At 35.9% G+C, this 144,179-nt stretch overlaps 1 protein-coding gene across 4 annotated transcripts; it reads left to right on the forward strand.

Moving 5' to 3' along the window:
- Positions 1 to 24,763: 24,763 nt before the first annotated feature.
- On the forward strand, positions 24,764 to 106,049 carry HAPLN1 (hyaluronan and proteoglycan link protein 1). Of its 4 annotated transcripts, none has more exons than XM_079145641.1 (5): positions 24,764 to 25,026; positions 75,933 to 76,058; positions 94,403 to 94,774; positions 100,260 to 100,562; positions 102,499 to 106,049. In XM_079145641.1, the coding sequence occupies exons 2-5, from the start codon at positions 75,959 to 75,961 to the stop codon at positions 102,786 to 102,788; spliced, it is 1,065 nt and encodes a 354-aa protein (XP_079001767.1). In that variant the 5' UTR covers positions 24,764 to 25,026; positions 75,933 to 75,958; the 3' UTR covers positions 102,789 to 106,049. The 4 variants fall into 4 exon arrangements, with proteins under 4 accessions (XP_079001767.1, XP_079001770.1, XP_079001769.1 ...); XM_079145644.1 differs by having other exon boundaries at positions 94,406 to 94,774; XM_079145643.1 differs by lacking the exon at positions 24,764 to 25,026 and adding an exon at positions 75,252 to 75,336.
- The last annotated feature ends 38,130 nt before the right edge of the window (positions 106,050 to 144,179 follow it).

The following is a 144,179-nucleotide window of genomic DNA, read 5'->3' on the forward strand; positions in this document are numbered from 1 at the left end:
AATTCATTATTTTGCTTATATCCTAACAAAGTGCTTCTTAAGGAAGGGAAAGATAGGCAGAGATGGAGGCAAAAGCAGAAAGAGCAGGTCAGAGATGGATCACAGTAATTAAAGCGGAATTCTCCTGGGGAGTTTTCTCAAAATAACCGTGACTTCCTCACACTATGCACTCCAACTCTAGAAATTTGCTTTTGGATATCTTTCGGTACTATTTAAAATCCTCCTAGATTTCTTCCATGTCTTTCCCCTATTTTCAGAAAAGTATACACTTCTCAATCTGCTACCTGCTGACAATCCAGAGGGAGATGATCAGGATCCTTCAAAGCTTCAAGAAGAGGAAATAAAGGGCTGACAGATGCTTAGATGACATGTGAATTAAAATGATGTGAAGGAAAGTCCTCACTCTGTACTCTGACCAATAGTACGAAACTAGAAGTGCAGCACCTTTTATAAATGCAGAAAATCTCCCCATGGAGTAAACAAATACAGAGGACACCAATTCTCAGAAAAGAAATTGCAAAAATGTGCCTCATCTAGACAGATAAATTACAGAAAACGTACAAAAGTACAAATCAGAGCTATAAGGGCTGGTCTTCAGCACAACCTGTTTGACCATGCTCAGCAGACCAGCCACAGTAGGACTAGAACCAGGTTGAAAATGTTCATGCATTTGTAACTGCCTGGACTGTCATCTGTGTAACTTTTGTCCATGAAGACAGCCCGAACATTACTTAACTTACCAGACTAGGTCAGTACTACATTTCCCAAAAAAATCTTCAATGCTTCTGGTATAATACTAATGTAAATCTATTATCTTAAAATGACCTTTTGGGACTGGGACTGGGGCTCAGTGCAGAGCACTTGCCTAGCACATGTGAGGCACTGGGTTCCATCCTTAGCACCACATACAAGAATAAGCAAATAAAATCAAGACGTGCTATCTACAACTCCAAAATTTCTTTTTAAATGATCTTTTGTCCTTTCTCCATCTAAACTAATTTCATCAAAGACAGAAATCGCATCACATTGATCTCAGGGTCCTAAAACTTGGCATGAAGTCCTCTACAGTAGGACCTTAATAAATGCTTGTTTAGCTGTCTATCCTCTGTAAAGCCATGGCATATTTACAAAAGCATTTGCTTCTCTCTTAAACATTTCTAAAGAGAAGAAGAAAGCTAATGGTGCAGAGACTTTAGTAGCACACAGACACTCTACTCCACTTGACAGATTCAGTGAAAAGTCCTTTTTTTAATAAGGCAAGTATAAATGCAGCATTTTGAATTGTTAATGTATACTATCTCTTCTTTAACCTAAGCACATATTCAGGTAGATTCCTAAAACTAAACTCCAACTTTAATTCATTTTATGAAGTCATAAATTTCAGTATATTATTTAGAAATATTATGAAAGGTACTAGCTAACTAGCTTACAGTGAGTATTTTTAACACCTATATTTACAATATACATGCCTAGTCACTAATGATTGTTTTCTTAAATACACAAGATGCCATCATTACAATTGGTGCAATGGTACTGCAATTATGGTAACAACAGTCTTTGGATTAAATTTTTAGATTTATAATTTAGGAGACAATGGTCAATAAATGAAATGTTTGAATAAGCTATTATCATTCATTATTCCATAAGATCTGTGCTAAGAATTCTTAATGATAGCATACTCTGAATCCTTAAGATCTGCTAGAGTCTATAAAGCCAGGGATGTGTAGAACCTAGGACTGTTCTGACATTTTCATAGTGTTTTCAGTTTTTGTAAGATGTCACTTGCGTCAAAAGGTAATAAAGCATAAAAGCTGTGCTAGGGTAGCAGTGGTTTCATAAAACTGCCTCAACAATGAAATTAGTAATATACTGAACTGTTTGATAGCATGCCTTTTTCAGATGTTATCTAAATGCAACTTCCAAAACCCTGGGGAAAAAGACATTGCATTTTAATTTTACGGGTGAACTACAGTAGGTTCAGTATATTTAATTGAAATTCCTGTGTGCTTGGTCAACATGATAGGCAACAATTACCTAAACTTAATTCTTTTAAACTTTGTTTATTTTCTTCATAAATGGAGGGAAGAAACAATAAAAAAATAAGTTTGGAAACAAAAACTTAGCTAGAAGAATGAACATCAGAGTATAGCTCATATAGAAAAAATAGAAAATATCATACATAGGTTATGTAAATTATGGTTCAGCTGTACAATGGAATATTCTATGCATTCATAGAACAAATGTTGCAAACTATTTTTATCATCTTAGAAGGATGTAGAGATTTTATTGCTCGTTTAAAAGGCCAGTTTAAAGATGAATATATTATAATTCTCAGGAATGTAAAAATATAGTAATATGTCTATCAGAAACAGGGAAAATTGAGATGATAGGAAGTGGGAAAATATGTGCATTGACTTTCTAATCTTTTTCAGCAAAATTTAGTAGATAATTACCTGAAGTTTAAGTTTTCAAACTTAATGGTATTGTTTAAAAAATATTTCACTTTCATTTTAGAAGTTGTGGGCAAAATTATGCAGAAACAAATTGCATAAAAACTCATTTTATTAATCCCGCTCTGCAATACTACTTACTTTTATACACAAATCTTTTAAAATTGTGTTTGCTTCTGATGTTAGTAATTCAACCCAAGGAGGTAACATTGTACCAAGAAGCTCATGTGTAAGCCCTGCTAAAGCACTGGTCATAAAGCAATTAAAGAGATGAAAAGATAAAATAAATTGTCTGCAATCACATGTAGAATTAGAGCTTCAAACTAGGTGTGAATAAAGAAGTTAATAAGGAAGTGGGACTTGAGGTCCTGAAAGGTGTACAGTATGAAGACAGGAATTTGAAGGCTATTTAATTAAGAGGTGGGGGACCCATAAATAGCTCTGCTATTTCAAGGGCCAAATGTTTCTGCCTTTCACTAAAGTAAGAAATGCCATGATTCATTGATTCTGCTCTAGTTTGAGCTAGAAAAAAAAAAAAAGTCTTTAGAAAACCAGTGAGAGAGAGAGAGAGAAGAAAACATAGGGAAGGCAAATCCAGGAAATAAACACATAAATACATGGAAACAAAACCCTACATAGTTTTCAATTCAAGGACAAATGAATAAAACAGCTTGGCTGAAACTAAGCATTACTGCCAATTCGTAGGGATGACTATAAATGGAAAGGTAAATTGGGGTTAGATTACTGAAGGCACTGAAAGCTAAGAAGAGTAGCAGAATTTAACATGTATGAATAATCACTGCTGATTTTTAAGCTAGACTTTGTAGAAGTTTAAATGGAGTAAAATGAACTAGAAATACAAAAGAAGGAATGGAAAACAGCCTCTCTTAATAGCCTACCACATTCTAGGCACAGTGGTCCTTAATTTCACAAAAATTATCAAAAATTTTGATATTTACAGCAATCCCATAAGGTATTATAATTTTCTTTTTACAGATGAGGAAATTAGTACTTAGGTATTTTCAGTAAAGTGGTTGCTCAAGGTAAGGGAGAATGGAGACCATTAAGAGAGTGTTCAGGAAGCAGGCATCTGCAATGGTACACTAAAGGCTTCCCAAAGTCCATTCCTCCATAAAAATAATGGAAACAGTAAAAAATTGTCAAAATCAACTTTTCCAGTATATGGAAATTAATTTAAGTCTTGCAAGAATTTAAGAAGTGTTTTTAAAGAAAAATGCCTAAATATTGGTAAGGATAGCAAGCTCTTGTGGTGTTCTATCTTACCCTATTCCCATTCCTCCTCCCCCAACTCTACAGTAGCCAGGAAAACTAGCAGCCTTGCAACCATGGCAACTGTGAAAACCAGTAGCCTGGAAGTAACTGAAAGAAGACATGATTGGGAATTCCTTAAAAAGCTCCATCCCTGGAGAACTGTCACTATTTTTCATGTCAGCTAGTTACTTGGAAAATCTCCATTCACAAGGCATGTGACTTGACTGAAAACTCCTTGGGTACGAAAATCTCTATCCATACAATTTTGGTGAAAAATAATTGGCCACAATCACTCATAGGTCAATTGTCTGAAGTGGCAGGACCCATGGTAAAAAAAGAGGAGGATGGTCAAAAACTTAAAAGAAGTATCTTAGGGAATTTATACCCATCAGGAGTTTTGAAGACCTCCAACATAGTCCTAGGGATCTAAGAAGTTTATGTGCACATGCAGAGAACTGCACATGCCCCCTCCAAAAGACAGGAGGGTCGTTATCTCTTGCCTTTGAGTAACCTTAAGAACTTGAACAACAAGGAAGACTAGGACAGAGCTGTAAACTTTCAAAGTACTAAAGGTGGACCCCAACACACATAAAGCTCTTCCACAAAGAATAGAAACTTACAACTTACTGATTAAAAATAATAAAGAAGGTTTCGATCACCAGCACCCAAAAAAATAATAATAATAATAATAAAGAAGCTGAGTGTGGTGGCACATGCCTCTAATTCCTGTGACTTGGGAGGCTGAGGCAAAAAGATCACAAGTTTAAAGTCAGCCTCAGCAACTTAGTGAGACCCTAAGTAACTTAGCAAGACCTGTCTCAAAATAAAAAAAAAAAAGGACTGGAGATGTGGTTCAGTAGTAAAGCACCCCTGGGTTCAATCCTTGGTACCAAAAAAAATGCAATTAAGAAAATGTTTGTATAGTCATGCTGATTTTTAAACCATCTTGGCAGTGATATCAGTTGCTGTACATAACACAGAACACAGGATAAGTTCAAAAGAGTCATTAAACTAACAATTTAAAACAACAAAAACAGTAACCACAATCCTTGGAAGATGCGTATGGATTTCATTTTTAATGATGCTAAATTATATTATTGAAAATATTCACTTTCCAAAAAAAATAAAGGCTATTCAAAGAAATAAGAAAAAGTATGGCCAATATAGAAAGAAGAAACTATTCAATAGAAACTATCCATTAAATTACAGATGCTAGTCTTACTAAACAAAGGGCTTAAATCAGCTATTTCAAATATAAAATACAAAGGAGATTGTATATAAAGAGCTGCAAGAAGGACTGAGAACACTGTGTCACCAAATAGAGAATATCATCAATGAGGGAGTAGCTAAAGGGAAAAGATAAATACTTAAGTTGAAAAATACAATCGCTGAAATAAAAATTGACTAGTAGGGCTTAATGTAAGTTTTGAGCTGGAAAAAAGAAAAAAAAATCAGTGAACTCAAAGATAAGTCAATTTATAGCATCGAATCTGAGGAACAGAAAGTAAAAATAATTGAAGAACAAACAGGACCTCTTAGATCTGTGAGACATCTAGCATAACAACAATCTCATAATGGGAGTCCAAGAAGAAAAGGAGAAGGAGGCAGAAAAAATATCTGAATAAATAATGGCATATATGTTAGATTGTAAGACAAATCTGATGAAAAGCATTAATAAAAACACCCAAGAAGCTCAACAAACTATTAAAATAATTTTTAAAAATCCATGCATAATAGTGTACTGTCAAGAACCAAAGAGAATCTTGGAAGCAGCAAGAGAGAAATTATTCTTCATCTACCAAAGATCTAAAATGAGTTTAACAACTAACTTATCAGAAACTTAGTGATGAAACAGAAGTGCTAAAAGACATAAAAATGTCAGCCAAGAACTAAGTGACAGAGAAATTAAGTATTCCTAGATAATCAAAAGCTGTGAAAACTGTTACTAATACACTCACCCTATAAGAAAAACTAAAGGGAGAAATGATAAGGGGAATCCATCAGGTTTCAAGGAAAAACATTATTCACAAAGAAACAAAGTCATTGGTAAAGTTGACTACATAGGTAAAGGTAAATGTAGAATAATGTATTTTTGTTTTTAGCTTCCTCCTAACATGATACTTAGATGACAATGGCATATACTAATAATTATAAACTATAGAAATAGACTTTCATATATAAATCAGCAATACATATAACAAGAATAGCAAAAATATTGAAGAAGAAATGGTACTATATTGGAGCAAAGTTTTATATACTTGAATTAAGTTCATGTCAATCTATACTAGATTGTTTTAAAATGTTAATTTGCAAATATCTTGCTAATCATTAAGAAAATAACCAAATGACGTAAAAAAAATCTATAAGGAAAGGACAATGGTATTCTAGAAAATACGTATTTAACACAAAGGAAAATTAATGAAGTCATAAAGAATTATAGGACATATAAAAGCAAATAAAATAACCAATATAAACTGCTTCATCAGTAATTATTTTCCACATAAGTAAATTAAATACCTCAATCAAAAGGCAGAGTTTGGGGCTGGAGTTGTGGGTCACTGGTAGAACACTTGCCTAGCATGTGTGAGGCCCCAGTTTCGATCCTCAGTCCCATATTTAAAAAATAAATAAATAATATAAAAGTATTGTATCCAACTACAACAACGAAAAGAAAAAAAAAAAAAATACAGGTCTGGAATGTAACTCAGTGGTGAGACCAAATCCCGTTTAAAAAAAAAAAAAAAAAAAAAAAAGAGGCAGAATTTGGGGCTGGGGTTGAGGCTCAGTGATAGACAGTTTGTCTAACGTGTGAGGCACTGGGTTTAGTTCTCAGCACCACATATAAATAAGTGAAAAAAAATAAAATAAAAGTCCATTAACAACTAAAAAAAATATTTAAAAAGAAGGCAAAGTTTGCAAAAAATGGATAAATGCCCCACCTATATGAAACATCTATAGAAACACACTTCTTATTTTAGATACAAATAGGTTGAAATGAAATGATGGGAAAATGTATACCAGGAAAACAGTAACAAAGGGAGCTGGGATGACTAAACCACAAATGAAAAAGAAAAAGATTCCAGGACTAAAAAATTTGTTAGAGACAAAGAACATTTTACAACTTTGAATGGTTAATCTAGTAGGAATATTTAAAAACACTGACCTGGGCTGGGTTGTTACTCAGTAGTAGAGTTGAGGAGCTCAGTGGGCCTGCTCTCCAGAGAAACTGAGGAAAATTATAAATAAAACCAATTATTTTATTCTCTGAAAATGGTCCTGAGTATAAGAGCACTTGTCTAGCATGTTTGAGGCACTGGGTTCAATTCTCAGCACCACATGTAAATAAAAGAATAAAATAAAGGCCCATCAACAACTAAAAAGGAAAAGTTGAAAAAAAAAAAAATCCTGACTCAAGTAGATGACGTGAAACTGATAAAATTAAGGAAGAAACACACAATTCAATAATAAAATCAGGAGATTTCAATACACTGCTTTCAATGTATAGAACACCTAGCAGAAGATCACCAAGGAAATAAAAAACTTAACCACAAGCTAACTAGACACAACAGACACCTACATAACACTCTATCAAACAATATATTCTTCTCAAGTACACATGGAACATTCTCCAGGAGAGACCACATGCTGACCCAGGAACAGACTTCCATCGGTTTGCTAGGACTGAAATTTCAAAAATTATATTCTTTAGCCACAGTAGAATTAAATTAGAAATCAATAATGATGGCTTTTAGGAAATGTGCAAATATGTGTAAATTAAACCACACAGTACTAAATGACTATTGGGTCAAAATAAAATAAAATTAAAAATTTCATTACAAATGAATAAAAACAAAAACATAACACACTTATGTAATGTGGTCAAAGCAGTGTTTTAGGGAAAATATAATGCTATAAACACCAAGATTTAAAAATTTTTCTCAAATCTATAGCTTAACCTTTAACCTAAAGAAATTACAAAAATCAGTGTAAACTAAACCCAACCACACATGGAAAAAAACAATAAAGAGAATATAAATAAATGAAGTAGAGAATAGAAAATATTAAAGAAAGTCAGCAGATGCAAAAGCCAGAAAAGTCAGCAGAACTGGTAAACTTTTTGTTAGAATGACCAATAAGAAAGAAAGATTCTAATTACTAAAGTCTGGATGAGAAACCATCACTATCAATCTACAGAAATAAAAAGAATTATAAGGGAATATTGAATTATATGCCAACAAATTAGATAGCTTAGCTTGAATAGAAAGAGTCCTTTTAAGACAAAAACTATTAGAACTGACTCAAAAAAAAAAAAAAAAAGATTTGCATTGACCTATATTAAGTAAAGTATTAAATAACTAATTAAAAACTTTCCACAAAGAAAATGCTATACCTGGAGGTCTCAATGATAAATTCTACTAAATATTCAAAAAAGAATTAATAAAAACCTTTCAAAAATTTTTCCATTTGTCGACTGGATTATTTGAATTCTTGGAGTAAAGTTTTTTGAGTTCTTTATAGATTCTGGAGATTAGTGCTCTATCTGAAGTATGATTGGCAAAGATATTCTCCCATTCTGTAGGCTCTTTCTTCGCATTGCTGATAGTTTCCTTTGCTGAGAGAAAGCTTTTTAGTTTGAATCTATCCCAGTGGTTGATTCTAGCTTTTATTTCTTGTGCTATGGGAGTCCTGTTAAGGAAGTCTGATCCTAGACCAACAAGGTGAAGATTTGGACCTACTTTTTCTTCTATAATCTACAGGGTCTCTGGTCTGATTCCGAGGTCCTTAATCCATTTTGAGTTTAGTTTCGTGCATGGTGAGAGATATGGGTTTAGTTTCATTCTGTTGCATATGGATTTCCAATTCTCCCAGCACCATTTGTTGAAGAGGCTATCTTATCTCCATTGCATATTTTTGGCACCTTTAAATGGGCTAAGGAAATGAATAGACACTTCACAGAAGAAGATCTACAAGCAATCAACAAACATATGGAAAAATGTTAAACATCTCTAGTAATAAGAGAAATGCAAATCAAAACCACCCTAAGATTCCATCTCACCCCAATTAGAATGGCGATTATCAAGAATACGAGCAACAACAGGTGTTGGTGAGGATGTGGGGAGAAAGGTACACTCATACATTGCTGGTGGGGCTGCAAATTAGTGCAGCCACTCTGGAAAGCAGTGTGGAGATTCCTTAGAAAACTTAGAATGGACCCGCCATTTGACCCAGCTATCCCACTCCTTGGCCTATACCCAAAGGACTTAAAATCAGCATACTACAGAGACACAGCCACATCAATGTTCATAGCTGCTCAATTCACAATAGCCAGACTGTGGAACCAACCTAGATGCCCTTCAATTGATGAGTGGATAAAGAAACTGTGGTATATATATACAATGGAATATTACTCAGCCATAAAGAATGATAAAATTATGGCATTTGCAGGCAAATGGATGAAATTGGAGAATATCATGCTAAGTGAGATAAGCCAATCTCAAAAAGCCAAAGGACGAATGATATCGCTAATAAGTGGAGGATGACACATAATGGGGGGGAGGGAAGGGTTAGTGTTAGGGTTAGAGTTAGGGTTAGGGAGGGGGGCAAGTATGGAGGAAGGAAGTACTGTATAGAGGGTAAAGAGGGGTGGGAGGGGTGGGGGGAAGGGAAAAAATAACAGAATGAATCAAACAACATTACTCTATGTAAATTTATGATTACACAAATGGTATGCCTTGACTCCATGTACAAACAGAGAAACAACATGTATCCCATTTGTTTACAATAAAAAAAAAGAAAAAAAAAATTTTTCCAAAAAAGAAGGAAACACTTCTCAATTCCTTCTATGAGGCCAGTAGTATCATTATACCAAAATCAGAAGTATCACAAAAAAGAAACTATTCGTTAGTATAGAATTAGTTAGTATTCGTTTGTGAGTAGAGAAATAAAAATCCTCTACATAATCTAGAGTTCATCCACTCTTCTCTCACCCCCACCCCCTACCCCAATATATATCATCGTCCACTTATCAGGGAAAACATTTGGCCTTTGGTTTTTTATGTAGAAGAAAATGAGAGGGGGAGGGGTATGAAAATGGTGGAATGAGACAGACATCATTACCCCATGTATATGTATGATTACACGAATGGTGTGAATCTACATCGTGCACAACCACAGAAACAAAATGATGTACCCCATTTGTGTACAATGAATCAAAATGCAGTTTGTAAAAATAAAAAATTTAAAAAAAAATTTGTTTTCTATAAATTTAAGTTAAGGAGTGACAGAAAAGTTTATGTTGAAAAGTATACATTCACACAAATGTACAAAGATAAAATAGAAACTAAAGTTCTGGTGGATTAAAGTAAAATTATTAAATTGCATTATTGCCTTTTGGTATGTGAAAATTCAAGTGGATGATATTTATCAGTCTCTTTGGAGGCCTATTACAATATTATAACAAAATGTAAAATGAAACAAAAATATATTGGTTGACTACATTTATCCAGAACGTACAGAATAAAGTAATCTTTAAAGAGGAAAAAAAAAAAATACTCAATGTTTAGCAGAAGGAATCCAGGAACACATAAAATGGATTATATAACACAATCAAGCAGGATTTACCTCAGGAATGAAAGGATAGTAACCTTAACATCTGCCACAAAATCAACTGATACAGTACAACATAGCCATAGACGAGATGATAAAACCACAGGATCACTTCAATCAATTCAGAATATCACTTGACTAAGTCCAAAATCTTTTCAGGATAAAAGCATACAACAAACTGGGACTGGACGGGGACTCACCCAACTCCATAAAGGGCATTGGTGGAATAACCCAACACTAACTTAATGGTGAAAAGAGTAAAGAATTTCCTATTAAGATAGAAATAAGCAAGTATGTCCATTCTTGTCTTTTGAACTCAACATTGTATTGGAGGTTCTCGTCAGGGAAATTAGGCAAGAAAAATAAATGAAATTCATTCAGATTGGAAAGGAAAAAGTAAAACAATCTCTACTTTCCAATGACATAACTCCATGTTTAAAACAGTTCCCAGGTCATTCTTCTTTGCAACACAATGCAAGGTGTTGCAGGTATAGGAAGTGGCTCCTGATTACCAGCTGACTTTCACTGAGGAGCTTGTTTCCCCTCCTACGGGTCCCCTCCTTCCTTGCCACAGAGTCCTTTATGTCTTCACACTAGCCACAGCAGGTAAGAACCTTCTCATGCTTAGAATCTCATGACTTTCTCTTCTGTAATGAGCTGGGGAAAATGCAACAAAAAAGCTAAATAAACAAAACTACTCTGCTTTTAAAAGGACTCATGTTGGAGAGGATGTTGGGGGGCGGGGAATTTACACTCATACGTTGCTGGTGGGACTGCAAATTGGTGGAACCATTATGGAAAGCAGTATGGCGATTCCTCAGAAAACTTGGAATGGACCCACCATTTGACCCAGCTATCCCACTCCTTGGTTTATACCCAAAGGACCTAAAATCTGCACACTACAGTGATACAGCGACATCAATTTTTATAGCAGCTCAATTAACAATAACTAAACTATGGGATCAACCTAGATGCCCTTCAACAGATGAATGGAAAAAGAAATGTGGTACATATACACAATTGAATGTTACTCAGCCTAAAAGAAGAATGAAATGATGGTATTTGCCAGTAAATGGATGGAGCTGGAGAATGTCGCCTTATGTGAAGTAAGTCAATCCCAAAAAACCAAAGGCCAAATGTTTTCTCTGATATGCGGATACTAACTCACAATTAGTGGGGCAGCAAGGGAAGAATAGAGGTACTTTGGACTAGGCAGAGGGAAGTGAAGGAAGGGAAGGGGTATAGAGGTAGGAAGGATAGTAGAATGAATCTGACATTATTACCCTATATGCATATATGACTGCACAATTGGTGGGATCCTATATTATGTACAACCAGAAGAATGGGAAGTTATACTCCATTTATGCATGATGTGTCAAAATTCTTTCTACTATCATGTAAACCAATTAGAACAAAAAAAAAAGTATTTTTTTTTAAAAAAAAGAACACATGTGATTATATCAGCCCAATAAGATAATTTACCTGTTTATGTGTCAACTTATTTGAAACAATGTTTGGAAAATCCCTTCATAGTGGTACCTAGATTGGTGATTTTCTGAAAAACTGGGAAAAGGTATATGTACAGCAAGAGCCAGTAAACTGGGGAAAGGGATATCTTGGAATTCTTCCTGGATCATTAGCTTTCAACAAACTGGCTAAACTGTCAGAGCCACATGTATAAGAACTTTTTCTGCACAACAGCAGGGACAATGAATGCCAAACTACATGGCATTGTAGATTCTCTTTGTATTTTACATGCAAAGATAAAAGATTGATCCTTGCTACAGGAGCGTGTGTGTTGCTAGAATATGAATAGAATAGAAGGTGGCTATGAACATGAGTAGAAGGTGGCTAGAACACAACGTGAAGAGGAAAGTAGCAAGTGAAGCTGCACAGACAGGCAGAGTCCAGTGCTTTTTGCTTTATTAAAGAGATTAAGCTTTATTCCACAGACAGCAGGAAGCAAGAACATTTTCTTGTACACAGATTGCTCTAATAAGTGTAAGGAAAATGGACTCTGGAACCCAACTGCCTGGGTTTATATCTTGCTCTGTTCACTACTAGCTCTGTAATCTTGAATAAGTTATTTAATCTCCCTGTGCTTCAATTATCCCATCTGTAAAATTCAAATAATACAGCTATTCACTTTATGGGATCGTCTTGGGGAATAAAAGAGTTATACATGGAAAGCACTAGGACAGAGACTGATAGGTAATAAGTACTACTTAAGGATTTGCCAATGTGGTCATTGTTGGAACTGAGGACATCTTTAAAGAGCTATTTAAATAATGAAACAGGATGAAGGCAATGGCAGTAACAACTTGGACACTGAGAACAAATTGAGAAATATTAGAAAGTAAATTTGACTGAACTTTGATATGGGAATGATGCAAAAGCAATTGAGAATGACTCCTGAGATTTCTGGTTTAAGTGAATGGGTAAATGATGTCTCCATGAGCCAAGGTAAGAAAGAAAAGAACCGTATTTGTGGTGGGGCTGGTTGAGTATAGATGGTGCCTTTGGGCATACAGTCAGATATATGTCTGAAAATAAGAGTCTAAAATCTAAAGATGCTGTTGTAGTCAGTTTTTTTGCTGCTGTGACTAAATGATCTGATCAGCACAATTATAGAGGAGGTAAGGTTTATTTGAGGGCTCAAGGTTTCAGAGTCCTTAGTCCACAGAAGGCTGGCTCCATTCTCAGGGCTTAAGGTGAGGTAGAACATCATGGTGGAGGAGTGTGGCAGAAAGAAGCAGCTCACATCATCAGGAAGCAGAGAGTCTCCACTCACCAGAAACAAATATGTACCCCACAGCCATGCCCCAATTCCAATATTGTCCAGCCACAACCTACTGCTTCAATTAGTCCCATCAGGGATTAATTCACTGATTGGGTTAAGACCTCACAACTCAATTATTTCTTCTCTGAACTTTCCTGCATTGTCTTACATGTGAGCTCTTGGGAGACACTTCACACATCCAAACCATAAAAGATGTAGATTCAGGAGTGATTTCCATTTAGATGACAGATAAATGAAATTATCTAGGACGAACATGTAAAGAGAAAAGAGCAACATCAATTACTGAAACCTGTCAAGTATTAAAGTTATGGCGGAAGAGGAAAGACATTAAAAATGGGCAAGCAGTAGTCAGAGATTTATAAGAACATGCAGAGAATATCACAAAACCTAACAAAATAAATAATTTTAAAAACAAGAAATGTGAACAATATAATCAAAAGTTGAAAATATGAACTGAATAGTGTCAATTGGTTTTAAAGTTCACACTACTATGTCATAAGTATCCCCAATGATAATAGGAACATGGATGAGGCAGCAGGCAGGCTACTGTGATTGGCAGAGTTCAGGGAAAAAAAAAAATGTCTTCATATGCTAGAAGGAAGTTCAAAAGGTGAGCAATTTGTCTGCCCTGCATAGTTTGTCTATTAAGTAAATTATCTAGCATGTAGTACTTAAAATTCTCCACAATTATAGTTCAAAGCATTTCTTTAACAACATAGTTAGCATTTACTTCATATGAAACATAAACCACCTATGATTCAAAGATCCAAATGCATCTCAAGAATTTCTGGATCATCTTTAACTCCAAGATAATTCCAAGTTTGGAGGGCTGTTTTCCTGAGCAATAAGGGCTGACATTTGTTGAACAGTTTATCAACTTGGTATGAGTTATGCTATCTTCATGCAATAGTTCAGTTTAACCCTCACATAACTCAGCAATCAAGAGCCATTATTACCTTTACTTTATAGTAGATGAACTTTCAGTTTGGAGAGGGTAAAGAACCTGCCTGAGGATAAAATTGGGGAGTGGGTGTGCCCATATTTGAATATAGTCATTGTCTGTACATTATGGTGTATTCACTCTGGATTCTCTTCCACATGCTTACAGTTTATTCTCTCTGAATGAAAAGTTTGGTTAAGAAAACAAACAGATGGTGATGGACAAAGGGGATGAGGTTTCAGTTATGCAAGATAAGTAATTTCTGGAGATCTTCAGTAGCACATAGTGACTATAGCCAACGACATGGTCTCATATACTTAAAATTGACTGGAGGGTATAACCTAATAAAAACATTAGAAATTAACTCAAATAATGACTTAGGAACTGGACTACTTATCAGGGGAATAACTCAAGTCTATGACTATGACTTTCCCTTTTCTCTTTCAGAACTTGCCTGTAAGCCATGGCAAAACATATTATCACCACCTAAACTAATGAGAAATCAGAAAATAGAAAATGTGAACTTAAAATAAGAAAGTCAGCCTTAAGTAAAATTAACAAATCAGTGAACTCTGGGCTCTGAACCCTCTCTCCCTTTCTCCTTCATTTGCAAGCTTACATGAACGGGCAGACAACATCCCTCATTCCCTCTGTTCCACTCTTCCAGCCGAAACCCTGGATTAGGGTTAACCATTCTACTCATTCCACAATCAAAATACATAAAAGAATACATCAGATGTCTATGTTTCATGGGTTCTTACACATTCCAGGAATGTTTCATTCTGTTTTCCTTTTTCTTAAACTTTGCATATATATTGAATAACTGATATTATTTAATATCTTTCCCTCTGGCCCTATTTGGGTAGCCTCTTCTGACACTTACCTAAAATCTAAGAGGTCTTGGTAGATGTTTACAATTTTTTCTTTCTAATATTTTCTGGTTAAATATCTATGCCTATTCAATAAAATGATAGCACATTTTATTTCATTTACTGATCAAAGGTTCATCTTTCATGTAATAACCTCTAATTACAAGTACTGCCACATAAAGGAGGCAGTATGTCACTTTGTTTATACTATTGCCAGAATAAGCAAATTTAAAATGGGTCTGCCAGAGATACTTTTAAGAATAACAACAACAACAAAACCCCAATCGTGGGGACTCCAAATACTGTGGCAGCCTGGTGGGAGCTATTTTTGGACAGACCTCTTACCATCCCTCAAATTATACCACTGATGTTGCCTCCCACTCTGTAAGTAGGATCATCCCAGCTCAAACTAATTCAATGCCATTTCTTATTAATAGATCTGGGAGATTTCTAAGGAGGAATGCGTAAACTAGTGTAGGGAAACACTTTTCCCTCAAGCTTCAATACCATTCAAAGATTCAATTAAGGACACCCTGGCCATGAAACCCAATCTCAGTTAAGGAGTTTTTCTCCTTAATAGCTTTATTTATTTTTTCCTTTTCAAATAGAACTTTATTTTTTTTAAATTGGAAAATTTTGGCCAAGTGTATATTACTGAAGACAAAGCAATGAATAAAATGAATTTAGTTCCTACCCTAGGGTAGCTTTATTTCTACCAAAGGAGATAAATAAAAACATGCTGTAAAGATATTCAGGATGCTTCGGGAGCATATGACAGGGAAAGTGAAGCTATATTTCTTACAGGGAAAAATTAGATGCCATGTATTTCCAAATCTACTATAGTTTCCAAAGTTTATCATTCCTCATTGAAAAATACCATAAGAAAATAAGTGGAAGTGAAAATGACCTTAATTGAGGACCTTTGTTGGTTCTGGTTTATTTGTAACTGCTCTTTTAATTACTAAAAATGTTTGGAATTTGGTAGGTAGCTTTCTTACGTATCTTAAGTATAATAGTTTAATCCAGTTTAAAATATAATTTTATAGAGATTAAAATTCACAAATAGCAAATGCAAGGTTTTCAGTGTTTTGACATATCAAGTGGGTAGATTATTCCCAAAGGGTAGTCCTGAAGTACAAATAGAAACAAAAGCAATTCTCTTTTTGTCTATGTACTTGTAACTTCTTAGTATGAGAGAATCAAAGGATGTCTCTGAGATAAACCAACACAAATTTATCTGGCAAGCTAATGAGCATTCTAAACTGACTATCTCATTTTAAGTTTTCCAAACATCAAAGATTCACAGGTATAAACCTTTCCCTGAAAAGACATGTGTTTTATTGAACAGTAGGATGCAATGACCTCTGGAGACACTACTTACCAATATATGAAATAACACACACATAACACACATTTATTTCAGCCAAGCATAATATCTGCAACATATAACAAATTGAATAAAGCAAATAACCCCATAATTGCTCATGCATATTCTGATACAGGAACACAACGACTTATAGCATTTTAAGGAGAGACTATTTTATCAGTCAATTGCTCCTGCTCAATCTATGGTTTAGGGTAAAATCTACCTTTATTTTGAAATTAAAAACAACAATGTCTTAACCAGTCGTCCCATTAAAGTAACAAATATGGACTATTATCAAATTACTTTCTTCCTAGAGGTCAATGAAAAATAAAGCAAAGAAAGAAAAATATAGCCATGCATCTATTGTAATTCTTATTCTTTCATAATATCATTATACATAAAGATTTTAGGCCTTAAAATTAGTATTTTATTATTTAAGAACCTTCTTTTTAAATCTAAACCCTAAGGAAAAAAGATCTTTTGACAACCAGAACTTTGAAGAATCAGTGTGACAAAATATGCTTCAAGCTCAATTACTAAAAAAGAAAAAGAAAAAAAATTGTGGTAGAAATAAGTCATTTTCATAGTTCAGTTTTTAAAGAAGGGTGATCATAATATGACATACATATTTTACATAGAAACGAAAATAACACTGTGAGTCTTAAAATTACTTTAAATAATTCATGATCTTAATAGCAAAATTTCAAAATAGAAAATATCGCCACCATGAATAAAGATTAAAAGAAGATTAATTATTGAAAATAGTAGCAATGAAGCTGCCTGCCTGAGAGTCCACTGAGCACAAAGTTTTACTTTTCCAAAGAGCCACAACTTACTCCTAATCCAGTGAATTATTTTACTTCAAAACCTTATATATCACCTTTCTCTGGAACTATATGGAAACTAAGAAATATATTACAACATATTTTGAATGGTATATCATATGTTAAAAGCTCCCAAATTTGTGCTTGTTTATATTACCTAAGTGGTTGGTAGGACTGTTAATGTTCATTTGGCATGAATCTCATGGGAACTCACTGCTACCTTTTTAAATAACCTGGGAGCATTAAAAATGAAAACTTAATAAAGTGGTATACACATTTCAAGTTTTTAAAAAGATACTCCAGTTGAGGGAGGTGGTGTCTGAACTCTGTGTTCACTACTACTCTAATAACAGCACTCGAATAATAAGAAATACTCAAATAACACTAAGTCGAGTATTCAAAAAAAAAGTCCACAAAGTGGTCAAACGATAATACAAAAGTTTCAAGTATATTTTTTGCTCTACAAATATTTGTCTATTACTTTATGAGTCCAGATATTACAAGAATGGAGCACAGTGACTATGAAATGGGAGTACAAAATTCCATTTAGCAAGGACCTATTTATTTAAGAAAGTTTCATGCATAGTAATTGATGTAGTCAAAAAATATGTCTTAAGAGTCTAGTGAACAACCATATTCAATCAACTTCATCTTAAAATAGTGTCTACTCTTTCCAGACAATTTTATTAATTCAAAGAGTGAAGAATGTTACTCTGTGACCAAGTATAGTAAAGCCGTGTAGATTTTGACATATAGGTCACAAAATCAAATACACAGTTCAGATTTTTTGGGCTCAACTCTCTAGGAAGCCTTGTTAAAAAAAAAAGTTTTGATGAAGAAATTGTTATATCTGGAGCTATGGTAGAATGGAATATAACATTACTGGTGTGTGGAAGCACACCCCTGACAAGAGGAAGAAAGGTCTGGAAGGCAACCAGGAAGCTATTTCAAAAGAGAAGGATTCAAATAAGAATAAAAATATTCCTAATTTAAAAGGAGACATGTATGAGAAACAATAAATGAATCAAATTGAGTCCAGGTCAAAGTATATTACTATTTTTTAATTGAACATAAGCCCAAGAGTCTAACTCAAAATCACTTTCCAGTTTTTTTTTTTTTTTTTTTTTTTTTTCTGCTAACATATTCACTCTGGATTTCACATGATTCAACTCAATCAACTTTGCTCCTACATGTATAAAACACTGTGCTTTAGGTGGGGTGGGAGGCAGCACCGAAAGTTGTAAGAATGAATTAGCAATATTTATATTTTAGCAATTAGCAATATTTTAGCATTAGCAATGCTTTATATTTGTAATATAAAGCATTTAGTTAGATCATTTTAGCTTATTTTTAATTCTAAAAATTTTAGACATGTATTTAGTGTTGTTAGAAGGGAGATGAGGAGAACTTAGACTAGAGGTCCTTAAGAGGGAAAAACTTCTGGGAGATTCTCAGACTCTGAAGTTACTAAGGATTGTTTCAACGCATGAGCTGAGGTAGTCAAGTCACTCCAAATTTGCATAATTTCAGTATTTTCATGTTCTTAAATTACTTGCATTGCGGCTTTAAAAAGATACAACAGTATTCATTTGCACTAGCAAGCTCTATCTAGCTCACTTAAGTCAGTATTACTGAAGAATTATTGTGTCTTCCACAGTGGGGCTAACAGTAATTAGGGACAAATGGAAAAACATTTCTTCTTTTTCTTTTCTTCTTTGGTAGATAGTCTTTATTCCAGTTTATGCTTTAGTGCCTTAATTTAACCATATATTAAAATGACTAGATTGTGGTTAGGGATTTCCTGTTTCCAGTATAATCAATTGGTTGGGCTAGTCTGTGAAGCAAGTATTAAAGATAAATGCATGTAAGACTATTTCCACATGAACTGTTCAAAGGCTCTTTCCAAAATCCTTTGACTTCATCAGTGCTTAAAATAAGTGAGCTTTTTGATGACCTAAATTAAAATGGAAAGAAAGGGTACATAAACTATATATCCATATCTATATTTCTATATATAGATTTTATATACATCCATATCTATATTTATATATAAATTTTATATAGAGAGATATCTACATATTTATTCTTATATGCAGATACCTATATCTACAGCTACAATTATATATAAATATAGAGGACCTTAACTTTTCTTTAAAAACCAACAAGTCCCTGCCTAAAATTTAGATGTAAGAAGATTAATTGTGTATTTGTGGAAATATTAGGAAAAATTAGATTGTAACTACCAAGTTGAGCATACACATATATAACATTCCAAAAACATTCAGATGTTTATAAAATACTTAAATGAAATTTTTGCAAGAGGCATGTTGTCTAAGTATGTATATTAAAATTCTGTTTTGGTAGACTATCCCTAAACTTGTTACTTTACTAATCTCTTCCTTTTGAAATGTGTCTTCTCGAACTTCTGATACAATATATTCCAGTCTTTCACTCTATCTCCATGACAATTCTAGACTATTTTCCTTCACTTACAAATAATCAAAGCCATATACTTCAGGCTTTCCTGAGTAGGGTTGCCCTGTGCCAACCTTGATGCATTAGCTAATTCACCCATTTCACCCTAAGAAAGACTAGATATAAATCACTCCGGCCCAATTAGACTTAACAACCTTTTCTCTGAAGGTTATAAGAAAAAAAGAGCAGGAAGAAAATATAATGAGGAGTACATTTACTTATAGGAATAACTGGTTTGAATTTAAAAGAACTATATAAATGTAAGTGAAAAAAATCAATATTCAAGTGGCTGATATTGTAATTCTAAGATAATAACACTATTTTATCACAAACCACAATCTAGTTTCTTATGAGAGCCAAATATTTTATCTTAGCTGATTTGATTTATGTAATCACTCATCAGGCAAGCTTAGAAGAAAAATATGTATTATGTTTCTTTTAATTATATGAGATCAATAACAATGATAAAATGATTAATCAAACTTTGATGATCTATTATTTATGCCATTGGCTATTAGATGCAAACCTCTCTCTGAAGTAGCTATTCAATGACTACATTTTCTCATTTATTTTTGTTTTTTTTCAACTACAAAGAATTTCATCATTTCAACAATAGTAATGAACATTTTTTGATCAGCTTCTAACATCAAAGCTGTGTGCTACACATTGAAGGTGCAAAAATATAATATCTGCCCTCAGAGAGCTTATGGTGCACCTGCTGAAAAAACTAACCACATGAAAACATAAATGTAAGTCCAAAACAGTGTAAAAGCAGCAAATCGGTGCTTTCAATCATAATATAGACTATTAAGACAATCAAAGGAAATAGCATTGAATCTGGGCCTTATTACAAAATGAAGAGAATTCAATTAACTGTGAAATCAACAATTTGTTGAAAAGTAATAAAGGAAGAGTTTGGGCATTATGGGCAGAATAAATGTATTGAGAAAATAATAAATTAAGGAAAGGGTAATGGATAGCTCTGTGAAACCAAAACCAATCTAACAAACATGAGAACATACAGGCACTTCCTTCTTAGGAGTCAAGGATATTCATCACTGTGTATGATATTCTTTTGGCCTCACCAGCTTCTGGAACAGCTCTGCTTTTAACATTTGAACAATTTATTGCCTAATTATTTAGTTTGCCCTTTGAAGAGTCTGTCTGCAGGACTTTCTGAGAGTGAGCACAAAAAGTGGGCCCTTGGAAAATTATCTCCCCCATTGCATTAAAAGCAAAATAACCTTTTATCAAATGCTTTGTAACCATTTAGAATATTGGATTTGTATTTTAATCATTGAGTTCAACAGGGATATAGCCAGTGGGAAGGACTTAATTACAAAGGATGTCTTTCTCATGGTTATGTCCCCCATCCCAAGAGGTGCTTTAATGAAGTTCTGAGCCCTCAGACAGGAAAGGTCAAATGGCTTTCTTTCCCCTGGTACCTCAAAGTGCACATAGCTGCACCTTTATCTTAACAGATGGTCAACCAGGTATAATATTAGCCTGAGGCAAAAATTCCAGGAAACAAGGGTTCACAGGGAAGCAATTCTCTGGAATTCAGTGGATAATAGAGCAGCCTGTTTCAGAGATTGAAGAGGGGATAAATTTAGATAATTTCCACTTGAATACAAATGTATATTTCACTAGGAATGTAACATGCCAAGAGGAATATACCATTTTGATTGGGAATTTATTACATAGGAAAGATTCATGATACTGTTGATTGATATTTTTTAAATGTTGAAAATGTTCTTGTTATGCTCATACTGTGCACATATTCAAATTTATATAAGGTGAAAAATAACTGAAATTGCCTTTTTGACACTTGAAAAGGTTTAGTATTTCTTTTTTATGAATAAGTCTAATTGTACAAATTATCTTAATTATAGCAAAAGACTAAGAAGTTACATTTTATAATGCCCATTTGACTTTTCTTATTATTAAAAATACTTTCCTATTATGCTAAATGAAGATCTTCCCTAAGTGTTTATTGCTCTCTTTATAAATGGGGGGGGGGGGGGGAAATGCATGTGTGTGTGTGTGTGTGTGTGTGTGTGTGTGTGTGTGCGCGCGCTCACACGCACATAAACCTTTAGCCCTAAATTTATGTTAACTTTTATAGAACTGGCTTTGGTTTTCAACTTTGATTTTTAAGATTTTGTATTTCTAGCACTAGTCCACTAGCCAGGTAATCAAAGTAGAATTTGACAAAAATTCTAAGCACTATATAAATCATTGTAAAAATTAATGTAGCAATTTTTATTTTATCTCAAAATGTAAAAAGGTGGCCTCCTCACCTTCACTAAATTGAAAACAAAACAAAATTTAATGTACAATGAAACATATGAGTTTTCACACAAATTACTAATGTTCATAATTAGGGTGAATCTGTAAACACAAAATATTTTTTTCAATATGCTTTTCCTGGAAAAGATATTTGGAGTTTTTTAAAAATAATTTACACCTTTCTAAAATATTAAAAGTCATGAAAATAGATATGCATTTATTTGCTTACTTGTTTTTAATTGTTTTACTATAGCTTCTTATAGTACTTGTGGCCTGATGCAAAATTCTAATGGCTAATCAAAGTAGAGTACACTTCTAAGAAGTTATATGACTAAACATTAACTGAACACAAAAAATCTTTTTAAAAGATACTTAAGGCTAATTTCAAGGTAAATTTTAAATAATTAGCAATTCCTCTGAACCCAAAAGTGAATGGAAATGTACATAATGGCAATTAAACTAAGCTTCAATAACACTTAAAGGACTCACTATAGGCAAGAAAAATATTTGTGATTAAAACACTGGAGATCTGTTAGCAGAGACTAGTAACTAGGCAACTGGAAATAGGAAGTTGGAAGTAGAGGTGGGAAAGAATTGACAGCATGACTTGTCAGGAGTAGGAGAGGTAAGAAGCTGTCATTATTTCTGGAAGCCTAACTCAATTGTTGGGGTTACACCTGAAAGTGGAAAAAAAATATTCTAGCGAAATTCACTATGGTGTGACTAATTTGCAAAACATTGTCTTGTGTGGCTAATAATTTCTGAGGAGAATGCACTGAATTCTCTTAATGCTGTACTGGAATAAGGGAATAGAGCAAAGCACAAGATAAAGGAATGTATGCCCTCCATGAAAGAGCTGATCTCATTTACCTCCCAGGCAACTGCCAGAAATTAGGTTTTTAAACTAAGGAAAGAAGATCAGTATTTAAACTACCTTTATGTCATTTCAGAGTCATGCACTAGCAGTCTCACCACCTTTATGGTGCTTTAATATAAAAATTGCAGTATATTTAAATCTAATTCCTCTATGTTCTTTAAAATATTTACCATCCTGGACATTTTCAAGAAATAATATAAAAACACTTCACAGTCGAAAAGTAGAGATGTATCTGATTTTTATTGTCAGTTACTGTGGAGACCTCAAGAGTCACCAAGTTAACAAAATTGCAAAACCGTTAGCCTGTTTCCTCTGTGATGAAACAGGAAGGGTGAAAAATGAAAGGAACCATGACCGGTTTTGGAATTTCCAGAAAGGTGTTGAATCTCCTGTTGGAGGACTCATTTTTAATTATTTTATTTAGAGTGTAACTATCTTCATTTAACGGGGGTTGTTAAAAAAAAAGAAAAGAAAAGAAAGAGAAAGAGAAAGAAAAAGAGAAACAGCAAGAAGCACGTGTTAATTTATCAACGATCCAATGACCTGGAGCCAAGAACCGCGCGGATGCTTCAGAGAAAGGCGGGAAGAAGCCATTTACTGTATCTTTTCTTTTCCCGCCTCTCCCCAGAGACCAGGAGGAAGCGGCGGTGGCAGCAGCTTAGGCTTTATCTCTAAGACAATAGCGCCGCTCTCCGCCACCGGGACGGCTCAGATGGAGAGCCCATGCCCACCACAAGCTCATCTACCCACGAGTCACCTGCCCCACCGGTGTCCCTGACCGCGGTCGCTCCAACCCCGCCTTCCTAGCTCGTCTGCCCACTAGTCCCCTGCCCCTTAAGACCCTTTGTCCCTTGGGTCCCCCACCCCACTGTGGCCTCCGCCTGAGTCGCCGTGGTTCAGAGGAGCCCGCAGTCCCACCCGCGCCTCCCTTAGCCAGCGGGGCAGATCCGCGGACGAGGCGGAGCACCCCTGGACGCCTCCCAGCGCCCCGCGCCCGTGGCGCGCTGCACCCCAGACTCTCAGGCGGGCCGCTAGCGTCTCGCCTCCTCCCTGGCTCGGGCCCCTCGGGCTTGTTTGCTTGTCCTCAATCCCCCGGCCAGACCCGCTCCCTCCTCCCGGCTGCTTCAACAGCCGTTTGCTTCCTGCGGTGTTTCTTTTTTTCCCTTTCCTAGGCTCCATCAAAGGTTGCTCTGTTATTGAAATATGAAGCCATTTCCTCTCCCAAACCCTTGGTTACTCAAGGCGGGAATCAATGGACCTATATTCTCTCTCTCAAGTTATAAATAAATGTCTATTTGTCCAGAAGGCGTTTCTCTCGTGTCCCCGCATCTTCCTCAGTTTATTTTAGGTGCGTGCGTGCGTGTGTGTGTGTGTGTGTGTGTTTAAGCGTGCGCTTGCGCGCCCTGTCTCCATCTGGTTCTAATCCTGAGTATGGATCCATAACCCAACCCCACCCATCTCGTCTCCCCTTGCATTCCTCACTCTATAAATAAATCCAGGTTCTTTGGGCACTGTCATCCAGGGATACAATAGCAGTTGTTTGTTAAAGGAAATTTAAAACCAATACTGATACTGAGTCCTTATGCTACAGGCGATTTGGGCAAAAGTTTAGAAAGTTAAGGAAGTTTTATATGTGCCTTTATCGTAGTTGTCTATTTGTTAAGGAAGGACATCTACCATTGGATCTTCTTTTTAAACAGGGACTATTAAAAACAAGGCGAAAGTCTCACCCAGCTGCCTCACAGGTCATTCCACAGACCCTTGCCCCATCCCCTCTGGACAGATCAAGGAAAGAAGTGTGGTGTGGGTGGGGGCTTGTGGTTGAGATTGCCGCTTTGCCTTAACCCCAGAGAGGGATGGTCCGGGATCTGAGCAGAGGGGAAAGTCATCTAAGAGGCTGCTGTTTTACAAGGTCTGGGCACAGAAATGCCCCTCCCTTCCTCCCTGAAGTTTGCATGAAGTGCACGTTAGGCTGTAATTAGGGGATCTGGGAGGAGAACTTTCCTGGTGACGCTTTGCTTTTCTTCTGCTCTTGGTGAGAAAAAGTGCCTCCTTCTTCCCAGGATCAGGACCTCTGCCATCCAGCGCCACAAAGAGACATTCTGCACACACACGCGGGCGCGCGCGCATACCCACCCACACATACTCGCCCAGAGACAAACTTAAGGTGAGGAGAAAGAGCACTAGCCTCACTTGATCTCCAGCTTCCAACTTAAGTGGGACTTGAGGGCATCTGAACCTCTGGATTTCAGGACAAGGTAAAACTTCCATAATATATATATATATATATATATTTTTTTTTTCCTTTTTCAGACATACTTTGGTGCCTTTAAGATTTCAGAGACAAATGCATATATAATATATACATATATCCAACGAATTTTATTCTTTTCTTCAGTTTTCATTTTAATTTAATGACACCCCAACTTTTTTAAGGTTCATAGTATCAGATAAGATCCTGTTGCAACAAGTAGGATCAGTCTGGAAGTGGGGAAAATTAACTCTACTTTTTCTAGTTTTTGATAGTGCTACTATAAATCTGGTAGGCTCATGGTATCCAAGTGGTGGCTTTTCCATCTGTATTTCAGCAAGCATTTTCATAGCACCTGAGATGAGAAAAGGATAACATAGGCTGAAGGAAGAGCTGAGGCATAGGAATGCCCATTCCAGATTAAGAGTTTTGTCTTAGAGAATATGTAGATTTATGAGAAAAGGAAAGCTATTTTAGTGTTAGGTAATACCTGTTAGATTAATAATCTTTAAAATTTTATAGTCTTTGGTCTAGTCTTCTCCAGCTAATTATAAAATGAAGACCAGAGAGTCATGATGCATTTTATACATAGAATGATGTTGATAGATAATTTTGCCATGCCAAACATTTTAAAATTATATTTAAGATTACTTTTAAATTTACTTACAGAAGTTATTTATGTTGAGACTATTCACCATTGAAAGCAAACCTGAACGTTTGGGGATTAACCGAAGTTGTTTTCTTCCACTGACTGTGACTTGTGTTAAAAATAAGATCATTTATTATTTTGAAAATAAGTTGTTTTATTTTCATTTATCACTGGAAAAATACACAAAGTGGCCAGTACATTTGGGAATTTTTAGGGTGGAAAGTGTTCCTGTACATGTTCCAGTGTGATGTCATAAAATCAAACATACTGGCTGGCTTCTTGGACGCTAGAGGTTCTTAAGAAATAAAGTATGTGCGTTAATTTCTAAGTGAATGTAATAGCTATTCATTGTGAATGTAGTTTCTGGTAAGCATTTCAATTTGATTATTTCAGTGTCCTAAATTTGCAGTAATTTTACACACATTACAGTGACTTCGATATTTTAATGGAATCATAAAATGGGAATATTGTCTACCAAAAATATATCATTGCAGTTTTCTCTGGATAAGTTCTAAGGAGGTATTTCTTAATCCTTACATCAGTTCTTTACTTCAGTTTCATTTATATGTATGAATGAAAGAAATTTTCCCTTCCATTCAATGAAATAGAATATATGCCAAAGGTATACTTGACATTTAAGCTTTATTGTTTAGTCACAGTTTGATATCTAGTATTAAAATTGTGTTTCAGCTGGGTGAATGAGTTATATATATGTTTTTTCTTTGTGGTGACCTCTCCATTAAATTGGAACTAGCTTACAAATAGAAAAACTAGATAAGAAGTCATTTCACTTAGAGCCAGTTAAATGATCAGCAGAAAACCAACACTGGAGACCACTGGTCCACAGAAGGAATGTACCCAAGAGACCAGTATTAAAAACAGGAGTGCCCAGTAGGCTCTGGCTTTCAAAGAGTAACAAGACAGGGGGAAACATCATGTTCTTATAAAGTGAGCCATTTATTTTCAACAAGGCTGGTCTCTCAGAGGAATGACTGACACTATAATTTAGAAGTACTGAAGTAACTTTCACAGAGAAGAATCAATTTGTTATATCCCTAGTGGTTTCACTTCATTTTCCTTCCTGTGGGAGCAAGTAACACATCCAGGATAAATACATTTAGAGTAAGTAGAAAGATACTTTATGAGTAGGCGGTCTACTAAACAATCTTGCCTTTCAACATCTGAAGTGTGGAATAGTGACCATTTTTGAGCAGATCAAGGTAGCACTGCACTTCATCTTTGTAAAGATGAACAAGAATCATATTCAGAAAGTGACTTCCTTCTTCAGAAAATACTGGTTTTCATTTCCTTTTGCCCATGCACATTTTATTTTCTAGACTACCTTTTTAAGATGAATGGTATTCCACCAATTAAAATTCCAACAAAAATGTAAGGCAAATTTGAAAATAACTTTCATACTATAGTCTTCTGTGGCTTCTAATTAATTTTCCAACATCCTGCAGTAATTATTAGTAATCGTAGTGCCTAGTCTATGTCATTTAAATGTACTCAGCCTGTCATTTAAAGCTAACAAAATGTTGTTGGGCCGAGTAGGGAGCAGTGGAGACCTGAATATACTTGGGATTTTAATCAATAGTGTTTAAGGAGGATTAAAGGAAACAGCTGGTTAAACAAATATTAGGTGTAGAGAGGATGGAAAGGTATAAATTAATAATGCAGCTCTTTATTTACACTGTGAATGGGAGGGTTTGTCGTGGTTAAATGTGAAGCACAGTCCCTGTTCGCCACCTAGTGGATGAGTCAAAGAAGTCTCTCTCACCAGCCAAAAATTCTGAAACTCATTTGGTTGACATTTTTGAACACTAACTCAATGCCAGATATTGGGGTACGTGCTGAGAGTATAACATAAGGCAAGTGAGTATTATATAATTTTAAAAATCAAGGCCTCACTTAGCAGTGTATTAAATTTCCTGTGACTGCATTCAAAATCACTTTACTGTTCATTCGATAATTTACTATCAACTCTCTGGCTCCTAGGGAATATAGTTTAATCACCACAACTCATTTCTAATATAGGATTTGTGTTTTACAGAGATGTTATGAGGCAGTCAAAGGAAAGGTGGAGAGAGCTTGACTATCTTGAATTACTATTTCTCAAATGGAAATAATTTTCTGTAAAATTTATTGTTGCTGAATTTAATTGGGTAAATAACTGCTAGCATAAGGTTAGCTTACAGATATTAATGCATTTTGTTGCATATTATTTATATTTTCATCAAATGGAAAAGTACAGTAGTAAAAATTGTTTTTAGATAATGAAGGATATTTTATAAAATATTGTTCTTGAACATTAATAATTAGCACATAGAATAACTTCATCTGTATTTACTTCTAAACATTTTTAAAGCAAGAAACCTGTTTTCATTAAGTTGACATAACATAAAAAATCCTGGACAAGAACAACCATATGGAAAACCAGTGTTTGAAACATTAGGATATCACACAAGATTAATTCATCTGAGTATTGCACTGTTTTGAAAAACTTTTGTCTAGGAAATATATGAATTATTACTTCAATTGGGTTCTTGCAAGATGTATGACTTAATGGCAACAGTGTTCAGCATATCGGCATTAATCGAGACAAGTTGTGAAATTCAGATCAGAAGGTAAAATGCCTCAGAAGGGAAAAAAAAAAGATGAATTTGCTACCTGCTAAGCTTTTGAGATGCAATACACAAATTGAGTTAGGCCAGCTGTTGTGTAATAGAAGATTCCTGTTTAGGGCATTTGTCGTTTTCTGCAAGGCAGTGAGACCTACACAGTGTACAAAGGAAAGCTGCTCAATAAGTCCTCTTTCATTAATGCCACAAAATATGATCATATTGATCAGAGGTGATGACTGGAATCAACAGTGTCCCTCCTGTAAAACAAGGCACAGCATCTTAACCCAACAGGTCATTATATACCAGAAAAAAATTGCTGTGAGTAATTCATCATTTTTAGAGTGAATCAGATACGCATTCCAGGAGAAAGCTAGTGAGAGATTGCCTGAAAGACAGAGGCCTTGAAAGTTGAAGTTTAGTCATGGATTGGAAAACTGCATTACAAGAACTTTTAATGGTTTCAGATATCTTAAGGTACTAGACAAGGAAGAACTCTACAGGAAAGAATAGCCGCACTTGCTGAAATGGTCGGAAGCAACCAGAGTCTGTTATGCTGTGATTCTCTGTGATTGGCTTTACCCACTAATGGAGACACAGAAGGAGATTGCTGGAATTCAGATTCTTAGCTGTGTTTCTCAAAGAAAGTCAGGATATGTTTTAAATACCAAATGTTGCTGGATCATTTTGAGCATCTAGTCATTGCTTTATAGCTTAAGAGGGGTGGTACTTGGATGAAGGTATTGCTAGAAGACCAGGAAGTTATTTACAAAACAAAAACAGAAACCATCAGAGTAAAACTAACTTAGTATAACAGAAATTTCCCTTCTCTCAAACCAAAATATCCATAGAGAACTCAATTTACTTGGTTGGTTCCAATCAATTCTAATTTCTCTAAGATAAAATTGAAATTAAATAATATTTTAATTTTCACTAAGTTCTATGGACATATTGGTTCAATCCATATAATGTGACTTTTTCTCATTTTGACTCTGAAATTTGGGAGATCTTCTCAGTCAATCATTCATTTGTTCATTTATTTCATTCAACAGAATAGTATTGATCACTGGCTCTTTGCAGGTACTTTGCTAGCAATATGTGATGGGCCATTAGTATTAAGATAATTCCAAGCCTGTATCTTTAAGAATCATTTTTCCTTGTTTGTCATCTCCTAGCAGAATAAGTATTTTTACTTATTTACTTTGTTTCTTGGTTGTTGGGCCAGGTAAGCCTAGGAAGTCACTCTGATGCTCCAGAGCCCCAAGAAGTCTAGAGATCCAGCTTAGACAGGAAAAGTAAAAATGCATTTGTATACAATTGTTCTTCGCCCACTTGCAACTAAATTTGAGTCTGATCAAGAATGATTTACTGCTTAGCATTTGTACCAGGGAGGCACCATAGTAGGTATTACATAGTCATTTGTTCAAGGAGTTCACAAGCTAGTGGAGGAGACAGATGGGCACACATCATGAATTACTAGTAAAATTTGCCAAGTAGGTGAAACTTGACTTTCTACTCTCCGGGGTCTCCTTCCTTAGCACTTATCCAAACTTTCCAACCCTTCCTACCTCATAAACCAAGAGAGACTCCTGCTCTCCACACCTACAACACCAAGGATCTGATACTTCTCTGTTTATTGATTTTTTTGATTACACTTAAGTGTGAATGAGTTCTACTCATACATTTACATTTCAAGCCTTTTATGTCTTGAAGTAAACATTCTGTTTTCTGTAAAAGGAATTTGAAACATCTAAGGGCCTTCCCACTCTTACTTTGAAAGGTATAATTAAGCCTAGTTTTGTCCTCCATGGTCTTCAGTCTCTCAGTTATCCACACTCCTTATGCGAAGACATAGGATTCCCTCAAGGCTTATTTCCAGGACCTCAGAGACCATGTGTCCTATTAACCACTGGCTCCTTTGATCAGAACCTGATCAACCTGCCCTTCTACCTCCCCCCTGTGACTTAACCAGACAAATCCCCCTGCTTTCACCCTCAGGATATTCAAACCATTTCCTGTTTGAACATTCCTGGTTATTTCACCATAACCAATGCTAGGGATCTTCTCGGCCTTTCACTTTGGGCTTCATTTGTGGCCCCAGGACAGGTAGAGCATCCATGGCTCCTTGTATGCCATTATTTGGGGTTCCCATGCACCCCAAATATCCAGGCCTAGTGTGAGGGAGCAGGGAGAATGCACATATTTGGTGGAAGAACTCCTCAAAGTCAAGAAGCTGGAAGAATACATGGATATGCATAGAAGAAGCACAGGAATGATTTTTCCTGTTGAAAATTTGAGTCAAGCCAACATCTTTTAAAATGTACATGCTCGGTTACCTAAGTACAATTGGTTTTAGAGAGCTTTCAGCATTGACACTGATTATAAACCTTGGAAAACTAAATTTTCAGGGGAAAAAAATCCTAAAATCTCTTTGACTTTATAACAGTAACACTAATCATAATCATTCCTTCTCATTTTTTGTTTAATTAATGTGGCATAATTATCATTTTGTTTTATTAGGTATTTTTAATTAATCTACGTAAGTTTTTTTTAAATTACATGCCATTGGATTATGCTACTTTAATTTGGTGGTCCTATAAGATGTTCTTCTAGCCCTATAATTTTAAATATGTGTTTACCACTCCTCAAATTGCTAGGACTAGTGACCTTGATTTGGAGATATGTTTTTCTTCTGTCTTTCCTTTAGCCTAGAGGAGAGGGATCATTAGCCTGCCTAATTCACTTAGATGCCTTATATTCAGTAGACGCTCTATAAATGCTTACTGTTGTTTCTGTCAGTGTCCAGTACCATGCAGGACGTGGAACTTCAGGAGCTCTTGGACTTCTGTCCCCAGGGCCTGTACTTTAAATGTCTGAACACCTCTTAACCTCAGGCCATTCCCTTGCTCCTCTTCTGTTTCCTTAGTGGTCTTCTTTCTACCCATCAAGGCTGTTATTCATAAGGTGTTCTCAGACTTAAAAAATGATTATAGTATTAACTTAAAAATGTAAGTAAGATTAACTGATAATTTCAATAAATTTCTGAATGTAAGAAAAGCAAGCCTAGAGGAAAGAAACCTGTTCAGAGGCATTTGCAACTGTGTGGGTATGATCTACCAAGGTTGCAGTAATTAGATGTGGAAGAGAAGTCTAGGATGATGTAAATGTTTCAAGGGTGGATGGCCACATGAATAGGGATGGCATTAACTAATATTGGGAATAGAAGAACAAAAGTTTCAGGGAGGATATGATGAGTCTTGTTAATGAAGTACCCCTGGGACAGTTAAGAACCCATTTGAGTTCCGTGTATATGTCTTAAATATGTGGGAGGAGTAAAGGCTAGAAATAGAGATCTGGAATCCCTGATATTAAAACAGTAGTTAGAAATCATCTAAAAGAGAGGAATAGATCATACCAGAACAACAAAGGTAGAAACAGTTGACCAAAACCTGAAACCCAGGGAAAAATTAGTAGGACTGAGTTTTGCCATTATTTTTGTATCTTTGTTAACTCTGTTTTTGTCAATTCCAAATGTCCACTGAGTTGGGTAAAAGAAATGTTGTACACATCTTTCTGTTTCACAATTCTGGTCAGTCCTCTACATATAGAAAATGTCAGACATGTTTGTTGAATTAAATGAAATTAAAATGGCATTTCTGAGCGTTGATACTCTAATGACAGATTTTCATAATGATAACCCAGAGTAAGACCCTGGGTAGTTATTTATTCAATTTTGTCCAATACCGAGCTAACTTTAAATATATGTTACAGCATGTTGTTGTTTAAAAATCCATAATCAATGTGTGGCACAGATGGTAATTCACCAGAGTATTTAAATAACCATAACCCATGTTGTTTCGTTTAACATATAAAGAAGCTGACCCCAGAATGAATACTAGTTCAAATCCACTTATAATTCTTTCCTTGATCTTTAAGACTTCTAAATCTTAGGTCAGATTTAGAGTCCGTAATCTTGGATTCTTTGGTCTTCTAAGCAACTTGCGTTTTTTCTTTCTACTTCTCTTACACCCCAATAGTACTATCAGATAAAATGCAATGAAATAATTTTCAATGTAAAGGTGTCTCCATATTGCAAGGGACATACTTTTACTAAACAAAAATTTCTTGTTTTTCTAATGTTCATATTTAACAAGGTGTTCTGTATTTTTTATTGGCTAACTCTGGCACACTACCTCCTCTTAAAGTTATTATAACTGGAGTATGAAGACTAAGAATTTCTCCATGAGACTTCAGAACACCTTCCTTATAAAGGCCAATGAGTGAAGTTATTAAATTTATTAATTTTTACATTTTTTTAATGGTGCTGGGGGTCAAATGTAGGGCCTTGTGCATGCTAAGCTGGTAGCTCATCACAGAGCTACAACCCCTGGGCTACTAAATTTATTTTTATTTGTAAGATAAATATGTTAAAATTATCTTAATACAATTATATAACTGAAATATAGTAGTCAAGATGCAAATTAATAGAACATTTATAACTATGGCATTATATACATATAGCTATTCTGAAAATACCATAAATTTAGATTAGTGACAGTGTTTTCCATTTTTTAAGTTGATGCTAGTTATAGGACAAAATAATTATTTTTAATTGGAAGATCATAATTCAGAAAAATATATAGAGTACAAGAAGTATAAACTCTCAAATATTCTAACTGCAGAACTTCTGAAAGGACCCTTTTGTTAATTATGTTATATTGTAACTTTGCTGCCACCTTGTGATACTTTGAAGTATTACGCAATATAATAAATCCATTTTGAACATCCAGATTATCACTTGATATATCTTAATTTTTCATATGATTAATATTTTTAATTTTATTCCCAAATGCTGTCTACTTTAATACCCAGAAAGCACCATCAAGTATGTAATGCAAATATTTTTGAGTGATTTGTTTACAAATTAGTAGTTTTTTCAGATAATCATTAAAATATGTTATTAGCAGTTTTTCAGATAATCATTAAAATATGTTATTCACTACCATTTGTCTTAAATGGATGAATTTTGTTGTATCTGCATATCTACTTGAACTTTCAACCTGAATTTGCCATAAGCTTCATGAATACAACATTTTGAAATTGAACTCTTCCGTGGACCAAGCCTGTTTGTGCCATCTCTCTCTATATCCAGACAAGGGCAACTTTGAAGGTGAAAAGGGATACCATATTAACTATACCAGCAAAACAGATATAAGCAAAAACTGCCCCAAGTAAACTGTTCACTTATATATATATGTTAAGAATCATCATATTCTCAATCACTGAAACTAGGAAGTTTGAAGTTCTCAACTAGTAAGTGGACAAACTGACTTGAAACCTCTGACTCAGACTTCCTACGTTCTTCCTCCTTATTCCTTCCCTGTCACCTTCACTTCTTTCTCCGTCGTTTATCATGGTCACTGACATTCTCAATGTCCTTGTTCTTGTCTTCTGCAATGGAATCTACCAGACAAAATTCTTTTGCATGGTGAATCTGTCCATTTCCTCCACCTTCCTTCAGCCTAACATGAACTGCTAGGATAACCTCACAACACCCTGAAGAGTGGACATCTTCATGATATCTGATGGTAACTACCCAATTTGGCATCAGCTGAATATTTAATGCTGTGTGGCAGTTCTAGCATACTCCTGAAAAAATCATTGCATTTAAGACTCCCAGGAGCAAATGTCCAAATCTTCCTAATTCATACTGAAAACAGAAGTCATCTGTAAGGAACTGTTTCACTGCCATGACACCAGAACTGACTCCTGGACTGTACTCCCATATATTCATTCTCTTTTTATTTTTATTATAATAATTTTTAAAAATCTCTTCAGAGTCTCAGGCAGATGTTGATTTCTAAGCTTTGGATGCCATTTCTTCTAGTCTTCTTCTCAGAGAATTTTCTATGAATTTATTTTTTGTCCACTGGTATCTTCAATTTCTCTTATTTTTGTTTATGTCTTCGTGATGGTGTTTCATCATGGTTAAATCTTTTCTTTGTTTTAAAAATATGAAACTTCCCCTAATTTCGTGTGCATTCTGTCTACCAATCTTTCCTCCTTCCCACCAGAGGCAAAGGTATTAATACATTTTCTGATGCTCTAACAAAATACCTGAGTCTGGGAACCTTATAAGCAAAGAGGTTTATTTGATTCATAGTTCTGGAGGTTCTGGTGTTGGCTTCTAAGCTCTGGCGAAGGCCTCATGGTGGATGGCATGGTGTGGGGGAGTGCACACAGAAAAATCCTATAGTGAGAAAGGAAGCCAGAGAGGAATTCAGGGTCAAGGCTTGCTCTTTTTAACAACTTAGTCTCATGGAGAACCGGATCTGTAAGACCAGCATCAATCTCTTTCAAGGATGATGCCTCCATGAGTTAATCATTTCCCACTAGGTCCACTCTTAAAGGTTCTACCACTTCTCAACATGCCCACACTATGGAGCAAGCTTCCACAGATGAACACTTGGGGCCACACGGAAACCATAGCACCACACTTCATGAATCACCTGTGTTCACTTCCTACCCATTTACTCCCATGCTCTTCTTAACTCACTTAATGCAGTTTCATCCTTGGACACTCTGTTGAAATGCTCCTCACCACTGTCACCAATGATCGTCTTCAATGTTTTCTTAGTGGCATTTAGTACTGATGACTGTGTACCCTTCACAGTAATCTCTACCCTTGGCTTTTTGACATCACATGGAGTAGCCAGGCTTCTTTGGTTATTCCATTTCAGACTCTTTCCTGGCTTCTAAAGAGAGATCTGCCTGTTTCTTGGCTGTCTTCTTTCTGATGACTTTTGCCCAAGATGCCTCACTTTCTACACTTTCTCCCCATGCATTAGACCAATTCCACTTATGTGTCAATGCTGTCCTGATCTTTGTATGTATACAGACTTATCTCCTGAGCATCCTAAATACCTCCACTATTAGATCTCATATACATCTCCAACTCCATAATTTGCCCATGAACTCTCTCCTTTCTTGATTTTATCTTCTTTAGTAAATGGCACCATTTTGTCTCCATTCAGTTTCCAAAAGCAAAAACATGAAAGTCATCCAGTGGGTTCTATCTCATAAATAGCTCTTCAATATGACCATCCATTTTCATCTCCATTAGAATAAATCCTGCTCCTTATCAGTATCCTCTTTCAGTTGAAATTCTGCAAACCTTACCCATTGGGTGATCTCCAGTCTTGTTCTTTTTTAGTGTATTTTATCACATCAAAATTGGAACAGTCCCAGTTCACAATAGCTAGATTGTGGAACCAACCTAGATGAACTTCAACAGATGAATGGATAAAGAAACTGTGGTACATATACACAAAGGAATATTATTCAGCCATAAAGAAGAATAATATTATGGCATTTGCAAATAAATGGATGGAATTGGAGAATATCATGCTAAATGAAATAAGCCAATCCCAAAAAAACCAAAGGCTGAATGTTTTCCCTGATAAGTGGAGAATGGTATATAATGGGGGTGTGGGGTGGGGAGTGAGAGAAGAATGGGGGAACTTTAGATTATGCAGAAGGAAATGAGAGGGAGGGGGGTATGAAAAATGGTGGACTGAGACAGACATCCTTACCCTATGTACGTGTATGATTACACGAATGGTATGAATCTACATCGTGTACAACCATAGAAACGAAATGATGTACCCCATTTGTGTACAATGAATCAAAATGTTGTCTGTAAAAAATTAAAAGATAAATTTTTTAAAAGATACAAAAAATTGGAGCAGTCCTCCTAAAGGGGAAAATGGACATATTTCCCCACTTTAAGCTCCTTGATGCCTTTCCATTGCTGTGGAAATTAGATTCCAAATTATTTAATACAGTTTGCAAGGTTCTCAGTGACCTGGCTCAAGGTTGCCTTTCCAGCCTTGTCTAAAATCACATACCAGCTAATAGAATAAATGACCGCAAAAGTCAAGATGATATAACAACAAAAAAGATAGATTCATAAGAGATCCACATATTGCTATTGGATAAAAAAAAGCCTTAAATGATTAATGTGTTCTAAAAATTAGATGCTTTTGGTTTTTTGTGGATGCTAATTCACAATGGTGGGCAGCTAGGGAAGAATAGAATTACTTTATATTAGGTAGAGGGAATTGAAGGGAGGGAAGGGATATAAAAGTGCATTCTACTGTCATGTATAACTAACTTAAACAAATAAATTTTTTTTAATTAGATGCTAAGCGTTTTATTCAGCTTTTTCCCTGCTGTGACTGAAAGACCCAAACAGCATAAGTGTAGAGGAGGAGAATTTTATTTGAGGGCTCACATTTTCAGAGGTCTCAGTCCACAGACAGCCAGTTCCACTTCTTGGGGCTTGAGGTGAGGCAGAACATCATGGCAGAAAAAGTATGGCAGAGGGAAGCAGCTCACAGAGAGACTTCACTCTCCTAATACAAAATATAAACCCCAAAGCCACACCCCCGTTGCCCCACCTCCTCCAGTTACCACTCCGTTAATCCCCATTAGGGGACTATTTCACTGATTGGGTTAAGCCTCTCACAAACAATCAGTTTTTCTCTGAATTTTCTTGCATTGTCTCACACGTGAGCTTTTGGGGGACCAAAAGCTTGAAGAACATTAGAATGCTTAAACTGGGTAAATAACAAGCAATAAAAAACTCACACCCAGGCATGGCATAGGAAAACTGTTGACAACAGCAAAGAGACAATATGAAAATCCTCCAGAAACAAAATACTCTAGACAAACCAGCAGGTAGTAAAATTAACTAGATGGAAATTTGCTTTACTTCCCACTTTAGAAAATGCCAAAAGTCTGTGGGTTGGAACTGGATGTGGGTGCATGCCTGTAATGTCAGCAAGTCAGGAGGCTGAGGTAGGAGAAACACAAATTAGAGGCCAGCATTGGAAACCTAAACTCTGTCTCAAATAAAAATTAAAAAGGAAAGGCTGGACATATAGCATGTAGCTCAGTGGTTGAGTGTCCCTGGCTTGATTACATTCTAGGTAGCTCTTAGCCTCTTGGTCTGTTTTTGTAGAGAAAGCAAAGTATTCACAGAAAAGTCTTCAAGCCTAGGGGGACATCAGTGTTCCTGTAGGCATATCCCTGAGAGTGTTGGACTGAGATGAGATTTAGTGGTGATCCAGTGACTCAGTTTTTGCATCTGTTTGGAGAGGCCATGTAGTTCTATGGCTACCTAGATCAAATTCCTGAAGCAGCTTGGGATGTTCAGATCCCTCTTTATCCATACCTGTTATTTTAAATCCCAAAAGAGGAAGAAAAAATAATGATCAAGAAGTGGGTGATTTCTGCAGGATATTTGATGATGTTATGCCTGTGTAAGTCACTGCCTTTCAGTGACTGAAACTTGACTTAAACCACAAAGATTCCAAGATTAAACTTTCTTGTAATACTAATCGTCTCCTTCCAAATATTCATGCAGCCCTACTTCTTTAATTCTGTTCTCATTCACTTCCCTCCAACAGGAGACCCTTGCCAGTTTGTCCCTCCTGCCTGAAACAGGGCTATGCCAGGATCATGAATATAGCATTTCCCCCAGACAACCTTGCTTCTGCTTGCTGGAATTAGTCACGTCTTTCTCTGTTCTCTCAATATTTTTTTTTGTACTACAATCGCTTATCACACTTTTCTGTGTGTTGTTTTTTAATTAATTGTTGAAATTCCTTTCTTTACTAATTTATAGTGCCCTTGTTAGTAAGTTGCTTTATCCATCTTTATGTCTTTTGAAGTTCTAAGCTGAATGGTTAGATTTGGAATCAGAGTCCAAAGGGCCTAATCCATTCCAACATTCCACCCACTACAATAATCCCCTGCAATTGACAGATGTTTGTTGATCTTCTTCAACACCTGTGGTAGCAGAAAGCACTAAGGATTCATAAGGCAATTAGTTTCACTTTTGGATGACTTATCAGGAAGTTCTTTCTGACATTGTGCAAAATTGGCTGCCTTAATTTCATCCAGTGTTTTAGTTCTGCCCTGCGAAGCTATATATAATAAGTCTAATATACTCTCCATGATCAAGCAGTTTATTTTTCTAAATGCAAAATATCATTTTTGCTGTAAAAATTTGTTATTTGGGATACATTGTTCCATGCTGTACAGATCATTTTATAATTTTAATATTCATAAGCAGGATTTGAGCACTGAAACTGTAAAACTAAAAGGAAAATTCTCATTTTTATTAACATGACTTGAAAGCAAACTTCTTGACCGATAGTGCTAACAGAATTATAGAAATGAATAAAATGATGTCCTTGTCACTGGAAAGGTCTCCTTTAATTCAACAAATAGCTATTGTATCAAAGAAATGGAAAATAAATATAAATGATAAGTTGAAAAGCTTTACTTTGAAAACAGAAGGCATTGATCATCTCCATTTGTTTATTGTGCCTTTATTTCATTACAGAATGTTACTATTTCAAATTAGTCATTCAGAGCAGAATGCAAAGAACATTGCACTATCATTCAATATCTGCAGCCTTAAACTGATAAGTCATGGAAAAATTGAAACATAGCTTAATCTAATAGTTATTACTTTGGTAATGCATTAATTGCTCCAAAGTAAATCAAAATGGTTTGAAGAATTTCAGATCTACACATTAAGGGAAAATACCAATTTGCTATAATTAGTAGAAATCAAAATATAATCTTAATTTACATTACTATACATTATTTTCACAAATATGCATTTCCTCTCTCTCCATCCTCTCTTGCCTTCACCAGGATGACAATATTCTTGCTAAGAATGAGAGGTGAACAGTAGGTTACCCTTGCATAATAATATTTGAATTCTGGGTAGCAGTGAATGCTGCTATATATTAGGAGCTACCACCTCAGAGTGATGAATGGGACAAGGATCCTTCAGGGATGAGACATCACAATATTTGGTATATCATGCCTTTTACTTTTTAAAACTCTTCATGTCAATGTAGTATACTAGTATGTAGATGTAGTTTTAAATGAAATAATTCATTTCAATCTACCAAAATGAGGCATTATCTTAAAGTAGAAACATAATTTAACTTAGGCAGGTTCCTACAATTATCAACATTTTAATTTGTTAATTAAGCCTGTTATTAAAAACTATTCAGTAAGATTGATTTAATATTAAGTATATTAGAGATCAATTCTCTCCTTGTTTATTCATTTCTGTTATGTAGCAGAATGTTTTCATGAATCACAAATCTGTATTTCAAAGTATAAATGAACAGAATAAGAAATTTTGAATGGACGGTAAAAATATGTTTCATCATCTGTGCCCTGGTACAGTTGAAAATACAGTTGAAAAGTGCCTAAGTTTATGTAAAAAGCCTCACAGAATGTTGACTGTCAAGTTTAGATATTGACATAATTTGCATTATGTTCTGTGTGATGCTTATGAAACTTTGATTGAAGAAGATTGTTCAGAAACAGAACAACCTTCTACCCAGCCCACAAAAATTCTGATAGAAGTAAAACCTAGGCATCCTGGACCTAGATCATTTACAATCGGAGCTCTGGATTTGCCCAGGGACTCCAGAGAATTGTTGAACTTGCCATTAATCTCATTCAGTAAATTTTTCATCTCATGCATTATAATTTTCATCTCTAAATATTTTATGTGGGTCTTTTGTCAATGTCTTCTCCATGCTTCTATTTAACATATTCAGTAAATCTTCTAGGTTCTTGAACATTAGTAATATAGAAATAATAGCATTTTAATGTTCTTATCTACTATTTCTATCATCTGTACAACCTCAGGATTAGTCTATTTATTCATTAATTTTTCTTCTCATATTTTTTGAAATTTTTTCTTGATGTTTTGCATGCCTAGTAGCTTTCTGGTTGCTATAAATTTGGAACTTTACCATATTTAATGTTGGATACTTTTTATTTCTACAAATATCACTGTACATAGGTCAAAGGTATGGTTAAGATACTTAGAAAAAGTTCGCTTCTTTCAGGTCATTCTCTTAAAGCTATATGAGGTGGTAAGAGAGCTGCAACTGGTTTTAGATTCTTCTTAAAACTACTAAACCAAAGCCCCAAGAATTATGAATTTTCCCTGGTACATGATGGAAACAGGTACTGTTGCCAGTGTTTATGGGAAGGTTAATCCTTGAGGATGATTCTTTTCCAGACTTGGGGAGGTTTCTCACACATGTGCTGATATTAGTCTCCAGTTGAGTATTGCAGACCAACCTCTGCATATATCCCAAGTTCTCCCATCGTGCCATTTTCTTCTCCTTTAATCCCCATTATTCTGCCCTGTGATCTCAAGCAGCCTTTGATTTCCAGACTTCCGGTCCCCATGGGCTCAACTCAGGGTGTCTGCCAGGAAAGTTGATTCACCTTCTTGCATTTTGTGGAAACTTTCTTTAGGCAACAATCTTATAGCTTATCTCATTCATTTCATGTTAGCCGGTAAATGGATGGAGCTGGAGAATATCATGCTGAGCGAAATAAGCAATCCCAAAAACACAAAAGCCAAAAGTTTTCTCTGATATGTGGATGCTAATTCACAATGTGGGAGGGAACTAGGGAAGAATAAAGTTACTATAGATTAGGTAGAGGGGATTGAAGGGAGCCAGTGGGTATGGGAAGAGGAAGGACAGTAGAATGAATCAGACATTATTACCCTGTGTACATATATAACATACAACGGGCGCGATTCTACACCATGTATAACCAGAAGAATGAGAAATTATACTCCATTATATATGATGTGTCAAAGTGCATTCTACTATCATATGTAGCTAATTTAAACAAATAAAACTTTTTAAAAAAGAATTTTCTGTTCTTCTTTGCCTGATGTACAGTATCTTCAGTGCTTTTTTTCTTTATTTTGTGGCTTTTCTTTTTAGTTATTTTAGACAGTATAGTGAATCCTGCCACTCTTATTCCATCTTGATCAAAAACAGAAGTCCTGGATGATTTTGCTTCTATAGTTTTACTTTTCTTCATTTTTCTAGTTTCTCTAAAGTAGTACACACATACATATAAAACTTGTGATAATAAAATTATGTGACATCTTAATAAAATGGGCTAGATATTATTAAGGAATTATATCAGCTGATAATCATATTAACATCTGAAGATCTAATACACAGTTATACAAATACTTTTCAACTCTATTATCAACATCTATCTGTGTGCATCTGCAAAGTAATGAGTCATACAAGGTCATAATTTAGGAGATAAAAACAGAAAGGCCTTTTTTGAAAGGACGGAAATGTGACTTTTTAAATATATAAAACCCATATTAACATAACCTAAAATGTTACAATATAACCTATGAAAATATCATTAACATGGCTCTAAATGAAACATCAACTCAAATGTTGCTAACTCTAGATTTTGATGTGTTCCTCAAAACTCTTTTCATAAAATATTTCATTCCCCATTTACAAATATTTTTTCATGACCCAACAGCTGATGAGGATTCCAGGACTTAAATGGTCCACTTTGAATAACATCTCCCCAGATCAGAAATTCATCACACTACTAAAAACCTGTTTCTACATCTGTAATTTGGGGTTTTATGATCTCCTTGGGTGGTTCATTTTTTTTTTCTGGAGTTTCCAAAGCTTCAATTAAAAAAATAATCTATCTGAAATATATATCAGATGTTCACTTTTTTTTCACTTTGGTTGTTAAAGGGGCAGAAAGAGAATGGTATTTTTAGATTGTATGATTTTCCTTTATATTATATCCAGCACAAAGTGATAGGACAGAGTATAGATGCCAGGAGTGTGTTCCATGCAGTCTTTCTATGTAAGTAAACTGGAAGATTGCTTCCTAAATTAATTAAAACTTCTGGGTAGTCTTTAAAAAAATAGCTCTTTGAAGAAAGCAGGGAACCAATACTATTGTAAGTGTAAAATTGGCTCTTTAGCCTTAAAGCTAAGAAATAATGAATAACAACTCAGTGATTTTTGTTCATACAGAATGCTTATCTCTGACTTTTAAGAGGGAAACTATTGATCCAATGGAAAAACATTTTATTGGTCCATCCTAACTATACAAAATAGTGGGTTTCATTGTGGCACATTCATACATGCATATGACATAATTTGATCAGTTTCACTCCCTAATAGATCTTCTTACCCTACATTCTACCCTTCCTCTCTACCCTAGTGGTATCCCCTAGGGCATTCTCTTTATTTCTTTTTATTCCCCCTAGCTTACCCCTTTGAGAAAACATGTGATACTTGTCTTTCTGAGTCAATATTATTTTTCTTAACATGATGCTCTCTAATTTCATTCATTTTCCTATATACGACATAATTTCATTTCTTCTCATGAACAAATAAAACTCCACTGTGCAATATACCATATTTATTTATCCATTCATCTTTTGACAGACAAGTAGACTGATTCCATAATGTGACTATTGTGATAACAAGGGTATGCCTGTACCTAAGAATCATGTTGAATTTCATTCTTTAGACAAGTGCCAAGGAATAGAATAACTGGATCATATGGTAGTTTAATTTTTTATTTTTGTGTGGAAACTTCATACTGATATCCATTGTTGCAATACAAATTTATAATTCTACTAACTTTGTATGAGAGTCCCTTTTCACTTACATCCTTACCAGCATTTACTGCTATTTGTATTCTTGATGACTGCCATTCTGACTGGGGTGAGATGGAATCTCAGTGTAGTTTTAATTTTCATTTCTCTGATGACTAAATGTATTGAACATTTTTTCACACAATTGTTGGCCAGTTGTACTTCCTCTTTTGAAAAGTGTTCATTTCATCTACCCATTTATTGAATGGGTTGTTTTGTTTTGTTTTGCTATGGGAGTTGAGTTTTTTAGTTCTTTTTAGCTTATGGATATTAATGTTCTTTCCAACAAGTAGATGGCACAGATTTTCTCCCATTATTCCTTTGTTGTTTCCTTTGCTACATAGAAGGTTTTTGCCTTGATGCTATTCAACTTTTTTTTAATCTTGATGCCATTCAGTTTTCTATTCTTGCTATTATTTCCTGCAATGTGAGGGTCTTATTCAGGAAGTCATTGTGCCCATAAGTTGCAGTGTTTCCCTTAGGTTTTCTTGTCACAGTTGCAATCTGCCCTCGTATCTAGGTCTTTGGTTCATTTTGAATTGACTTTTGCACAGGGTAAAAGACAAGAATTTAATTTTATTCTATTACATATAGATATCCAGTTTTTCTAGCACCTTTTGGTTAAAAAAAACTCTTTTTTCTCCAATGAATGTTTTTGACACCTTGGACAAGGATCAGTTGACGCTTGTGTGGGTTTGCCTCTGTCTTTTATTCCATTGGCCAACTCTGTTCTATGCCAGTACCATGCTATTTTTGTTCCTATAGCTCTATAGTATAACTTGAAATCAAGTATTATGATGCCTCTGGCATTGTTCTGTTAACTCAGAATGGCTCAGTCTATTCTGGGTCTTTTGTTTTACCATATGGATTGTAGGATTGTTATTTCATGTTAAGTGAAGAATATCGTTGGTAACTTAATGGGAATTGCATTGAATCTGTACATTGCTTTTAGCAGTATGACCATTTTAACAGTATTGATTCTTTCAATCTGTGATAGGGATATCTTTTAATCTTCTAGTGTCTTTCTTCTTCTATTTTCCCCCTGCCACCACCTTTTGTTTTTGTTTTTGTTTTGTTTTGTTTTGTTTTGTTTTGTTTTGTTTTGTTTGGCACTAGGGATTAAACTTAGAGGTGCTTTGTCACTGAGCCACACACGAGTCCTTTTTATTTTTTATTTTGAGACAGGATCTCGCTAAATCACTGAGGTTGCTGAGGCTGACCTTGAACTTGCAATCTTCCTGCTTCAGCCTCCTAAGTCACTGGGATTACAGGTATGCACCACCACACCTGGCTCCTTTGTCAACATTCTGTAATTTTTCTTTTAGAGGTCTTTCACCTCCTTGTATAGATTTATTCCTAAGATATTTTTTTCCTTTTTTTGAAATCACTGTGAATGAGATTGTTTTCCTAATTTCTTTCTTCAGCAGGTTCATTATTGGTCTTTGGAAAAGCTATTAATTTTTATGTTGATATTGTACCCTACTACTTTGCTGAATATTTATCAGTTATAGAAGTCATCATCTGGTTGAGCTTTTAGGGTCTTCAGTGCACAAGATTTTATGAGTCAGGATAATTTAACTTCTTTTTAGACATTTGTTATCTCTTTCTCTTGTTTAATTGTGGTGGCTAAAATTTCAAGGATTATGCTGAATACAAGTGGTGACAGTTGGCATTCTAATCTTGTTCCTAATTTTAAAGAAAGCACTTTTAACTTTTTCCCATTCAGTATGATGGTGGCTTTGGCTTTGCCATATACAACCTTAGATATGTTGAGGTGAGTTCTTCTATCTCTACTTTCTTCAGTGTTTTATCATAAAAGGGTGTTGAATTTTGTCAAAGACCATTTCTTCAGCTATTGAAAAGATCAGGTGACTTTCATAATTGATTCTATTTATGTGGTGTATTACATTTATTGATTTGCACATGTTGAACCATCCTTGCATCCCTAGAATAAAAACAATGTAATATTATGTATTGTTTATTATAAATGTATTGGTGGATTTGGTTTGCAAGTATTTTATTAAGGATTTGTGTTCATCAAGGATATTGGTTTGTGATTTTCTTTCCTTGTATGCTCTTATCAGAATTTGGAATCTGGGTCATTCTGGTGTTGTAGAATGAGTTTGGAAGTATTTCTTAAATTTCTACTTAATGAAATAATTTGAGGAGCATTGATGTTAGTTCTTCTTTGATGGTCTGGTAGATTTTGGCCAAGAATCCATCTGGTCCTGGACTTTGATTTGTTGGGAGACATTTTATTACTGCTTCAGTCTTGTTGATTGCTATTAGGTTTTCTATATTCTTTTGGTTTGATTTTGATAGGTCATAGAGTATAGAAATATACCCATTTCTTTTAGAATTTCTATTTATTGGAATGTAAGTTTTCAAAATAGTCCTTAATGATAATCTGGATTTCAGGGGTTTCTCTTACAATATTCCCTGTTTCATCACTAGTTTTATTAATTTGTTCCTTCTTTTTCTTTCTTGTTTAGTTTGGCTAAAGGTTCATCAACCTTGTTTATCTTTTTAAAGAACATTCTCTTTTGTTGATGTTTTGTGCTATTTTTTTATTCTATATTTAGTGAATTTAGCTCTGATTTTATTCTTTCTTTCCATTTGTTTTGGAATTTGTTTGTTCTTATTTATCTAAGTCCATGAGATGCATGATTAGGTTGTTTATTTGGAATCTCTGTTATTCTTTTAGTCCATACTCATAATTATAAACTTCCTTCTTAGTGTTGCCTTCTTTTTATCCTACAAATTATGATATTTTTGATTCTATTCACATTTAATTCCTAAATTTAAAAAAAAATCTATAGTGAGATTTTCACATATGTTTGGATGGATAGCTATTCCACTATAATGTACGAAACTTTTTAAAGAGTTACTCTCTAGTTACAGTGTGTCCTGGACTGGGACTATAATCTCAGCATCAAAGCACCCACTCAACATGTTCAAAGTGTTGAGTTCAATTCTCAGAACTTGTATGAGAGGAGGGAATACCCACCAGTGTTATGGTTTGGATGTGAAGTGTCCCCTAAATGTTCACATGTGAGATAATGCAAGAAGGTTGAGAGGAGAAATGATTGGGTTGTGAAAGTCTTAACCCAATCAATGATTTAATCCCCTGATAGAGATTGACTGAGTGGTAACAGAAGTGGTAGGATATGACTGGAGGAGGTAGGAATTGGGGCATGGCTTTAGGCATATATATTTGTATCTGGTGAGTGAAGTCTCTCTTTCTGCTTCCTGATCATCACATAAGCCACTCACTACCACACTTTCCTGCCATGTTGCTCCTGTCTTACCTGGAGCCCTTAGGAATGGAGCTAGCTGTCTATGAATTGAAACCTCTGAAACCATGAGCCCTCAAATAAAGTGTTCCTCCTCTATAGTTGTGCTGATCGGGTCTTTTAGTCACAGCAGCAAAAAAGCTGACTAAAACAACCAGTAACGCTGAGGGCCTGAAAGCAATATATTGACGTAACAACACTGTGAAAAAGTTCTCTACAACTTCACTAACCAGAGGGAAAAACTCCAGAAGTAATAGTAAAGAGGAAACTGAAAAATTAGTCAAGAAAGAACTATATAGAACATACAAAGAAAAAGGCAAAGAAGAAGAAAAGGCAGGGAGAGAAGAAAGACAGAAGGAAGGAGTACAAATGAGGAGAAAGAAGATAAAATAGAAAGAGAGAGTATAATAATGAGAAAGAAGAAAAATTTTTAAAAGAGAGAAGGAAGAGAGAAACAAAAATAAGACAGACAAAATCAACTGGGGGAGTATATAAATGAAAGAGAAGAAAAGACAAATAATAAATCAAATTAATGAATCACTTTAAAAAGAAAAATATATAAAGTTGCATAAAATATGCAATAATACACAAATGATGAGGAGAACTGAACCCAACACAATACACAATATAAGCAAAATCAAAAGTTAACATTAAAAAATAATAAAACTCTTCCTTTGTGATTTTTAAGGTAGAGGGACCTCTTTGAGGAGCTTCAAGATTTGGAATAAGTCAGGTTTGAGGATGTGGAAGATGTGCAAGCTTGATGGTGTCTTCTCTGTATGCCTCTGGGTGTAGAGGCCATCGCTGCTTCACTGGGTACTGCACTTGGGCTGAGCTCTTCTGTAGCCCAGCCTCCTGCTTGTGCAGTGGTGACAGTGCCAACAGTTCTTGGCCTGGTGGGCAGAATCTTCCCTGAGGAGGATGACGTGTGGGTGTGTGTGTGCACACACACATCTGGAAAGATTTCCATGCAAAGGGAAATTCCTACTACCATATACCAGGATCCACCCTGCTCTCCTGCACTTCTGCCTCTAGTTGCAGTTAGATCTCTTGCAGCCACCTCACTGTGTACATTATTTAGATGACTTGCCATTTCTTTATGATAGTACCTACTACTCTTTCCAGAGGAGATGAAAATGAACATGTAGAAATTTGTCTTTCCCAAATCTGAAAACTTAAGTCGACCTTCACAAAATGACTTCCTGCTACAGCTCTTTGAAGTGGTGGACTTCTTGCTTACCAGCCTACTATGCAGTTTCCATCAGCAGAGGTCGGTCTTATTTTCACTTCTACCACTGCCCACAAGGCAATTTTTCCAACCTTGCCTTTCTCCCTCCTCTTGTGTCATCCCTTCCCCCTTGTTATGCACCAGGAATACTTGGGCAGGTTTGGAACCAATGGATTTCCTCTCACTCTTTTCCAGTGATCCAAATCTCTGCTCTGAGACTTTTCAAGTTTCTGTCAAACACAACTTTAGTGTAGCCCTTTGTCAACCATCTCTTCATGTAGATATTCTAGTCTTTCCAATTCCAAACTGGGAAGCACTTGAAATTCAGAGTTCAGAGCCAGCTTCTACCCTGAGATATATATCTATATCTATCTATAGATAGATAGATAGATAGATAGATAGATAGATAGATAGATAGATAGATAGAAAGAAAGAAAGATAGATAGATAGATAGATAGATAGATAGATAGATAGATAGATAGATAGATAGATAGATATCTTTGGTGGTTCTGGGGATTGAACCCAGGGTCTTATGCATGCTAGGCAATCACTCTACCAACTGAGCTATATCCCCAGTCCTACCCTGCCATCTTTATCTCCCTATTCAAAAGCATTTTTCTAAAGGTGTACATATTTGAACTTGGATTAATCAAATTAGTTAGAAGTGTCTGTGTGTGTGTGTGTGTGTGTGTGTTATTCAGTTTCATGTTATTACAACAAATACCTGAGGCAATTAACTTAAAAAGGGAGAAATTTGGTTTAGTTCATGGATCTAGAGGTGCTAGTCCAAGATTGGACAGTCTCCATACTTTAGGCCTCCAGTGAGGGCATCAGCTAGCAATGGTGGGGTGCTCCTGTCAGATCAAACTATTCACATCATGATCCAAAAAGCTGAGGGAGAGAGAATGGACCAGTATCCCATAATACTCTTCTAAGAGATTATGAGTATCTATGGGATACTCTCGCACACTAGTCTTCACCTTCTAAAGGTCCATAGCACCTTTTAATGCCACCATCCTGGGGGCCAAACCTTTAACACATGGACTTTTGGGGGACCACTATAAAAACCATAGCAGTAAACTACTTTATTTGTTTACTTTTATATGTAAATACCTGCACACACATGCCATCTTCTATATTAAAAATCACTATAAGGCTATCGGTATAGTTGGGTGGTGGAGTGCACGTCTAACATTCATAAGGCATTGGGTTCAATCGCCAGTGCCAAAGCGGGGGAGAAAAAAAGAAAAGAAAAGAAAATCAGAATAGAATACATTTAAAATATCTGGAGATAGGTAGTAAATTTAAAACTCTCTCCATTCCTGAGAAAACTGACCATTACTTAGCCTAGTCTGCATGTTTAATTTCACTTTCAAGTCTAGAATCGCTCTTAGTTGTTCCCTTGATATTATCACCCCATTGTAGCTTGCCCTAAACAAAATGCTAAAGTTATCAAAGTTGATTTTGTGTGCATTTCATTCCCTTCTAGAGATGCTCTTTTTTGTTTTACTCTCCTCCTTTGGGTGATGGAAAAAAATTATTTCAATTGTGAAAGCTTTTGTTCCTCTGAAAAAAGTTATCCTTTTTGGCAGTTATTCACAAAGTGTCAATATTAGTAATCTTTACTACTCATATAGTAAATTGTCATAACTAATTTCATGACTATACGGGCTATATGTGTGTTACTATTTGATAATGAAAACAGTCACCATTTGTGTGTTCAAAACTGATGTTGTTGCCTTATCTATTGGCCCTAACCTCCTGCACCCACACTTCCAAATAAGTGGGATAATCAAATTAATTTTTTCATGTAAAAAAGAATCTCCTATAAATAAGAGTCTAATCACTGGAATCAGTTGAACAAACTTAAATAAGGTAGACTATACCCCTATTGTAGAATTTGCAAATCCTTCATTCAAGCTCACTTTAAATGGCACTCTTGGGTGCAAACACAATGTCTATTCAAAAACTTGTACTTAAACTTGAACAGAGAACACTAAATTTATGTTCTCTGTGGTACTTCTCAGCTTCATCAGATATGGGCCAAATGGCATCAGTTGGCAAATGAATATTGCATGAACTTCAGCTTAGTTTTCTTTATTTATTGTTTTATTAGAGAACTATTTGTAGTTATCTCTCACTGTACATAAGCAGAAGATGATAGAAGTCTAATTCCTCTGTCCACCATTTCCCTGAATGCATTATTTTCTAGTGTTATAGTTTCCTCAGTCTATATTAATATCTCTCATATAAATATGCTTTCCTCAATATCCATTCTCAAAAGAAATTTAAAAAAAAAAAAAAAGAAAGAGAGACTCAGAGCAGCATTTGGCAAATACCAACCAGGAAATTATCCAAAACTGTGGGTGCCCACAAAAGAGGTCAACATCCATTTGCTATTCATGTGCGTTTAATTATTGGAGGAAACTTGATTTGGCAATTATGCTAGTATTTTGAAACCCCTCCAATTTACAGTTGAGAATGAGATCTTCTTAAAGTGGGGACTGTGCCAAAGAGCTCATGCCAGATCCATTGTGGGTATTGAAAAGTTAGCTTGTGAGGAGAGCTAAGTAGAAGATGGTGGGGGCTGTGGTGCTCAGGAGGGAGGGGGAAGCCTGATGCCCAAGAAGTTGGTGCTCAGGGTGGATGTGTGATGCTATGGTCACAAGATGACTGCTTGGACAACATAGTTCTCCTGCTGCCTAAAATGTTAACTATGGAAGATAAACCTTTTACTCAAAGGCATTATTGGAGCAGCAAGAAATTATTAGATGACGAGAGACAAAGGAAGTATTAGTTCTGATGGAAGAAAGTCAGACAGGACCTAACACTTAGGCCAAGGCAGCAGGACTGAGGAAAGAGACTAGAAATGTACCTAGAAAGAGTACATACAATGTTCCAGACACCAGAGTGTTCTAAAGAGAGAAAGTCAAAGGAGCATGGAGAGAAGGAAAGGAATGGGTAGAACAAATTTACTTCACCCAACTTGGCCCATTGGGAACAAAAAAATCTTATGGGTCCTATGTTTGTACCTTAAGAAAACCAAGGGAGTTAAAACATTCTTTTGATGTTGCAGTAGAAGAACTATAACTGGAAACTTTCCAATATGCATTTCCAAAATTTAAATATTCTAACTCTGAAGAGCCAAAAAATAAGAGCTAACCAATCCTCTTCATGGTTTCTCCCTCTTGTTTTTCTTTCTATTATATAAATTAAGGAATAGGACATGGGAAAGCATTAAAATTGATGGACATAACTTGCAAAATAATTATGTGTATATTTTTCAGCTAATAAAACAATGTGGATATTGCTCTGAATCAAATTGATAAGAATCAAATAGTTTCACGACAACTGGCAAAGCAGAGTATGAAATCACATTAACAGGACTCCAAGTGCAGTCTATTGGGATTTAAAGCAGTCATTCCTGGTTTGGATTTCATAATTGTAAAAGATATTGGGGATATGGACTACATTTTATGTGTTTGCTTCAAAAATGTTGTTGAATGAATACTTTTTGTGGATGTCAGCTAGTAGCTATTTATTCTGTTTATGCATGCAGCTAAACAGATATAAATGCTTTGGATAAAAGGATTATTTTGAAATTACCTTCCTACAGTAACACCAGAAAATGCAAATCATGGTCAAGAGATTCCCAAGTGGTGAGGAATGCCTGTAATCCCAGTGACTTTGGGAGGTTCAGGAAGATTGCAAGTTCAAGGCCAGCCTCAATAACTTTGCAAGACCCTGTCTGAAAATAAAAATTAAAAAAAGCTAAAAGGACTGCAGAGATAGTTTAGTAGTAAAGAGCCTTGGGGTTCAATCCATATTCTCTATGAGAAGAATGGCAGATGCATTCTTGACCATTCACCATTGGTAAAGAGAATATTTGCCATTTTGTTCAGATTTTAAAAAATTGATTTTGACTAGACCAGCATTGAAGTTAATGATTCAGCAGAGGTACTTTTCTTCTTTGTCTGTGGGGTGTTTTTTTCTTTATAACCACCAGATGCTCTTTTGTGTTGTTGTTTTTGTACACATTTCATAATTTTAAGTTCACTTCCTATTGCTTTACATTCCAAAATACCTATCACCTTAACATTTGGTCAACTTGACCTGTTAATTCTTGTTGTGTTTCTTTTTAGCAATAGCATTTTTATGGAAGGAAATTCTTCCCTTGAAATTCAGGAATGAAAAAAAGCAACACACCCTTCCAGATGCAGAGGAAATGAACCTTATCCTGCTTTTGAACTCCCTGAAATTGAAATGACCTTCTTTTGTTTTCTGTCACTGTATCCCACCTGCTGTACTATCTACTCCCACCTCATGGCCCAGCAGCATAGATTCAGAGAACTTTCCTAAATTCACTTGCTGGCTATCTCCAAAATAGTGGTTGGGGGCAGAGTGGGAGGCACCTGCCTGTGTGCACGTGTATTGAATTTGATTTGCTACAGTTTTCATCAGCACTGGCATAAATGAAGAGGTGATGTGATTTCCTCTAAATTAGCTCACTGCTAGAATTTACCATTTGAAGTCCACTGACTTTAAGCCTTTCCTATTTTACTGGTGCTCCTACTAATATTAGCTAGGATAATAATTAAAGTGTGTATTTCACCATCTTCATCTCCAGTGAGCCAAGGGAGGTCTTCATGAGTCTAGCAGGAAAGGGCAAGAAGAGTTCAGAAAGCTCCACTGTAAGTGATCATATTTGTTGAGCTGGTCTTATTCTCTCTTCTGCCTTTTCACCAGTAACAACAGCTGCTTCTTTGTGTCACCTGTCAAAGCTTTCCCTTTTTTGTGGCAGAGTTTAAATAATATGCAAGGAGTGAATTAAAGGGCACAATCCTCAAGCAAATTTTAAAATAGCACATAGAAGGAAATGAGGTTGGTAATTCACTCTTAGGTTTTGTCCTTTCCTCTTTTTGGTGACATTTTTCTATCCCTAATTTTTATTTTGAGTCAGTCATTGGTGGTAGTTCAATTTAAAACAATCTCCAGTGTACCAGGGTAGAGAAATGAAATAAAGAATGCTGATGAAAAATCAGTCCCACTCACACTAAAACTTTGATGGTCTGTACTGTATTTCTTTTCTATCAGGGTGAGAATATTCATGTCAACCTCATGGGCTAAGGATTGGCAGAGAAGGTGGAAAGGTGAACAATCAGCATGAGAGCCCATGTTAATGTGCTTTGTTTTCCTCCTACAAATGGACTTTAAGAATATTTGTGTGGAAATACTTGCAGGAAAGTGTAGTCATATACTTTTGACCTAAAATGGTCTTTTGCTATCAAAGTAGGTCATGCTTTTCACAAAAGCAGCAAACCTTGTAAAATTTGCTCATGAAAGGATGAGACATCAACATGCCAGTCAACACACAAACAAAAATGGAATAACTAAGTTACTCCAGTAACTATTTTAATAGTGCAATTACCGGTAGTTACCCCTCACATCTAGCTGTGTTTCGAACTATAGAAATGCCAATATTCCAAAATGCAGTCTGTAAAAATAAATAAATAAGTAAGTAAATAAATAAATAAATAAATAAATGCCAATATCCTTTATTCATTGATTTTGAAAACTCAGTAGATGGCAGGAGTACAATGATTAATAAAATAGGGTCCCTGTCTTGGAGAGTTCACACTTTAAAAACAAACAAACAAACAAAAAAACACTAACATTGAATCACTTTTAGTTGCTTTGTTAATAGTTTAAAAAATGATGTGATAGTTTTCTGTATTTCTCTGCAATATGATCATTTGTTTAAAAAGTAAGTAGGTATGTACCTGTGTGTGTGTGTGCATGATATGTCTAACATCTACATGTCTATACCATGTGGATAGGTTGTGTGTTGTGCAACATTGGAGTGCACTTTTCTTCAAGTGGTATGCAGAACAAAGCCAGCAGAGCCACCCATGGCACCCTGGGTGTCTCCTGTATGTCAGAGTGTACTGGACCCAGTTTCTATCTTCTGGAAGCTTGCACTTTGGCAGTTATATATGCAGGCAATAGACTGTATCTGTCAGATCCCATAAAATATCCCTGGAACTTTAAAATGTGTGGCTTGACAGACTTTTGATATAACCCAATATGAAAATGTATTAAATTTTTGATGTGTTTCATTATTATACTAATCATTAAATGTATAATAATACCTACAGTAATCTGGCCTACTGATGAGTGAGTATCCAGTAACTAAATGTTAACATATTACATTTTGAAAGTGTGGTATATGTGCCTTTTTCTTTGTAAACAGAGCATACATGACATGATTAAGAAAATTTCTCTTTCTGTTGTGTTCAAATACAGTGATGTGTTCATAACCTGCAGTGGTGATGGATCTTTATTTAGAACACCTGCTTACATCAGGAAAAATTGATATGAGCATGATGTGGAAGGCCATCTCCCTTCCTGCCTGCCAGTCGAGCCTCATGATTAGTCCATCATGATCATCCCACTGTCCAGTCACACTGAGCTACATGCAGTCATACCAGCAGCCAGGCTCTCTCAGGGCTCATTTTCTTCCATGAGGCATTCTCAGAGGCAGTGGTATCCATTCCCCACTTCTCCATCTCCTGGTCCTCCAGATTCACCTCCTTCACAAATCCATTCCTATTCCTTGCCAGGCTGGATTAGGTGTCCACCAAGCCTGCTGCTTTGCACAGCTCCAGGAGAGCATCATTCTTGTTGAATGCAGCAGTCTTCTTTTTCCAGTAGTATCCTACATGTATCTCTATGCATCCTGTTCTTTTAGCATCCTGTGGTTTTATTGCTTCACAATTGCTCTTGAGGGTGACTGCTTTGAGATCTGATGCTGAGCTTTATTCCTACTTTCCTGACATAAAAAAAAAAAGTTGCTCAATTATTATTTGAATTTGGCTTTGAAGGGCACAGAGCACAATTTAGGAGCTCGAGATGCGTAAAGCTGCAATTCATCTGCCTGGATCTACTCAAATTGTTTACATAGCCTGTGTAGCAAGTTTTCTCTATTGTAATGTCTATTGCTCAAGTCATTTCTCCCATTTCTGGTGGCCATGCTACTGGTCTTCTTGCTCAGGTATCTATTAATACCCCAAACACTGCTCTTTCTCCTCTTTTTGGTTATTGCCTTTCCTCCTCATCCTCACCTTCTTCCTTCTCATTTTGCTCCTCCTCCTCCTTCTCTTCCTTGTTCTTTTGTTCTTCTTTGCTTGTGTCTGAACAGTAGAGGCTTTGCTTTTTTAATAAATACCTAATAGGAGTATGCCTTTTTAGAAGTCAACCTCTGAATCAGCTTCTTACATGACATTTACATCACTAGCAATTCACTCATTCATCTCAGTATGGTGTGCACCACAAAGAATTTTCAAGTATGCAGTTTTATCAGCCCCTGAGGGTGTTGACTGACAGCTGTGCACATGAGATTTCTCTGCAATTTTTGGTTAGCAGTTCATTGTTGACAAGCAATGTCACCATTTCCTTTGGTGTCCCAGGTACTGTGTTCTCAGGATTATATTCATCATCTAGATATAAATGAATCTGTACACTTGCTAAAATTAACAAGGTATAAGAGATTATTCAAAGGTCATTATTATGCAAATAATCCTCAATTGTCATTTTCCCAGCATTGATGAGAATTTGGGTCTTTCATATAACGAACATAGAATAATCTTTCTTTGCTGCAAAAATTATAGAGGAAAAGCTCAGTTTTTTTGTAACTGCTCCTTTCTTTTTACTTCCTTAGCATCTGCCCATGGAATCAGTCACGTCTACACAATTCTCACTAGCATGGAAGTGAGACTTTCCATAGTATTTCACATAATCATGGTACAGTTTGAAATGGAAAACAAGTATTAGGGAACTTTGTAATGATTATTCTAATGGTGGGAATTTGGAGTTGAGTTGAAAGTGGGTTCTCTGAGAGGGGTGGGGCTGATACTTTTGTAATGTTTAGAATACTGAAAAACCTTGCAGACAGGTATGCCTAAATTTCCCACTTCTTGAGATAATGCTACCATTCTTTTTTTTAAATTTATCTTTTAATTTTTTACAGACTGCATTTTGTTTCGTTGTACACAAATGGGTTACAACATTTTGTTTCTATAGTCGTACATGATGTAGATTGATACCATTCATGTAATCATACCTGTACATAGGGTAATGATGTCTGTCTCATTCCACCATTTTTCATACCCCACCTCCCCCTCATTTCCTTCTACATAATGTGAAGTTCCCACATTCTTCTCTCACTCTCCACTCCCACAGCCCCATTATATATCATCATCCACTACTCAGGGAAAACATTCGGCCTTTGGATTTTTGAAATTGGCTTATTTCGCTTAGCATGATATTCTCCAATTTCATCCATTTATTTGCAAATGCCGTAATATTAGTATTCTTTATGGCTGAATAATATTCCATTGTGTATACCACAGTTTCTTTATCCATTCTTCTGTTGAAGGGCATCTAGGTTTGTTCCACAATCTAGCTATTGTGAACTGAGCTGCTATAAACATTGATGTGGCTGTGTTACTGTAGTATGCTGATTTTAAGTCCTTTGGGTATAAACTAAGGAGTGGGATAACTGGGTCAAATGGTGGGTCCATTCCAAGTTTTCTGAGGATTCTACACATTGCTTTCCAGAGTGGCTGCACCAATTTGCAATTCCACCAGCAATGTAAAAGTGTGCCTTTTTCCCCACATCCACGCCAACATCTATTATTGTTTGTGTTCTTGATAATGGCCATTCTAATTGGAGTAAGATGAAATCTTAGAGTTGTTTTAATTTGCATTTCTCTAATTACTAGAGATGTTCAACACTTTTTCATATCTGTATTAATTGACTGTATGCCTTTTTCTATAAATTGTCTGTCCAGTTCCTTGGCCCATTTATTGATTGGGTTCTTTGTATTTTCGGTGTAAAGTTTTGTAAGATCTTTATAAACTTTGGAGATAAAGTGCTCTATCTGAAGTGCATGTGGAAAAGATTTTCTCCAACTCTGTAGGCTCTCTCTTCACATTCTTGATTGTATCCTTTGCTGAGAAAAATTATTTTAGTTTGAGTCCATCCCATTTATTGATTCTTGCTTTTATTTCTTGTGCTATGGGGGTCTTGTTAAGGAAGGCTGGTCCTAAGCCAACGTGATGGAGATTTGGGCCTACTTTTTCTTTCTATTTGGTGAAGTGTCTCAGATCTAATTCCTAGATCCTTGATCCATTTTGAGTTGAGTTTTGTGCAGGGTGGGAGATAGAGATTTAATTTCATTTTACCGCATATGGATTTCCAGTTTTGCCAGCACCATTTCTTGAACAGGCTCTCTTTTCTCCATTGTATGTTTTTGGCTCCTTTGTCTAGTATGAGGTGAGTGTATTTATGTGGTTTCATCTCTGTGTCTTCTATTCTGTACCATTGGTCTGCCTGTCTACTTCGGTGCCAAAACCATGCCGTTTTTGTTACTATTGCTCTGTAGCATAGTTTAATATCTGGTATTGTAATACCTCCTGTTTTGCTTTTTCTACTCAGGATTGTTTTGGCTATTCTAGGTCTCTTGTTCTTCCAGATGAAGTTCATGATTGCTTTCTCTATTTCTATGAGGAATGTCATTGCGATTTTAATTGGAATTACATTGAGTCTATATAGCACCTTTGGTAGAATGGCCATTTCAACAATGTTAATCCTGCCTATCCAAGAACATGGGAGATCTTTCCATCTTGGAAGGTTTTCTTCAATTTCTTTCTTTAATGTTCTGTAGTTTTCATTGTAGAGGTCTTTCACCTCTTTTGTTAGATTAATTACCAAATATTTTTTTTTGATGCTATTGTGAATGGAGTGGTTTTTCTAATTTCTCTTTCATGAGGATTCATCACTTATGAATAGAAATGCATTAGATTTACATGTATTGATTTTTATATCCTGCTACTTTGCTGAATTCATTTATTAGTTCTAGAATTTTTTCTAGTGGAGTTTTTTGGATCTTCTAAATATAAGATCATGTCATCAGCAAATAGTGACAATTTGAGTTTTTCTTTTCCTATTTTTATCCCTTTAATTTCTTTGGTCTAATTGCTCTGACAAGTGTTTCAAGGACGATGTTGAATAGAAGTGGTGAAAGAGGGCATCCCTGTCTTGTTCCGGTTTTTAGAGGGAATGCTTTCAATTTTTCTCCATTAAGAATGATATTGGCCATGGGCCCAGCATAGATAGCCTTTACAATGTTGAGGTATGTTCCTACTATTCCTATTTTTTCTAGTGTTTTAAGCATGAAGCGGTGCTTTATTTTATCATATGCTTTCTCAGCATCTATTGAAATAATCATGTGATTCTTAACTTTAAGCCTATTGATGTGATGATTTACATTTATTGATTTCTGGATGAACCAACCTTATATCCCTGGGATAAACCCCACTTGATCGTGGTGCACTATCTTTTTAAAATATTTTTGGATGTGATTTGCTAGTATTTTGTTAAGGATTTTTGCATCAATCTTCATCACAGATATTGGTCTACAGTTTTCTTTCCTTAATGTGTCTTTGTCTGGTTTTGGTATCAGAGTGATACTAGCCTCATAGAATGAATTTGGAAGGGTTCCCTCCTTTTCTATTTCCTGGAATACTTTGAGGAGTATTGGTATTAGTTCTTCTTTAAAGGTCTTGTAGAATTCTGCTGAGAATCCATCTGGTCCTGAACTTTTCTTGGTTAGTAGGCTTTTGATGGCTTCTCCTATTTTGGTGCTTGAAATTGATCTATTTAGATTGTGTAAGTCTTCCTGATTCAGTTTGGGAGGATCATATGTCTCTAAAAATTTGTCAATGTCTTCGATATTTTCTATTTTGTTGGAGTATAGATTTTCAAAGTAGCTTCTAATTATGTTATGTATTTCAATGGTGTCTTTCGTGATCTTTCCTTTTTCATCACAAATTCTAGTAATTGTAGTTTTCTCTCGCCTTCTCTTCATTAGTGTGGCTAGGGGTTTATCATTTGGTTTATTTTATCAAAGAACCAACTTTTTGTTTTGTCAATTTTTGAATTGTTTCCCTTGTTTCAATTTCATTGATTTCAGCTCTGATTTTAATTAATTCCTGTCTTCTACTATTTTTGGTGTTGATCTGTTCTTCTTTTTCTAGGGCTTTGAGGTGTAATGTTAGGTCATTTAGTTGTTGACTTTATTTTTTTAATGTATGAGCTCAATGCAATGAACTTTCCTTTTAGTACTGCTTTCAGAGTGTCTCAGAGATTTTGATATGTTGTGTCATTTTTCTCATTTACCTCTAAGAATTTTTTTTATTTCTTCCCTGATGTCTTCTGTTATCATTACATCAATCAATAGCATATTATTTAGTCTCCAGGTGTATGAGTAGTTTTTGTTTTTTATTTTATCATTCATTTCTAATTGCATTCCATTATGGTCTGATAGGATACAGGGTAGGATCTCTATTTTTTTTTTTTTTGTATTTACTAATGGCTTTTTTGTGGCATAGCATATGGTCTATTTTGGAGAAGGATTCATGAGCTGCTGAGAAGAAAGTATATTCACTCAATGATGGATGAAAATCTCTGTAAATATCAATTAAGTCTATTTAGTTCTATAGTTTCTTTGTTCAGTTTTTATTTGAAGTGGTGAGAATTGTGTGTTAAAGTCACCCACTATTAATGTGTTTTGGTCTATTTGATTCTTAAAATTGAGAAGGATTTGTTTGATATACATAGATGTGCCATTGTTTGGGGCATAAATATTTAAAATTGGTATATCTTGCTGTTTTATGCTTCCCTTAAGCAGTATGAAATGTCCTTCTTTATCTCTTCTGACTAACTTAGGTTTGAAGTCCACTTTATCTATTATGAGGATGGAGATCCCTGCTTTTTTAGTGGGTCCATGTGCATGGTATGTTTTTCCCCATCCTTTCACCTTTAGTTTGTGGATATCTTTTACTATGAGATGAGTCTCTTGAAGGCAGCATATTGTTAGGTCTTTCTTTTTAATACAATCTGCCAGTCAATGTCTTTTGATTATTGAGTTTAGGCTATTGACATTCAGGGTTATCATTGTGATATGATTTGTATTCCTGGTCATTTTGGCTTATTTTGGTTTTTAACTTGACTTGGTTTCTCCTTTGATTGACTTTGTTGATTTGTATTTGTATTGTTGATTTATATTGTTGCTTTTCACTTCCTCCTCACAAAATATTTTGTTGAGAATGTTCTGTAGGGCAGGCTTTCTATTTGTAAATTCTTTTAACTTTTGTTTATCGTGGAAAGATTTTATTTCATTATCCAATCTGAAGGTTAGGTTTTCTGGGTATAGGATCCTTGGTTGGCATCCATGTTCTTTCAGAGCTTGAAATATATTGTTCCAGGCCCTTCTTGTTTTTAGGGTCTGGACTGAGAAATCTGCTGATATCTGTATTGGTTTCCCCTTCTAAGTAATCTGACGCTTTTCTCTCTCATCCTTTAACATCCTATCTTTATCTTGTATGTGAGGTATTTACATTATAATGTGCCTTGGTGTGGATATGTCATAATTTTGTGCACCTGGTGTTCTGTAAGCTTCTTGTATTTGGTTTTCCACTTCTTTTTTCAGTTTTGGGAAATTTTCTGATATTACTTCATTGAACAGGTTGTTCATGCCTTTGGTTTGTATCTCAGTGCCTTCCTCAATCCCAATAATTCTTAAATTCATTCTTTTCATAATATCCCATAATTCTTGGAGGTTCCGTTCATGACTTCTTAATATCTTCTCAGTTCGTTCAACTTTATTTTCAAGATTAAATATTTTGTCTTCATTGTCTAGGATTCTGTCTGCCACAAGATCTATTCTGTTGGTGATGCTTTCTATTGAGTTTTTAAATTGGTTTATGTTCCTTTCATTTCAAGTATTTCTGTTTGTTTGGTTTTTTCAGAATCTCTATCTCTTTATTGATGTGTTCCTTTGCTTCCTGCATTTGCTCTTTTAACTGTTTACTGGAATGGTCATGCTTTGCCTGCATTTGTTCTCCTACCTCATCTTTTGCTTCATGGATCATTTTAATTATGCAGATTCTAAACTCTTTTTCTGTCATTTCTAGTGCCGTGTTGTCATTGGATTCTATCACAATAGCATCTTGGTTTGTTAGGGACAATTTCTTCCCCTGTTTTTTCATATTGTTTCTGTATATTCCCCTCTAGCAGTGAAGATCACAGATACTGAAGTTCCCCCCTGCAGGCTTATTATGACCCTGCAGTTTCCACTACCTCTCCTTTGAAGGGGAGATCAATACCAGTAGCACCCAATACAAAGAAAATGCAGCCGTGAACCAGATAGTCCCTATAAAGACTTTAACATTATTGTAATGAACAGGATGAGTTCGATTACTATTTACAGTATTTCTAGTTGTGAACAAGAGGATGGGGAAAGGGTGTAGGATGTAAATGAGTAAATAGAGGTTCCTGTCAAAGGGCCTTCAGTCTCCTGTAATGTCTCAGGAAGGGAGCTGCCCTTCCAATGACGATGACCATGCCCTCAGGAATAATTCCAAATGCCTGCACCAGCCTCCAAAGAAGCTGGGGAGCCCCAGCGAGAGTGCGCTGAGTCAGCATGGAGGCAGGCGCAGTGTCTCTAAGCAGTAGGGGGGCTACCGGCCTCCTTCCTCAATGTAGGGGCAGGTTGGGGGGCTCAGCACCAGTCTATCTGCAGTGGGGAGCAGGCTCAGCGAAGGCATCTGATCTTGGGGTTGGGGTGGGTGGGCTCCCCTTCTTTTTATGTATCATATGTGATTATTTAGCAGAGTTGATGGCAAGCCTAAAACACACACACACACACACACACACACACACACACACACGTTTTAAATTTCATTTTTGTTTATAAAAGTTATAAATTATGCAAATATTTTTATTCTAGTCCCTTCTGATGAACTTTCACTGACTATAAAGTTGATTGATTTTGTTTTCACACCATAAGTTTCTTAAATAAAGTAGTTGTAAATGAGAATTATTTAGTTTTAAGAGCTTAAAAACACATTGAAGATTACTGTAATTTAAAAATCTATGAAGTTTTAAGTTGAATGACAAATTCTTGGACTATGTCTTATATCATAAAAATCTTAGCCATTGTTATTGATCAAGTGAGTTGGAGAACGATGTACTTTCTGGGTTTTGTGCTATGCGGACACAGCCTTTTGGGCTGCAACAGATTTTGTTTCTCATAAATCAATTAATTGAATTCTGATGAGACCATGCTTTGTCATGAGATGTCAAACTAAACCTGCTTCAGTCCTTCTGAAGCTATCTTAAAAGTGACAACCCAAATGGTGGGAGATGCTCCAACAGGAGAGGAGAGAGAAGTTCCTGCTACTGAAGATCATTACTTTAATAGATTTTTGTTTTTATGATCATTTAGTATAATCAGAGAATAAATGATCACAAAACCCTTAGTTGTATGTACTAAAAAATCAGAACTGATATATTTTAAATCTTACTATACCTTCTCACAGTTTGGTTACTGTTCAGAATATGAGTTGCCAAATTTGTTGTGTGTGAATTAGTTCTAAGTCAGGTGTGGTATGTGGTGGTGAGCTTAGTGTTGGATTTTACACCATGTGGAAAACTGTGGCATCTGTGATGGCACCGAAGCTGTCTTGCAGATGACTCTCAGTTGCATTTATAGATCCAGTGTTAATGTGATGTTTAACTGACAGCTGTTGAAATGTTGAGCTCTTAAAGAGATGTTAAAATTTTAAATGAGATGGAGTCTTAAAATATTATTTTCATAGCCCAGTTAGAAACACTTTCAAAAGTAATTTGGTTGAAAGTTAAGTTGTGATAAATTTTCTATTCATATAAACCCTGCTTCTAAATATTTTACTTTACAAAATTTATTTCAAATCATAAAACTGATAACTAAGAGATTTATTTTCATTTGGCTGCGTCCATATGTGCTAGATTCTAAACTCATTTTTATGTAACCTACATTTGCAAACAAACCTAAAACTTCCAGTATTTGCACATTATAGTATGAAAGGCAGTTATTTTCCATGTTTTGAAAGTGATATAGGAAAATAACTAAAAATAGATGTTGCTTAATTTTATTGGCTTTGTTCGTTATAGATTTGCTTTTGATAGGTAACAATGAAATGGCAATCTAAGCTTTTAATAATTCCTAGAATATTTCTTTAAAGTGTTTCAGAAAACAAGTGTTTATTACACACATTGTTGGTTAAAAGGAGCCTTCTGATCTCTTTAAAATGCCTCTGTTTAAATTCTATTTAAATTACAGATCACTGGGGAGAAGACATATCTACCTGAGTAGCATTTTTACATTAGTGAAAAGATCCTTGTCAGTATTCAATAGTAATCATTTACTATTACTAAAAATGAATTATTCTGGAGATTAGTGCTCTATCTGAAGTATGATTGGCAAAGATATTCTCCCACTCTGTAGGCTCTTTCTTCACATTACTGATAGTTTCCTTTGCTGAGAGAAAGCTTTTTAGTTTGAATCTATCCCAGTTATTGATTCTTGCTTTTATTTCTTGTGCTATGGGAGTCCTGTTGAGGAAGTCTGGTCCTAGCCCGACATGTTGAAGATCGGGACCTACTTTTTCTTCTATAATCTGCAGAGTCTCTGGTCTGATTCCAAGGTCCTTAATCCATTTTGAGTTGAGTTTTGTGCAGGGTGAGAGATATGGGTTTAGTTTCATTCTGTTGCATATGGATTTCCAATTCTCCCAGCACCATTTGTTGAAGAGGCTATCTTTTCTCCATTGCATATTTTTGGTGCCTTTGTCTAGTATTAGAAAGTTGTATTTATTTGGGTTTGTGTCCGTGTCCTCTATTCTGTACCATTGATCTACCTGTCTATTTTGGTACCAGTACCATGCCGTCTTTGTTACTATTGCTTTGTAATAAAGTTGAAGTTCGGGTATTGCGATACCCCCTGCTTCATTTTTCCTGCGAAGGATTGCTTTAGCTATTCTGGGTTTCTTATTCTTCCAGATGAATTTCATGATTGCTTGCTCTATTTCTGTAAGGTACGTCATTGGGATTTTAAATTGGGATTGCATTGAATCTGTATAGCACTTTTGGTAGTATGGCCATTTTGACAATATTAATTCGGCCTATCCAAGAACATGGGAGATCTTTCCATCTTCTAAGGTTTTCTTTAATATCTTTCTTTAGTGTTCTGTAGTTCTCATTGTAGAGGTCTTTCACCTCTTTTGTGAGATTGATTCCCAAGTATTTTATTTTTTTCGATGCTATGGTGAATGGGGTAGTTTTCATAATTTCTCTTTCTGAGGATTCATCACTTATGTATAAAAATGCATTGGATTTATGCGCATTGATCTTGTAACCTGCCACTTTACTGAATTCACTTATGAGTTCTAACAGTTTTCTGGTGGAATTTCCTGGTTCCTCTAAGTATATAATCATATCATCTGCAAATAGGGATAGTTTGAGTTCTTCTTTTCCTATTCGTATTCCTTTAATTTCCTTGGTCTGTCTAATTGCTCTGGCTAGAGTCTCAAGAACGATATTGAATAGGAGTGGTGAAAGAGGGCATCCCTGTCTTGTTCCAGTTTTTAGGGGGAATGCTTTCAGTTTTTCACCGTTTAGAATGATATTAGCCATGGGCTTAGCATAGATGGCCTTTACAATGTTAAGGAATGTTCTCCAGAATCTATAAAGAACTCAAAAAACTCTACACCAACAATACAAATAATCCAATTGACAAATGGGCTAAGGAAATGAACAGACACTTCACAGAAGAAGATGTACAAGCAATCAATAAACATATGAAAAAATGTTCAACGTCTCTAGTAATAAGAGAAATGCAAATCAAAACCACCCTAAGATTCCATCTCACCCCAATTAGAATGACGATTATCAAAAATACAAGCAACAGGTGTTGGCGAGGATGTGGGGAGAAAGGTACACTCATACATTGCTGGTGGGGCTGCAAATTAGTGCAGCCACTCTGGAAAGCAGTGTGGAGATTCCTTAGAAAACTTGGAATGGACCCTCCATTTGACCCAGCTATCCCACTCCTTGGCCTATACCCAAAGGACTTAAAATCAACATACTACAGAGATACAGCCACATCAATGTTCATAGCTGCTCAATTCACAATAGCCAGACTATGGAACCAACCTAGATGCCCTTCAATTGATGAGTGGATAAAGAAACTGTGGTATATATACACAATGGAATATTACTCAGCCATAAAGAATGACAAAATTATGGCATTTGCAGGCAAATGGATGAAATTGGAGAATATCATGCTAAGTGAGATAAGCCAATCTCAAAAAGCCAAAGGACGAATGATATCGCTAATAAGTGGAGGATGACACATAAAGGGGGGGAGGGAAGGGTTAATGTTAGGGTTAGAGTTAGGGTTAGGGAGGGGGGCAAGTATGGAGGAAGAAAGTACTGTATAGAGGGTAAAGAGGGGTGGGAGGGGTGGGGGGAAGGGAAAAAATAACAGAATGAATCAAACAACATTACTCTATGTAAATTTATGATTACACAAATGGTATGCCTTTACGCCATGTACAAACAGAGAGACAACATGTATCCCATTTGTTTACAATAAAAAAAAATGAATTATTTTTTTTTCATCCTGCTGCCTCTGAAGCAGCTGATTTTTTTTTTATTGTAAACAAATGGGATACATGTTGTTTCTCTATTTGTACATGGAGTCAAGGCATACCATTTATGTAATCATAAATTTACATAGGGTAATGTTGTTTGATCCATTCTGTTATTTTTTCCACTTCCCCCCCACCCCTCCCACCCCTCTTTTCCCTCTATACAATCCTTCCTTCCTCCATTTATTTTTATACATTAAGAAAATACTGTACAGTATAATTTTATCTTCTTCAATAAAATGCATTTTTACTGCTACTATTGAGGTTTTTGATGATGGAATTAAGAATAAGGGAATCTATGGAACAATGACTTTCCCGTGTAGTCATGTCTTACAAGCATACCCTTTAAATATTATGCTTATTCATTCTTGAAATAATTTTTTTCAAAGAAATGTTAACATATGTACATACGTTTTTGTTTTTTGAGAAAATTATTCTAGGCTAGAAACTAAGAAAATGTTATCAAAAATTTCATTTTACTCAAATTGCCTCTAGCATGTAGACTCATTCCCATAATTTGATTATTATTATAATGCCAGTGCACTGTGGTAGCAGCATGGTATTTAGCACATTAAACTAAATTACAAAGAAAGTATGAGTTAGTCTGAGAAGTGGCAGCTGATTTAATAGCATCTCAAGAGTTGTTCAGAAGGGCAATTTGATTTTGATGGTTTTCTTTATATTTAAGGATAGAATATGAAGTTTTCTTCTGCATCCTATAAAGGATTCATTTGTTATGTCATTACATGTAATATTCTTGTTGGTTATTGGTCAGTTTTTAATGTTCTATGGTAAAATTAGAATCCTTGGGGCAATGATAATAGAATAAGTTCCCAAAAATTGAACAGAGGGAGCAACAAGAAATTTATTTACTCTCTCACTATCATCATCAAATCGTATCTCAACATATTTTATTGACTCCCTCTACTAACAACCATCTGATGGAGAAACAGACTATTAATTATGGAAGAAGACATGCCCTCTGAACACCTAGAAATTTCATATAATTGAAAATTTTCAAGTAGAGAATAAGAACATCTACAGATAATATTTAAGACAATTTCACAGAAAAATGATGAAGCTACTAGAGCAATTTATTTTTATATACTAGGGCTTTGAGACCCTAAGTCTCCTGTTCATCTATTATACCACTCTTTTCTCCAACAGACTGTGAATTATTCACTTGACATTGACCTATAATATTGGACAATGTAAAGAACAAATCTAGAATTTCCTCCGCATGACCTGGGAGGCAAGTCTTACTTATGTAAATGTGTAGGAAAATGACATTTTAAATAGGAAATATCAGGATCAACTGGTGTTTCTTTGTTCACATGCCATCTCACCCCTGCAGTGTAATAAATAATGACATGCAAAAGTCACTAAGAACATACAGTGACAATAAAATCCATTTTTTTCCTTCTTATCATATGTCTGGATATTAACAACTACCTATCCACTGGTGTTATCCCATTTGAAAAGATTCTTGGTTGAAGAAGACATACTATAACACTAAGGAAACATATTACTCTCCTTACTCCTTTTGTGGTAAAGCAATGAGTCAAATAAGATGTAATATAAATATTTAATACTATGTTTTATGTCTGTAAATCGCATCTCCAACCTCAAGGTAAACTGGGTTAGAGAAAAATAAAATCTGTCTTAAGGTATTGCACACAAATACAGTTTGAAATGGCATGTTCAGAACTTTTAGGAATCACTTAGAAAAAACTTAGGCTTTAATATAGTTTATAACCTGGGTATCAAAATAATGTTCTGTGTATTTCTTTCCTTTATTCATTCAGCAAAATTCAGAATTTCATTTTCTCAGAAACAAGAAAATTGGTCTCTGTGCTTATTTAAAAAAAATTTTTTTTTAGTTGTAGATAGACATGATAACTTTATTTATTTATCTGGTGCTGAGGATTGAACCCAGCACCTCTTATGTGCTAGGTGAACACTGTCCCACTGAGCCACAACCCCAGATCCCCATGCTTATTAATATGTGTATGTAGTGCTTTCTCCATATTCCTTAGGTATTCAACAAAAAGCTGTAGATTTGAGCACTATAAACACCAATATAATTTGTTCTTTTATTAAGGAATGGTTTCCATATTTGTTTTAGAAAACCAATAAAAACAAATAAACCACTGCTGAACACATTTTAAAAAAAAACTGATTATTAAAACTCCTGAACTGTTTAAAGCAAGTTCTGATGTGCCAATGAGCAGTTGGAGCAAATGCACTTTAAGTAAGGAGTTGCTGAGTTTGCCTAAATTCTCAATATTTTCTAAGAGAGCTAGCATAAAGTCAGCCAAAAACAATAAGTGAATTGAATTGCTTCTTAAACAAGCATTATTGATATTATTACTTTAAAACTCTATAAACTTATTGTTCAGGAGGACAGTCCTCACATGCCCTGTAAGAAGAATGAAGAGTCTGATATTGCCACTAAGAAAAAAATTAAGGATAGTAACATGGTTGTAAGGCTTTAACATCAACTCTATCAATTGACCACTAAAAACTTGACCCTGAAGCAGCTGAATGACTTCTTCCAGGTTCATACAACCAGAAACTCGCAGACCAAAGAATGAAACTAAAATTTGCCTTTTCTTCATTACACCTACACCATATCTCCCCACATCCCTGAGATAGCCCACTTTACATGTTACTGTTTTCCCCATGTTAACTATCAAACAATTTAGTAAACATTCTAAATGTAGGGAAAAGAGAAGAGTTGAAATGAAGACTAGATTGGTAAGATGCAGAGGAGATAAATGGAAATACAGAAAAATAAAAGAAAAATAAGAGGATGGATAGAAAGTTGAAAACTTTAGCGGGTATTTTAGGACAATTTCAAAACACAAGGGAGGAAAAGAAAAATGATCCATAAATTTAAAACATGCCACTTTCTGACAGTCATTAGTATCCTAAATTCAATGTTAAATATTTTATTGCATGGTGCATGGTACAAATTGATGACTCACTAAGATATCTGAAATTCTACATTAGAAAAATTATGGTAAATTATGGAACTATCTCTGAATAAGTGATGCTCATAAAATAGGCATTTTTAAAATGGTTTGCACTAAACCTTAAGCCGTTCCCACATAGGTGAGTAAGGTATACTTAGATCTTCTTTAGCAAAACTGCAGGCAGTGACATGACCAGTAACAGTACATTGAAATGTGTGTCATTATATTGGTCAAGAACACTGGTATAGATTTCTCAAATAAAAAATTTAAAAATTGAATAATCTACAGATACCATGTCCTTTTTGTCCTTTTCTGTGCCTGCCCCTGAATCCTTTTCTTCCATATGCTGCCAGAACTTTGCAAGGAAAACTTGATGTTAAACTATAAAGCAGATCTTGCTCTTAGAGATAACCACGTTCAGAAGCTAATTCTTGGATCTGGAAATTGTCGTTTAGTATTCATTTTCTGTTGCATTTTACTTCCTCAAACTTCATGTGACAAACACTCACCATTCATTATTCCTTTACTACTTCTTTATTACCCTTCCTCTTTTTTGTGTGTACTCTTCTCTTCCTCTTTAATTCTCCTCTCTTAATAGCATTCCACACCTTTTTCCTGTTTTCCATTCCATTCCTTTCCACTATCCACCCCTTAACAATGAGCCTGTAAGGATGGTCCTGTTGGCTTCAGAGAATACCAGTGAGCCCAGCATGATGCTTGTTTTTTTTCGCCTTTTATTTATTTATTTTTTTAATTTATTTTTATTGTAAATAAATGGGATATATGTTGTTTCTGTTTGTACATGGAGTAACAGCATACCATTTGCATATTCATACATTTACATAGAGCAATGATGTTTGATTCATTCCGTTATTTTTTTCTTTCCCCCCACCCCTCCCACCTCTCTTTTCCCTCTATACAGTCCCTCCATCCTCCATTCCTGCCCCCCTTCCACCCCCCCATTACGTGTTATCGTCCACTTATCAGTGAGATCATTCGCCTTTTGGGTTTTTGAGATTGGCTTATCTCACTTAACACGATATTCTCCAATTTCATCCATTTGCCTGCAAATGCCATAATTTTATTATTATTTATAGATGAGTAATATTCCATTGTGTATATATACCACAGTTTCTATCCATTCATCAATTGAAGGGCACCTAGGTTGGTTCCATAGTCTGGCTATTGTGAATTGAGCAGCTATGAACATTGATGTGGCTGTATCTCTGTAGTATGCTGATTTTAAGTCCTTTGGGTATAAGCCCGGGAGTGGGATAGCTGGGTCAAATGGTAGGTCCATTCCAAGTTTTCTAAGGAATCTCCACACTGCTTTCCAGAGTGGCCAGCATGATGCTTTGAAGGAAATCAGTCATCAGATGTGCTAAAACTGTCAAAACTCCTGAGCAAGTATGAGAAGTTTCTAAGATTGTTTCCATAAAATAATAGTTGCTTCAAATTTGCAGAAAATATATAAAGGCAGATAATCCTTTTTAATGCAAAAGTTTAATTTTTAAATTGTTACTCATTTTTTTGGGAAGAAAATCTTTCTCAAAGAATTACACAATTATACATTTTTACCTTCAATCACCTTAAACTTCTTTTTTTTTTTAATGGTACTGGGGATTGAAACCAGTGGCACTTAACCACTGAGCCACATCCACAACCCTTTTTATATTTTATTTTGAGACAGGGTCTTGCTAAGTTTCTTAGGGCCTTGCTAAGCTGCTGGGGCTGGCTTTGAACTTGCTGTCCTCCTGCCTCAGCCTCCCAAGCCACTGGAATTAAATGTGTACACTACTGCACCCGGCTATTAAATTTTACTTAAATGAATATAGTAACACTAAGAATTTGTTAAGAAAAAAAAAAAGAAAGGAAAATACCCACTCATATGCCTGCTAATTTAAGAAAATGAGTATATATTACTTTCTCCTGCATTTTGAGATAATATTTTTTTATTTTTTTTTTTAAATTTTGCATTGTGGGAAAAAAGAAAAGGAGAGAGGGGGAGAGAGAGAGAGAATGAATATAGGTGCAGCATTATTTCCAGAAACTGGGAACTCAGAAGTTCAACTCCACATGCAAGATGAATACCTGGTGATGTCAAAGCATAGACCAGTGACTCCTAAATTAAAATAAGGATGGGGTGGGGCTTGTTAATCACTGATGCTGAGACCCAACCCTGAGTTTCTGATTTAATATATCTAGGATGATGCCCAAGAATATACACTTCTGTCAAGTTCCCAGATGTTTTTTGCTGCTGCTCTGGGTACTGCACTAATTTTATTTTACTCTTCAGCTCAGTTGAAATAGTGGACATTCACCTGCCCCTGAGATGGAGACAGCTGATGTTTCCATTTTTGTTAACGTATATCCACGTAAATAAATTGGTCATGGTTTGAGGTAGGCCAAATCAATTTGATGAAAACAGCTTAGCTGTGTAGTCTTTATACTTTTTCAAGAACACTTCTCAACCCAGGGAAATTTGTTATCATTCCTATTTTGTAGGTAGAGAAATTGAAAGCTGGAGTACAATTCAAATTTTTCCCTCCTGGGCTCTCACTTTTTCCAGTTTACCATGTTGACAAAGAGCAAACCAAGGGCAAGGAAGCAAGAGACTGGCCATGGCCAGACTACAGGGCCTCCATGCCAAGGTCTGAGGCTGGGCAGCCAACTCAGGACAACAGGAAAGCTGATTTCACTACCAGGGCTTTCATGCAGCTATGCAACATGGCAGGGGAAATGCTGTATTCACCTTGAAGCTTAACACGCTCTCCTGGAGGACAACTGTCATTGCATAATTGAGCAAAGCTTTTTGTTTGTTCATCTGTTTGGCTTCTCTCTTGAGTTTTGGGAATATTCCAAACAGTTCTGCATTCCCTGTCACTATATGCAGTATGTCCTGGGGCTTAGGTAAATTTCTTATTAACCTTATCAACATTAGTAATTGTCCCTCTTTACATTGAAGAATCCAAATACATCACTAGTCTGAGTCCATTAGCCAATGTTCTAACTTCTAGATTTCTCCCTACAAAGCCAAAAGAAAAAACAAAATCAACTGTCCCTAATAGAGCATATGGTTTCTCCTTTGCATAGCAGGGGAGGGCAATGAGGATTTAAAAAAAAAAAAAAAAAACAAACCTACAATCTCAAAAGTCTACTATATAGAATCCCATGCAACAAAGACCATTTTAACAACTAAAAAACAAAACAGGTTATTTCAGAAAAAAAAGAGCAATGTTTTTGAATTGAGTTAATTTAACCTAATGAAAATGCTTTCACAGTCCCTATTTTATTTGATAATTTTGTTTCACTGCAATATTCACCAGTATTTGAAAAGAACTGATCTTCCTTCTTCTCCCTCTAACTAGATAAGACTTAAATGATATAACAGAGAAAAAGAGTCAGTCTATTTTAAAATAATTCTGTAGAACAAAATGCTATGGTTTCTTTTCTCATTCAACTTCCAGCAACTTTTGCATTGATTCTCATAGTTTTTTAACCAAATTTTGCATACTAAATTGATGAGGGGTTATTTTATTATATCTTGGGTGAAGAAAAAAGTAAACTTTCAATCCTCTTCATAGAACAGTATGTTCGTCTAACAGTATGAACAGTAACTTCTAAACAGTATGAACACCCCTCAGTTTGGGCTCCTGTATTATTTTTAACGATTTCTCCCAAGTGCAATTTGCTACTCAGCCCTCTCCTGCACACAGACACAGTTCCAGGGGGTGGCACATAGTGAGGGAAGCTTTCAGACTTCATCTCAAACTTCCTATGGGTAAAAGGACTATACTCCCCACCCAACAAGAGAGGCCCCAGGAGAGCCACTCCAGCTTGCATGAAGAGCCTCAGAAGAGTTGTGATGTGTGGAGAAAGTTAACAGCATTCCTTGGGGCACACAGTGCACCAATAAAGGCGGTGAGTGTGCAATCCCTAGGATCAGACCGCATGGACTCCCAACTCCTCACGCTCATGCTGGGTACTTTACCACTCTTGAGATTCCATTTCCAGAACTATAAAATGTTTATAACAACATTCTTACCTCAATTGAGTTGTTCTAAGTAATAAAAATTAAGTAGGTGAAGCTTTAAGGACAGTGCCCAGCATGTGATTGTACCTCAGGAATCATAGAGTGTTACTCTTGGCCACAGAAAATAGTATGCACTCCTCCCACTTCATTTTATTTCCTTGTAACCTAATGTAAGAATTTTAAATAGGTACCTAAGGCATAACATTTAACCACTTTAGTGTTAGACTCTTGGTATTGGTTTATCTGTATATCGAACTGTTAGACTTGTACTTTTGGGAGGGTATCTCGCTTCTAAAATAGTAGTTTGATTATCACCAAAGTCAAACTGTAAAGGTACATTCTTATCATCTGTCTTTGAGCATAGACATTTCAATTTGGACTCATTTTGAAGATGGGTGCATCTCCATAGCAGCAAAACATTGTAGACTATAAAAGGAGACCATCAATGTCTCCTTTTGTAGGTAAAGAACAGTGCTAATTCAAGGACTGGTAATAATAACTGGTTGTTTAAAAGTAGCCCCAATTTTATAAATTTTACTCATATTGAGAAATGAAATTTTTGTTCAACATACCTAGATATTCAGAGGATACATGATCACAAAAGGCAAATAAGCAGGACTGGGATGGATTCACTCATATGATCATCTGTGTTCAAGTTGTCTTCCATTGGAGACAAGCACAAAGATCACGGGCATAGTCCATGTCCTTAAGGGCCTCAGTCTGATGTGCAGCACCTTCTGAGGTACTTGCAGTTTGCTCATCCACCCCAAGATTTTGTTCCTGAAGTTTGCTTTGCTGGTTTGCTGTCTTTTGGTGGGACAGTTGCTGTGCATGTCAGGGCAAAAGTGACAATGTCCACTTTCTCCTCCTCGGGTTACATTAATGTTAGTGAAGGGTACTCAAAAGTGTTCATTAGATATGCCTCCATATTAATCAGAAATCACTACCAATGTGCAATATCTTCAGCTTGTTCACAGATGGTGTGTGTGTGTGTTTGTGTGTGTGTGTGTGTATCATACACGTGAGCCACCAGGGCAATGTTCATGGCACCAGGCACTAGGGAATTATCATAAATGAGTCAGGGAACAATCATGACAAGAAAAGTGCTGACTTTTCATATATGTCTTTTTTTTTTTTTTTTAAGTTTATATTCACATAAAACACCGGGTTTGAATCCCCCGCGCCTCGGAAAACAACATGGTGGCTTCAAAATATGTCTTTGTACTATATTCACATATAACAGAAATCAAAGTTTTAAGATCATAGTAGTTTTAAGATTAAAAGCCTGAACAAAAAAAGGCCACAACAACAAAATAACAAATTAAATGCCTATTGGAAAAATGAGCACCTCTCAAAAAAGGTGTATTTTTACATAAGGTCAAACCTTGCCTCTTACTAGATATATGACCTTCAGTAAGATAACTATCAAGAAATGGAAATAGCCAGGTGCAATGGTACATGCCTGTAATTCCACAGCTCAGGAGGCTGAGGCAGAAGGATTTGCAAGTTCAAAGCCAGCCTCAGCAACAGTGAGGTGCTAAACAACTCAGCAATACCTTGTCTCTAAATAAAATACAAAATAGGGCTGGGGATGTGGTTGAGTACCCCTGAGTTCAATCCCCAGTACCCATCCCCACAAAAAAGAAGGAAATAATTGCCTCATAATATTGTCATAATGGTATGAGCCATTGTATGCAAAATACTTAATGTAAGACTTGACATATAGTAGACCTCCATTAAAAGGAAACAGCTGTTGTTATTATTATCCTCTAGGCCCCCTCCCCCAAACACGTACATAACTCGCATGATGTTTGTATTTCAGATTGGGGCTATTACACAGCCTGAAAACCTTAACTCAGTAGAATAAACTTTCATTGGCATAAGTTTGGGTACTGTGGTATGGAATTAAAGGAAACATGGATTTGAACGTAATTTATTTTAGGTAAAACTGAACGAGGGGCTTGGAATGTAATTTGGTGGTCAGATGCACAATTCTACCGTATGTGTACAATTCCTTACAAATTAAGCTGCAGTTGACCAGAGTAATGTGAAAATTAATCTAGCATTTTCTCTTCCTTTATTTACCTGGACCTCTTGCCTGGAATGTCTCCTTTTTTTCACCTGTTGAAACTATATGCTCCTTTTATACACTCTCACAACTCCTTCTCTGATTCCTGAGACAATTGAAGAACACATCTCATTTCTGGGGCTGTTTGCCCACTGTTTCCTGTTTGTGAATATAATTACCCAAATTATGTTACAAATTTTAAAAAGTCACTTTTGTTATACTTGTGCACCCAAAGCACAATTCTGGACTGCAAACAGAATTGTTTGTTATTATTATTATTATTTTTAATAATAGTCCTAAGGACAAAATTCAATGGCCACAAATATCATCATTTCATAAAAACATTCAGAGGAACAAGCAAGTGAACATCTGAAAATAAGATGAGTAAATAAGATAGAATTTTGAAGACAACACACTTGGTTTCCCGGACAGATAAGGTGCATAATTTGCTCATCCACCATCTTCTTTGTGTGACATAATGGAGAAAAAGAAACACAGCAATGTGAAAGACCGAGTCCACGAGCATCAGAGCAATGCAGATTTTTTGGCAGTGTGGGGGTGGGGGTTGCAGAGAGGCATATTTTCAGTCCCAGGAGGGACTCAGGGAAGTATTGTGAGTAAAGGCATGAGGCTCTGGAGGACAGCTTGCTTGCAAGGACCTCCAGGAACAGACGCGGAGCTCTTTAATAAGTATTCCAGGGAGTCCAAGCTTTCCTGGAAAAAACAAATTAGAGTGAGAAGCCAGTACTGTGCAATTTCAGTTTTAAAAATAGCCAGTATTGTTAAGACTGCTGTGTGCATGAGAGAAAAAGAAAGACCTTGTTAATATTTGCCTCAGCTTTCTACATTATAACAGAGAAGCTACACTGAAATCCTTGCTTGACAAATACTGCAAAGGTCATGAGATTTCTATTGCTTGGAATTATTTTTGAGCCTTACAATGACAAAGTTGTTGGGGAATAAGGAGTTTGTCTTTTTTTATCAAATCAGTCTTTGGATAAAGGACAGGCAAGTGATGGCTCTGTCTCTTTCACTTAGGACCAGAGTTGTCCCTCCCTGTCTGTTTCGGCTCTTTATTTGCCTGATTGCCCTACGAGCCTGGCAGAGATGTTCCCTGCAGCCGTGGCTCTGCTGACTGCAGAGACCCTACCTGGCACTCTAAGTTGGTGCGTCAGCATTTTAGGTTGGAATGAATGAAAAATCAATCAGGATGACTGCAGTGGTAGCATGCACAACTCTAACCTAGTTTGTCCATAATTTTCAACTATTCACCATAGACACAAGCAGTGTTTAAGATGGTAAGTGAATCTGTAACAAACGTGCTGTTTTCTGCTTAATCAGTTGTGCGTGGGTTTCCCCCCCTCCCACCTTTGTTTATTTAGAACAAGCAAATATAACCTGCTTAGGAAGTCACATGTAAAATGAATGTCGATGTCAAGTTTCATGCAAATATTTTTTATTTGCTCTGCTTAAGATTGAGTTCCTAATTAGATGGGTGATAAATATTCATATATAGATGTATCAAATTACTGTTTTATGAACTTATACTCTAAATTCAGAGGGTTAAATTACTTAAGTCTATAATGTCCTTGTCACATCTTTTTGTAACTTACTCTAACTATGTCAAAACTCTAGTGTTTTAAATTTCTAGATATACAATTCTGCAAAGATAGAGTTAAACACTATTTGGACTCTGGCTGCCTAGGGGGAACTGGAATTTTTCAAAGCTGCTGTCTTCAGCTCTCAAAGACAGCTACAGTAACTTTCTGAACAGATTGGGTTAAATATTTTTACAGACCCATTCTATGATGATAAGGCGGTAATAAGTTGTGCAGTGCAACACTCCAAAGGGTTCCAAATCTCACCAGCCTCTTTGTATGTGATGCTCTCACAGTGAGGAAGATCTTTTGGGCTATAAAGATGAAGAGTCTACTTCTTCTGGTGCTGATTTCAATCTGCTGGGCTGATCACCATTCGGACAACTATACTCTGGATCATAGCAGAGTTATCCACATCCAAGGTAAGAAAACACAGGATCTCCTATGAAAGTCAAGTCAATTTCATGTTACTTATAGTTGAGAAGCTAGGTTAGTGCTTCTCAATCTTAGTTCTGCAGCACTGACTTTTCCTTTCCCTTTCTGTTAATTGGTGAACAATGTTGAGCTCTGCTTTTGAATGCTATTGCATTACAGAAGAGTTAAGACTTGGGGACAATTAAAGTTGAACTGCTTAAGCATGTCAAACTGCAGTGAGTTGATACAGTCAACTTCAAGGCTTTTAGTGCAGTTGCTATCGTCAAGTAGAATACGGGGCATAAAGTTCATTTAAATGCAAGGTGGAGGGAAGAAATAGGAAGTGAAACTTGGGATGTAAGGTCATTCTGTTACAGTAACTGTTTAATCTTTAAGAGAATCATTGTAAATAATGTGAAAATCAAAGAAGCTCTGGGTTCTGTAAAAAGTAGCTTACCATATCATAGTCTCGTTCACTAAAGCTTTAGTTTGCATAGACCAGTATATTGGTCCTGCATGTTTCCGTTGAGCTCAGCTGAATTCTCAGCCTGAGAGCTGTAGTAAGATTTGAGGCTGCAGTACAATGCAGCTCTCTCTTCAGTCCCAGCTTCAGATGAGGGACTTCCTGCATTAAGAAAGCTCACAGACTTATGCAATAAGAAGACAGTTCAAGAAGCTGTAGCTGAATAATTAAAATAAGAATTACCAAATTTAATTGTTTGAACATAGGATGGCACTAATTTTAGATAAACTCAGTTTGGGGACTAGAAACATTACAAGTTTGCTAAGAGACATAAAACACCAAGTTATATTGTCAAGGTCAAAATTATAGTCCTAGAAAATTGCACTTGCTGTTGAAAAGTATGACCTGGTGAAGGTCAAATGACAGTGTAAATCGTGCTAGAAGTATTTTCCTGTATGTTATGAGTACCAAAGTAGAATTTCAAATTTGTCTATGTATAGCTGTTTTAGACCCATAACTTTCAGTTTTGTTTGCCTCTTATAATTTTGTTTTTCAGTATTGAGCCCTAAAAAGAAATTATATAATTATAAATTTTACTCTGCAAGCTGCTGACTCAGCTATTTCACACACACACACACACACACACACACACACACACACACACACACACATATATACACACACACACACATCACATATATATGTGTATACATATACACACACACACATATATATATATATATATATATATATATAAAACCTATACATATAAAGCCATTTCCCAGAGATATAAGATTCTTGTACCTAGACATTACTGATAAGAAATAATATTATTTTAGCATCTAGTCACAGATTTCAATTCAGCTATAATAATACCTAATTATTAATAATAGTTTTAAATCCAATGTAAAATAAACTTTATATTTGCACAACTATGAATTCAAGTCATTAGTAGATACCAAAGTTATATTATAAACTTTGTACAAACCATTTAGTCTCCATTGTGACCCAGTGTGTGAAGATTTCTATTTAAAAATGTACTAACATTTTAATGATTACTCCTGTAAAACAGATTAAAATTTCATCAGCAGAGAAAACTTCTCCTGGTCTTCTCATTCCCATCTACTTGAAATTTACTGCAAAGGGGTTTCTGACCCAAGGCCTCAAAATTATCCAGATGATTTGCATACACTGTCCAATTTTTTTTCCAAAACCTTGATAGTCCACTTCATTTTAATTGTAAATTCATATTCTTAGAAAGTGTAGGCTTGCCTTGGAGGTTTGCTCAGAGCTTTCAAGTGATAGAACTGCAAAGCCTATATTTGCTTGTGGAAATTAATTCTGAAATGTTGCTTGGGTCACAGGATTATGAGGTTATATCCATGTCAGGATTCATTTTGAAATCACTCCAAATACTTGTTCTTATTACTTTTTCCCAGTAAATTTTTTCCCTTTATTGCAGTATTTAAATTGAAATTTCAAATTCCCTAGTCCTTCAGAGAAACTCTTTCCAAATAGTCTGCCATAATTTAATTTGTCTTTCACACTACAAAAGTAAACCATATAGCCCAGTAGAGAATCAATAAGCAAATAACCTTTATTAGGTTCCTGAAGTACTAAATTATTTTCTCATATTTAATTTCTCAAACAAAGCCCAGAAGGAATTAAGGGAACTGAAGCTCTCACAGAGTTGTATAAGAATTTGCAATCCAATAATTAAATTAGTCATCTGAATCTCAAATTCCTGAATGTACTGATAAGCAGTATGCTCTTTTCTTAGAGGGAGAAAATTATTCAAAATTCACATTACTGTAAAAACACCTTTTCTCTATCTCATTTTTTCATTATATTTCTATTTTTGTACTCTAACTTCCTTGGGCCTACCTAAATAATAATGTGGGAATAGTGCACACTCTTGACTGATTGATACAAATGCTCAACAGTTTAGTAATATATTCTTGAGTCTCATGTGTAATAATTACCTAATTACTTCTCCCAAGGATTTCTCACAGTCATGTTTTAGGATATTCTATAGAGATGGAAGCACACAAATGTTTAATCTGGATTTAGGGAAAAAAAGAAAGAAAAAAAGTAAAAAATGGCAGATAGTTAGAGAAGCACATGGCAAGAGTAGACCCTTGGGCAGTGTTTCTAATGAAAAACACTTTTCTGAAATGAATAAAACAAAATCTTCTAGTTCCTCTGGAGAAGGTGTACTTTAGACAAAATTCTGTATGTGCTAATTTATTCTCTTTGGTGTTTTTTTTATTGAATTCATTTGATTAAACAAGAAAACAAACAACTTGTCCATAGAGTGTGCTAACAACAATCTGCTTATATCTTTTTAGCTTACAGACTGGGAGTGTAGCTCAGTGGTAAAGCACTTATCTACCATGCATGAGGCCCTGGGTACCATCCACAGTACAAAAAAAAAAAAAAAAACTATCAGTTTTTGTCTCATATATGTCCTCCATGTAGAGTGTAGTAATGTTCTCATATTCTTCTACAGGAACCCATTTTCCTGTAATATTGTCCCTATAATATTCTCAAATGGATTATATTCCTCATATTATGATAGGCCTAGTCAATCTTTAAGTCAACTGAAACTTAAGATCATTAGGAACATAGAGTACCATATCAGAAGAACAGTATTTTAAATGTTTGGATCAGGTCCAACAATTCTTTGGATAGACTTTTGAGTGCTAATAGAATTTCAGAGATGATGAATATATTTTCTAAAATACAACTTTTAAGAAGATATTTACAGACAGTAAAGATATTTTATGACCTTTGCCACAGGCAAAGTAATTATGGTTATACCGAACACATACATACACTTGACCTTACCAAGGTCATAATGTCCATGCTTCCCACATCTAGTGTTTAAGCACAGGTCTTTATGATAACTTCAAGAGTCTTTCCTTACTGCTACTTTCCTTACCTGCTTTTCAACTTCAGAAAATTTACTTAACCTCTTCAAGTCTCAGTCACCTCACCTGTACAATGATATAATCACGGTTTATACCACACAGTTTTGTGAAAATTAAATGAGTTAATATATGCAAAAGTGTTTGGCACAGGTCTGGCAGAGAGTAAGCTCCCAGAAGAAGATAGCTATTATCATTATGTTTATTTCTTCCTCATTGTCATGGAAAACAGATTTTTAAAATAGATAAACGATCATGAATATTCATGGAAAACATTTTTATGCCTTTCAAAATACATTTGTTGGCAGAACCATATCATCACTTCAGTTCTGATAAACACTATATAAGTTGCCTTCTTTCTCTAATTTCACAATTTAAATTTTACCCCAACTTTATGTGATCAATTTTACTTTCCCTGTAGAAACTGAAAATTTCCAAACATATGTAATATTTTCCCTTAATGCAGTTACTATGTGAACACAGAGAAACTAAATTTTTACAGAAGAAAATCTCAAAACTGAAAATCATTTCCTTATATTTAATATTATTATTACCTTTCTCAAAACGATTATTTAAATAAAAAGAATTGTCAAAAGTTCACCTGTATAGTTAGAAAACAACAGTGTGTATCTAGAAGCCGGGCAGAAGTGGACACTTCCTCTGTGTGTCCCAGACCCACTCCCGCCCCAGCTTCACTTCACATGTGTTACTTTTTGCAAACTTGCCTCTCTCCTTCACCATCCTGGTGGTCTGCTTTGTAACTCTCTGGATATATAGTAGTGCATGGCATGCAGTGGGTGCTTAAAATATGCTTGTTGGCTGAACAAAGGAATGAATGGATGTTATGAGACACTCCCAAATCACAGCTGTCATAAGGATTTCTTCTATGCCTTGACAAATATTAGCAGCACATGACACATCCAGTAGGCTTAATGAATATCAACTAGATGACTGCTTTTATTCTGTATTGCTGGAGTAAACTAAATCATAATTCACAGGAGTTAAGTACTTCATGGGACTTGAGAATGTCTAGATCAGTTTCTCAGTGGATAAATGAGGAAATCAAGACCCAGAACTTGGACACTGACTTGTCTTAGTTTACATGGCAGGTGAAGAGCAGTATCTCTTGGCTAATCCCCTCATTTTCTTTAAATTTGTGCTCTTTTCTTACTTTTTTAATGAAGCTGCACTGACTAGTACAGTCTGTTTCCTCTTGGATCCCCAATCTCTCTCATCTTTTTTTTTCCCTTTTTCTCTGTAGTATTGGTTACATACTATTTTTATTTAAGTGGTATCTGTCAAAGATATGCACTAATTCCACCAGGGCAGGGATCCTTTTCTGGTATATCCAGTCACTGAAACCAGTACCTGCCACATACTAAATGATCAGTATGCATGTTGAATAAATCCCATTATTTTATCATAATCAAGTTCTAATTCAGTCATTCAAAACCTCAGGGCAACCTTTTCAATTTGTGAAATGAGACGCAGCTAATGAGCATGAGGATTATGAGTTTGAGTAGCAAATCTTGCTTGGTCATATATGTCACTCCCACACTGCATGCAGCATCTTCTAGTTCATGACAGTCCACCAAGTCACGATGCAGTAGCCCTCCTAGTGTGTATACAGAGCTTTGAAGAGTATTGGATTTCCATTTGGTCACAGCAATGCTATACTGTTTCTTATGTAATATCTGCAGAGATGGGATCTGGTGGTGCAGAATGGATCAATAATGTGGGATGAGTTTAATAATGTATGTTCTTGAACTGCCTCCAGAGCCAAAGTTTAATGGGAGAACTAGATAAGTGTTATTTGAGTTTAATTTTTTTTCTCTCCCTCCTAAACTCACTTTAAATCTCTAAGTTTATTACATAATATTAAACGAATTCACTTTTATCTTTTTAAGGTAGAGTATGTTATTTTCAGACATAAAGGCAAAATCTACAAAGAAAATGTCCACAAATATTTTCTAAATCACACTTAGATAAATATGTACACTGTTAATAATTTTATCTAAAAAGTAGTAGCTATAAAATATCATAGAATTTCATTTTGGAATTATAAAAATTGGCAACATCATCCATATAAGATGATTAGTAATTCTAAAATTTGTTTTCAATTTAAGTCAAAAATGATAAGAACTTATTACATTAAGCACAGGCTTGCCATTTGGTCAAACTAAGAACATCACTATATTAACATGGTAAATGAGCTCAAAAGAAAAAAAAATGTTTACATAAATATACATATGCATATAGAAAAATGCCCACATAATATGTAAATACATATATACTCAAAACAACTCATTTATTTAAAAAATGGATTAAGCATCTACTATGAAGAGACATTGGAATTTAATGATGGGCAAAATCCATGGCCTCTGGCTTCATCAAACTTATAGTGTTGTGAGAGAGATAGACATTATTATGATTATAGAACTATTGTCTATGAGACATAGACAATAGTCCAACATTGCTATGAATACAGAACTGCTAACTATAACAAATACATGTTTTCCTACAAACTATGCTACTGTCAATGTATATTTGCTAGCCCATATCTATTTGTCTTTGTCTTTGTGCATACTTTTGAAAAGATCTACTTGCTGTGGCACCTGTTCAATAGTGGCCTTATTTGTACAAAAACACTGGGCTGTGCTTTGTAGAAAGACAAACCTCTTCAGCAAGTTTACAGATGACACTATCTGGACAACAGATGTGACAAGAAATAATAAAGTAAGGGCAAAATAAAGGTAGAAATAAACAGAAAAGAGTAGTTACAAACAAAAAGATCTTACTATTTAGAACCTTGAACCCATACTTATGAAGTTTTCATATTTAGAATGTCTTAACAATATTTCTAAGTTTGATATTAGATAATGTTGAATTCTATATTATTCTGTGAACTATATAATTTTATGTTTCCAGGCATAGAAGCCTATATTTAATATTCTTTTCAAGTAGCATCAAATTCATGCTCAAGAGCTATTGCTTTCTCTGTTTCATCCTGAGTAAGAAATTGGCAAACCATGAAAGAAGCCAATGATTATTTGGAAACACCTCCAAATAACCTGAAAAAACAAACAAACAAAAAACAAACAAACAAAACAACAACAACAACAACAAAACACTCAACAGTGAAGCCTTTCACTTTGGTTGCAGCTCTACAAGATTTGTTGTTAACTAATAGCTTCGTGACTTTATGTTAAAATAGTTTCAAAATGCTATTTCTCTTTTTTACCAGACAACAGAGAAAATGATTTCTATATTGATTTAGCTTTTCATTCACTAAGTATATTGGGAAATTACCATCTTATTAGAGTCATTAAAAACACAAGAATCTACCAAAACACTTGGAAAGTAAAATATTCAATCAATACTACTAGTATTTTGATTATCAAACTAGTAGTATCTAAGGAAATCTTTGTTATAAGAGCATTTTTATTTTAGAATGAAGACACAGAAATCTAATAGTGCTACAAAATTACCTTGATATTACTTTGCACATTTTTTATTACCACCATACAGTAGTAGAACATACGTGACCTCCAGAATGGTCATCAAGTAGTCAGTACAATGGTGGCCATTTTGTCCCTGGCTTAATTAAACATGTATGTTACTTGTCTTTGTTTAGTCAGTGACTTTGTTTAGTCAGTGACTCATCACTGAATGTATAAGTTCAGCTATTATGCCCTTGAGGATTGTTCTGTGAAGTGTGTTGAAGGAAGTAAATTAAAAAGAATTCACCCTACCTTTCCCAAACATGGTCACTCAAAAGCCACACAGACATTATAGATAAAGAGAACACACATGGAAAAAGGCCATGATCCATATTGTAAAATATGGAAACCTTAGGACAGGAAGCATTCTACTGCTGTCCAGTGTGCAAATTAGATGAAGAGGATGGAAAAAATGGAGAGATTGTCTTTCATTTGAAGAATGATTGAAAGAGTAAATGCACTGTTGAAAACATGTCCTAGAAGTGAGCCAATTTTTGCTTCTAGAGATTCTGTTTGTAATGGTGCTTGCTTTTTACCTCCTTGCTTGGCTTATACCTGGAAAAAGCAGTGGAAAGTATGTTTCTCTATTCACCTCTGAGTTAATGAATGGTAGAAAAATAGCAAGTGAAAGGATAGATGTATAAAGATATGTATATTTCCTTGTAAAATACAATATAGTACATAAACCTCTTTTCTTGTTATATGACTATATTTGTCTTTGGTTTCATGATTATGACTAGTAACATTGCTAACAAAAAAAATGAATGCTTTCACAAGTCTTCTTTCCTTTATTTCCTTTTTTTTTTTTGCATGTTTTCAGCATAGATAAATTTTAAAGTTTTCTCCCCCAGTATTATATGCATTATAAGCAATTACTTTTTACTTTCTTTTGAACATTGTTATAAATTATACTGACAGGTTTTTAATCTACAAGAACCTGCATATTATTATTTTTGTGACTCTGCTTATTTTGTCTCTTATTATGCAGTCATTAACAAAGAGTCTTAATTAGTTTAAAGTACTGCAAAGCTAATTAGATGGTTAATGCTTTATATAAATATTTCCATGTAAATAGAATATTTTGTTTTAAAAGATTCATAAAGTAAGTTTTTTATAGGGTACCCACAATATAGTCAAATTGAAATGTGCTCAAAAAACAAGCTCTTTTAACTCTTTTTCTTATGACAAATTATTTGCCACAATTAGTAAAACTGAATAAATAAATGAAAACAAACATCAATGTACCAAAGTGGTTTAAAGGAAAATGTGGTTTTGAGACAAAGCACCCAGGAGCATTGGGGTGAGCTCCATTAGGGAAGAGTCAGAGAAGGACTCACTAAGAGTGAAGATCAAGCTGCAACCTGACTATTGAGCCAGAAATGCTCACATCAAAAACCAGAGGCGGAGCATTCCAGGTAGAAAGAGTGAAAAACATGAATTCTCTGGAATGGTGTTTCAACCATTCCAGGTGTTTCAACCTGGAATGAAGCCTGGCAGTAAGAAACTTGGCTTAAGATGAGATTGGAAGAGTAAGCAGGAGTCAGACGATTGCATTTTATATGTGGTACAGAGTGCAAAGTTCAGATATTAGTATAAATGTATTGGAAAATGATTGGTAAGTTTGAGCAAGGGAGTGACGTAATATGATTTTAAATTATAAAAGACCATGCAAGTAACAGATTACAGTGTATAAAGGTGAGGTGACTCTAGGAGGGTATCAATATACTTCAGAGGAGAAATCATGGTTGCATGAATTGGTTTGGTAACAGTGGAGATGGAGATGACGATTTTTTTTTTTTTAAATGGAGGTGGTGATGTCAGTACTTACTGATAGATTGGATGCAGAGATAAAGGGAATCAGATATGTCTTGAATACAGTGTCTAGATGTTTGGATTGAGCAAATGGATAGATACCAGAAACATAAACTAAATTAAAGGAGAACTAGGAGAAGTACAGGTTTGGGCAAGGAAGAAGGGACTTAACTGTTTGACCTCCAATAACTTACCAGAAGCTAGATGCTTATTACTTTTTTTTTTAACTAAGGAAAAAGTTCAATGCTAGAGCATTTTGAAATTATCAACACATGAATGATATCTGTAGGCTTGATGATACAGATATTCACTGATGCTGGGCAGTTTTTATATTAGAACTTACATTTTTAGCCTTTGTAGAAAATTCGAAGACCTCTATTCCCCTCACCACAGAATCAGTGGGGACTGGTTGTCTGCTGTCCCTATGGTACGGTGCATGTGCTCAGCAATGGATGCAGCCCTCTTCACCCTACTGCTAGGATCCATGGTGTCCCTTCATTCCCCCAACCCTTGCCCAGACTGAGCATTTGCGTTTGACTTGTCTCTTGTTTTGTTAGCACTCAACTTATTTAATAGCTGATCCATTATGGGATATAGATTGATGATTGCTTACTAAATAAAACAGCAAGTTTCCTCTTTATTCCTTTTGACTCAAATATTGACTCATTATTGATATTACCTTGATATCTTTCATATTAAGCCTTATCAGTACATAAAACAACTGTGCCCTCTGTGAATTCCTACTTGACCTTACATTTCACCACAGAGTGAGTGGAAGCAAGTGGGGTTGAGCTCCACCCCTTTACCACATGATGGGATATTTTCAATAATTAGTGTGTATGTGAATAATTGTGATAAAGAATGACTCATGATTAGATTTTAGTTTCTTTATAATCTTTGATAGAGACTCTATTATAGTCAGAATTCTGGAAAGCATGATTATCTAAAGGATATTTTATTCAACATGTTAGTGAAATATTCAAATTTTATTTTCTTTTGTGTTCTATAATCTTCCTATGATAACCTGATTTAGTTTTTCCCCCTCTGTCTAAGGTAATAAGAATTAAACACTGGTTATTTATGAATCTTTGGGAATATGGATAAATTTAAATTCTAAATTATTAACCAGAGAACACAACTCTAAGTTAACAAACATACTAAAGTCATCTCTTGTTCTTGGGTCAGTTATAGCAGTATTCATGGAAAAATAGTAATACACTGATATTGACATTTAGAGTCACTTACCATGTGTGATGCACCACAGAAAGTGTGTTGCCTGGGACATCTCATCTAGTCCTCACCACAACACTGCATAAACCTGGTTCTCTTCACTGAAGTTGAGAAAGGCTAAGTAGCCTGCCCCAGGCGTATGGTTGTTGGGAAGTAAAGCTGATATTCACGTGTGACAATCTAGTTTTTGTGCTCCAAACCCATACATAAACCAGACAGCCTCCACTTTAACCTTCACTCCCTTTTTTGGTACATTTTGAGTAAATCAATGGGTAAAAATGACTTACCTTTTATCCTGTTCAACTTATTTAACTATGTTACTGCAGAAACAAATCACTATGAAAAGAAAATTTGATCTTGGGCCTTACTAGAAACTTGTTCCACACACTACAACAGTGATTTTCAATAGGAGTAAGAACAGCAAGGTGAGGTGGTGGTTATAAATACATACATTCCACCCAAAGAAAGACTGAAAACACCTCCCTCCAGGAAATTGAGGAGGGGGAGAAATAAATTGAATTAAAGAAACAGAGGGAGACATAGCCATAGAGATGAGACAGAGAAATAGAGACTTTTTTCAAAAGACTTCTAATGTGTTTATTCTAAAATGTACTATGTCTACCCTGTTAAAAACCACTGCAGTGGGAAAATCTTCAAGAGCTGACAAGATGTAAATTTCTAGGAACAAATACTTTCTAGGAACTGTCCTCTGAAGGGCACAGTAATGAAGGAAATGTAAAAGATAGGAGCTGTTTCATTTACTGGACCCACTTTGGACATTCAGTAGATATTTTTTAGTAAGTATGAAAATTGTTTGGCACTCACTGCTGGCCAGGTACTTGGGTATGTTCTCAGTGTGTATTTTCTCATTGAACCCTCAGGAGAACCCTGGAGAGAAGATGCCTTTATTTCATTTTAGTGATGAGGAAACTGAGGCACAGAAGGGCTAAGTGACAACATAAGAGGCATAGTCCACATATTTAACTAATACCCTGTAACTGCTGCCATAAGCAGTAGAATAACAATCAGTGTGGAAGAACTCTGTCAGCAAAATACAGCTAAACTCCCTCTGCACACTTTACTTCTTCCTGGTATAAAAAGATGTACTAAAGGGAATTATGAAGAGATAGGATATTTTTCAGGACATTAACAGAGTTTTAGGTGGATGTATCAGACCTACAATTTTTACACTGTGTTCAATTGAACCCCTAGAGCTCATTGGGGTCTCTTGATTCCCATTTGAAGTGGAGAGGCCCGATTTTATCAGCCTTATATGACAAAGTTTTGCCTAAGATGCCCTTTGAAGGGAAAAAAAAAATTCCACTGTTCCTTAAATATTTTTTTTTCTTTAAATATTGCTGTAAATAAGCCTTGGGGCTCCAAATAGTGAAGTCATGTGTCTTTATTTTTATTATTGACAATGACAAAACATAATACAGTATATGATCATCATCACCCAAAAGAATTCTGCATTTAGGTGGTGGGCAGTTTCCCATCACAGAATCAATTTATCCAGAAGGCGAGGGAGGAAGATGAATTTGAGTGATACCTACGAGAATGCTCCATAGCACATTACATCAGATAACACAGGTCTCCACAGGAAGAACACATCCCACTTGAGGTGATTGTAAAAATACGATTCTAGGCAATTTATTTTAGCTGAAGATTGACAGGAAAGAGTAGGGAACAAAGAGGTTACAGTGTTAAGAGAGATTAGAGGGGCTGTACAGAGGTGCCCCTGGAAAGAGGAGGGGTGAAATGACTGGAAGGAGTATTATCAAGGAGCCTGGAGTCTGGGGTGAGATCAAAAGGCAGTGTCACAGATGGTGAAAAATAGCAGCAATGACTGTACATCACTGAGAAATCTTCATTTATTCTGTTTCAGCATTGGGTTTTTTCTTTATGTCTCAAAGCTTGATCACAGTCTGCCTCCTTTGCAATATACTTTAAGGAATAGGGAAAGTGTTTAAAGATATCATTTTTATTAACAGAGTGATAAACCTGCAAAAACACAGTCCTTTCATTAAAACAATACACTGTAGTCATGGCTGCTAGCTTCCTGTGTATCTCTCTAGCGATAATCTAAAAAGGGCTTTTGGTTTAATTATTCAAATTTTGTAAATTTAATAAACTTCTTCAATTTTTAAAATTTATTTAGTCTGTGCATACACAATACATTCACATGATCCAAGATTATAAAAATATGGAAATATACACAGTAAAAATCTCCCATACATTCCTCTATCCATACTTCCACCTCACCTTCCCACAGGTTACCAAGACTGATAGTTTCTGATGAATACTTTCAAGTGTAATTTATGCAAGACCACATATAATCTTTTGGATTTACACAAATGGTAAGAAACATACATATACTTGTGTGTCTACAGACCAAATTTGAACTCCAGATGAAAGCAAAAGTAGGCCAAAGACAAAATCAAGATTTCAATCTCTTATCAAGTAGATGAGGGCACAGGACAAGAATGAGATCAGATCATTTCTCTACTGCCCTCTTCTAGAGAAGAGGCTCAAAATTCTTTGCATTCAAGAATTAGCTGGGGAAGGAAGTTAATGCTTTGTCTCTCACAAATTACAAGCACTCTGAAAGGACAGCAAAGGCTGGATGGAGGTGGGGAGAGGCAACAGGGAGGAGAGACAGGGCACATGTAAAGGTTTCTGATATCAGCCAGCACAGATGGGTACTTCTGACTCCAGAAGAGCAGTCTCAGGAACAATTAGATTCATTCTAAAGGAAACAAAAATAATTATAAAGAGTTAAAGGTTAATGAGTAAGGCACTCTTCAATTTTTCCTAAATTATGTATCCTATGCAAATATAATATCTAAATTATAATGAGAGATAAAATGTTTAGGTATTCTATTTAAGTATTAACATGCTTAACTATTTTTATGAACTCTATTCATTGTAGAGCTAAAATGTGGTCCATAGCAAGCTCAAAAATCCATGTCTGCCACTATAACTCAATATGCACTCTATGCAGCACTAATACATATCATTCACAGACTGCATGCCAGGCACTATAGTGAAGATGGAAAATGTAAACTGGATAGGTAGATCATTTTCAATAGATTATGGTAAGTGCAGTGATAAGGATTCAAGTCCATTCTTGTTCATTCTTTAGCCTGCTTTGGCTACCCTAAGGAAGATAACAGCTTCCAAAGTGTTGGTCTCACATGCCCAAACTTAAGGAAGTGATAACAAATGTCACAAAAATAAGGAAGTATTTTTAAAACCTTGTGCAAGTTTTTTTCAAATGACTCATCACAGAGCTTACAATTGAATTAATGAGTTTGTAATGTCAAGAGAGAAATTAGCATAGATTGGGGGTAAGAAAAAGCTTTAGAAAGAAATAGTGGTGATGATCATACCACATGGTTAAAGTAATTAATGGCACTGAATTGCATACCAAGTATGGTTAAAGCGGTGCACATTTATGTGTGTGTGTGTACACATACATACACATACACAAAACATAAAAAAATGTTAAATGATGCAGTCAAGGTTTTTTTTCGGGTTTTGTTTGTTTGTTTGTTTTTGGAGGGATATATTTTAATGTCTGGTATTTAGCATTTTATTTAGCCAGTTTCAATAAGTCCCCAGGTTTTTTCTTTTTAAACTGGCCTAAGAAATCCGAAAGTCTGAAGTCTACTTCATTTATACACCAGTGGTCAAAGTAACCGACATCAAGACTCATTATCTTGCACAATCCATAATTCATTTCAAAAAGACAAACTTTGATCCTCAGCACATTCTCCTTTTCTGTCACCCTAATTTCTTTGTGTATGAACTGCCAATACAAATTTTACTTTTAATAGAACCAAGAACTACAGGTAATGGCTTAATAGCATTTTGTTAATATTATTTTCTGCAATTGCTTTTGTCCTATTGTTTAAAGGGCTTCATTTCAATTATAAAGTACAGTGATCAGTAGTTTGGTCACACCATTGCTTTCATCATTTGGTGAAACTGAATGATATCTTCCAGATTTCACAGCAGAATTTGTAAAATAATAAGGCCCCAGTTCAGTGAGTCCCCATCAGTGTTCTCACCATGCCCTGCTGTTTCCCCTGGAGACAACTCTGGGCTTTGAAGGGCATCAAATCTTTCAAGTCCCTGTCATTGACCCTCACTAATAAAAGCAGGGAATTTTATACTTAGGAGTTGCACTAAAAAATCCAGTACCCATTGGACATCTTTAATTTCCCCAATTAGCCTTATGTTTTGAATATATAGCCTTGCTCAAAGGCACAATCACCAAAGTCTTTAGCCCAATGCTTAAGTGTGTTTTAACACTGAAAGACAAAGGGAAAACAGCTGTGCCACTTAGTTTTATTTACTCTTTCCTTTAAAAAAAAAAAAAATACGCATCCTAATGATCAGGGTTTATTTTTATATTTTGCATTTTAATTGCTATCGACTGCCCTGTTGACCAAACAGTTTTGATTTAAGCATGAATTTCAAACTGATCCGGGTTTTTAAATCCATCAGATCCAACACCTGCTCCAGGTAACACTGTGCAGTTTGTTGTCAACATTCTTGGTTCCCTTTTTTGCTGACTTCGTAGTTTCCCTCTCTCCTTCCCTGCTCTATTTGTTTCCCGGCAAATTCCTGGGATCACAGCCTGTGACATAAAATCTGATAACAGTAGTAAGTTCTCAGGATGTGGACTTCTCAGAGCTGAGCCGTGGTAGAATCCATGATAGAATCCAGAGAGCCCTTGACTCAGTGGCCAGTGCTCATTCTTCCACAACTTCCTGTTCTGAAACAGGCCACTCCCTCTAGCCCTTCTCAGGGCTGTATAATCTGTAGCCAGATCTTTTGAAAACAAGGAGATCAAAAACATTACTCTCAAGGTCATGTTGGGGATTTAGGTTAATATGCATCAATGGCTCATTGTCACTAACTGTGTTACAGAACATTCTTAGGGTTCTTTGAATCTCAGCCAGGAACATCTGGCATGTATTACCTCAGTTCTTCCCTGAAGAAATAAGAATGCTAGGATAGTATATATTCTGGCATACTTTCTAGAAAAATGATTTTGTGTAAAGTCACAGTGGATTTTGGTGTTTGACCAATGTTCCCTAGTACACCACATAAGCCATCCTCCACTCACACTGGAGTAGAAAAACAGTCTGGAGTATACTCTACTAAAATACTATGAAAAAATTCACAGTTAACCACAGAGGAAAAGCACTATAAGTCTCAGCCCCTGTACAAGAGTTTTGATCTTTACGCTAGCTCTTTAATTTGTAAAACATTCAGAACCTTGTATTCATTCTGGAATAGTTTATGATTATGCTAAACCACACAAATTTCCAAGTCTCCTATAAAACACAGGTGGCATTTTGTGTATTTGTTTTTCATTCTATATGGTTTAAAACTTTATACATAGGTAAATGGAAGGCTTATATATGCAAAATTATGCTCAGTGATGAGCAGTATTTTATTGCAGACATACAGAGTAAAAGCTGTGCAATAGGAACAGTTAGCAGATAGTATACACTTACTTTTGGTGAGGCATTGTTCTTAGTGCTTTATGTGGATTAGGTCCACTACATATGATAGGTATTACCAAATATAACTCACGAGGAAATTAGAGCTGAGCTTGCACTGCTAAAGACTGTAGCAAATTAAGGAAGTAAGGCTAACCTTACCTAAGGTCTATATCACACAAAAGCCATTGCTATTAACTACTACCCTATCGTATATCTCAGTGCATTTGGGGCTTGGTTTGGGGCTTGTGTGTGTGTGTGTCTCACTAAGTTGCTTAGGGCCTTGCTAAGTTGCTGAGACTGGCTTTGAATTTGCAATTCTCCTGCCTCGGCCTCCCAAACCACTGGGTGGTTTCAACTTTAAATTAAACAACTTGAAATAATCATGAAACTGAGACCTCTGAAAGCTGCATGTGCCCTATTTGAATTCATCCCAGGATGTGTAGGCCTACTTTCCTAGTGTCCCCTTGAGACACTGTAGGAAACCTATGACCATCAGGCATTACTGAGCAAACCAAGTCAACAGCACTTTTTTCTCTTCCCAGATAGAAGACTAAAGATATTTATATAGAAATTGTATGCAGTCATTGGGGATATTTTGTGTGTGTGTTGGGAAGTGGGGACTCTAGGAAAGATAGAATGAAAACAGATTTATATTTCATCTTTTGAGGTTCTCTTGCCCTAAATAAGGAGTTGTAGAATAAAATATAAAGGAAATGCCTAATCAGCTGGATTTATGATTCATTTTGACTAAATACTAAGTAAAGTCATTATTTTCTTGTTTCATTATTTATTGAAACTGAGAGCATTGATGGCTTGTAAAACTTTTTAGTTTTTGACGATTGGGGATCATTTGTAAATGAAATGGTATGCTCATTTTAAAATATCAATTCTGAGAGCTATATGATAAAAATAGCAAAGGAACATCTATTACTGGAGACATTTTATCTTAAATTCAGCATCCTATGTATAAATGCCACTAAATAACTGAAGTATTGAGATCTGTCTCAAGGCTAATGGTTATTTTTCCTGATGATTTGTACATCTTAAATGACTCATGGGCAAAGATTATTCAATACCTATCAACATTCAATACCTACTGCTGCAAGGGCTTCAAAGCTGCATTTCAGTTCTGAAAACTGTGTATGGACAAAATGTATGTGTCCTGGAGCCGTTATGTTGCTTTCTCATTTTGGAATCTTGCACGTCCTCAAGAGACCTTGTCAAGGTGAAAAGCACATTGTGCTAACCAGGGGAAACCCCAGAGAAAGCCAAGATCTGAAAATAACAGCTGGCTTTCTTAAAAAAAAAAAAAAAAAATGGCAGCCCTGCAGACTTGGCAGACTTGGAATATTGGGGTGCTTTTTGAAAGGCAATGAAATCCTTGGAGGAGGGAGAAGGAAGACAAAGGGGCAAGGAAAGGAAGAAGTGATAAGAAAACTATAAAATAAGACATAGTAGAAAGGGAAAAGAAGTAGTAGAAGAACATTTAAAGAGAGTAAAGCACCAGATAATTTTTTGGCTAATCAAAAAACAAGTATAACTGTGGGTACACTTTTAACGTTCAAATTTTGAAGACTATATTTCAAAATCTGTAGTTTGTTAACAGTATTCATTAAAAGTACCTTTGTGAGGTCTATCTTTTGAGTGGAAATGAAATATAAACACATTATCTGAAATGCTCCAGAATAGCAATCACAGGTACATGTTTAAATAGAAGCCATAAGTTTGAGGATATTTTAATTCTTTGACCAGAGCCATACAATAAAAGTGAATCATACTGCTTTGTATTTTTCCTATAAATATAATACAGACTTACTCTAGTAGAATGCACGGGTTGGATTACCTGACCTTCTGACCTTGGAATTTTGGGGTTTATATTAATGAAATAATCTTGGAATTCTGTCACTTCTCTTGAACCTGTTTCTTTATTTCTGAAATTTAAATGAAGAAAAATGGAACCAGAAATATAAATAGATTTTATTATGAAATCATCAAACTTCAAATGACAATGGAGTCTTGAATTCAATATTTTTTAATAATTGTAATGTACATCTTCCCCTTTTTCAGTGATTTAAAGGAAATGATTACCTTATAGATACTTTCTAAATTTTACAGGTACCTTTCTATAATGGTTCAAAAGAGATTACATTCATTTGCTGGTAAATGAATAGAACTGGAGAACATCATGCTAAGTGAAATGAACCAGACTCAAAAATTCAGGGGACAAATATTTTCTTTCCTAATGTGTAACCCAGAGAAAAACAAGGACCAAAAGGGGTTGGGGGACTTCATGAAAATAGAAGGGAGAAGGGTAGAGTAGAGGAGATTGAGGGGGAGAGAGGAAGAATGGGAAAGGGAAGCAACTGCAGAATGAAATTGATTTAATTATGCTACGTGCATGTATAAACACATCAAAATGAGGTCCACTTTTATGTATAACCATTTTGTACCAAATTAGAAAACAATAAATAGAAGGAAAACCGCAAGAGTGCAAGAAGGGGACCAGAGAGGAGGGGATGAAAAGGGAAATGGAGAAAATTATGTTGTATGCATTTATGAATAAGTCAGAATGAACTGTACTTTTATGTATAACTATAATGTACTAATAAAAACCTTTAAAAGATTATATAGAGAAGATAATCATCAAAGCTATTTTTGTCAGATATCCTGTGTATGTAACATATTTCATTATAAAAAACAAGTGAGAAAACACATGTAATGATTATTTTCTCTTTCTTTCTTTCTTTCTTTCTTTCTTTCTTTCTTTCTTTCTTTCTTTCTTTCTTCCTTCCTTCCTTCCTTCCTTCCTTCCTTCCTTCCTTCCTTCCTTCCTTCCTTCTTTCCTTCCTTCCTTCCTTCCTTCCTTCCTTTTCTTTTCTTTTCTTTCTTCTTTTTTAACTATAGCAGAAAATGGCCCCCGTCTACTTGTGGAAGCAGAACAAGCCAAGGTGTTCTCACACAGAGGTGGCAACGTTACACTGCCATGTAAATTTTATCGAGACCCTACAGCATTTGGCTCAGGAATCCACAAAATCCGAATTAAGTGGACCAAGCTAACTTCAGATTACCTCAAGGAAGTGGATGTTTTTGTTTCCATGGGATATCACAAGAAAACCTATGGAGGCTACCAGGGTAGAGTGTTTCTGAAAGGAGGCAGTGACAATGATGCTTCTCTGGTAATCACACACCTCACCCTGGAGGATTATGGGAGGTACAAGTGTGAGGTGATTGAAGGGTTAGAAGACGATACTGCTGTGGTAGCCCTAGACTTACAAGGTAGGTATCCACAAAGCATGTTGAACTTAGAAATAGTAATCACTACTCTGTTTTCATTAGGACTAATGTGTACTGGTTACCATAGTAATAATGTGAGAAACCAAAAGTGCGCACCCAGAATGTTTTTCTATTCTTCTCTATTTTGCAGTCCACCTACGATTTCAGCTTTCATATTTGAAATGCACACACAATGCTTATGTACACAATTGAAGCTATTTGCATCTAGGAGAAACACAGTGGAAACTGAATTAATAATTTTTGGAAATTGCCTTATGCTATTCAAAATTTAAAACCCATTATATGGTTATTGAGAAACTCAAATTGGATTCTTTTTTTATTATGTTTCTAAAATTATCTCACTTTCAAAATAATGGCAATTTTTATAAAGGACATCCACACTAAAATACGTGTACTTATATTCTCTACAATGACTCCAAAAACTTAATTTAACATAAAAGTAACCTCTGAGTCATTTAAATATTCTTATAAAGAAGTAATTTTTTTTAATGGCTCAGAGTTAATACCCACTGATTAAGCCATTTTGGAGAGAAATTCTGTTTCCTGAACATGTAATACATTTGGTAGATTCAAAAGCTAATATGCTTGCTGAACTATATAGATGAAAATTGTCTTTCCCCTCCTTGCCTCCTTTCTGTACAATATTGATCCTCTAGGGAAAATTCATTCATTTGTTTTTTTATGTTATCTCAAGCCATCTTCTTTTTCTTGAATTTCAGCAGTATTTTACATTAAGGAATAAATTTTGGCTGCATTGATAGAATAATTTCCTTCTGTAAAATTATAAATAACATGTTTGTTAGAATCTCCTTTCAGCTCCTACAACAAATCTGTGGCTTTTGAAATATTACCTATATGGTCTACAAGCATATCAGTGAAGATTTGTCCTTCTGAATCCCATAAGTCCTCAGAATTCCACAAAATTCCATCACGTGTTAGGAGACTTATTAGCTTTATATGTCTAGTAATTGCATGATGCTGTAAAGAGCAATTCTGTGAATTTCCCTGGTCTTTTCTTTGTTTGAGTCTTGGTTCCTGATTACATGTGACCTTGTACTTCCAGGTTTTGTTTTGGTGCCAGGGATGGAAACCACAGGTACTTAACCATGGAGCCACATCCCCAAACCTTTTGAAAAAATTATTATTATTATTATTATTATTATTATTATTTTGAGACAGAGTCATGCTGAGTTGCTTAGGGCCTTGTTAAGTTGCTAAAGTTGACTTTGAACTTGGGATCCTCCGCCTCAGACTCCTAAACCACTAGGATTACAGGCATGTGCCCTGTGCCCAGCTGTACTTTCAGTTTTTATTGGTTTACACTAATATCCATGAGCATTGACATTATTCAGGAGAGAAGAAGTAGTTGTCTTAGAAAAGACAGTTACTTAATATTTAGACCTGATTTTCTTTATCAGAGGGACCTTAACAGGTTAATAAATGATAACCACAATGTTAGTCTTTTTTGCTTTCAACCTCTTATACATATAATTTGTTGCACCTTGATTATCTGTCCCATACTATGTGGAGACTGACCTCAGATTATTGATCAAAATTCTACAAATTTTATTCTTATGGATTTTGTCTTATTCTTGTGGCTATCATTATACTTTGTTTTCACTTGTAGATGAACACAATATCTTTTTTAAATTTTATTTTTATGTGGTGCTGTGGATTGAACCCAGTGTCTCAGACATGTTAGACAAGCACTCTACCACTGAGCTATAACCCTAGCCCTCATTGTATTTTTTGTTATTTCACTTGAAGTACAAATCCTTATAGAATACAGAATTTTGATAGGATAAAGTCTTCTGATCACTACCAGTTAACCACATTGCTACAAACAGCATGCCACAAAGAATAAGCTTTATAAAGATATTATAAGAGGAATCACTAGGGATCCAGTAGTAATAGGGGCTACAGAATTTATTTCAGCAGTCAACAAATACAGCGAACAGCTGAACAGCATTAAAAACAAGAAGTTTGCCCTTCTAATCTTCCATTGTATAAATATTATTTTTTGTCTATTTGTTCTTTCTAGATATACATGACAGTAGAGTGTATTTTGACATGTTATACATAGAATAAGTATAACTTGTTCCAATTAGTATCTCATTATTGTGGTTATATATGATGTAGAGTTACATTGGTTATGTATTCCTATATAAGCATAGGAAAGATAAGTCTGATTCATTCTACTGTCTTTTCTATTCCCATCCCCCTTCCATGGGGGAAGATTAGAAGTCCACTGTATTAATATTCTATTAGTGAAAATGTGACTAGACACATAAACATATAGTCGGAGAACATTCAAAAACAGAAAAATAATTTCAGATATGTGCATAGCACTTCTGGGTACTATAAGAGGCACTAAGGGGTGTAAAATTATTTATACTACATGATCTCTGCCCTTTTTATTACCAGAAGTATTTTCTTTATGGTGTTATTGAAAATAACTTCTATGTATATCAGGACAAGAAAACCCTTCATATGCCTAACAAATTTTTATTTACCAACAAATAGGATGAATCGAGCTGTGTGATTATGAATCTTAAAGACTGTATCCTCAAAATGTACTTCAACCGACTAAGTTATTCATATCATTTACTATAATTGTTTTCCATGTGGTGTGTTATCCTCTTAATCACATTTGCAGTGATACATACAGCCTTTCACATAAAAGAAAAGAGCTTTGATTATATTCTGACATAAGAACAAAGGATAAATGAGCCAGATATGTTTTGGAAAAAAGTTCTAAACCCTTATTTCCTACCTGTGAAGGTTTAACATTTCTTATTTTTATAACACTTCAGGAAAGCAACCATGAACTCCATAATTCAGCTGTAGGAATTACACGTTTTTCCAGATACAAGAAGAATTCTGAATTAAGACGATCGAAATCTTAACCACTTGAAAGTAAAATCAAGTAAATATGCAGAATATACATTTAAAAACTTAGGCTGCTTACGGCACAGAAACTGACTGTGATTTACTTGGAACATGTTTTTTTCCAGCATCATCAAACATTAATTAAAATTTGTTAAGTAAAGTTTGTGGATACAATAGTAAGTTTACACTTTATGCTATTGTTGAAAAACACTAAAATTTTAATATTAGGCTTCACTTTTACTTTAGGAAATGATTTATGAAACCATGTGAAATTTGAAAGCTACTCATATAAAAATGTATTACACAGGATTTGGAACTTAATCCTATTTCAGAAATATAAAATAGGAGAAATTACTAAAGAAAAATTTCCCATAATTTCTATAAGAATCCACCAGAGTACACTACAGCAAATTTAAACCTGAAGAGTTTTCCAGTTCTTTAATATTACTATAAATTAAAATGTCCCATTTTCCCACTGCTTCCATCTTTAGCCATTTGGGAAAAGGAAGGCAACTCAAATTATTTATTTCTTAGGGGTGAGATACTTGGAGATTTTTGTCATTTGAACTCTAGCTTCCAAAGGCATCATTACTGGATAAATGGAATAGTTTCCTTTTCCTGGGCATTCCTGGTGTTGCCGAGGAAAGAAGACAGTAGTCACAAGGGACAGAAGCAGAGTAGTTCTTTCCAGGTGTTCACTGAGTTCCTAGCTCGGAGCCTGGGCACAGCCCTTCTTAGACAGAGCCTTCTCCAGGTTCTGTCTCCCTCTTGCCACAGCAGGAGTCGGTGGCAACCAAGGGAATCTTTTCCTTCTTCCTCTGGCTCCCATTCAGCTTATAGATCCCTCAGCCAAGAACCTGAGAAAGCAGAATGAGATGGAAGCTTCCTTGGATCTCTGCCTCTAGTGGTCAGTGCCAGCTGGACTGTTCTAGTGGGACAAACGTGTCCTACAGAGTCCTTCAGGATTTAGACTTGATTCAAGGCTACTGAAATTTCTTTTTGTAATCTTCCAGGACAATTTATAAAAGAAATATTTCCTGTGTACTGGTTATGCTCTCCATGAATTGTACATCATTTTTAATAGGGTCCACAGTTGTAAAGTGGTATATGTGATATAACCCACCAATTTACCGAGTCAGTGGGATAAGCTTGTGCTTTTCATATGCTAAAATACAAATCACTTATAATCGTATTTAGAAATATAATCATTCTGAATTATTTCATTAACTATGGGGGAGATACTCTGACACATGATCTTTCTTAAAGTCCAGTAAAAGATATAGTTTTGTTTTCTTAATCTGGTAATCCTTGACCTTTAAGAAACTGTTTACAATGTTGAAGGATAGCTCAATCAACTCCCATAATTAGTTTACCAACAGAAATGCTTTTGAAAGCCATTCATCTTCCCAGGCAAAGTGAATGTGAAGTCATACTGTGTACATTTCATAAGGAATTTTATTCTTTAATATTTAATCTCTTCAATAGTAACCTGTTAACAGATGCCTAGACTGTGCTTATATCATACAGGACAAGTTTAGAGAAGTTTTTAAAAAATATCTACTTGTAATAAAATTATTTTTCAAACCTTATTTTCAGTTTGCATTATGTAAATACGGAAGCTGAAAAATAGTAATGGAAAAATTTTTGAATGAAAACTCTTATTTTAGTTGTACTTTTCAAGCACAGAAAAACAATAATATTAAAGGCTACATTAACAGATAAGAGAGTCACAGAGCTTAATAGGGGAATGTTTCCCTGTACAAACTCATCTTATTAATATGAAATAAGACTATTAATTAGGTTTTTGTTGGATATGCAAATTCCCTTTAGAGTTTCCCCAAACAAGAAGCCCACAAAGTGGTCTGCAAGGTTTTAGGAACACAGGTAAAAGGAAACATATATGTGTATGAGTGTATATGTGTGTGTGTGTACACATATATATATATGTATATATATATAAAATACGTATAGTCATGAGGGAACGATAGCATTATTATATGAAAATATATAATATATAGGCACACATACACATATATATAATAAACATACATGTTTGAATTTTTTAGCATGTTTATACATTTCAAAGACTAGATAAAACTAATCACTAATTCCAAGAATAATTACTAACAAAAACATTGTAAATTTTAATAAATACCCTCTCTCCATGCACTGTATTTCTCACTACTCTTACTGTTCAGTACTGGCTTTTCCCTAGATGGAAAGAACTCCTGTTACAGGGGTAGTAACCAATAACAGTAGATCGGTTCCCAGGGAGGACTATTGGGAAACTATAATCTGCAAACAAATCATTTTCAAACAGAAGCATTTGAAGGCTTGAATCAAACTCTTAGCAAAGACAGCCAATCCCTGCATTATCAAATCAAGTAGTTGCTCATGAGATCCTTAGGGCTGAGAGATTGTTTGAAGGGGAAAGGAATTATGGGCAATTGTTGCAATTGACCAAAATTACCTCTTTTGATGGAGAGTCTTTTTTTTTTTTTTTAATCAGTGAAGTAGGTTTGCTCAGGTCTTTCCTTTTTTGTGCTACTAATCACCCCCTGCATTCTCCTCTGGACAGGTGTGGTATTCCCTTACTTTCCACGACTGGGGCGCTACAATCTCAATTTCCATGAGGCACAACAGGCTTGTTTGGACCAGGATGCTGTGATTGCCTCCTTCGACCAGCTCTATGATGCCTGGCGGGGTGGGCTGGACTGGTGCAATGCTGGCTGGCTCAGTGATGGGTCTGTGCAATACCCTATCACAAAGCCTAGAGAGCCCTGTGGGGGCCAGAACACGGTGCCTGGCGTCAGGAACTACGGGTTCTGGGACAAAGATAAAAGCAGATACGATGTTTTCTGTTTTACATCCAACTTCAATGGTAAGATATGAACTTCACTGCCTTCTTTCCTACCCCAGAGACCAAGCTGCACTCAACACTGCATTTGGCTATTAAAGTATTATCTCCTTAAAAAAAGAAAAACTTTGAAATATTGATCTAGTTTGAAAAGATATTAAAAGTTCTTGAAAATATCTGCATAATTCAAGCAAAAATTACATACTTCCAATGATCCCAGGTTTGGGGGTTCAGCATTTATTGTGAAATATCTGAAACTATCCCATGGTACTGGGTTTTGTTTCTTATAGCCAGGGAAGATGCTGCCACTGTGCACCCTCCATGTGCTATGACTTTCCCCATTGAAAAAAAGAGTGCTTCTTTATCACACAAGCTCTCCCCCTATCTATTACAATGCGATGATCAGCAAAGCTCAGGATGAAGGGGAGTAAGCAAGAAAAATAAAATAGAACTAACATTGGAAGCAAAAGCCAAAAAAAGTTTACATCCATTTTGATGACTCGTCTGTTGCAGTCACCCAATCCCACCCTTTTCTTGCCCCATCCGAAACTGGATACACAGTTTGTAAGGCCCAGTGCAAAATGAAAATGTGGGCCCTTTGTTAAAAAATGACTAAGAACTTTAAGAGGGTGGGTGACTACAGAGCACTAAACCAAGCATGGGGTCCAAGGTACTGCACAGGTAATGTTCCCACAGAGGAAACCCTGGCCTGGTCAGGTTCCCGGTGATACTTTGAAGAAAACAGAAAGGAATCAGGATCAACAGACTTTGTGGACAAATAGTACTATTTGCCTTGGTGCCATTTGTTCTCTGTTGGAACTATTCAACGTAGCTTTGTATATTGTAGCACAGAGCAGCCACACACAATACTGAGTAGATGGCCAAGGCTACGTTCCAGCAAACTGCACTTACGAAGACGCTTAAGACGCCAAGTTTCATTTGTGTGCTGTGGTTTTCTGACTCCTGGTATAGATTATAGAACTAATTCCTAGTTAAAGCTCCAGTGATGTCTACTTTTTTCTTTTTTTCAACTACATCCTCTCAACCTAGAAAGAATTAGTAGGTATTAATTTATACTTCAATAACCTGTATTTAGTGAAGGTCAGTGGGATATCACATCATAATATGTAATCAAATAAAAGGATGTGATTGCTTTCAACCTGAAACTGAGATAACAGAGAAGTTTTTCCTGTGTGTTTTTATGTGTATTTAATACATATCAACAGTATCTCAGCAATTAATTCTATGCAAGAAGTGGTTAAGACTAACTTGTCTTTCTTATGAAATCAAGAAACAACAGTGTCAGGGCTCAAAAGAAGGAAGTTGAAAAAAAATCAGTGAATTCATCGCCTTTACTAGTCAGGGAACACAGACTGCGTTTACATTCTGAGTACGTATTATTTGTGGCAAGTGACTTCCTGTATTTTATGCATTTTCATACTGTAGTCTTTGAATGAGAATAATGTCTTATTGATACCTGTAATGAAAAGAACTTGAGGGCTTTTGATTTTTTCAAATGGACTTTTTATGTCAGGAATGTTTTTTGATCCTTTCACATTCAAATTTTGCCTCTCCAGAAACTTGTACTGGGGTTCAGTCTTGCTACAGCTAGAATTTAAATAGCCCTTGCTTTTAACATGGGATTCTGTCTTCTCTAATGCCACAGAAGGGCTCTTTTAGTCACTAATTAGCTAAGAGAAACTGCATTTGTCATTGCCTTTTTCTTTTTAAAGCTATAAAAAGTATGTCTGAACACATATTAAGGGACAAGGAAAAAGATGAATTTAATGGAGACCCAGGGGTATTACATTTAATTGACAATCCTACGTTCCAGAAACTTCACAAACATTGCTTTGCAACTCCCTTCATTGAGACGCACTTCTGTTTTTGTCTCCCTCCATTTCTGTGTGGCTAGATGGCAGACAAGCCCATTGATTTGTCTCTCTCTCCTCCTCCACAGGCCGTTTTTACTATCTGATCCACCCCACCAAGCTGACCTATGATGAAGCGGTGCAAGCTTGTCTCAATGATGGTGCTCAGATTGCCAAAGTGGGCCAGATATTTGCTGCCTGGAAACTTCTCGGCTATGACCGCTGCGATGCTGGCTGGTTGGCGGATGGTAGCGTCCGCTATCCTATCTCTAGACCAAGAAGGCGCTGCAGTCCCACTGAGGCAGCAGTGCGCTTTGTGGGCTTCCCAGATAAAAAGCATAAGCTGTATGGTGTCTACTGCTTCAGAGCTTACAACTGAGAGTGCGCCTAGAGCGCATCTGTCTTAAAGTCGTTAAGAACATGTGAAAGGTTGTTTTGTTTTTTTTTTTTTCAGTATGAACTCATGCAAGTTACCAAAACTGTGACAACCCTTTTTTACTTACTGTAAAGAGTCATTTTCATAAAAACCAATTCATTAATTTGTTTTTGTAAAGCTATCATCCAATATATATTATAAATTAATATAATTTTGAGGGAAGCTCTACATAAGGAGGCTTTCGAGCCAAAATGTTTAAGCTACATCATCCCAACAAAGTATTCTTTCATGAACGGGGCATGCAATAGCTTGAAAACTGCTAGAATTAAAGAAAGTAAAGCTACTCAGAACAGCAGCTTCCACAAGCACAAGTTTTACACATTTCTACAATTTTGAAATGCACTATGATGAAAAAAATTAGAGCAACAGATTTGAAATACAGACTTCTTTACATAAATTGAGATTCTGTGAGGTTGCACAAAACTCAGTTTCACAAGGGAACAATCTACACTTTTCTAAAAGTTAATATTTCAAGTCTCCAGTATTTTACTCTTTGCCTTTTTGACCAAAAAGAATTCATATGGATTCAAATGCATAGTAATAAGCACAGTTAAAACTCCTTAATAATCCCATTTATATGTAGTATGAGACTTAAATAAGCAAATAATATTTAACCATTGAGAGACTCCTACTTTCTTCTAATTAAATTACATATGTCGAGAATTGTTTTATCTTTTGAGTAGCTTTACTGAGTTATATTTAAATTCTAAGGGCCCTTTGCTAAGCAGCATTTAGCATCCACTCAGGGCAGTTACATAGATAAACTGCTGGACAGAAAAATTATAAAATTAGCAGCTTGATTTTGTGTTAGCCTATGAAACATTATTATCACATAATAATAACTTTATTTAATATTTCTTTCTTATTTACATTACATTAAAAAGTTAAATCATTAAAGGAATGAATAACTATACACTTGCCTAATCAAGAAAAAAGGACCCAACTTTCAAAATTCTTATTATATCTATTGAATATACACTGCAAATCCCAAATGGTGCCTATGTTTGGGGAAGAAAGTCAACAATGTAGTTATAAACCTCCATCCAAATAGAAAACAAAATAAGTATCACTTTCTCGCTGGTCATTATTGGGCATAAATGAAATGCTAAAGCTGTCATCAAACAGTTTACACTAAAATCTTAAGGTCTTTAAATGAAAAGTTAAGCTTCCAAAAACCAACTTTCCATAATAGCAGCTCCAATCTTCAATACAGCTCTCTTTTCCTATATTTCTATGACATGTTGAGACCCCACAGGGACCAATATTTGTATTCAAATTACATTTCATGGTTTCCCATTGTTTTGCAATGAGTTCTAATAAATGGGATTTAGTATAATAATCCAAGTATGACATAGCTGGAATGCTTTCATGAATGTTTTTATGTAGATTTTTTTCCCGTGAACATGAGTAAATAAATCTGTTTCCTGAATTGATTGTGGTTGCATTTAAAGCTCTGTAATAATTCTAATAAATTTACTCTATAAATATAGAGTTATGTGTGTGGAAGGTATAAAACAATTGGAAGTCCATGAAACCATAACTATATTCATATATTATCTAGACAAAATATTGTAAATAAAAGTAGATCCTTTCTTTCATCAAAAGCATATTTGAAAATTTTCAGATGCTTTAATAATAAAGGATGACAATGTATGCATGCATGCACATATTTAAGTTAGTCTGGATATGCAGATTATGCAAAACTATAAATCAAAAGAGATTTTGAGGTTTAATTCAAACACTGGTGGTATAAATAGAACTCACACTTCTAAAGTTTTGATACCTGAGTGGTCTGGAATAAGATGAATATATTATTTAAAGAGGGGGCTATTTCCAAAGGAGCAACTCCAACACCTCAAGCCTGAGGGTTAGCTCACTGGAGAAAGCTTATACTTGAACCATTATTACCTATATTACAAGAATCTTATAGAAATGTAAATGGGAAAATTTTCTATTGAAGCAAGTACGTAGTCCTCAGTTATTGTTGCAGAACTTTACCTTTATAATGTTAAGCATAGCAGCATTTCTTAACTTTTGAATACTTATAAGTATAGGAATTGGTGCTGATCAAAATCTCTGTAGTGACCGTTAACTGATTAAGACCTCTTCCAATTGCCCACCATTTTCCCATGTTTGGAAAACAAAACAAAACAAAAAACAGAGTAAGCTCTGCTGAGCAGAATTTTAAACTTCTGATTTTACTCAAAATAAATCTTCATGCTCTTTGGACTCCTAATTGAAGAAGGGGTCTTTTTAATGTTCTCATTTTGTTGTTTTTTCCATCAGATATCTACTTTCCTACTTCATTGTCCAAGATGTTTCACTGAGAATGTTTGAGAAAGAAAAGTTATCCTAGTGCAATCCCTACCAGAAAGTTGGTAAAACAAGAACTAGTTCAGAAATTGCTTTTCAAGCCTACAATTCCAAATGTATCAGACAAATGAGATGGAAGGCTGGGTTACAAAATCTTGTTTCCATCATTTTATCTATAATTAACTCATGGTCTGTATAAAGAACAAAATATATTCACAAATTTCACTGAGACACAAATTACATTTGAAATTCAAATCAAAAGAGGTAATTCATACACAAACACAGTATAGGAATGAAAACAAGTTGTTACATTAACACTGGAAGCCATCTCTGAATGACTGCTGCCATATTTTATCACAGTAATTTTTAGCCAACTATGGCATTTGTAAACTTAAACTTTCTCTCATAGAAAGGGGGCTGGTACCTGTTAAAGTTTTGTTTTATGCAATAATATAGTTGCTTATTATTTTGGCAATTAGAAGTAGACTCAAAGGAGATTCCAGTTTGGTTGCTGGCAGCCATACTGGTTTTCTTGATTTCAGTACTCCAAAGAATACAGTGGTCTCATGGAGTAGCTGACCACTAAAGAGAGGAGGATTAAAAGGGAATCAGTTATCAGTTTGTAGCATAGAATGCACCAAGAAAGATCAATGGAAAACTGACATAGTTGTGTTGAAAAATTAACTGTATCACAGCTCTCTACTGCCAGAACAGCAATGGTGTACAACAAAAGAAATGAAAAATACAAAAGTCATCAAGCCATAGAGAAAATCAGTATTTAAAGGCATTTAATACCTACTAGTGCAAATTTGAAAAGAAGAAACAATATGTATTTAAAAAAATGTTTTCATTTTCTGTAAGATACAATGAACTGGTAAACATTAAAAGTCAATTTTGTGTTACTGCAGTATCTTTTGATTCTTCTGAGTTGTAGAACTAGCTATTTTACTTTGTGTCAAACTCTGTAAATGCATGATCACAAGAAAAAAATATCCTTGCTATGATATTTTTTGAGTTTGGATTGTAAACACATAGCTATTTGTATTTCTGAGTCTTTTTGCAAGGTTAAATATATATATATATATATGGTATTTGGATATATATAGATATAGATATGCACACACAAATAATCAGTAGTACTCTCTCTTTTACATAATTTTCTCTTTTATACAATTCAAAGCATAATTTATTTTGCTCACTAGGTGAACAATCCCAGATATTTATGGTGTGTTGATTAAATTAATATATCTGAGATACCTTATGACACCATTTCATGAGTACTCAATTTAAAGTTTTCGTTGAAGTCCTTTTCTCTAGTATAGTATAGCAAGGAATATGTTTTCTCATATTTTAATCCCTACCTTGAATTTTCAACATGAAAAAATAGTTTCTGGATTTTCCTGGCATGTAGAAATAGATTCTGGGGTACAAGATTCTTGCTGGTGCAATGATTTGCATGAAAACACTCCTTAATGAGTTTGAATCATTGACATTCAAACAAACAAAAAAAGTGTACTTCAAAAGTTTCCCCATACCTATTAGGAACATATTATACCGGCTTGGAGAAGAACATATCCCAAGAGTAATGTGAATTAAAATTTATTTTAGCATTTATGTTCTCACACGGGTGAAGATCATGCTCACTTTGCAGTCACTTTCATGTAGCCTGGTCATGCAGACCTACTTGGTAGTTATATTGAAGGGTCCTATGAAGTTTCATGATGCTTAAATAAAAACAAGCTAAATTGTTCAGACACAACACCTTTAGTCCCCTACCAAGTGACAAGGTTTGATACTAAGACTATTCTTCAGTAGAGTGAACCCTGTTCTTGATGGCCCTATGTGTAAAGAAAGTAATAAAAGGAAAATATTGTTGGAGAGCATGAGAAAGAACATAAACTATGAAGAAACTGACATATTTTCTTTCATATCTTGGCTCCTTGAGTCTTCCATGTAGGGTTACTTAAAGATTCTACAGTCTTGGGTTCTTGGCTGGTAGAATATTCAGGGCCTTAAAAGCAGGTTACATGCCGAATCTTAGGCATGAAAATACACTGCACATACTTTTTATTCATTGCTTTAAAAAGCAAACCAAGTTTATTCATTTGTGTGTGTGTGTGTGTGTGTGTGAGTGTGTGTGTGTGTGTGTGTGTGTGTGTGTGTGTTTCTTTCAGGCCAGTAAACTTCTGTCACATCCATAGCCACTCCGTCATCTGAAACATTTTAACTTTGCAGCCCAGGGTGCAATTCCATATCTTTTAGGAATCAAGCAATTTTCCTTCTCAGTTTAACTGTGTTACTCTCATGTTCACTAGATGGTCCAGGGTCTGGTTCCTCTACTGGTAAAAGTTAACTCTTTGCTTTAGTTGCAGTCTGAACTGTTGACTATTTGGGAAAATATCCCCAAGATAGACAGAAAGTTCAGATTCTTTATTACCTAATAATGAAACTATTCACTCTAATAACAAATACAAGATTCCCGGATGGTAATAGAGTTCTAAGAATATTATATCCCAATACTTTTATTTCTAAGGATCTTCATCCTGCTTGCAATATTTGTGTTTTGGGGAATTTTTTTTTTCAGGGGTACCAGTGATTGAACTCAGAAGCACTGGAACACTGAACAACATCCTTTGCCCTATTTTGCATTTTATTTAGCGATAGGGTCTCACCGAGTTGCTTAGTGCCTCACTTTTGCTGAGGCTGGCTTTGAACTCCAGACCTCCTGTCTCAGTCTCCCAAGTCACTGAGATTACAGGCTTGCATCACCACTCCCGACCCTGTGTTTTTTTTTTTTTTTTTTTGCGGGGGGGGTTTAATTTTCTTTTTTTTATTTTTGACTTTAAAAAAATTATCCCTTTGATTTTGATCAATGCAAATTCTACCTACCAAAAGTCATATATATGTAGGGAGCAGAGAAAGATAAAAAGCAAGTGAGTTTGAGGTTGAGGTTGAGGTTTTAGAGATTATGAAAAGCTTTTCTTTGAAGATGCTGAGAATCTTGCATGTGAATCTAAAAAGAGAGCTGCAGAACCACTCATTTATTAGTCTGATAAATAAACATATTTGCCTGGAAAGATTGGTAAAGCCCAGTGAAAGATAAATAATGTCCTTTGCAATTCTTCCTGTGCTCAAGTTCTGCAAACTTGACTTACTCCATAGGGAGATGTTTGCTCCTGTGATGAGAGGCAAATATAAAGAGGCTGAGAAGTGAATTTGGCTCTTCTAGTAAAAAGAATGCTGTTAAAAACCATTCTTTCAATTCAGTGCGCATGAAAGTCCAGTAATCTCTTCAAGTGATCATATTCAGGATAGTGGAGTTGCCTGGGTAGCCTTAGAAAAACACCAACGCCTAAATCCCTTCCCAAGATTACAGTCAGGGAAGTACCTGGACATCAGGGTTTTGTAACACCTCACTCCCATGCTTACCTGTATGCCCACTGATGCTAAATGATCATTCAGGGTTGTTGGGGTTAATAGGGTCTTAGCAAATTTAGGCAGTGGAAACCAAAGTCATTCCATGGATATATGATTAGGCTGATATTTGTAGCTGACTATGTAACATTCTTTTTAAAATCATTCAAGTAGTTTAGACTTGATTCAACTTTGAATATTCTTAAGCATAAGTATAATTCCTTTGATTTTTCTCTTCCTCTTCAAAAGAGATTATTGCTGTTATATTAGCAAATATGCATCTAGTTAGCCATTTATATGTTATCATCAATCACTGTTTCTGTAAAAACTATTTTAAACCACCTACATATCATCTTGACATCAAACCATCCTGGGTAAAGTACACTCATTTAAAGAATAAAACAATAATTGTTCAAAATATTTTGAGCATAAAATTTGGACTCCACATTGAAGTCAAAGGCTTCTGACACTCCAATTTATCTCAGAAAAAAAGATCTGTGTTCCTATTAACTGTGAACACAGCATTGCAAACATAGGATTTTGGACAAAATGAGTCAATACAACATTGGCAAAGTAGATGAGAGGAGAGAATTAAGGCAAGAAAACAAATCGAAACTAAATTAAACTAAATACCCTAAGAAAAAGAGATCAAGAGAAGAATTCTATCCTTGTCTTCAGCAAGGATATAGGGTTTGATAAATCGGCTTACCAAGTACTAGACACACTGTCTGTTTTAAAAACTCCAGCAGCACATGTTAAAATAGATAAAGACTATCATTTTCCCAAAAGCATATTTATTTTATGCCTTCATGCACATTGAAAACATGTGTTCCTCATAACTTGTGAAAAATACTGAAATGTTTATGATCTGCAGACATGGCACTACAGAGCTGCTCAGAGCATAGAGACTAGAACCATTGTGCCATAGTTCACATCTAACTCTAGCAGATATTCTTCCTGAGCAAATCATTTAACAGTTCTCGGCCTTGGTTTCTCCATCTAAAAGTAGAAATATTAATATTAATGATATCATTACTGCTAGCCTCATAGGATACTAAAATTTAAAAGAGTTAATATATTTTGGTAAAGCTAACACAATATACTACAATACACTACACAATATACTATACTACATAACACAGTATGCTACATTTGGTAACAACTAATACAATATACTACATTATTGTGTTAAGTATTTTACATATCAATTTAAGTGGATTAAATAAATTACATATGTAAAATACTTAATACAGTGTGATATATACCTTCCTTTTTAAATTGAGGAAATGAAAGCCCAGATAAGCTAAATGACTTGAGGAAGGTCAAGTTATTGTTAGCAAGTAAAGATCTAAATCAAGGGTAAGTTTCAAGGAATTGCCCTCTACACCACTGCATCATAATTAACTCATGTAAAACCAAAATTCAAAAATCAGGCCTCAGTTTTTTCATCCAAACAAAGGAGGTCATAAAGCTAACATTATATATCTTATTTTCTAATATTCAATTGAGATTACTTGAAAATACCAAGTTTATTGCTATTCATCATTACCTTGAAATGTGCTTATTGCTTACTTTGTTTCTATTTAAAGCTTGAATATATAATTATTTAAATTTTTATTTGCAAATATCTTTGGTTGATAAAGTTTCCAAAAGCATAAACTAATATTAGTTGATATTATTTATATATTGCTTACATATTATTTCATATTTATATGTGATAAAAATAATAGACATAAATAATATATGAATAAGTATTCAAATATAAACATAATAAATATATTTATTAAGTATAGATATATTCATATATTATTTCTTATATTATTGGATATTATTTTAATAATCCTTCACCCTCACCCCAAAGGCTAGAATAGTCCTACATAGCTTGAAGGCTAAAAATGTTTTCTTAAAAATTTAAAACATATTGATAGTAAACATACCCCAAAATTTAGTTAAGCACCAAACAAATAAAAATCAGCCATAATCCACATATCCAACAAAATAAGACGGTGTTAAATTTTGTTTTATGATGTGTAATGTTAAAAGAGTTATGTATGTGTGCAGCTACTGAATTTGGCTTGTCAGATCCAACAGATAATAAATATATTCTCTTATACAAGATAGCATTTTAGTAATAATATGGAAAGAAGAGCAAAAGAAAAATGATAGGTGAGAGAGAAAGAGAAGAAAATACATCACTAGACTTGGGGAAACACCAACATCTGAAGTCATGTAGCTTGTGGAGTCCTGGGGAAGCTTTTCAGGGTCCCCCTGGGAAGTCCTGGGCAGAGCATCCGCTCCATGGGTGAGACTCTAAAGTCTTATTCCCAGTGGGACTCCTTAAATACAAGTTAGAACAAAGAAAGCTCTGCTCTAATAACCTTCATGACTTAGTGATCCCTCATGGACACTTCATCCCCTAAGGACTGGCCAGGTCCCTGAAGGGAGGGAATGATAGCCTTGAGATGAGTGAAAGACTGAGTTCTTGTGAGTGAGCCAAACCCACTGAGAAGTCAGCATTCTTCAGATGTTCCATCAAGGGTGTACAAAGGTCATGGCAGGCACACAGACAGGGAAGATCTTTACTACTTTCCCTAGCTCTTTAAGATGTCATATTAGCTGTTATGTGTATGAATACATCACAGTTTTTAATAAAAAGTAGCCCATTAGAGATTTTAAACATTTGTAAATTATTCAATCAACTCTACAAAATATAACTTGTGTAAACAATGAATGATGTTCCTCATTTACCTGTGTATAAGGTAGAACTGTTTGAGTCCACTAAAACTCATCCCGATGCAGGTAGAAGATGTGAACCATAAGATTCATTGACACACTAGATTGAAATACTGGACTAACCCACTAGAAGGGGGAGCCTAAGCACTCCCTTAGTGTCCTTCTAGATTCCTTAATTCTGTGGCTTTCCCAGAGAGCACAGAGCAGGGAGCTCAAGGGCCTGACATTTGCATTTGTACAGGGGACAAGGGCCTGCCCCTTTCTAACCCAGCTTTGGACTACACCAACAGATATGAGGGGCTAAAGACCATAGGAATTTCCTACCAGGATACTTTCTGAGCAAAATAGTAATGTCCTAGATTGAATCTTTTCTCTATGGCAGAATAATTCTGAATTCTAAAGAAAGAATGATACAATGATCAATTATATGATCAGATTGCAAAGAAAAATGTTAATTAGAAAGGTGCACTATTACTATGAGAGTACTTATCAAAAAAAATATGTTGAACTGCTGAAATATGACCAATTTGTTGATAACTGGTTCCACTTAAAGGGTCAGGGAAGAAGTTCAGGCATCAGGGTTTTGCAAATGAGGACATACTTAGGAAACTTGGAAATACTTGAGCCAGTATGCAGCATAACAAAACCAAAAGACTGCTGCTTTATGCTCTAGAAAGTTCTTGGAGGAGAAATATCTCTATGATCCTTGTCTACAGAAATGCCCTATCTTACTGGTTAAAGCATTACTTCAAAAGTCAGTTCTGATATGTAATATAAATAATTCCTCTAACTTGTCTTAGAATAATGCAAGTATAAGCAATACACTGAAATATAACTAAAGATTGCTCCTTTAGAGAAACATTTAATTTTTTATACATATATAACCCTAAGAAATCACAAAATTTAACAGGAACGGGTATACAGTATTGATCTGAGCATCTGTACTATTCCCTCTTCATGTGAATAATACAACATGGCAACTAAAAATATGTATTGTCTTTATGATCTGAACTATGTGCAATAAATTAAGCAATGTTTTTGGAAGGGAATATATCAATATATTAATGGAGTTACCCTTTTTTCTTGTACTTCTAAAATTCCCACAAAAGAGATGTGCTATTTAATTTAGCAAAAGGACCACAATATTGATATATTCTCATTAGAACTTGGAAATTTCCAAAAAAATTGGGAAAATTGTGCTGTTATAAACATTGATGTGGCTGCGTTACTGTAGTATGCTAATTTTAAATCCTTTAGGTATAAACCAAAGAGTGGGATAATTGGGTCAAAAAGTGGGTCCATTCCAAGTTTTCTGAGTATTCTGCACACTACTTTCCAGAGTAGCTGCACCAATTTGCAACTCCACCAGCAATGTAAAAGTGTGCCTTTTTCCCCACATCCATGCCAACATCTAATATTGTTTGTGTTCTTGATAATAGCCATTCTAATTGGAATAAGATGAAATCTTAGACTTGTTTTAATTTGCATTTCTCTAATTACTAGAGATGTTGAACACTTTTTCATATGCCCTTCCACAGTGGAATGGATAAAAAAAACTGTGGTATACATACACAATCGAATATTATTCCACCATAAAGAAGAATAATATGGCATTTGCAGGTAAATGGATGGAGTTGGAGAATATCATGCAAAGTGAAATAAGCCAATCCCAAAAAACCAAAGACCGAATGTTTTCCCTGATAAGTGGATGATGATATATAATGGGGGTTGGGGGTGGGGGTTGGGGAGTGAAAGAAGAATGGAGGAACTTTAGATTATGTAGAAGAAAATGAGAGGGAGGGGGTGTGAAAAATCGTGGAATGAGACAGACATCATTACCTTATGTATGTGTATGATTACATGAATGGTGTGTATCTACATTGTGTACAACCATAGAAATGAAATGATGTACCCTATTCGTGTACAATCAAAATGCAGTCTGTAAAAAATAAAATAAGAAAGAAATTTTAAAAAAGAAATAGATTATATTGTTTTAAAAAATGACTTTCATTGTTTATAGTGCCTATGTATTATTCCATATGAAATTACTCTAGACTTTTTGGAGCCTAGACATACCACTTGTGCTAAGAAGCTGATGCTAATTAAACTGCATTTTTTTTTTTAAATTGGGAAAATGTTCCAAATTTAATTCTATAAACGCTTCTCCACTACATCATTCTCTATTCCAGTTCTGCCAGCTACTCTAAAGCCACCCTGAGTCTTAGGGAGCCTGAATACTCTTCAGTTTATCTTAAGAAATGTCATGAGCAGTTTGGATAAAATGATTCTCTAGTATAATGGGCTGTCTCAGCTTTTTCAGGATACTTAACATCCTTCACTCCTTAAGGTGCTCTTTGACCACGTTACTCCTTCCCAATTATTTTAACAACTCAAAACACATCTCACATATTTCCCTACATTCTCAAGAGAGAACGTTTTTTAGAACAACAATCTGAGCTTACAAGATGATCTGATAAAAGGGAATTAAAGAAGCTATTATGCTCCCCCAATATATCTTTGTTGCATCTGCTATGCCTTGGTTACCCCGGGTTCCTGTCTTAATGTGCCCCACAGCTGGTTGGGTATGCTTCTTCCTAAATCAGTCACCCCTAAGGGGCTCAGTCAGCGTTACTCTTCTTCAGGAAATGCCCAGATATTTTAGCCAGCTCTAGTCTCTGACTTAGCTCCAGTCCCTTTATAAGTGCCAAAGATTAGGAGGAAAACTAGCTCTCTCAGCACTTACTCTGTTGGTTAAGGTTAGTTGCTAATTAAATGAATTGATGTGTAAGTGCTTCCTAGAATGCCTTGCACACAGTAAAAGTTCAATCAATGTTCTATTTATCATCAGTCAGCAATCATCATCATCATCACCATCACCATCACCTTCATATTTGTTATTTCCTTTATAATCATGATATCAGTAAGCAACATTTTTATACAGCCCAAGCCTTAAACATATAATGGTTACTTTTTGTCATATTATCTACCAGGCTGTACACAAAGCAAGTTACTCACCCTTCAGCGTGGTGATGTTCAACTTAACACCTTAACATTTCCTGCTAAACAGTCAAAATTTGAGCCATTGTGATATTTGTGTTTCTACTAGGCATAATGATTCTGTCCCTGGCAAAGTATTTTTCAAAAAAGATTACCAAATTCTTCATCACAAATATACAGTTTATAAACATGGGTGTGGTTGCAAAATCAAGTGCAATGTGTTTATGTCTTTCCTTTGGAAATTTTTCACGTTGGCTAGACAATTTGGAGTGTCTTAAAATAGAAGACCAATGACAGTTGAATCAAAAATATTTTCTTCCTGGCTTAGCATTTCTGTAGCAAATGAAACTTTTTTCCATTGATTTAAGATCATCTGTCTAGGATTCAAAATTAATGTCAATATCTCAAATAAGCTCATTGTCATTTACATGCTTGAGAAGTTTTAGATATCTTTAAATGACAATTCAAGAACACAGCATGAGGCCTATGTTGGTCTAGGCTGCAAGCCCTCGGGGAAAGTATATGCAGTTCTGGTAGTTAAGAAGATAGGAGATGTTCTTATTAATTATAAATTATAATAAAATAATAAGATCTAAATTTGGTGTTTGCTAAGCTATTGTAGGTTGAAGGTTAACAATAGGACCGTTCACTTACGTTCTGATACATGACAACATAGGAACACTACTAGTTTCTTCAGAGGGAACAATGTACACTGTTCTCTACTTTCTGACCGATTCAGCATGTGCTCTCATACATGGGCCACTGAAGAACCTCAGTGGACTTGCAACTTGATAGCTGATAGTGATTTAGTATGAGTCAATCTTGGAAATGCTTCTGATGGGAGAATCAAAGTCATTAACCAATGAAAAATTAACTGTTACTTTAGAATCTCTCAACTTGTCTAAACAACACCTTGAGTTTCTTTTACTGATCCTATTTCCCCAAAAACTGACAAATGAGAAACAACACACACATTGAATTTTGTTTTGTTTTGTCCTAGCTAACAGCAGAGCAGACTTTTGGGATTAACTTAAAATACATCTTACATATATAGTTTAATTTGAGGGGAAAGAGCTTTCAATCAATTATCAACGAGAGTTTGTATCCCTTTAGTTTTCTCTAAGGAAATGAAAATATCATGGAACATAAGGCTCAGAATAGAACTATTCATTAGACCTTGCTAAATATCTGTGCATAGTCTGGGTTACCACATTTTATGTCCCAATTTAAAAGTCATTCAAGTTCAAAATCTTTTCAGTTGCAAATATGTTCAGGTTCCCTGGGGAGTTTGTGACTAAACCAGATGGTTGGTAAATAAGGAGTTCCACCTAATCTAACTTTTTATCTTAAAATAATTGAGTTTCTCCTCTTCAAGTAGCCTTCAATGGAAAACAAATCTTGTAAGAAGAAAATGTTATTGATGCTCATTCATGGTTTATTGCATGATTTAGTATGAGTCAATCTTGGTAAATACGGGAAGAAATTGGGACCATAAGATAAAGTTCCAATCCTACCAGTGATCCCTCCCATGCTAAATAAATGTTGTTGAATGGAAGTGAATGTAATCTGTCCCAGTAGAATTTGTGAAAGCCAATGAATTTTTAAAGTAGACCGACTTTCCAATTTGACTGAAACATTTTCTGATTGATGTAGTCAGACTATGTGATGTATTTCAGCAGTTTACAAACTATTTTGTGACACTTCCCATACAACAAACAATATATAGAGGTTCGTGATGTGGTAAAATATCAGTTTGTGTCTTTCCTCCCAAATATGGAATCTGTGCACTCACACCTTGAAGGTTTTCTCTCCCCCTGGTGCTCCAGGAAAAACACAAGTCACCCATGTAGAGCCTGAAGAATTAAGCTAAGATAACGCAACTCTTCAAGAGCCCCATAGTCTAACATGAAGTTGAGAGCTTCAAATGTATGCTTGCAGAGGGGGGTTACCATTCCCCAGAAGTAGAAAAATGATGCAGCGTGTGAGAGATAAGAGAACAAGGGACTCGCCATATGAACAGGAGAGTGATTGAGAGACTCAGAAAGACTCTGCCGGTGGTCCCCATCTGTGCCAGATAGAGGTCTGAGCATTAAGTCTTATAGAGTTGATGCCCTGAAAGCATAACCAATCACCAGCACTCATCCTACTGCTTTTCCATCACTACCAATTGTTTATACCCCAAGGCTCTGCCCAGTTCCTCACCTGATCTATCTAGAATGGTGGAGGCACATATACCTTACAGGAGGGAAAGCCTTTCTCTGAACAACTAGGGACTATACAGAGTAGAAACAGTGAGGGAGCACATGCCTTTGTTTTACTCTTTCTCATTGTATGTATGTGGTTAAAAACAAACAACAGTCACATACTAACCACATACCAAAAACATTAGAATATGATGAATACGCTATTCCCTGCAAATGATACCTGCTGGGGTGGGGTCCAGCCCTAGCAGCGGTCGGGGGTCCTAGGTGGATGGGAGGTGTCGACGAGGTGGAGAAACAGCACACAGAGACACCAAGTGTTCTAAAGCAGAATATGAATCTTTATTGTTCATAGAATCTTTTTGTATGTTTTTTCTTTGGTATTGATTACATCATTTCATGGTTAATACAAGGAAATGTTAAGTAAAAAATCGTCAAGAGTATAATTAATGATCTTATTCAAGAAACATATTCTTACTGTATGAGAGCTTAAATTAAAAAAAAAAAAAAAAAAAAAAGAACTTCTGGACAATAAGATGGAGAACTAGAGAGTGACTGCATCTCATGTCGCTCCAGAACTCAGGATTCAAGAAGAGGAAGTATTGAGAGGCTCAGGACCAACTCAGAGCCGTTGGGTGAGTCTCTCCCACTGGGCGAGGTTCAGCCCAGGCAGCAGTCCCTGACCTCAGGCAGATTCTCAGAGCAGAGCCGCCCAGTGAGAGGCTTCCGCACACAGCCAGGCCCTCCTGGCCTGGGTGGTAGGCCGGACACAGGCCCAGACCAGCCATGCCCCAGCCCACAGTCTAGTTTCTGTTTGGCTGACAATTGGTCAACAAGTGGAGGTGCCTCTGCCCACTAGCAGGGAATATACCCCACCTGAAGGGCACCACCCCTAGCGGGGCAGCTTCCCTGTGGAGCACTGCATTATCAAGTTCCTCCAAGAATTCAGGCTACTGAAGGCTAGAAGGTGAGTTACTGCAAGTCTACAAGGACACTGTAACCCAATAGAGAAAATATGCAATATCTCAGCGTTCCACTGATACCTGACCAATATGAGAAAACAAGGAAAGAAAATGTCCCAAACAAACCTAGATGCTACAGCAATAAAATCCAATGACAGCATAGCAGAAGAAATGTCAGAAAGGGAATTCAGAATGTACATAATTAAAATGATCAGAGAAGCAAACAATGAGATGCAGGCTTTGAATGATCACACCACTCAACAGTTAAAAGAGCAAATGAAGGAAGCAAAAGATCATTTCAATAAAGAGTTAGAGATACTGAAAAAAAACAGACAGAAATCCTTGAAATGAGGGAAACAATAAGTGAAATTAAGAACTCCATAGAAAGAATAACCAATAAGATACAACCACCTGGAAGACAGAACCTCAGACATTGAAGACAAAATATTTAATCTTGAAAACAAAGTTGACCAAACAGAGAAGATGGTAAGAAATCATGAACAGAATCTACAAGAATTATGGGATATCATGAAAAGGACAAATTTAAGAATTATTGGAATTGAGGAAGGCACAGAGAAACAAACCAAAGGAATGAACAATCTATTCAATGAAATAATATCAGAAAATTTCCCAAATCTGAAGAATGAAATGGAAAACCAAGTACAAGAGGCTTATAGGACTCCAAATATACAAAATTACAACAGACCCACACCAAGTCACATTATAATGAAAATACCTAACATACAAAATAAAGACAGAATTTTAAAGGCTGAGAGAGAAAAGAAACAAATTACATTCAGGGGGAAACAAATAGAGATATCAGCAGATTTTTCAATCCAGACCCTAAAAGCTAGAAGGAACTGGAACAACATTTTTCAAGCCCTGAAAGACAATGGATGCCAACCAAGAATCTTATACCCAGCAAAACTTACCTACAGATTTGACTATGAAATAAGAGCCTTCAATGATAAACAAAAACTAAAAGAATTTACAAAAAGAAAGCCGGCACTACAGAACATTCTCAACAAAATATTCCATGAGGAACAGATGGAAAACAATGATGCAAATCAGCAAAGGGGGGAACTATCCTAAAGGAATAGCCAAATAAAGGACAAACAAAGTTGTGTCAAAAAACAAAAATGAGTCAAATGAGTGGGAATATAAATCATATCTCAATAATAGCCCTGAATGTTAATGACCTGAATTCATCCATCAAAAGACATAGACTGGCAGATTGGATTAAAAAGAAAGATCCAACAATATGCTGCCTGCAAGAGACTCGTCTCATAGAAAGATACCCATAGACTAAAGGTGAAAGGATAGGAAAAAACATACCATGCACACGGACACAGCAAAAAAGCTGGAGTATCCATCCTCATTTCAGATAATGTGGACTTCAAGCCAAAACTAGTCAGAAGGGATAAAGAAGGACATTACATACTGCTTAAGGGAAGCATAAATCAGCAAGACATAACAATCATAAATATCTATGCCCGGAACATTGGCTCATCCATGTACGTCAAACAAATTCTTTTCAATTCCAGAAATCAAATAGACCACAACACAATAATACTAGGTGATTTTAAAACACCTCTCTCACCACTGGACAGATCCTCCAAACAAAAATTGAACAAAGAAACCATAGATCTCAATAACACAATCAATAATTTAGACCTAACGGACATATATTGACTATATCATCCAACAAAGAGCGAATATACTTTTTCCTCAGCAGCACATGGTTGCTTCTCTAAAATAGACCATATTTTATGCAATAGAGCTAACGTTAGCAAATACAAGAAATTAGAGATACTACCTAGTTTTCTATCAGATCATAATGGGTTGAAATTAGAGATAAATGACAGAAAAAAACAGAAACTACTCCAACACCTGGAGATTAAACAATACCGATTGTATGATGAATGGATAATAGAAAACATCAGGACAGAAATAAAAAAAAATTCTTAGAGGTTCTTAGAGGCAAACGAGAACAAAGATACATCATATCAAAATCTTTGGAACACTATGAAAGTAGTACTAAGAGGAAAATTTATTTCACGGAGTGCATTCAATAAAAGAAGAAAAAATCAACAAATAAACGACCTAACACTAAAGCTCAAAGCACTAGAAAAAGAAGAACAGAGCAACACCAAAAGAAGTAGAAGACAGGAAATAGTTAAAATCAGAACTGAAATCAATGAAATTGAAACAAAAGAAACAATAGAAAAAATTGACAAAATATATAGTTGGTTCTTTGAAAAAATAAACAAAATGGATAAACCCTTAGTCACACTAACAAAGAGAAATAGAGAGAACACTCTAATTACTAAATTCACAATGAAGAAGGAAATATCACAACAGACACTAGTGAAATATAAAACATAATTAGAAGGTATTTTGAAAATCTATACTTTAAAAAAATAGAAAATCTCGAAGACATCAACAGCTTTCTAGAGACATATGAATTACCTAAACTGAACCAGGAGGACATACACAATTTAAATAGATCAATTTCAAGTAATGAAATAGAAGAAGTCATCAAAAGCCTACCAACAAAGAAAAGTTCAGGACCAGAAAGGTTGTCAGCTGAGTTCTACAAAACCTTTAAAGAAGAGCTCATTCCAATACTTCTCAAAGTATTCCATGAAATAGAAGAGGAGGGTACCCTCCCAAACTCATTCTATGAAACCAATATTACCCTGATACCTAAACCAGACAGAGACACATCAAGGAAAGAAAATTTCAGACCAATATCCTTAACGAACATCAATGCAAAAATTCTCAACAAAATTTTAGCAAATCGCATACAAAAATGTATTAAAAAGATAGTGCACCATGATCAAGTGGGTTTTATCCGAGGGATGCAAGGTTGATTCAATATCCAGAAATCAATAAATGTAATTAACCATATCGACAGACTTAAAGTCAAGAATCACATGATTATTTCAATAGATGCAGAAAAAGCATTTGATAAAATACAGCACTGCTTCATGCTCAAAATACTAGAATAAATAGGGATAGTGGGAACATTCCATAACATTGTAAAGGCCATCTATGCTAAGCCCATAGCCAATATCATTCTAAATGGTGAAAAACTGAAAGCATTCCCCCTAAAAATTGGGAGAAGACAGGGATGCCCTCTTTCACCACTTTTATTCAACATCGTTCTTGAAACTCTAGCCAGAGCAATTAGAAAGACCAAAGAAATTAAAGGGATACAAATAGGAAAAGAAGAACTCAAACTATCCCTATTTGCTGATGACATGATTATATATTTAGAGGAACCTGGAAATTCCACCCGAAAGCTTTTAGAACTCATAAGTGAATTCAGTAAAGTAGCAGGGTATAAGATCAATGCTCATAAATCCAATGCATTTTTATACATAAGTGATGAATCTTCAGAAAGAGAAATTATGAAAACTACCCCATTCACAATAGCTTAAAAAAAAAAAATACTTGGGAATCAATCTAACAAGAGGGGAAAGACCTCTACAATGAGAACTACAGAACACTAAAGAAAGAAATTAAAGAAAACCTTAGAAGACAGAAAGTTCTCCCATGTTCTTGGATAGGCAGAATTAATATTGTCAAAATGGCCATACTACCAAAAGTGCTATATAGATTCAATGCAATTCCAATTATAATCCCAATGATGTACCTTACAGAAATAGAGCAAGCAATCACGAAATTCATCTGGAAGAATAAGAAACCCAGAATAGCTAAAGCAATCCTTAGCAGGAAGAGTGAAACAGGGGGTATCGTAATACCAGAACTTCAACTATACTACAAAGTGATAGTAACAAAAATGGCATGATATTGGTACCAAAATAGACAGGTAGATCAATGGTACAGAATAGAGGACACAAAGACAAACCCACATAAATACAGTTTTCTCATACTAGACAAAGGTGCCAAAAATATGCAATGGAGAAAAGATAGCCTCTTCAACAAATGGTGCTGGGAAAACTGGAAATCCAGATGCAGCGGAATGAAACTAAACCCCTATCTCTCACCCTGTATAAGACTCAACTCAAAATGGATCAAGGACCTTGAAATCAGACAGACCCTTCATCTTATAGAAGAAAAAGTAGGTCCAAATCTTCATCATGTTGGCTTAGGATCACACTTCCTTAACAGAACTCCCAAAGCACAAGAAGTAAAAGCAAGAATCAACAACTGGGATAGATTCAAACTAAAGAGCTTTCTCTCAGTAAAGGAAACTATCAGCAATGAGAAAAGAGAGCCTACAGAGTGGGAGAAAATCTTTGCCACTCATACTTCAGATACAGCACTAATTTCCAGAATCTATAAAGAACTTAAAAAACTCTATACCAAGAATACAAATAACCCAATCAACAAATGGGCTAAGGAAATAAACAGACACTTCACAGAAGAAGATGTACAAGCAATCAATAGATACATGAAAAAATGTTCAACATCTCTAGTAATAAGAGAAATGCAAATCAAAACTACCCTAAGATTCCATCTCACCCCAATTAGAATGGCGATTATCAAGAACACAAGCAACAATAGGTGTTGGCGAGGATGTGGGGGAAAAGGTACACTCATACATTGCTGATGTGGTTGCAAATTAGTGCAGCCACTCTGGAAAGCAGTATGGAGATTCCTCAGAAAGCTTGGAATGGAACCACCATTTGACCCAGCTATCCCACTCCTTGGCCTATACCCAAAGGACTTAAAATCAGCATACTACAGAGATACAGCCACATCAATGTTCATAGCTGCTCAATTCACTATAGCCAGATTGTGGAACCAACCTAGATTCCCTTCAGTTGATGAATGGATAAAGAAACTGTGGCATATATATACAATGGAATATTACTCTGCCATGAAGAATGATAAAATTATGGCATTTGCAGGCAAATGGATGAAATTGGAGAATATCATGCTAAGTGAGATAAGCCAATCTCAAAAAACTAAAGGACAAATGATCTCGCTGATAAGTGGATGAGGACATATAATGGGGGGTAGGAGAGGTTAGCGTTAGGGTTAGGGTTAGGTTTAGGGTTAGGGATAAGAAGGGTGGTAGGAATGGAGGAAGGAAGGACTGTATAGAGGGAAAAGAGGGGTAGGAGGGGTGGGGGGAAGGGAAAAATAACAGAATGAATCAAACAACATTGCCCTATGTAAATTTATGATTTTTAATAACAAAAAAAGGCAATTTTATTTTAGCAAAAAAAAGGTGGTGGGACCAGAGGTTACTAACTTGACAACTTCTTATCAGTTGCAAAGTTCTGTTGGTTAATTCCAGTGAAGAAAGTACATTTGGAACATCAGCTGCATCTGTAATCTTTTATTTTATTAAGCTTCCCATACTGAAATATTATTTAACAAGAATGATCTGTGAGTTTCCCAAGTTAAACTGATGAGTTAAATAGGAATATGGAAAGAATCACCATATCTATATCTCTCATACCTATAGTTTTCTTGGGAAGTTGAAATTGGTATGTTTTCTGCCTTTACATAATATATCCATATAACAAATCTATTTTAATTCTTTGATCCTGTAGTTTTACACCACTTGACTCAGAAATTCTGACATTTCTATTTAACTTAGTGTGGATCATTATTTTTACCAGGATTCCAAGTGCTATCTTCAGAGTTTGGGCACTATTTTCCAGGTCCTTGTTAGGGTGTTAAATCTTATATCATAGAAGTATTTCCATATTGAAAATCTGTCTTCTACTCAACTTCATGTTGTACAGCCCCAATCCAGCACCATTAGAATCTAGTCCAGTCCATCACCTCACAACTTCTGTTGGTACCTATTGACTAAGTCCTCCAGGTTCTTTAAGACACCTTGTCTTTCTTCCCTTAATAAGCCCATCGCTTTCCTATCCATGTTACATTGTAACTCAGCTCTAGCAATTGCCCTGACTTCCAATTTCAGAGACAGAGGTAAATCTCAAGTGGGGTGCTTATTATCTTGCAAGGTCTATGTATTGTCTTCAAAAATGGCAGAGCACTAACACAGGGGAGAGTGGGTAATTTCTGTAGGCTCAGAGGTTTCGGAGACTTAAAGTACTTTAGTCTATCAAACTCAAATCTCAGACTCCCTCTGATTTCCCTGTGGCAGTCCAGACTTTGATACACAGACTTGGAGGAGATGAAAGTTCAATAACCCTTCTCTGTAGCTTGGCTACTTTTCTAATTAATTCCTGAGCCTCATCCTGAGTTTTTTTCTGTCACAGAAAGTGAAAGTCTCTACATAAGTCCAAAGATATCTCCTGACTTTCACATTTTGCTTTTAATTATTTAGTTAATCACCCTCAATTTTTCTTTGCCTTTCCCTAATGCCTCAGTGGTCCCCAGAAACAGCCATCTCTTTCCAGAGCCCTTATACTATTTCTCCCTGAATCTCTAAAGCACCTAAGTTACTGTATTCACAAGTGTATCCCTTCACCAAAATTCATCACAATGCCGGAGGCTGTCCATACTATACTTATGAGCAGAGATGAAGTTCTCACTGCCAGCAGTGCCAAATGATCCAGCTCCAATAACCCATTTTAAAGTTAGCTTCTGTGGATTACTCTTGGCACCAACTATCTTAGGACTACTTCTCTTGGAAATAGACCCTGAGATGTGAATTTGTATGTAAGGAGTTTTTTGGACTGTGCTTTCAGAAATAATGTTTGTGAGAGAGCAATAGAAGTAAACTTGAGCAGAAAGAGAAGTTGAACTACAAGGCACTAGCAGGCAAGCCTTCGGTCAGCACTACAGGGACTGTAGGAGGACTCTTCAGGATCTTCCTGAATTGAGGGAAGGTGGCAAGTCTTTGTGTTCCTGAACTGACCAGTCTTCAGATGCAGGCTGCTTCATGGGGAAGTGGCTTCAACAGAGGTCAAATACTAGTGAGAAATTCACATGTGAGTTTTTAGCAGGCAATATTTGCAGCAGTTGGAGAATGAATGCCTTCTAAATCATATACTTTCCTCTTATGTTTAGGATCATTTGCATCAATTCTCATACATATCTCCTTGTGATTTTTTTCTTTAATTTTTTTCTTTTCAAATTATAGGATTCATTGCAAGTTGCACACATAAATTTAAAGAAATTGCAAACATAATATAGAAAGGTTCCATGTACCCTTCGCCAGTTTCTACCAGTGCTTACATCCTTTAAAATCATAAAGCAATACAGCATTAAGAATTTGACATTGGTATAGTTCTATGTCTTTTTGCCATATGTGTAGTTTTGCATACTGATCATCACAATCAAGATGCAGAACTATGTCCCTTTCATAGTCTTTACTCCCAAGATCATCCCTGATTTCTGGCAACCTCTACTCTGTTTTCCCCATAGTTTTTTTTTTTTTTTTTTAATAATGTTATATAAATGTAAATATACAGGATGAGATGTTTTAGAAACTATTTTTACTGTGGTATAATACAGATAATATAAAATCAAGTGAGCAGTTTAATGATATTAAATACATTCACAATGCTGTGTGACAATTCCATCTTTTACCTCCAGAACTCCTCATCTTGTAAAACTAGAATTCTATACCAACTAGATAATAACTGCCGCCTTCTCCCTCTACCTAGAACCTGGTAACCACCATTCTATTTCTGTGTCTATGATTTTGACTACTCTAAGTACCTCATTAAAAGAGAATCACACAGTATTTGTGATTTTGTGACTAGCTGTGTTAGTCCATTTTGTGCTACTATAATAGAATACCTGAGACTGGGTAATTTATAAGACCTAGAAGTGTATTCTTTCACAGTTCTGCAATCTGAGAAGCCCCGTCAAGATGGTGGCAGGTGTGTCTAATAAAGTCCTCTTCTACCCTTCTAAGATGACTTGAATGCTGCATCCCCCAGATGACAGGACTACTGTTCCTCATATGGTAGAAGACTGTAATGGGCAAACCCACTTCCAAGGGACTTTCTATTACACTGGTAATCTATTCAGGAGGGGAAGCATTCATGACCTCAAAACATCCCATTAGTCCCAATGTCCCAACACTGTTGCAATGGGAACATGAGTTTTGGAGGGAAAAAATCCAGACCACAACACTGGCTTATTTCACTTAGTGTGATGTTTTTAAGGTTAACCCATATTGCACCATAAGTCTATGTGTTCTTCCTTTAAAGGAAGACTAACTTTTGACATGCAGATATACTATATTTTGCTTATCCATTCATCTGTCAATGGAAACTTGGGTTTCTTCCATGTGTTAGCTATTGCAAATAAACATGCATGCAAAAAATATCCCTTTAAGATGCTGCTTTCAATTGTGGGGGAGGTATAGAACCAGAAGTAAAATTACTGGATCATATGGTAGCTCTATATTTAATTTTTTAAGAATTTGCCATACTGTTTTCCAGAGCACCTATAGCATTTTACATTTTCACCCTAGTGCCCACCGGTTCCAATTTCTCCACATTTTTGCCAATACTTGTTATTTTCTGTTTTTTTGTTTGTTTGTTTGTTTGTTTGTTTTTAAATAATAGCAATTTTAATGAGTGTGAGGTGATATCTCCCCCTTGGTTTTTGACACATAAGTTTTAAAGATCTTGCAAATCTTTTGTAATTCTTCTGAAATCACACTTTTTATTTATCCCCGTGGGGCTTATTGGGGCTTGAATCTTGCTGATTTGCATAAGAGGAGAAAAAGTTAGATCTTTTCTTTACATACCCCAAGATTCATGGCTGAACCCCTAAAATACAAGACAGATTACCTAGAGACATGCACAACAACTTTGTTTAATCAACATTATATATGACATAAGACTTTCAAAAACAAAGACTCCAAAACCCAGGGAGAACTGTGTATTTTTATATTTATATTTGAAGAAGAATGGCCATTCATATAGAAATACAACTGAAAAAAAAAAGGTTTTGAATTAATGGTGATAAATTGGGGAAACTTATAAGGCCTGGCTTTTTTTGCTCTAGTTTGTTTCAGATTACTCTTGTATTCCTTCCCTCCAGGTAGAAATCAGGACACTTGTCAGGAGAGAGGGTGGGGGAGAAGGTCAGAGAGACCTTTCCACTTATGCAGTTTTCTCAATTTCCTTCAAATTAAAACATTCAGTGTGCCAAGATGATACCTCTGTGACTGTTTTGCTGAACCCCATTATTTGAAAATAATAAGAGCTAGGACGGGGAGGCCACAAGGAGAGCCAGCACCTTCTTTGCAGCATAAACATCTCAGATGAGGTCATTTCAGGTTTCCAGGCAAGCAGGACCAGCTTTGTCAGCCAAGAAGGGAGATGCCATTGCTGCTGGCAAAGGAGATCCTGTGGGGACTGGGTTTGGGACACTCAGCATCGTTCAAATTGATGTAAATGTTCCTTTCCAGTCCTCACAATCTTCCTGCTTCTCAGTCATAGAAGAGATGCAGTAAAGTCATAAATTCAACCTCTGTAATCAACAGCAACTCCCAGGTCTTATTTTAGCTGTGACACCTCTGTGGCTATTAAGCATAAAAAATTATTTTAAGACAGTCCTGATTCTCTGACCTTGTCTTAAACCAAAAATTAAAAATTTTAGTGTAAAATTTTTACTCTGAAGCCCGCAGAGCACTCAGAAGCAGCCAACCCCGTGCCATCAATTCTTGTTATAAGGCCGTTCTGTGTCATGACTACAACAACATCCAAGGAGCAATCTGGATCATCACTGTTCATCAAAAATATTTTCAAAGGAGGATTTTTGTGATCACCACAAAGTTAATTTAATTTCTTAAATCCTTTCAAAGGTTAGCTATGGTTCTTTTTCAGAATCTGAAGCACATCAGGTATGACAGTACAATATTTTAAGTTTTTAGTAGCTGTTTTGTATGTATTCGCTTCAAACAACATCTAAAACTATACAATTATGCAAATAGCTTCATGGAATGCTAACTACGTTAAAGGAAATAAGCATGTTAAGTAAACAATGTCCCCATAGACACTGAAGAGGAATTTGATTTTTTTTTCACATGTACATAATTTAAAGTGTTGCAAACAGGGACATTCCCTGAAATTACAAAGTAAACCTTTGGTATTGATGAAAACCTCATGATATTCTAACACTGTGACTAAATGAAATACTAAAGAAGTGGGATTATAGCTAGTCAAAATAGATACAAAACAAATGTGTTCAAGTAACTCAAGATAGGCTAAAAAAGAAGAAAGAATAAAAAGTAACTTGATACACACAAAAAGGCATTGATTTAAACACATTTTAAATATGAATATTTTTATGCATTAGATTCACATAATCTTTATGTAAAAAGTATTTAGACATTGGGTGCTACATCAGCTGCCTAAATGATCCTTTTGAACTAACACTGATAGAATCTTTTTCTTTCTGAGAAAAACATTTCTAATCACAGGAGTAGAGTTCCTCTAAAATGTGAGGCAATAGCTTTGCTAATATTAAATTTGTTGGGGGAAGATGGTAATAGTTTTTTTTTTTATTTGTTCAAATTACTGATGGTAGAATGTATTTTGACATATCATGCATAAATGGAGTATAACTTCTCATTCTTCTAGTTGTACATGATGTAGATATGCCAGTCATGTAATCATATATGCACATAGGGTAATAATGTTTGATTCACTAGTAGAATAAATTGGATGGTAAGAGTTTAAAGTGTATAACCTATAGGGTATTTTGTTGGTTAGTTGGTTCAATTGGCTTAGTGGGAGGTGTTTTGTTTTGGTTTTGTACGGGGGATTGAGCCCAGGGGTGTTCTACCACTAGCTACCTACCCAACCCTTTTTTAAAATTATTTTTTGTTTTGAGACAGGGTCTCACTAAGTTGTTGAGTCTAGTCTCAAATTTGTGATGCTCTTGCCTCAGCCTCCTGAGTAGCTAAGAGTACATGTGTGTGCTACCATGCTCAACTGTCCTACAGTTTTATGTGACTACATTTATTCAAAATTTTGAAAAACAGAATTTCTACACAAATAATCCCTAAATAAAAGCTTTGATTTCATATTTAAACAAGATAAATGGTTGGACAGAATTGCTAACGGTGACATTTATGGACTCAAATTTTTAGCTAACAAAGCATAAGTAAGGATAGGAAAAACTTTGAATATCAACAAGGTAGAGCACCAGTATCCAAAGTGCTTACATGTGTGTAGTACTAGGGATTGAACCCAGGGCACCCTGTCACTAAACTACATCCTTAGCCCTATTTATTTATTTTGATTTTGAAGCAAGATTTTGCTAAATTACTCAGGATGACCTGGAACTTGCAATCCTCCTGCTTCAGTCTTCCAATCTGCTGGCATTATAGGTGTACTGGTTTTGACAAGATATAGAATTGGACTAATAAATTTCTTTCTAAATAATGCAATTTTATCTTGCTATTTTAAAGGTAGGATGAAAATACTTTAAATCACAGACTAAAGCAGGCTTTGGTAGGTATAAAGTAACTTCCAGATGGATGATTCCTTTAAAAACCTGCCTCTGTGTCTGATAAATTCTATACACTGCAATATCATATATAACATCATCACATATTCTCCTGCCTGCAAGACCCTGGGGTTTCTTGATTTAAGCCTATTCTTCAGAAACATGCTTAGACAAAGCCATCAAGGGTAGCAATGGAAGAAATAAGGATCTTTGCCATCACAAAAGATAATCAGTGAACATTGCTTGATGGAGAAAACTAAAACAAAACAAACAAGAGCCTATGTATTTTTTTTATCTTTATCATAGAAAATTTGTTAGTTGAGATCCATTTTCAGAGAAAAATCTTTCCATAGTCACTTTATTCACTAAAGTAAACCAATTTTATTGTCTCAGTGCATCCCTAAAAATACCTCAGTTCTGCAAACTAAAACAATGGTTCAAATATGGCCCCTTTAACAGTGATAACAGTCAAGTTTAACCCACCTTTTGGCAATAGTATCCCCAGGTTCTGATATAGATATAGATATAGATATAGATATAGACACACACACATATATATGTATATGAACACACACACACACACACACATTAAATTAAGAGCCCATTTAACAACTCTACTTGACTGCTCAACTGCTTTGAAGAAGCCTTAGTCTAAGAATTCAAACATCTGGTTCTTTATAGAAAATTATAGCATGCAAACAACTTACATGTTTAGTTTTACATTCTTTGGTCTGTAGACTGTCATCAGTTCTGTCTTTCTCAATGAAAATATCATGTAGCCTTGTTTATCAGGGCACTAAAAAGATGTGCTTAGAATAAAATGGCACTACCATGTTATTTATTAAAATGCTAAGGAATTATGTGAGTCATCTTTTCAGAAATGATCATTTTATATTTGAATTTTTTCAATAAATAGCAGGATTTCATTTGGAAATAACTGCATGACCTAAACCAGGTATACTCTGAACAATGCTCCTCACAATCCCTAAGAAACTTCTTAACCAAATAAACTAAAAATGTCCAGTTTAAATAAGCAAACTAAGAAGTGTTTAATGGTATTCCCAAGCTATTTTATAATGCTCATAGTATTGATAATGTAATGGCAAATTTGGCTCCTTTCCATTCTGACAGATTTAAATTTTTTCTTGTGAACCGAAGGACTTCTGCCCATCTCCAATTTACACTTGGACCTGCATTTCAGGACACACAGGCTCACCTGTTTCCAAATGGTCTCTCTCTGCTCACCTGCTGCCTTCTCATCTCCCACCATCTTGAAACTTCTTGGCAACTGAGCAGTACGGTATCTGACATACTTTCTCTGGAAAAAGCATATATGGAAAAATGTCATGCGCGCACACACACACACACACACACACAGTGTTATGGTTAAGATAAGAGGTGTCCCCCAAAAGCTCACATGTGAGACAATGCAAGAATGTTCAGAGGTGAAATGATTTGAATATGAGAGTTGTAACTTAATTAGTAGAATAACCCACCGATATGGATTAACTCGGCAGTAACTATGGGTAGGAAGGGTGTGGCTATAGAACGTAGGTCACTGGGGCTGTGATTTTGCTGTTTATAGCTTGTCCCTGGTGAGCAGAGCTGTCTCTCTACCCTGGTTACCATGTTCTGAGATGCTTCCCTCCACCATACCCTTCCACTAATCTGGTCTGCTTCACCTCTGACCCAGAGCTATGGAGTTCACCTACCGTGGACTAAACCTCTGAAACTGTGAGCCAAAAATAGACTTTTCATCCTTTACATTGTTCTAGTCAGATTTTTAGTCACAACAACTCAAAAGCTGACTAAAACACATGCCAATATATCCATACATGATTTGACTTGAAATTCCAAGTCATTCAACTGGGACCATTTGGCTGCCACTAGTCTATTCTTTCATCCCAGGTCCCGGAGTACCTACATTTATAGCAGGCCCCAGAAATACTCAAACTAATGGTTGTTCCTATTTCTGTCAAGAATATGCTTTCCCACCTTTTCTTCCTATAAAGCACCTCACAAGGCCTTTAAAGTTGCATTTTAATATCACCAGTCCAATAGGTTTGCCAGGATTTTCCAGACAGATTTGGAACCTCTCATCTATCCTTCCCACACTCTCTATATGTGTAACTTTTCATTGCTGTTGTTGTTTTGAATATATCTGCCTTCCTGTTGTACGATAAACTCCTGAATAGCAGGAGTCATGCATACTTCTCTCTCGTATCACAATGCAAGTTTGAAAACATCATCTCAATTGAAATGGCTACTGTATAGGTACTTGGCTGGAAGATAATATTCCTAGAGTAGCAAAAAAAAAAGAAGGAACATTTCTGCTCTGAAATCTAAAATGCTTACATAGAACTATTAATGTACAAGAATAAAACAAATGCAATGAGACAAACCTGAAGAAAACAGAAATAAATGCAATTTTGAATTCAGATAAACCACAGAAGTCCTACAAAATATGACCAATTTTGCAGGGACCTTTGGGATTTTGTTGATAAATATAATTCTTTTCCCAGAAAATATGTCTGCTGGTACACACAAAAGTGCATAAGCGTGCACGCACACACACACATACACACGCACACATGCCTTTAAACTTTAAAATAGTTTTAATTGAATTTCAGTCATGGCTTCTAAGTAAAAAGCATTTGTGTCAATATTCTAGACTGTAAATGAAGAACACAAATAGTATGGAAAAAAAACAAAACTCTGCAATACAAAAAGCAAAGAGCAAGCTCTCCGCAAAGTCAAAGGAAACCACAGAAAAGACAGTGACACCTGTTAAAAACTTTTTGCCCAGTGTTTTGTTTATTTGCTAAATTCTATTTTAAATTGCATGCATCTTATAATCACACTGGCTGTTGAAGTAGTGTGGTTTGGTTGTCATTGTTTCTTTATGAAACAGAAAGATTCGACTGATTAAGTTCTCCACCCTTTTCAACTCCGAAGACAGAGCTGGGGCTGAGGAGCATGGTGCTTCCAGGAGAAAGGTGGAAGATTTAGGAAGGTAGAAAAGGAGGAGGACGGTCACCTGGAAAGAAGAAAAAAGACGTTGAGTTTCTTTTTATCACTGGAAGTCAAATTTGGAGTGGTTTTGCAGCCTTTAAATCCTTTTAAAAGAAATAGGATTGAGTAGAAGCAAGCAAACAAGGGGAACTATGAAAGATAAAAGAAAAAAATTAATGAAATGCTGAAAAATGTTAAAATTATATGAAAAGGCTAGTGTAAGAAACTATTATTTAAGGAAAATATGACACATTTGCAGTTAGAAACAAAAATATTCTGTGTTTGCTAATGACAGGAACCACTGCAAGACTGAAATGCTTTGATTTCAGTCACCAATCCCGCCAAGCCCAGGGCTTCTACTTGATCCCGGCTAGTTTACTAGGACCCATAACTTCTGAGGCTCCCAAGGCTGCCTCCTGATATTTACCATCCAGCAACATAAAATATACTAGGACGATGAGGGCATTAGATGCACATGATTTTATTCAACCCTCACATCCACTCCACAAGACATGGGCTTTTCTTACCCTAGTTTGTTGATGAAAAATTAAAAATGGGCATTAAGAAAGTGCTTTTTTCAATGTCAAACAGTTGATAAATGAAAACACAAAGAAGAGAGGATTTGTTGATCAATCCAAATTCAGATACCACAAAAGTGGAAAAGTCTCTATTTGGGGTCTTAGGAATTTGCAACTTGGGAAACAGATTCAGGTAGCTATAAATCAGTGTTCCAAAAGAAGGCAGGGAAGTTGAGCCCTTACACTGAGCAAACAGTATTGGTTTATTACAAGGCCGTAAAAATTCTTTGGTGGAAAAACTTCTGTTGAAGTTGAGAACAGAAGCTATGCGACCAACAGAAGGTCAACAAAAGAATGTCATACATTAGTAAAAACGTGCATAAGACCAGAATCCAATAACCTCTTGATATGCATCTTGAGTTTGGGCTGAATGCAATTAGCCATCTGGATGCCTGCATCAGAAGGTAGCCGAGTTCACGTTCCCAGGCAGCTGCTGAAACCTGCCTGAGTCCTTCTCCCTGGATGGCCTCTCAGCTCCATTATAGAAAAGCTCTTTCGGTGTTTCTTTCATTATCTCTTTCCTTTTATTTTTCACAGATTCCTTCATGCAACACTCACTCATCTGGAAGAAAGTTTCTGACTTGAACTGCTTCACTATTTAATTGAGACATGGAATCTGGAGTGCAGAGTGATTTTTTTTAACACAGTGGCAAAGAAAACAGTCCAATAAACAAAAGAAATGTCAAAGTAACTCAGACTCTGTATTTGAGTGATCCTTTCTTAAAATTCTATTTCTCCTACACCCATTTTATTCCCAACCTCTAGCTGCTCTGGTTCTTTTCACCCTATCCACCCTAAAAACCTCCTTTCTTAGACTTACTCATCCTCTATTCTGGTCCTTTTCCTTCACTTAATCTTGTCCAGACTTCTCACCTTCCTCCTGATTTTGGATCACAAAAAAAAAAAAAAAAAAAAAAACTATGGATTACATTGGTGAGAAATAGATGAAAATGTCCCTCCTGAATGGAGAAAAGTGTGTGTGCAGAATGCTTATGAGGGAGTGCTGTGGAAAATAGAAGGAAAAAGGATGAGCACCGAGACAGGTTGAGCTGTGATGTAGGCCCTGCAGACAGCCTGTGTTAGTCTGCTATAACAAAATACCTTTGGCTGGGTAGTTTATGAACAGTAGAAACTTACTGCTCATTGCTCTGAAGGCTGAGAAGACTGTTGATGTCATCTTCTTTCTATGTCCTCAGATGGTAAAAGGGCAAATCAGCTCCCTAGGGTCTCTTTTATAAGGGCACTCATTCCATCTAAGAAGACAAATCCCTTGGGATCAAATCACTTTCCATATGTCCCACCTCTTAATACTATCACATTGGGGACTACATTTCAAAATATGATTTCAAGGGGACATAAACATTTAAACCATAGCATTCTATTTCTGCTTTTTCCCCAATCTCATAAATTTATCATAATAAAATACATTTCTTTTATTCCAATAGTCTCCAAAATCTTAGCTTGCTTTAGCATCAATGCAAAAGTCTAATATCCATCATTTTATCTGAATATTATCTAAATCAGATCTGAATGAGACTCGAGACTTTATCTTGAGGCAAGCTCCTGTCCAGCTATGAACAGGTGAAATCAAACAAGGTTGTGCTTCCAAAATATAATGGTGGGAGCGGACTAGGATAGACATTTTCATGTCAGAAAAGAAATAAAAAAGAAGAAAGGGGTGGTAGTTTCTAAGTAACTTCAAAACTCAACAGGGAGAACAGCACTAAATCTTGAAACTAGAGAATAATCTGTTTCAGTTTTCCACCTTTGAGACACACTGGGGTAGTAATTGGGACTCAAGACTTTGGGTGTTCCCTCTCCTGTGGTTTTCCTGGGGGCGGCCCATGCCAGAACTCTCATGGGTTGTGATTTGGGGGCTATTGCTTTGCTATGCTGTAGCACCAGAGATGCACTCTGGTGGCTTTACTGACATGGAGACTGGAGGATGGTCTTGCCATAGCTTCACTAGGCATTGCCCTTGTGGGGAGTCTCTGCAATAACTCTTCTAGGCACTGCCCTAAAGGGCCTCTCTATGGTGGCCCAGCTCCTGTTGCCAGATATTGCCTGTGCCCTGAGACTCACCAAAGGAATCCTCTTGTTCTGGAGGTAGCCATGCTCCCATAGCTCATGGAATCTATGCACCAGTGGAGATGGCACTGCACAGATGTGACTGAGCTTTGCTGCCTGTGACCTCTAGAGAGTGACCTGAACTGTTCTTGCAATGGCCAAGGAGTTCTGTGCCAGCAGAGATATTGGGCAGCACAGGGCAGCAAGTACCAAGGCCACTCAGGCAGTCAGCGTCCCTATTTTGACAACCTGCTATTCTTCAGGACTTGGCACTCTGGGCCTATGATGGTGGTAACAGGACTGAAGATCTTTGACCTGCTTTCAGGTCATTCTTCCACTGACAGGACGAAAGAAATCTGACTTCCTTCTATCCATGCTAATATCCTTATCAAAGGGTGACTTGTCCACACCCTTGTGTCTCCTGAGCTTGGATTTTTATTCTTTACAGCATGGCCCAGCTGAGAAATCTCCTCTGATTATAAATTCCATCTTTAATTTGTTTCTCCCCTCTCATATTTTACAAGAAGCAATCAAGAGGAGTCATATTTCATCCCAACATTCTGCTTAGATTTTTCTTTTGTCAAATACCCTATTTTAGCACTCGGAAGTTTCACTATTCACAAAGAATTCAGACAGGAGCACAATTTGACCAAGTTCTTTGCCACTTTATAACAAGATGACCTTCCTCTCAGTTTTCAATAATGTGTTCCTCATTCCCATTATCTGAATGGCCTTCGCCAGACAGATTTCTACCATATTCTGTCCAGGACCACCTAGGTCATCTTTAAGAAGATTGAGACTTTCTTTACACCTCTCCTTTTTTCTATGCCCTCATAGAATCACTCTTATCTATTCACGGCAATGCAGACCTTTTAGCCTGCACCAGAAATTCTCCCAGTCTCTATCTACTACTTGGTTTCAAAACTGCTTCCACATTTTTTGCTATTGCTCACAGTAACAACCCACTCCTGATACCAATTTCTGACTTAATTAACCTGATCTGCTTTACCAAAACCCCATAGACTATAATTTATATGCAATGGAATTTTATTGCTCACAGTTCTGGAGGTCAAGAAATTCAAATTCAAGATGTCAACCAATTCAATGTCTGGTAAGGGCTCTTTTTCATAGAGCTCATCTTCCTCCTGGGTCTTTAGATGGCAGACGACCAAATAAGCTCTTTGGGTCTCTTTTATAAGGGCACTAATCCCATTCAAGAGGGAGAAGGCCTTATGACTTAGTTGCATCTCACAGTCCTCGTCTCTTAATACTATCACATTGGGGATTAAGTTTCAACATATGAATTTGGGGTGACACAAACATTCAGGCTCAGCTGATCCCTGGAGGAGTCCTGAAGTTCAAAGGGTGCTTTAGAGTTATCCCACATCGTGCTGAAATGGCTGTCAGTCAGTCACTGGATATGGGTCACCCCAGGACTGATGCTTCTTTGGGCAACTTGGCAACACCAGTAGCACAATCCCCCATCCTCAAGGCACACAGCCCAAGGCCATCTTCAAAGGATACAAATTTTCATGTCAAGCATACCTACCTCTCAGTCTTGGAACGATGCTCTTTTGTTTTGGTCATTACCTAAGTACTCAGTACCAAGGAATCCACCTTGCAGCCCCATGATAGCTCTGCTTCCTTTAGAATTCTCCAGTCAAGGAACGTACTGCTTTCCACAAGTTCTTTTCCCACTTGTAGGCACCAAACAGATGATTATCATGATGTGCAGCTTACCCTGGAGCAAATCCTGGCTGTTGATTTTGCTAAAACTGAAGAACTCAGGTCCTTCTACATTTGTCTCTTAACCATTCTAGAGAAAATAACTATTTCTTCCCATTGCTCCATATTCTTGACTTTTTCAGCATTTTTCCCAAAAAGAACAGCACATTTTCTACTTGAGGATATTTTTATATACATTAATATGGTGATGATTTGTTCCAGAATATTTGTATGCTAATTTTATTCTCATGAACACTATTCTAATATTCTTTTGCAACAGGTTTATATGTAGATTTTTAAATAATTTGAGCCAAATCGACCATAGTAAGGAGGGAAAAATCTTGTGTTTATTTGGTAGGATCAATTATTTTAATAGAGAGTTCCCCTTTCTGTCTTTATTTCATTGGGCTGTTTAACAAGAAGAATACTGAATAGGTTAAATCCCACCAGGGGCTCTATACAAAATAGAAGTAAATTTCGTAAGGCAATCCCAGAGACCCAAATTTAATATACATCAACATTCTCCTGGCAAAAACTGGTACATTAGTAAAATTGTTTTCCTGGGGAGAGCTATAATGCTATTCATTACCCAATTTATGATTCTTTGTATTTTCAGCTCCAATTTACCTGGATGGTGTTTCTCTCTACTTTCTTCATTGGCTTCTCCAATGACAGAGACTGAGAAGCAGATGTGATGAGGATAATAATCTTGACTGGGAGGCATCTTTGGACTTGAGTATAGACATTTAGGTTTATCAGACACAGGAGTTATCAGACTGAGACTTTAAGGATCAGAAAGTTTTCCGTCTAAAAGTATATGAAAATACACAAACAAAGCTGCTAACTTTATATTTTTCCAATACAAATGTTGTGATAAAACCTGTTAATACTACTTCATGAAAAAAAAAATGACATTTAAAGATTGACAGAAAACAAACCATTTTAAAAGGTCAGTCCTTCGTGGTTAATATCTTTAGCTACAAGAAAACTCCCCACATGTTCTTATGGTTCTAAGTCCACTGTAGACCAGGTTTTTCCAGCTCCTTCCACTAATCTCTCTAAAGAGGGATTGTTATTTTTTTCTTTGCTGCTACTTTCCTAGGACCTTGCACAGTGCTTTACATGTGGTAGCTGTGAGTAAATATTTTTAAACAATACTGAAAACACTATCATAGTTTGTCACTGTCATATATCAGTATGGGGGCCACTAATCAAAATAATATATGTAATCCCTGGGTTAGGGATTCCACAGCCTTTTATCAATTACTGTATTTCATCTCTCCCTTATCCTGCATTGCCAGTATTTAGCGTGAAATCTTCTCATTTCCATTTTTGGGTCCCTGTTATAAACACGAATGGAAAAGCTATAGCCCTTCTGAGCTCTTGCTGTCTGAATGGACCACAGATACTTCCATCCTGTCACTGGTAAGACCCTAGAGGTCACTCCAGCTAGAGGATTATAGCACATCGCCACCTCTTCTTACAGGACAAATGCAGGCAGCAGGGCAGAACATCGCCCCATTTGTGACACCTAGTGGCTCAGCATCTGTATGACAACCCCTTAGTCAGAAGGAAACTATGGCCAAGTCAATAGTGGCTCTACCCAGATTTCATCAACTCTTAAAAACACCACTAGAGCACACCTCTTTTCTTTTGGTGGTATTTTAGTTTAAAAGCAAGGAAGATTAAATATATGGTGTTTTTCTGTCTGCATAGTGTTCATCTGGATACAGAAAAGCACAAAAACCAAAGGGCACTAAAGCTTGAAAAGCATGCTCAAGGAAGAACTGAAAGCCTAGTCTCATCATCAAGCTATTCTTTGCTTCACAAAAGGAAGAAAACTAGGAAGCACATGACCTTCACAGTAACATCTTGCTTAGCAGTGGGAGATCACATCCAGAATCAATCTTCAGACTAAAGAGCTGACGATTCTGTGGATACTGATCCCTTAGGAAATAACTTGGAAATCAGTTCAGTCTTACATCATTTCTGCAACAACATTGATTATTTATGCTTTTGCTGAAAGGAGACACTCCAACTTTGCATACATTATCAAATTAAATTAGTCCTCACAACAACTCTAGGTGTCTGTTAATTCCCTTATTTTGGTAAGTGAAAGTAAAAAGCCTTAGTGAGACCAAGTATCACTTGTTCTAATGTTTACAGCTCTAGAGTCACATTGTTAGCTTCTAAGTCTATGTTTCTTTGGTTTCAAGAGTCTATTTTTCTTTAAAAAAAAAAAAAATCCCTGGAAAGAAGTATATCAAAACATTTGAAATACTAAGAAAGTATATTTTTCTTGCATATCACATTTATTCATTAATGAACTAATTTTCAGTAAAGAAAAAATAATCTTTGGTCTTCCACAAGTATTATCCTCTTTCCTTGCCCTCCTTTCCTGTAGCAAATATTCTGGGTTTGGTGGCTCAAGGGAGGGATATGACAAAGCAGAAAACTGAAAAATATACCCAAAATTGGGATTTTTGTGTTCCAAAAGTCTAACTAATGAAATTAGAAGAATCAGGGCTTAAATAGACAGCATAGAAAGAGTTCCAAGAAACAGTCTGGGAAACTGGGTCTAATTATTTTTCCATGACTTCAGAGATAAAGATAACAAAAGGACAGGTGGGACTTGGGAAAAGAGGCCCCAAAGGCTTCTTCCTGTGGAGAGCTGTGCTGACAAAGAAAACTTGTTGAGGAGATGTCCACTGCCCGCAACTAGGTGTACAGAAGAATGCTGAGAATCCCAGACCCTGCTGGAGGCAGGAAACTGCAGGAGCCATCAGATCGGTAGAAGCCATGGGGACAGAAATAAGGAATGTCCCCAGACACCTGGGTTAGACAATTGTGAACAAGTTATAGCTTAGACATAGTCCTGGGAGGAAGAAGAAGGAGAGTGAATCTGAGTTGATTAAATTTAAGTGTCTATTTGAAAGAACTGAATCTGAAAATAGACATTTTGTTGAATTAAAGAAAAATAAAGTGATATTTAATAGCCATTTTATATTAATGTTCTAGGACTGCCATAACCACAAACTTGAAACAACAGGAAGCTACACTCTCATGAACTGGGGACTGGAAGTGTGGAATGGAGGTGGAGCTGGGTTATGCTCTCTCCAGAGGCTCTGGAGAAGAATCCTTCTTCATCCCTGCTGGACTCCCGGTTGTTGCCTGCCCGGGGTTTGTAGCTGCATCACTCTACTCCCTGTCTCCGTCTTCATGTGGACTTGTGCATGAACATCTTTGTGTCCTCCCTCTTCTCACAGAATCCTGTTCATTGGGTTTAGGATCAACTCTAAGACAACACGACCCTATCTTAACGTGGTTACATTTGGCAAGACCCTTTTTCCACACCAGATCATGCTCATGGATGTCAGGGATGCAGACTTGAACATATTTGGGGGAAAACACTGTTCAGCTTACTAAACAACTGAATCTGTGGCCTCAGATTCATACCTGCTACACATATCAGTTTGGTGTGGAAGAGGTGACAAGGTCCATGGTTAAGAGCATTGGTGTCAGGAGAACTGAACTTGGCAAATGCTAAGTGACTGTGAGAACTTGAGCAAGCCAATTATCTTCCCCGAACCTGAAGGTTCTCTCCTTCATGGTAACTAGAAAGCTGTCTACATACTTTCTAGGACTGACATTTAGCGATTCAACTGTGTTATCGTTTGGATGTGAGGTGTCCCCCAAATCTCATGTGTGGGAAAATGCAAGAAGATTTGGAGGAGAAAGGATTGGGTTCTAACCTTAACATAATCACAATGAATTAATCCCTGGAGGGATTAACTGTGGTAACTGGAGGCAGGTGGGGGTGTGGCTGAAGGAAGTGGTTCATTAGGGGCATGGTTATGGGATATATATTTTGTATCTGGAGAGTGGAATCTCTCTCTGCTTTTTGATCGTCATGTGAGCTGCTTCCCTCTGCCACACTCTTCCACCATGGCCATGATGTTCTGCCTCACCTCCAGCCCCACAGAATGGAGCCAACTGTATATGAACTAAGACCTCTAAATACATGAGCCCCTAAATAAACCCTTCCTCCTTTCTAGTTATTCTGTTTGTGTCTTTTAGTCAGAGCAGCAAAAAAGCTGACTAAAATAAATTGGCTCTAAGTGGAGGAGTACATGAACCTCCATTCCAAACAGTGTGATTTAACAATATCACAAGATTCTGCCAATCTAAAAACACGCCACCCTGCTAACTTGTGATTTCTTTTTTTTCCTTTCTTCTTGGCCTGCCCTTCTCTCCATTAGGGTTAAAAGATAAATGGACAAATATTTATCCTCTAGAGGTCAATTCAAGAATAATCTGGATTCTGGATAACAAGCAATTGTATAGATGACAGGATTCAGTCATGAAATTCTAAAACCACAGAGACCTGGTTTGTGGGGGCCAAATTTCACGGTTGCCAAGGGAAACCAAGATATAATTTAGAGGAGAAAATGCTAAAAAGGTAACTAAGGTTTAGTATCCACATAATTTTTGGTTATAATTTCAAATGCATTCTAGAAAAAAAGAAGTGACAGAGGTAAGTCCAAAGCCAAGGGACAAAAGCCAGCCCAAGTTCCCACTCCTCACCTCCAGAGACAAATGATGAACTGCTAACATGAACTGGGCCCAGGCTGCACCAGAAAGGAGTAGAGATTTTACACTCCAATAAGGAGACAATCTCAAGGACCCCTACAGCCAAGACTGAAAGCAGTTTGCAGAGGCAAAGTCTTAGCTAAAACCTAGGCTATTTTTCTAAAAGTTCTGTTAGTCTAAGTAATCAAGAATAAAAACACAAAGAGAGATGGGGGGATTGTATCAGGTAGTTAAGGAGGCTGAGAAGTTCCAGTCTCACTTGCATGCTGGAGACCCAGGAAATTCAATGGTGCCAATTCCATTCCAAAGACCTGAGAACCAGGAACATTGATGATGTAAGTTCCAGTCCAAAGTCAGAAGACAGAGGTCTTAGTTCAAGCAGTTAGGGGGAGAGTGAGAAAGGGAGAGAGAGAGACAGAGACAGAGACAGAGACAGAGACAGAGAGAGAGACAGAGAGAGAGAGAGAGCATTCACTTCCCTCATCTGTTGTTCTATTGAGGACCTCAATGGATTAGATGCCTACCCACATCAGTTCATCAATTCTAATTCTAATTCCTTCTTTCACACACGCGTGCTGAAATAATATTTAATCACATGTTCAGATCCTTGGTTTGAATGTTTTTACCTCCTTCAAAGCTCCTGTGGTAGAAACAGTCTCCAATACAACAGTGTTGGGAGATGGGGTCTACTGAGGCCTAAAGGCAGAGCCCTCTTGAATGGATCAATGCCACAATAAGAAGGGTTTATGGGAATGGGTTCACTCTTCTGCCTTTTGTCAGAGTGAAGAACAGAGTTCCTCCCTGACCCCTTGCTCCCAGAGAATGCAGAATTCAAGGCACCTTCTTGGAAGTGGAGACTGAGCTCTTAACAGACACTTTGAGGTGTGGACTTCCCGTTTTTCATAACTGAGATGAATTTCTGTCCTTTATAAATTTTCTAGTCTTGGGTACTCTACTATAGCAGGATAAAATGGACTACTACTCTTCCCAAGCACTTGAGAATAACCCTCAATTTGCCATTCTGCTTTCAATACACCAGATTTAGCCATCCCATAGTACAGTCAAGCTGATGCATAAAATTAAATAACACACTCTAATGTAATCATCTGCAGGTGAAGAGTGATCAGGATTTCAGAATGGTGGTTGGATGTGCTATAGAGACAGACAAACTGCCTGAATGCCACACTTACTAGCTGTGTGAGTTATCTTCTGTAGGTCTAGGGTACAATGAGATGATTTTTCAACCTCCTATCCAGAGTAGTTGTGAAGATTAAAGGAGATGCTGCAGGTAAAGTGCTTTACAGAGTACCTCATGCAAGAGTAGTGCCCAGTGTTACATACTGTGGAACTGCAGAACCACAGTACTCACCACTACACAAATGAGGGAGATGAAGATAAAGAAGGCCACCCAGGGCCAGTGAGTGCTATGTTGTATCTAGGAGTTCTGAAGTAAGTTCATAAAACACAGATGTATCATTTTATTTAGATCATTTCTATAGAAACACATTGGTGAAAATTTGTTTCTCTTTTTAATTTCAATTGTAAGATATTTAATAGACTAGTTGGCATAAATCTAAATCTTTCAGTTAGCTATAACAAAAAAGAGACCCAAGATCTCAATATGTGAATGACAGAATTGATAGCCCATTCAGTTTTTAAAAATTTCACGAATATGCAATTTTATAAGACGGTAACTAAACCTCACAGAATCTATACTATAGCTCACCTCTCTAACTCTTAAGTTTCTAAAATTCCTATAAACAATTTAAAAATTGATTGTAAATATCCTAAACATCTAAACATAGCTACAAAACATAAATTGATATTTATTTTGCTGACTTTTATTTTTCCTACAAATTTCTGAATCTATCACTATGCTGAGGTACAGTGAATTCAAGAACTCACATCCCCATACCCTTAAATATGATAATAAAAAAGAAAGGGGCTCCAGAACCATGGAATTAGCCCACGGCAGAGCAACTATAAGATAATCATCAAGCAAAGACAGGAATTCTCATTAAGTTGAAAGGCTGATCAAAAGGTGAACTACTGAAATCTGGTGTATTGAAACCAGAGTAGGTGACTCAGGGGTCATTCTCAAGTGTTTGACAAGATTTATGGGGTTTGGGAGGATGATGCCCATTGTTGAAATGGGAAACTTGAAAAATAGCTGAGGGCAGGGGTCAGCACAGACCCCAAAAATAGCTCAGTGCTATACATTTTAAGTTTGGAAATCCTTGTAATCCAGGTAGCGATCTGAAATAGGCCATTGGATTTAAAGTGTGTCACTCAGAAAGGAGACCTGGAGTGTAAATAGGAATTTAAAGGTTTTCATCAAATTGTGTCCATGAGATCCTCTATGAAATTGGCCCCAAAGTGTTGTAGATTAAGGAGAAATGAACATCTAAGACTCCCACCGGAAAACCTGTGGAACTCCAGGATTAAAGGTTAGGTAAAGGAGACCTAAGTCAGAAAAGAGCCTGAGGAAGAATAGCCACAGAGGTGGAAGGAAAACCAAGAGAGCAAGTATGGCATAAAAGCACGAGACAGGAAGTGGTCGTCTGTATTGAAACCTGCTGAGATAGAGTAGGATAAGGACTGATGAGAACGTCCTGAATTTGTACCATGGAAGTCACTGGGACCCCTATAAAGAGCAACTTAATGGAGTAAAAGGATGGAAATTGTATTACAGTACATTGAAGAGCAACGAAAACCAGTTCTGATCATGACAAAATATCTTCTAGTGCATTTAGGAGAACTGGATAAAACATGAGAACAATTGCTTGACACTGGAGAGTAAGGAGTATGGATGCTGTAATCCTTGAGAGAAGGGAAGTGTAGGAGGTTAGCTCCACATTTCCCCTCATTTTTTCCCTACAGTGATTTTCCACATGCAGACAATTGGAAATACAGCACAAGTGGAAAGTCTTGCAGGAAGGAGGAGACAGATGTAAGAGTTTGAGGGTAGGACTTCAGAGTCAAATTTCTCCAGACAGAGGGACTTAAAAAGGAGCCCAGAGAACCATATCCATATTCTCCATGAGTTGCTGAATTCCCTATGGGTCACCGGACAATACCTAAGCTGCACAGGAGCCTGGGGAGATGCCACAAGACTCAGAGCAACTGCAAAGCTGAAAAACTGATCAGAGATTTCAGCAGCACACAGTACTGAGAAACCAGAGTTTACATTATAAGCTCCAGCAAAGAAGACAGGCATTAGCGAATGTCACAAAATTTTAGATGAGACATCAGATGAGGTATGCACTGGATGGTGGGGCCACCCACAGACTAAAGTCTGCACAATAAGATAAAAGAAGTGAAAAAATGTATAGTCTAGCCCTCAAAAAGCCTGAAATTACACCTGAACAA

This window comes from Sciurus vulgaris (assembly GCF_902686455.1).
Source record: "Sciurus vulgaris genome assembly, chromosome: 6".
In the NCBI taxonomy this organism is placed as follows: domain Eukaryota; kingdom Metazoa; phylum Chordata; class Mammalia; order Rodentia; family Sciuridae; genus Sciurus; species Sciurus vulgaris.

Coding starts and splice junctions, on each gene's coding strand:
- HAPLN1 (XM_079145641.1), top strand. CDS start 75,959: ATGAAGAGTCTACTTCTTCTGGTGCTGATTTCAATCTGCTGGGCTGAT. Junction 76,059..94,402: donor CAGAGTTATCCACATCCAAG/GTAAGAAAACAC, acceptor TTTTAACTATAG/CAGAAAATGGCCCCCGTCTA. Junction 100,563..102,498: donor TTTTACATCCAACTTCAATG/GTAAGATATGAA, acceptor CCTCCTCCACAG/GCCGTTTTTACTATCTGATC.